Source organism: Caretta caretta, chromosome 1 (genome assembly GCF_965140235.1).
Source record: "Caretta caretta isolate rCarCar2 chromosome 1, rCarCar1.hap1, whole genome shotgun sequence".
In the NCBI taxonomy this organism is placed as follows: domain Eukaryota; kingdom Metazoa; phylum Chordata; order Testudines; family Cheloniidae; genus Caretta; species Caretta caretta.
This window is the reverse complement of record NC_134206.1, coordinates 57641830-57763725: the sequence shown is the minus strand read 5'-3', so window position 1 is coordinate 57763725 and position 121896 is coordinate 57641830. Positions and strand designations below refer to the sequence as shown.

The following is a 121896-nucleotide window of genomic DNA, read 5'->3' as shown; positions in this document are numbered from 1 at the left end:
ATGTAAATGGGGGGTTAGGTTCCAGGGAAATGCTTTTTTTTTGCCAGATGAAAATATATATATATAATTAAATACTGTACACAGTGGTGAAGTCAGAGGGTGAGATATTTCCCAGGGAGTGCCTTACTGCTAAATGATGAACTCGCAATTGGCTGAGCCCTCAAGGGTTTACTCGTTGTTAATGTAGCCTCACACGCTACAAGGCATGAATGGAGGGAGGGAAGACAGCATGGCAGACAGAGACAGAAACAGACTGTGTGTGTGTGTGAGTTTCCACTTTAGGTATGCTGACCCCACTCTTAAGTACACTGCCTTGTTAAGTTAATCAAGCTGAGACCGCTGCTGCTGCTGGGAATCTCCCTCCGTCCTGAGCCTTGTCGCGTCTCCCCTGCTGTATGAAGATGGGGTAAGTGGGGTGCAGGAGCAGGAGGGAGGGGGACACCCTGACATTAGCCCCCCTTTTCCTCCTCCCCCCCCCCAGCAAGCAGGAGGCTCAGGGAGTAGCTCCAAGGCAGAGGGTAGGAGCAGCACATGGCAGTGGGGGAAGGGACAGCTGAACTGCCGGCAGTTGATAGCCTGCTGGGTGGCTGCTGCAAAGGGAACTTAGGGGAGCGCGGAGCTGATAGCGGGGCTGCCGGTCCACCCTGGTTCCAAGCCCCCACCAGCTAGCTGCAACGGGCTGCTCTTCCTGCAAGCAGTGGACAAAGCAGGCGGCTGCCAAATGACGTTGTAAGGGAGCATTGAGCAACTTTAAACGAGCATGTTCCCTAATTGATCACAACGTAGCAATATTAACCAGAACAACTTTAAGTGAGGAGTTACTGAATGTTGTGATATCTAGGTGTATGACAATGCCAAATAAAGCTTAAAGGGACACAGAGTAACAGGGTAACATTAATTGACACCCGTGATGGACAAGTGCAGCCTGAGGAATGAAGGGCATCCAAAGTTTGGAGAAAGATGCCTTGAAAAACCTTTGCAATATTTTATCCTTAGTGAGACCAAATTTAGAAGAATCTCTGTCTTGATGGGGTCACCACAGGATCTAAAGCTGAATCTGAACTAAAGGCCCATTGCAGTCAATGGAATTCTTTCCACTGATTTCAGTGGGCTTTGGATCCAGCCTGGTAGGTACTGAGAAAACTGTGTCAGGCTGTGACAATTTCAGTGAGGAGCATTTAAAAGCAGTGATATGTAAAGCCTTGGTCTTGCATTTGGGTGGACTTTAGTGTCCACATGAAGCCCCATTAAATGGGTTCTGCCTAGATCTGATGGCAGCACTGGGACTATGAGTTAAAAAGTCTCATTGAAACACACACAGAAACATTTTTTAGTCTTTAAAATGAATCTGAAATGAGGGAGTTTTCCTCATGCAAACATGAGTGAGACCTTCCAGGTCTAGAAAAACTTTATCTGACAGTTTTTCAATGATCATAGGACCCCATCTTGTGTCATTCATATATCCCTTAATAGGAAATAGTTCTAATTTCAGACTTGTTGCCCCCCCCAACTTATCTGTGGCATACTTTTCCAGTAATGTAAAAACTGGCATCAGATATGTCAACTCATGAAGTTGAGGAATAAATAATTGATTTTAAATAAATTAATCCAATATCATCTACAACTCTGTGTGTGTGAGAGAGAGAAAGAGAGATAGGTTTATTAATAGTGCTTTGCATTCTATAGCACCTTCCGGTGGAGGATCTGAAAGCACTTTGCAAACACTATCATAGAAAAGTAGGGCTGGAAGGGACCTCAAGAAGTCATCAAGTCCAGTCTCCTGTGCTGAGGCAGGACTAAGTAAACCTTGACTATCCCTGACAGGTGTTTGTCCAACTTGTTTTTAAAATGATGAGGACTCCAGGGAGCGGCGCTGGAACTGGGGCGGGGTGGGCAAGAGGCCATGACACTCCCACTTTTGAAAGTGTCGAGCCTGGCCCCCTGCCCCTCCTCTTCCCCCTGAGGCCCCACCCCATGGCCAGGCCAGAAGCTGGAACTTGGCCTGGGTAAGAGCGACCTGGGGAACCCAGGGAGCTGTGGACCCTCCACCTGCCCGGGGCTGAGGGACTTGAGAGCAGCCCGCTGTCCCCGGGTTCCCCACCTAGGGCAGGTGGAGGGTCCGTGGCTCCCTGGGCCCAGCTGCGGCTCTTCGACCCCTGAGACCCCACCCCCAGGCCAGGCACAAGCAGCTGTGGGAAGCCACGGACCCTCCACCTACCCTGGGTGGGGGACCCGGGGACACAGACTGGGGACTGCTCTCAAGCCCCTCCACCCCAGGCAGGTAGAGAGGCCCCGGCTCCCCAGCCTGGCTCCAGCTTCCAGCTTGGCCGGGGGTGTGGCCTCAGGGGGAAGAGGAGGGGCAGGGACAGGGCCTCACGCTCCCCCTCACATTTTTAGGAAGGCTCCATCGCCTCTGACTCCATGACCTCACTTGGAAGCCTATTCCAGAATTTAACTATCCTTCTAGTTAGAAAGCTTTTCCTAATATCTAATTTAAATCTCCCCTGCTGCAGATAAAGTCCATTACTTCTTATGTTACAGGGAGAACAATTGATCACCTTCCTCTTATAACAGCCCCTAACATATCGGAAGACTTATCAGTTCCCCTCTCAGACTTTTTTTCTTAAGACCAGTTTTTTTAACTTTCCTCACAGGTCAGGTTTTCTAACCCTATTATCATTTGTGTTGGTCTCCTCTGGATTCTTTCCAGTTTGTCCACATCTTTCCTAAAGTGTGACACCCAGAACTGGACACAGTACTCCAGCTGGGGCCTCACCAGTGCTGAGTAGAGCAGGACAATAACCTCCTGTGTGTTTCATACACTACTCCTGTTAATAAACTCCAGAATCATATTAAACCTTTTCTGCAACTGCATCACACTGATGACTCATATTCAGTTTGTGGTCCATTATAATCCCAAGACCCTTTTCAGCAGTACTACTACCACCTACACAGTTATTCCCCATTTTGTAGTTGTACACTTTATTTTTCCTTCCTACGAGAAGTACTTTGCACATGTCTTTATTGAATTTCATCTTGTTGAATTCAGACCAATTCTGTAATTTGTCAAGGTAATTTTGAATTTTAAATCCTGTCCTACAAAGTGCTTGCAATCCCTACCAGTGTGGTGTCATCTGCAAATTTTATATGCATTATCCAAGTTATTAATGAAAATATTGAATAGTACCAGACACACCCCCTGTGGGACCCAAATAGATACTCCCTCCCAATTTGGCAGCAAACCATTGATAACTATTCTTTGAGTACAATCTTTCAACCAGTTGTACAGCCACCTTATAGTAAATCTAGACCACATTTCCCTAGTTTGCTTATAAGAATGTCAGACAGAAATGTGTCAAAAGCCTTACTAAAATCAAGTTATATCACATCTACTTCCGCCCCCCATTCACTAGGCCAGTAGTCCTATCAAAGAAGGAAATGAAGATGATTTGGTATGCTTTGTTCTTGGCAAATCCATGCTGATTATTTCTTATAATTCTATTATCCTCCAGGTGCTTATAAATTGATTCTTTAATAATTCGTTCCAGTATCTTTCCAGGTATTGAAGTTAGGCTGACTGGTCTAGCATATGCCGAGTCCTCCTTGTTCCCCCTTTTAAGATAGGTACTACGTTTGCCCTTCTCCAGTCTTCTGGGACCTCTCCTGACGTCCTCCATGAGTTCTCAAAGAAAATTGCTAACAGTTCTGAGATTGCTTTAGCTAGTTCCTTAAGTAACCTAAGATGAATTTTATTAGGCCCTGCTGACTTGAATACATCTTACTTATCTAAATATTCTTTAGCCCGTTCTTTCCCTATTTTGAGTATTGGTCATTACTAACCCTGTTAGTGCAACCTGAAGCAAAATCTGCATTATGCACCTCAGCTTTCTGGATGTCAGCAGTTATTGGCTCTCCTTCCCTGTCAAGTAAAGGACTTACATTCACCTTTGTCTTTCTCTTGCTCCAAATGTATTTAAAAAACCTCGTCTTACTTGCTCATTAATACATTTTGCTATACAACAATACTCCAGTTTAAAAGATGAGGAAACTGCCAGGTTAAATGCCTACACTGAGGAAAGTTTCTAAAAAAATCCTACTGGCTCATCTGAACAGTGGTTAGGAGCAATGGGAGTGTTTCGGGAAAGTACAATCCATCGGTGATCTTCCTGAAAACACCATCCTAGCCACTATGGATGTAGAAGCCCTCTACACCAACATTCCACACAAAGATGGACTACAAGCCATCAGGAACAGTATCCCCGATAATGTCACGGCAAACCTGGTGGCGGAACTTTGTGACTTAGTCCTCACTCATAACTATTTCACATATGGGGACAATGTATACCTTCAAATCAGCGGCACTGCTATGGGTACCTGCATGGCCCCACAGTATGCCAACATTTTTATGGCTGACTTAGAACAACGCTTCCTCAGCTCTCATCCCCTAATACCCCTACTCTACTTGCACTACATTGATGACATTTTCATCATCTGAACCCATGGAAAAGAAGCCCTTGAGGAATTCCACCATGATTTCAACAATTTCCATCCCACCATCAACCTCAGCCTGGACCAGTCCACACAAGAAATCCACTTCCTGGACACTACGGTGCTAATAAGTGATGGTCACATAACCACCCTATAGCGGAAACCTACTGACAGCTATGCTTACCTACATGCCTCCAGCTTTCATCCAGACCACAGCACACGATCTGTTGTCTACAGCCAAGCTCTACAATACAACCGCATTTTCTCCAACCCCTCAGACAGAGACAAACACAAGAGCTCTATCAAACGTTCTTACAACTACAATACCCATCTGCTGAAGTGAAGAAACAGATTGACAGAGCCCGAAGAGTGCCCAGAAGTCACCTACTACAGGACAGGCCCAACAAAGACAATAACAGAACGCCACTAGCTAACACCTTCAGCCCCCAGCTAAAACCTCTCCAGCGCATCATCAAGGATCGACAACCTATCCTGAAGGACGACCCATCACTCTCACAGATCTTGGGAGACAGGCCAGTCCTTGCTTACAGACAGCCCACCAACCTGAAGCAAATACTCACCAGCAACCACAAACCAGAACCACTAACCCAGGAACCTATCCTTGCAACAAAGCCCGTTGCCAACTGTGCCCACATATCTATTTAGGGGACACCATCATAGGGCCTAATCACATCAGCCACACTATCAGAGGCTCGTTCACCTGCACATCTACCAATGTGATATATGCGATCATGTGCCAGCAATGCCCCCTACCATGTACATTGGTCAAACCGGACAGCCTCTACATAAAAGAATAAATGGACACAAATCCGACATCAAGAATTATAACATTCAAAAACCAGTCAGAGAACACTTCAATCTCTTTGGTCACTCGATTACAGACCTAAAAGTGGCAATTCTTCAACAAAAAAACTTCAAAAACAAACTCCAACGAGAGACTGCTGAATTGGAATTAATTTGCAAACTGGTTACAATTAACTTAGGCTTGAATAAAGACTGGGAGTGGCTGTGTCATTACACAAGGTAAAACTATTTCCTCATGTTTCAGAGTAACAGCCGTGTTAGTCTGTATTCGCAAAAAGAAAAGAGTGAGTTTGTGTGTGGGGGGGTGGGGGGTGAGAAAACCTGGATTTGTGCTGGAAATGGCCCAACTTGATGATCACTTTAGATAAGCTATTACCAGCAGGACAGTGGGGTGGGAGGAGGTATTGTTTCATATTCTGTGTGTGTATATAAAGTCTGCTGCAGTTTCCACGGTATGCATCCGATGAAGTGAGCTGTAGCTCACGAAAGCTTATGCTCAAATACATTTGTTAGTCTCTAACGTGCCACAAGTTCTTTTTGGGAGCGTTGAGAAAGCTTTGCTAACCTCTCATCGCACTTGACACTGTGGTACACACAGACCCACATACTAGGGCCTGCTCCACAGTAGGGCTGATTCCCCCCTCCCCCAGGGCAGATGGTTTACACCTTTCCCCAGTGCGCTCAAGGCCAAATGACTCGCCCCAGGCCCCTCGACTGGCGGGGGTGGGGGGGTGTTGTGTTCCTGTGAAGAGGACGCAGAGCCGCGGCCTATGTCAATCCAGCCTTCCCAAACCCAAGTCAGTCACGGGGACCACCCTGAACCTGGCGCAACGTGCTCAGGCCACATGTAGCCCGGCAGCGGCCACAGGCACAGACCCCTCTCCGCCACCCGCGCCCGGGCCCACGCGGGCTCTGCTCTGCTCTGCTCGGCGGACCAGCGAAGCGAGCCCGGCTCCTTCCCCAGCAGCGGCGGGACAAGGCCACGGGCGGGGAGGTACAAAGCCGGGCCCTGGCCCCGCCTTCCCGCTGCTTGTGGAGGGGGGAGGCGCCTGCTGCCTGCGCCGGGCCCAGCCTCAGCCGCACGAGTGTCCGGCTAAGCCAAGCGGCGGGCTCCAGCCGCGCCTTGCGCCCGGCCCGGCGGCAGGCGGCGGACCCGTAGGTGAGGCCTCCCCGGGCTTGCAGGGGGCTCGGAGGGCGGCGGTCCCCGCCTGCCCCGGAGGGGGTGGGTCCTCGAGGCCGGGCGGGCGGCGGGGCTCCCAGCGCGGGGCACAGGCTGCGCCCCCCGAGCGGAGCTGGGGGACCCCGGGAACCTCCCAGGCGAAGAGCGGAGACGCGCTCGCCCTGCCCGAGAACCGCGGCCGCTGGCAGGGGGCCGCTTCTCCCCGGGCGGTGCGCGGCCCCCTGGGAGGGACGGGCCCCGGGGAGGCTGCTGCAGACACCCGGTAGCAGCACAGGCCGCGTAGCGCTGCCGTGAGCGGGGCTACGCTGCAGCAATTGCTTAACGTCTTGGTCTCCCCCGTTCCTCCACCGTGCCGTGGAAGGGCCTGGATCCCGCCCCCAGACTGTGCGGTGGCGGAGAGCTGGCTTTATCTAATGGCTTCAGACGCAAGATCTGAGCACTTGCAAATTTTGTAGTGGAGTGGGGGTTGGAATCCAGATCCCAGGGTTCAGATTCATCCCTATCTCTAGAACTGGTTCAATGCGCTCAGATTGGTTCCTCTCCTTTTTCTGTGGTGCACTAAAAAGAATTGATTTCTCTCATCTTCTTGGTTAATATTCACTTGAGGAACAACATTAATTTGTTGTTAACTTCCCTCTTTGTGGATTGAAAGAATTTCATCTGGAATCCCTATGCCTCATTCTGCTATTACCATACTGGCTTTTCTTCACCATGGTAGAAGCTTTGACTCCTAAACTTAAAAGATTATTGGGTAACATGCTTCTATAGTTCACCTGTAGAAATACAGTACACCCTTGCAATAACACGCTTCATTATAATGAACCTTTGTCAATACTGAACCTGAATCCCAACTACAGTACAGTACTGTGTGTGGTTTAAAAAACGTGGGGGGGGGGGCGTTGCACACATGTGCACAATTACAGCTCGGAGCTGCGGCACTGTATTGTTTGATTGTCTTTTCGTTATAACAAACCCCTGGCTATAATGAAGAAAAGGCTTGGATCCTGACAGGCTCATTATAATGAGGGTGTACTGTAGATAGCTTCATTCTGAAATGTGGCATCAATTCAATTTCCTTAGTTAGAACAATCAAATAAGAGTTGAAGGAACTAAATAGTTAACAGATTCCAAGTTATGGTGATTATGGGACAAACTCCTCAAAGGTCAGGATTTGCTGGCTTCATTGGCCTTCCTTTCTCAGATCTGTGTCCCTCTTTGGAAAGAGGAATGGGAAATCCTTACTTTAAGTTAAAAACCGGTGTACTGGATGCTGTGGAATCTTTAGTTTGTCTCAAGCCTCTCAGCAAGTCAAGGAGAAGACTGGTTACTTTGGAAAGCAATGTATGGGGGAAACAACAATTTTTAAGAAGTTGCAGCCTTCCTCCTCCTGTTAACCTCATCAGTTTCTTTGAGTAGCATCGAGTAACACTGTATACTGTTATCCTAGAAGCAGGTAAAGATTGAAATACTGTTCGAGTAATAGGGAAATATGCTGTCCCCATGTCATGTCTGTTCTGTGGATTATGATGCTGTGGTAGCAAAGCTGTATACTTATTTTTTTAAAGGCACTTCATAATAAACCCTTAGTTTTAGGCACTTACAGCTTTCTAAAAGCTTAATCTTTTGGACTGATCCTATGTATTAGGAATTTCGGCTGTAAACTAATCTTTTTATTTAAAGTTTGGCCACCTTATGTTCAGTTACCTTTCAACTGCCTGAGCTTTGTGCCTGGAACTCAGGTGTTTAAAAATGTCTATTCTGAGGCTCAAGAAACTCAGGCATCTTTTTCTTTAAAATTCAGACTTGCCATGACATGAATTTAGTTATCAACGAAAATTTTCTTGTTTGGAGAAATCTAATTTTGAAATAAGTAGTGGAAACTTGGATGTTGTACTGAGTTGGGTTAAGCCTAGCCTTCATTGCCTCATCTTTCACCTTACCTTGTTTCCTGCTACTATCTGATAAGCCACCATCTGCATCCTAGAAATGGACTAGATTAACTTGTTCCTGTTTTCATCTGAGAGCATATTTGGGATGAGGAATTAGACCATTTGTTTTGCGTTTATACTTTTGCCTTGTTTTGCACATCTTCACTGTGACTGGAAAGCCAAAAGTCTGCTTTGTTCTGTAGCTGACATCTTTTAGATTTGGAAGCTAGAGAGATCGAATAGCTCCCATGAGGAACAGCTTCTAGCTTACTTAAGGAAAAACAGCTGATTCTCAGATCAGTCTGTTCCAAATAAGTAGGGGACTCAAATTTTGAACAAGTTCCAACTGGTCTAGTCCCCCTCTCTAGTTGAGTGTTAATCTGTTGTAAGTGGACCCAACCACTGGATCTCACGTGCTTCTAAGCCTCTGGGTCGAAGCAGAGGTGGGTCACTGTTCCTAGATCTGGATTTCTAAGGCAAACCCAAGGTGTAGATCCTATCACTGACACCCTTTCTTGGGGCGTGGGGCTCTGCAGCCTGGCTGCCTTAAGCTATTTCTACACTACACAGCTTTTAGTGACATAGATGTGTTGCTACAGCCGTACTGCTAAAAGTCACGCAGTGTAGTTGCTGTTTGTCGGCTCTCCTGCCAACAAAAAACTTCCATCCCCAAAGAGCGGGGCTTGTGTTGTTGGCAGGAGAGCACTCCTGCCGACAACACGCTGTTCGTGCTGGCAGTTGTCGCAGCAAAACTTCTGTCTTTCAGGGGATTAACGCCTCTGAAAGACATGAGTTTTGTTGTTCAGTTGCCAGTGTAGACATAGTCTTAGACCCCAGTGCCTCAGCCCTTCTGAGTTGCTGGTTGCTTTTACTCCCACGCTCACAGTTCCACTTTACTGCTGGTGCTCTGAGCTTCTTTATTAACCTCAAAAAGAAAAGGAGTACTAGTGGCACCTTAGAGACTAACCACTAGTACTCCTTTTCTTTTTGCAAATACAGACTAACACAGCTGCTACTCTGAAACCTTTATTTATTAACCTGTTCAGGGATGGCATGGCAGGTAAGCATGGAATACAGGCTTTGCAAAGGAATTTCTTAACCAGGGTTGCTGTTCTTCTCCAGAAAGTACTAGAGCTGCATAATTTTGAAAAATAAGAACCCTGAGATGCACTCCTCACCCCCTTAGTCTGATCTCATTTCTTCTGTGAGTCTGAGGAATGGTCAGCCTTGCAGGCAAGGCAGAGTCCCTCCCACTTTCTTTCTCTTCAGCCCAGTGTTCTGCCATGTGGCAGTGGATGGCCTTCCTTCTTACCCATATGCTCTAGCTTGGAAATTCCAGCCCCTTCTTCCCATCCGGCTTCTGTGACAGTCCATTGTTGCATGGTGATGGGCAATAAGTTGAGACAGTCAAATCTGATGGCCCTTAGTTGCTCTGTGATGGCTTCTCAGACACAGTTTTTAACTAGGTGCCAAGCCATTAATATAAAATGGATGTTTAATCCAAAATGAAGATTGTAATACAAACTGGAGTTCACAATTTGGTATAGACATATCCCTCTCTGTCATGTGAGCACTTTTAGATTTCTAATGTTAATATTACTGGCATCTACTTGAGGAAGAGAGGAGACATAAGCTCATAGCTTCCCATTTTACTTTTTTTAAAGATTGCATGCTTTCACAGAAGTCATAAATGGCTTCCCGAAAGATCAAAAATAAGGTAGGTTACAGTTCAGTACCTTTATAAACAGCCAGTATTAGCATTATTATTTAAGAGAGGTACTTCAAATTAACCTGATAACTGAAGACTCCTGTAGAAAAACGGAGTCCCTGAATCAGATCCGGAGACAATGCTCTATTAGGAACTCCAGCAGCTGAGAATGGTGCGGACAGGACTTCTCACCATGGTTTTGCCCCTAGGCTTTGGGATAAGGTTGCCAACTTTCTAATCTCACAAAACTGAACACCTCTGCCCTGCCCTGCCCTGCCCCTTCCCCGAGGGCCTGCCGCTGCCCCACCCCTTCTCCAAGGTCTCACCCTCTGCTTGCTCTGTTCCCCCTTCCCTCTGTCGTTCACTCTCCCCCACTTTCACTCACTTTCACCGGGCTGGGGCAGGGGGTTGGTGTGCGGGGGGGTGAGGTCTCCAGCTTGGGGTGTGGGCTCTGGGGTGGGGCCAGGGATGAGGAATTTGGGGTGCAGGAGGGGGCTCAGGGCTGGGGCAGGGGGTTGGGGTGTGGGTTCCGGGAGGGAGTTGGGGAGTAGGAGGAGACTCCGGACTGGGGCAGGGGATTGGGGTGCAGGGTCCCGGCAGTGCTTACTGTGGCTCCCAGGAAGTGGCTGCCAAGTTCCTGTGGCCCCATGGTGCATGGGTGGCCAGGGAGTCTCTGCGCTCTGCCCTCACCCGCAGGTGCAACCCCCACAGCTCCCTTTGGTCACGGTTCCTGGCCAGTGGGAGCTGTGGAGCTGGCCCTCGGGGCGGGGGCAGTGCATGAAGCCGCCCTGGTCGCCTCGGGGCCGAAGGGTCCTGGTGGCTGCTTCTGGGAGCCACATGAAACCAGAACAGTTAGGGAGCCTGCCCTAGCTCCTGGCCCCCGCTGTGCCGCTAACCGGACTTTTAATGGCTCATTTGGCTGTGCTGACTGGAGCTGCCAGGGTCCCTTTTCATCCGGGTGTTCCAGTCGAAAACTGGACACCTGGCAACCCTACTTTGAGGTGACTGACTTTTCGTTAGTAGGCTTAGTCTTCTGGCTGAGTAGAAGTCTAGTAAATTTTTCAAGCCCTGCTTATCCATGCAAACTTCTCTAGTAATTGGAGAAATGAATTTGGGGGTTGATTGTATCCTCTGAAGAATTCTTCTTTCTTTTGTTGCAGCCAATATCTATTTGTGGTGAAAGCTTTCTTTTGATCATACCAAACTGCATCCCAAACCTTCCTCTTCTCCCAGTGCAGTCTCTCTTGATTTTTCTGCCTTCCATGTATCCACTGGTATCCTCGACCTCCCTCTGAACGGTTCTTCCCGATTTTTTTTTTTTTTTTAACCAGTTTCCTTCCTTTCTTAATGTTCTGCTACCTTGTGTGATAGCACCATGAGAATTGAGGAGAACTTACTGTTCAGCCACTTTGGTAATATACTGCTAAGCATGGGAAAATTGTTGTGTCCTTTAGTTCTCACAAAGTATTTTTACCTTCCATCACCAAACTAATCGGGTCTGCAGGTCTGGTAAATATCAATTCTAACTTTTTCCCCCTGTAAGTATCCACCTGCTTTCTCATTTCGTATGCTAAGACTGTAAGATCTCTGCACCAGAGAATTGGTTTCTGTTACGTAAATTAGGTGCTTAGCATAATGGGCCTGATCCCTGATTGGGGCATTTAGGGGCTACTGCAATACAAGATAAGTCTCACATTTTTCTTTTGATAAATCCTAATTTCTTAGCCCCCCCCCCCCCCAAAGCCATAATTTAAACAGATATTGAGACATTGGATCTGGAAATACAGATTATGTAATCAAAAGTAGATCATAAATGACTTTTATGGCAGTGGTTTTTAAGAGTTACCTCCATGTTCTTACAATATTTTAACTTTGTGCTGAATACCCCAATAGCAACGTAAAGGGCATTCACACATTTTTCTTCCCTGCACCCGAACTTCTTAAACTAAGTTTAAACAAATGCTGACTGGCCTTTGGCTTTAGGCTGAGGAGAGGGGGCATTTAACAAACGCTTCTAAAACTGAGGACATTCTGACGCTTTACTCTGTAAGTCACCTTCAATATTGCTTTCCCACACGCGCGCACACAAAAATGACAGTTTTTTTTAAAAGCAAGTTCTGTAGGAGTTGGGGAAGTGAAATGTAACTTTCTGGTTCAATTTTAACATTGTCTGCCATATTGAAATTTCACAAAACAGATCAAATCAATCTCTGAATATTGCATTACTGCAATAAGACTTAAGTTTTGAATTAGTACTCAAATCATTTTCAGCAGATATTAAAGATCATTGTCAGGTTTAGCTAACATTCCTTTTCAGTGTTTATACCAAGACTGTGAAACTGATTTTGTCTTGACATTGAGCAACTTTTGTCTGATGATCCGATACTAGAACAGACTTAAGCAATTAGTGGCTGATCTGATAGTGTGTGCAACATGCATAACAGCCCAGCTGAGACCCACTTTGAAACTCCTTGGGCAAAAAAAGCCTTCTGTCACTGAGCCAGGGCAAGCTATACTAAGCTTATCTCGAATGGAAGTTACTCTTGGCATGGTTTACTGTAACCTCTTCCCCATTTGACTAATGATGGTGGGATGGAAATAGTTCTTAAAAAGTCCCTCAAATATTTTTTCCCTCTCCTTTCCATAGGATGTGATGGAGCTCTTAGAGGAAGACCTCACTTGTCCCATTTGTTGTGGCTTGTTTGAAGAACCTCGGGTTTTACCTTGTTCTCACAACTTTTGCAAGAAGTGTTTGGAAGGGATCCTAGAGGGAAATGTCCGCAGTGTGGTTTGGAGACCACCCCCCATTTTCAAGTGTCCTACCTGCCGTAAAGAAACTCCTGTTTCAGGAATCAACAATTTACAAGTCAACTACTCCCTGAAAGGTATTGTGGAGAAGTATAACAAAATAAAAGTAACTCCCAAAATGCCTATATGTAAGGTGCACAGTGGGCAGCCCCTCAACATTTTCTGCCGGACAGATATGCAGCTGATATGTGGTGTCTGTGCCACTCGAGGTGACCACACAAAGCATGTATTTTGCTCCATTGAAGATGCCTATTCACAGGAGAAGTGTGCTTTTGAAACCCTGTTTCAGGGCTTTGAAACATGGCGTTGTGGGGATGCACTCTCCCGGCTAGACACCTTGGAAACAAGCAAGAGGAAAGCGCTGCAGATGCTGACAAAGGATTCAGACAAAGTGAAAGAGTTCTTTGAGAAGCTGCAGCACACACTGGAGCAGAAAAGAAATGAGATTCTGTCTGACTTTGAGACCATGAAGCTTGCAGTGATGCAGGCCTATGACCCAGAAATCAATAAACTGAACACAATTCTACAAGAGCAACGAATGGCTTTTAACATTGCAGAAGCCTTTAAGGATGTGTCTGAGCCCATTATATTTCTGCAACAGATGCAGGAGTTCAGGGAAAAAATCAAAGTGATCAAGGAAACCCCTCTGCCTTGTTCCAGTGTAGACATTAATCCCGCAATAAAGAACTTTGATACCAGCCAGTGGAATGGTATAAAACTAGTAGACGTGGACAAGCTTTCTTTGCCTCAGGAAAACAGCATGCTTAATTTCAAGATTCTCTCAGTCTTTTCACACAAATTTGTAGTGACTTCTCTGATTTGCTTATTTATTCTTGCAGCCGTCAGAATGACCTTTGTGGAATCTGTCTTTGACAATCTTCAGTGCTGGAAAACTCAATTTTTTACAATTGGCTCATCCTATCTGGCAGACACTGCGGAGATAGCTGACCATGCCGTGTTTTACTGGGAGCAAATGACAGATGGAGCTTCACTTCTAAGTGAAAAGTGCAAAAATTATACGCTAGTGGTATTGGATAATGTTGCACAATTTGTGTGCAAATATAAACTCCTATAATGTCCACTACCAAAGCACAAATTCAGAAGCCCAAGAAGTGAATAGAATTCTGGTGCAGAAAACGTAACAGTACATGCACAGTTTTTTAAATAAAAATCTCTAGTTTCTGATGGAAGCATTTAAGACTCAGAATGGTTACTGAGTTATTTATATTGTTCATGTAGTTCAAGCACGGATATGCTGGAAGGTGAAACCGAACTTTGGAGAAACGTACTTTTGCTTCTGAGATCTTGTTCCCAAAAACATTTTGAAATAATGCACTTCCTTGCTCTAACCAAAATATAAGGGAAAACTAACAATGTGTATTGTCAAATATTAATATAACTGTATGAGTGATTTTACATGTCCTAGAGTAAAAAGTGCTGATCCCTAAATGCATCAACATTTTGTTGTTGTGGGAGGTTCTTTGAAATTAGGAAGGACACTTCTGATTGCTAAGAGAGGTGGGCTGCAAAGTTTGCCTAAGACTGGCCATCCATTGCAAAATACAGAGTGGTACTTTAACTCTTCGGAATCTCTTCATAACTGAAGATGTTAAATTTCACTGATTCCTCATCCTGGGTATAAGCAGTACTATGTATACATTGGCTATTGATTATAGTTTAGTTTAAAAAAGTCTTCAGGGCAGTGGTCTCGAACAAATTGCAATAGGAAAGAGAAATAAGTGGAAGTGAGTGGGGCAGAACAAGCTGCAAGGTGCTCTTATATGCTGTGCAATGTTGCTTTTCCAGCTCCAGTCCTGTCAAGGGATTGAGCTATCTTCATGTTGGATTCATGGTTTGTTTTTAAAAGCCACCTGCAACTCTGTCTCTTTCTACAAAATGCCTCTAATGTAAAGAATTTAAGCTTCCTATTGGGAAATGCACCCACCTGCTCACAATTGGGGATACAGTGCATCTCATTGTGGCAGTGAGGGTAAAGTACTTATATGGTGAATGCATGGACTAAGGAGTTTTGTCCATTCCCTTCCCCTTGGTGGTGGTGGTTGGAAGTAAGAACAGAGCCTGCTTTAAGGTGAAAGAATGACAGTTAACACCCTGCTCAACAGCCAGGAAGCAAACCTCCCTAAAAACACAATCTTCCGAGCAATGTGAGGCCGGTGGAGGGGGGAGCGTCTCTTCATTGCCTCCCCACATCAGTCAATCATAACTTCAACAGTTGGAGAGATGGGGTGCTGCCTGTAAACCTGCTGTGTAATCACATCCATGAACATTGGCCTTGTCTTGTTGTGTTAGGAAACTCCTTAGCCCTGAGATAGGTCCTGCTCCTTTTCTCTGCTCTGCCGTTAGAGCATGGGTTGGCATACATGTGCTACCTTTAATCTAGCTAGCACATTTAAAAATAGCAGTGATGACATGGCAGCATGGGCAATACAAGTATGTATCCAGGGGCCCAGGCAGACTTGTACAGCTTCAACTGAAACCTGTGGTGCTGTGAATTCTTTGCTATTCTCAGCACTACTAGCTAAATTAAAGCTAGTGTGGGTATGTCGGCGCGTGTGGCAGTTGCACCTCCAATTCCAGTATAGACTTACTCCGTATCGTTCCATTGGCTGCAGTGCACCTGGGAAGAATTAGTTTAGTGAGTTTCATGACTTAACTCTAGGATAATTGAATATAGAAAGAAATAATAAATCATTACCATATCTCTGTATGGATATTTCATACAAACATATTAATAATCAAATCCTTTCAGATCAGAAACATTTTGTGAAATACACTTCCAACTACTCTGAAATGTTCATTCCAGAGCATGATTGTGGAGTTGCCTTAAAGTACATTGAACATTTCTTTTAGCAGTGGGTCACCCACAGTGGTATAGAAATGAAATCATCTTGTGGTGCTGTAAAACTCAAATATTTATACTGAATGTCTTGCTTTTGGGGATAGTTCTTGGTTTTTATCAGGATTTTTCAAAACTTGGAGTCAGTCAACCATTTTTCAACAGTCTTTGGAAGCTGTTCATTTTTTATTTTTTTATTTTTGTTTCAAGAGTCCAAGTTCCCAAGCAACCAGGACCTGTAAACAGCTATCTTTAATTGTATTTATGCTTCTTGTTGCCTGGGAACCCTAACGGTGCTACACACCTCACCCCAAACATACAGTAAGATTACTGAATGGTACTTGCAGTCCCAGTTGATTTGCAGTTTAGGAATAGTCTGGTTAGAAAGACAAAGGTCAGTGTTAACCTTGATCGGTGGAGAGACAATATGAGCAATCAAGAAGTGGCCATTTTGAATGTGGGAGGCTCAAAATTTACAACATGGGCTTCCACCCTGCGGAGGTTCCCAGAGTCCAGGTTAGCACGGATGTTGAATAGCAATGACCACGAATTCAGGCTGGTGAATGGACAATTCTTTGTGGACAGAGATGGAACTTTGTTTAATTACATCCTAGATTTTTTGAGGACACTCCAGCTTTCTCTGCCCACTGACTTTTCAGACTATCAGAGGCTGCAAAGAGAAGCGGACTTCTATGAGCTCCACTCCCTGGCTGATCTCCTGAGCCAGGAAAACTTGCTGAAGCCGAGACCAGAGATCTTGGAAGTGCGATTCTTGCTCCAGGAAACTCAGGCCTTTTTTCGAGTCTTTGGCTCTTGCAGCAACACTATTGAGGTACTGGCTGGATGGGTCACTATGTTTACAGAGCAGTCCTTGAGACAGAACTGGAATAATAATCCTTTCCCTTCTCAGAAGCTCCTCACTCCACTTCCTTTGGAGAGACCTTCTCATCATGACCTGGTTTTTCAATGTGGCACTGACTATTCTGCTGGTGACCAGTTAGTGGCAAGGTATTCACCTTGTGTGGCTTTTCTTTCTTGAAATAATTCCAAGACTTCTACTTCATAAAATACATGCAATTTGCTACACTGTGATGAGATCATGGGATAATCAATTGCTGGTTCAATGCCAAGAGGTGACTGATTTAACTCCTGTTATACTGATCTAACTTGTAAGTTTCCTTAACTTTTTTAATGGCTTTTTGAAAACATCTTATTCTCCTAATTCATTTGACCTTCCTCTCACCTTTTTGCTCTTTCTATATTTCTGATGTGTCTGTCCAGTGGGATGGCTGAGTCACACCGAGAAGCCATTGGAAAATGCAAAATTAAAATACAGGAGAAGAACCACTTGCCAGCAGTAATATTTTTGTGCTCTTGATTCTCTGCCTAGATAGATCCTGCTGTTTGTCCCATATGTAACTGCCTCGGTGTTCTGTCAGCCAAATGACATATCCGAAAGGGTTCACTTCTTCTGTAGTAGGCAGAATGTTTGATAACTGAAAACAAAGTCTGTGAGTTGTCTGAAGTAATAATGGGCAATCACTGAATATGTTCCTAATTGGCTGAACTGATTAGTAATGGTAGAAAATACTTTATCTTAACCACCTCTCCTTTGAGATGTTTAACTCAGAGCATGCAGGGTACCTTTCTTTTTTCTGAGGAAAGAAGGAAGCTGATCTCTCTCATTAGTGAGGTTGCTAAGTCTGAATGTGGGCTAATACAAGTTTAGAAAATTATAAAATGAGTTTTGTCACACATGCCATTCCCTTGTGCGCATAAGCATCCATAATGCTTGTAACCTACAAACTGGGAAAACTAGGAATAAATTGGATAAAGTTCTTGTGGGAAAGTTTTCCCAGATAAATGTGGAATAAGCTGGGGAAGGGAGGAGGGGAAGATAATTAAAATGGCTACAAATGCACCCCGTAGATTTCATTTTGGAGAAGGGGAGAACAGAATGATGGAAGTGGGGATGGAAAACAAAGGTGGAGTTAAGATAATGGACTTTCCTTGTTCCTTAACTATAGATGTGGGTTTTTGTTTTGAAGAATATAAATTGTATACACTACACGAGTTTGGCGGGAGAGTGGGGGCTTAAGAGCTTGGTCCTCTTGCCATTGATTTTTTCAGTGGGAAATCAGTGACCTCTATGCTAGCCATAACAGGCTCTAGTTACATAGTTTATAATGCTTTTAGAAGCTCTAAAGAGTGGCTTTATTATACAGTTGGAATTTGTCTCCATACAGGAAAAGATAACCTAGTTTATCGTCTGGGGCTCTTGGAATGCCTGGATTTTTTATGGACACTTCACTGGAATAGTTCCAGTAGGGTTATTCTCTCTTGAAATATATAAATTAAACAATTAAGAGAATGCTGGATTTAAAAAATTCAGTAGGGTTTATCTTTATCATTTTGACTTTCTTTAGCTGAATAATTGTAAGAAGCTCATTCTGGGCTTTCTCACGTAGAACATATAAGATGGCACTTAAATGGTATATAACTTATAGCTTATTGGACTAACTGTGCATCAATGTAGGTTATGGCAACTTAAAAACAGTGAGATGTAGTCTGTCATAACCTCTTTTCTGACTTTGATTAATCAAGCTACACTTTTCTGTTGAACTGCAGAGGAAAAATCTTACAAACTTATCTCTCATCAATCCTTTGTGGTTGTATGGAATCTTTACCTTTTAGTGCTTCTTGTGGACCTTTGTACTTTTTTCATGAACTATGGAGCAATTCTGCCTATTAGTTTATGCTACTTTCTAACCATATTTTTACATGGCTTTTGTTCCTTGAGGTGTCTGGATGAATTTTTAAACCTTCTGTACTTTATTCCAAGTAAAATCAGTTTACTTTAGTTGCAAATAAAGTTCATAATTGTAACTAAAAAAAGCTGCTGTGGAAGGCAAACGACCAGTAAACTTCCCTGTTAGTACGGAGAGGTGCTTTGTAATGAGGAGTGCTGCTATGTAAATGAACGCAGTTCTGCTGACTTTGCACCAGTTTGACTCTTCTTATCTGAGAAACTGCTGTACATTAATTTAATGGAGGGGAAATGACTGACAGAACGCTTATACAAAATTTAAGAGTTGTTACAATCACTTGTAAGGAAAAAGTGAACTTCATAGTGGAAAAACAAAGTGTCTATTCTGTAAAAATATCATTGGTTAAACTGAAAGAAATAGCTGTGCTTGTAATGAGGTAAAGAATCAATATATTTAGAAAACAAAGTAGAGCTGTTGATTAATCACAGTGAACTCACATGATTAACTCAAAAATTAGTTGTGATTAATTACAGTTTTAATCGCACTGTTAATAGAATACCAATTGAAATTTATTAAATATTTTTGGATGTTTTTCTACATTTTCATATATATTGTATTCTGTGTTTGTAATTGAAATCAAAGTGCATGTTATTTTTGATGATAAATATTTGCACTGTAAAAATGATACACAAAAGAAATTGTATTTTTCAGTTCACCTCCTAAAAGTACTGTAGTGCAATCTAAGTCCACTCTGTCCTACTTCTTGTTCAGCCAATTGCTAAGACAAACAAGTTTCTTTACATTTTCAGGAGATAATGCTGCCCTCTCTTTATTTACAATGTCACCAGAAAGTGAGAACAGGCATTTGCATTGCACTTTTTTAGCTGGCATTGCAAGGTATTTATGGGCCAGATAGGCTAAACATTTGTATGCCCCTTCATGCTTCAGCCACCATTCCAGAGGACAAGCTTCCATGCTGATGACACTTGTTTTAAAAAAAAAAAAATGTGTTCATTAAATTTGTGACTGAACTCCTTGGGGGAGAATTGTATGTCTCCTGCTCTGTTTTACCTGCATTCTGCCATATATTTCATGTTATAGCAGCCTCGGATGATGACCCAGCACATGTTCGTTTTAAGAACACTTTGACAGCAGATTTGACAAAACACAAAGAAGGTACCAATGAGAGAATTCTAAAGATAGCTACAGCACTCGACCTAAGGTTTAAGAATCTGAAGTGCCTTTCAAAATCTGAGAGGGACGAGGTGTGGAGCATGCTTTCAGAAGTCTTAAAAGAGCAAAACTCTGATACAGAAACTACAGAACCCGAACCACCAAAAAAGAAAATCAACTTTCTGCTGGTGGCATCTGATTCATAATGAAAATGAACATGTGTCGGTCTACACTGCTTTGGATTGTTATTGAGCAGAACCCGTCATCAGCATGGACGCATGTCCTCTGGAATGGTGCTCGAAGCATTAAGGGACATACGAATCTTTAGCGCATCTGGCACGTAAATACCTTGCAACGCCAGCTACAACAGTACCATGTGAATGCCTGTTCTCACTTTCAGGTGACACTGTGAACAATAAGCAGGCAGCATTATCTTCCGCAAATGTAAACAAACTTGTTTGTCTAAGCAATTGGCTGAACAAGTAGTAGGACTGGGAGTGGACTTGCAGGCTCTAAAATTTTACATTGTTTTATTTTTGAATGCAGTTTTTTTTGGTGCATAATTCTACAGTTGTAAGTTCAACTTTCATGATAAAGAGATTGCATTACTGTACTTGTATTAGCTGAATTGAAAAATACTATCTCTTGGTTTTTTTACAGTGCAAATACTTGTAATAAAAAATAAATATAAAGTGAGCACTGTGCATTTTGTATTCTGTGTTGTAATTGAAATCAATATATTTGAAAATGTAGAAAACATCAAAAAAAACCTGAAATGTTATTCTATTATTGTTTAACAGTGCAATTAATTGCAATTAAATCACGCGACAGCCCTAAAACTAATCTAGATTCTTGGCTAGTGTAAATCAGTGCAGCTCTGTTGCAGTCAATGGGAGTCATGCTGATTTACATCAGTTGAGAATTTGGCCCTGTTACATAAATGGTGTCATCCTCCAAGAAGGATGTTAACTCGCAATCACACTTTTCTTTTTCTCTAGGTACGTCTCTATAAAACCTGATCATAGAAAGCTGATTAATGGAACTAACGTACTAGGCCTACTGGTTGACACGTTACTTAGAGAAGGATTTCACCTTGTAAGCACCAGAACAGTCTCCGCTGAAGAAAAAGTTGAATGCTACAGTTTTGAAAGGATGAAGAGGCCAGAAACCCTTTTTCTCACTGCCAACCAAAGCCCAGAAAGCCCTGGTGGTGCACAGATGAAGTTAACTCCGATGCACACGCAGAAATGAAACCTGTTTCTTTACTACCTATCCTTTTGAATCTGGGAAGAGACACGTGTAGACACTACTAACCCCACTATTTCTTTTTTATTTGAAATTGCAACTATGGAGGGTGGTAACAACTGTCAATTTTTATAAATTTCTCAAAAAATCAGTTTCCCTCCTTTTCCTGCAGTCATTTAACAGAGAAGCCAAGTTCTTGTTTTTTCTCTATTAACCCTTTTCTGGAGCAAGGGAGAATACTGATGCAATATTGAATATGTAGTCCAGAATCAAGCAGTTAAACATGTGCAAGACAATTTCCAAAACTGAGATCGGCATAATGGAAAAAATGAACCATTTGGGGAATAAAGGGAGTCCCTAAATAAACGTTCTTGCACTCATTGCAGAATACCACCAAGGCGACTTTAAATATGACAACAGCAAGTGAAGTAGTAATAAACAGGGCCCATAGAGCCTTCTCTTCACCTTCCTTTAGAAGGTTTTATAGATGGCTGGAGAAATCTGAATTTGAATGATGACATACTGTTTCTGCAAGCAAAAACTACAGACACAATCTTTCAATTAGGTGAAAGCAGCATTGTGAAAATATCACAGATATGCCCTGTCCCACTCTTTTTATCTATGAAACCACCATTAGTTTAGTGTATTCTCTCCTCTTGCAGGATCCCTCAAGAAAAGAACCTATTAAACTGTCCCTCAATGCTCCGAACTTGATAAATGTAATATTAAAAAAGATCTGCTATGCAGTGCATGGCAGGCTCTCATGAAAGGTCAGTTAATTAGTAGTGTCCCAATTACAAAAATAAAGAAAAGACTGAATTGTTCTTCAGAAGAAACAAATAGGCTGGAATTCAACTAAAATAGTTCAAAGAACTTTTCAGCACTTGCCAAATGTGAAAAACAGCTAGGATGAAGGCTGGCAAAGGTGACTTTAAGACATGGTCACACTGCAGTGCCAGACTGGCCTGAACCAGAAATTAGAGTAGCCTCTTGACTACTCTTAAATTACTCTGGTTTGTAGCAGTTCTAGGAATGTGGGAGTGTAGCAGGTTCTGGATCCATCTCTTTGTCCTTGAGGTGTGTGACTATGCCAGGAAAGGGTGGTATAGTGGTGGACTCTGCCAATTAAGGATTTCCCCTACTCTGGTTAGGCCTATTAATGGCAACTTTTGGATGGTACAAAGGAGGTTGGGACAGGATCTGGCCCAATAGATCACTACTATTAAGGACAGGTTTCAGAGTAGCAGCCGCGTTAGTCTGTATTCACAAAAAGAAAAAGAGTACTTGTGGCACCTTAGAGACTAACAAATTTATTTGAGCATAAGTTGCATCCGATGAAGTGAGCTACAGCTCATGAAAGCTTATGCTCAAATAAATTTGTTAGTCTCTAAGGTGCCACAAGTACTCCTTTTCTTTTTACTATTAAGGAGACATTACTGAGTTGCCAAGAAATCAAAGACCATTTTGGATGTTTGCATCTATGTGGCTTCCTAGTATTGAATTTTTATAAAAGTTACCATGAACGTCTCCAGTCAAGAAGACAATCAATGACAGTAAGAAATGCAGATGTACATGACAACCCCCTTAATGGGCAAAGAAAGAAAATGGACTTAAGACTGTACCTAAGATCTATAACTAAAACAATACCTGATAAACAACAATGAAGTGTAGACTGACTAACTTTTAATAAGCTTTTGTAATGGAAAATATTGTGTTGATTCACATACTGCAGAAATCCTGATAATGTTTTATTTTCATTCTTAATCATATTGAAATTAAAAAAAAAAAATCCAAGAGATGAAACTTTTTAAAAGTACTTTCTCCCTTCTAATGGATTATCTGTTGTCTTGATCCACTTTCCATAGTCCAAGCTGATCATTTTAAAGTATTTTAACAAATATTTTACTAGTGCAATTCCTGCTGGGCTAATAATTCTCAATGTTTCTGGGTCCTGTGGCTATTTAAGTGAAGTGAGCTGTAGCTCACAAAAGCTTATGCTCAAATAAATTGGTTAGTCTCTAAGGTGCCACAAGTACTCCTTTTTACACCAAATTTTGTTATTCAGGGTTCTTACTGATGGTTGCTTAAAAACCTGTGTGTGTGTGTGTGTGTGTGTGATATAAAAGGAAAATGCATATTTGAAACACAGGTGTTTTAGCCAAAAAGTGTCTAACCCAGTTTTCTATCCTGTATGTACTTAGAGGTAGACGACCTTAGCTTTTGAAGACTATTTTGCACTAAGATGGCTACTTCAATGGAAAGCATATGTACAAAAAGTGATAGTGCACGTGGTCAGGCTAAAAATATTTTAACACAGGGCTAGCTTGAGGCTGTGACTAAATGTCTGTAGTAACTTGAGGCAGAGGTGAAAGTGCACTTCACTGACAAGTTACTATAAAATGGCACCTTCTTGCTGCAACAGCTCCCTGTTGGTGTGAATCACCATTGCCCTGCACCCTTTGTGGTCTATTACACCAATGCAAAGTGGGTGTTACCAATTCAGAATGATAGTTTTCTACACTCAATCTGCAAGTGTGAATGGCTACACAGGGTGCAGGGTAATGCTGAATCACAGAGTGTTTTCAGTTGTCTTACATTAGTGAAATTTTTACTGCTCTACTCCTTTCAGTGCCAAACCGATGCTGCTGCAGAGAGTGTAGCTGAGTTATGTATGGTTTGTTTTTTTTTTCAGGTGCACTGTTGACAGAATTGTTTACACGGTTCCAGTTGGTTACATTGGGGCAGTCCTATAGATTGTGATTGCACAGGTATAAGTGAAGGTCTCATTCGGCCTGCAAAACCTTCATGAAGGGTGCTGGTGTGTAGGAAGGGAAGAAGCCTGGTTGACTGAGACTGGGTGCCTTGGTAAACCTGCTAGCCAGAAAAAACATGCTTACTTGTAAACTGAGTTCTTCCTTAAAGAAATCTTGGTGAGAATAAACAATGGCACAGCACAATAGAATTCCTACTGTCACTTTTCCGAGTAGAACCACAGTGTGAAAGTTGGCCAACCTGTCATATGCATCAGAGCTAGGAATAGAACCTTGGTCTCCTGAGTTTCAGCAGTCCCATCTTCTCTCTCTCTTTAAGTAAATGTGAATAGATTTTTGTCATATTTGAGCTACTCCATTTTGTTGTTTTAAAATTGGAGTTTGTAGCCACTGGCTTCATCTACTCTTCTCCCCTCTCCAGTCCTAGGAGATGGTCCATATTTAAACGGATCTTTTGGTCACAGCAAATAAGGTTTTTTCCCCCCTCATAGTAATGTCAATAAGTCGTCTTGAGGTGAGCATCATAATGCATAGAAGGGGTTTGGTTTAAGTTACTAACACTTTCTCTCTCCCCCGCCACCCCCCGGCAGTTCTCCTCTAAATATAGCAAATGAGTTGTAGACTGCCCTAAATTTTGGTATTCAGTAACATGTATGGTGTATCTGCAGACCTGAGGTGTCCCTGCAGTCATGTCTGAGGGCTTGTCTACACTACCGCGTGCTGTCCATCTAAGATACGCAACTTCAGCTACGTGAATAGTGTAGCTGAAGTCGACGTATTTAGATCTACTTACTGCGGTGTCTTCACTGTGGCAAGTCGACAGCTGACGCTCTCCCGTCGACTCCACTTGTGCTTCTTGTTCTGGTGGAGTACCGGAATCGACGGGAGAGCGCTCGGCACTAGATGTGATAAATGGACCCCTGCTGGATCGATTGCTGCCTGCCAATCTGGCAGGTAATGTAGACAAGCCCTGAGTGTTGATGAAGTAGTTTTTTTTGCCTCTGCCTTTTTTTAAACAAGGGATTACTGGATATAAAGGAAACCAGACCTGAAATACGAGACTGCCTTCTGTTTTTAGTGTAATCTGCCCTCCGTATTCTTCTGTGGTTTCATTAGAGAAATAGTAAATCCCTCTGAAAAGCATTAATGACTGGCTATTAGATCTGCAAAAAGCAAATGCATAAGGAACACATTGGCTAGACTATCTTCTTTCCTTTTTTCAATCACTGCTTCTATCTTTTCTTTATAACTGGAACTTGTCTAGCACTTTTTATGCAAGGCTCTCAAAGGGCTTTATCAATATTTTAAGCTTTTGATGCCCTTGTCAAGTAGGGTAGTATTATCCCACTTTACAAGGGTGGATCTTTAGTGGTATATTCTCGTTCTTTTAAAAAAAACTGTTAAACTCCTTTACAGCTCTGGGGGGGGGGGGGGTCTTTTAAAGATTTATTTTTCATCTTTTGTGAGATGCGGTGGTCTATTTCCAACTTTAATATACAATAAGCTGCTGACGCTAACTTGGGAGAGTCTGTACTATAAGGTATTTTGTATCTCTAGTGATAGCTTTGTAGATACTGGATAAAGAATGAAAGCCCTTCAGGAATTAAGAAAACTGCAGTCTTGAATATCTTGTGCTCTGTGCGTGTGCTACTTATTAATTAGTTAAAATGGATTTTTAAATAAAGATTTTGCTTGAGTTGGGAGAAAGAAAAGACAAATCAGCTGGTTTATTTGCCATGCTAATGAAAAACTACCACTCTTTGTACAGTTCTTGCTAGCATACTTGAACTGCATAAGAAAACAATGAAGAATACCAGGCCATGTTCTGGTATGTGACTATTTAACACATGCTGGGTGAAAGAATGATACCATGATGATTGCTTCCTATCTCCTCTCCTGCACACATGCAAAGAGCGGTTGGAACATCATGTTTCTAGGTACTAGAGTTGGAGGAAGCTTTCTTCTGCAATAGACTTTCCCTTTATACTGTATTTTGCTTAGTTTCAATCTAAAGTGCTGAAAAGGAATTTAATCACAGTGGGGGGTGAGCAGGGCTTGATCTGTCCTTGAAATGGACGCAGCTGTGGTATATGCCGTACAGGCTAGCTGAGAAGTACTCTTCTGGTCCAGTATGGATTTTGCTTTTAGATGTAAGTGCGAGCTGCGAATTAGAAGTCTATTCTTAGATCATAGTAATGCCTGGTTAGCTTTGTAAAATTGTCAAGGAGATTTACACCCCAGTTGCTGGAAAGTGGTATCGAATGTTAAGTGGGTAGCAGCCGCTCGACCACCCACAAGCCACCTTCTCCCTGCCTCTTCGGCTTTGTTCCTGGTTTGTGCTGACCTAGTGCAGCTGCACAGCTTTATTTTTATTAATTTCCCCCCCCTTCAGCCCCCCCCCCCCCAACAATGAACACCTACAATCAAATTTCAGTCCATCCTAAGGAAATCCAACTCTCCACCAAATGTTGTATTGATCTGTTCCCACTAGATGCTGCTGAAGCCAAGCATATAAAACAGCAGCTCTCAAACTTCATTGCACTGTGACCCCCTTCTGACAACACAAATTACTACATGACCCCAGGAGGGGGGAACCGAAGCCCGAGCTCCACCACTGGGCGGGGGGGCCAAAGCTGGGGGCCAAAGGCTAGTGCCCTGGCTGGGGGGCATGTAATCGTTATCCTGTGTGGTGAGGCTTCGGCTTCAGCCCCGGGCGGTGGGGCTTAGGCCCTGGACCCCAGCAAGTCTAACACCAGCCTTTGCGACCGCATTAAAATGGGGTTGTGATGCAACCCACAGTTTGAGAACTCCTAAAATAAAAGACCAAATCAAAGTGATGATAGAGAATGCTCCTCTGTGAGGGCTGTGTATAAATTTTATGTCCTCAGAAACCACTACAGGGGCAAGGGAATATGTACTGGGGCTTTGATCCCTGTGAATCTTCAGCAGCCCACTAAACTTTGTATCAACAATATAATAAGTCACATAAAATAAAGAAGTAGGACCTAGCAGACCAGCTGTTTGTTTTTGAAGGTCTGTTGGTTATGGTAGCCCTGAAAGTTGTCCCATCCTTTGACACTGCTTCTTCTGCCCAGCCTCCTGCAGTAGGTAGGCCTCAATTAGAGAATACCACGTAGTGACTAGTAAATGGATCTACCAACATTAACTAGAGTAGTTTGGCGCTGATTGCAGAAAGGCCTAGAGCCGTGTATGTTTTCAAATGATTGTGTGGGATATGAATGATCAGTCCTCACATGAAATATAGACTAAATCGACTTCTGTCTAAAAAAAACAAATGTCACTTTTCTAGAGCATGACAACATTTCAGCTGCAGTATAACCCCCAAATTATTTGCTATAAGACTACCGTCTTGTGTATACAATTCTTCCCCTGGCTCTTCCATTGCTACCGCTGTAATGTGACGGTTCACTCAGTAGGTAACTTCCTTCTAGTGGAACAAGATAGATCTCATTCCCAAAGTAAATCCTCAGAAATGCTGGAAACAGCAATGTGTGAGCCTACTACAGGGAACTCATCTGCATTTTCACCTCTCCAAATAACTGGTTATCAAAATGAAGTAAGTCAAGTGCTGGCTGTCTGCCTAAACTGCTGAAGGATTAAGCACTGCAACACTACCTATTGCATCACAATTATGACAAAATACAAGAGATTAAAAACACTATGGTTGGGATTTTCAAAAGGGAGATAGGCACCTAATTCCCACTGAAATTCAACAGGAGTCTGAAGCCTACTTCCCTGAAGCTCCTTTGAAAACCACAGCCTCCAACAATTTTATATTTTATAGCCAGTAGTAGCAAAAATAAAAATGTAATAAAAATAGACTATCAACCCTGGGACAGTAATTTCATGATATTACATTTAGTGGCAAAGCTTTACTGATTCTTGTTCCTTCTCTCATTTCTGCACCTTTCTTTGGGCTATCTCCTGACACCCGCAACCCGCTCCGAGGGGTAACACCACCGCTATTGATGGAATGGTAGGAAAGGTGCTAGCGGAAGGATCCCAGGGATCTGCCTGGGAAGGTGATCTCACTCTTCTATTGGAGACACGGTGGGTGGCAGCTGCCTCTCTGGTGCCTCTGTTCTCAGATGCGGGAAGAGTCCATAAGTCAGCCTGTGGGAAGGGAGTGCTGTGTAAACAGGGATGTGCACATTGTTCTTCTCCATTCTCCCGGAGAAGCTGCCTAAAAATTACTATAAGGAGGTAAACAGGCAAAGGCTAAAAATAGAAAAGAGGGCAGAGTCTATGTAAAGAGTGTAAATAGAGAACGATATTATAGTGGACCTAGCTACATTGTGCTAGCTGCTCCTGCATCCATCCTCCCATCCAGCCCCCTCTCTCTAAATGCCTTACTCCCCTTCTGTGCTTATAATGCTCCCAGCTCCTCCTCTTCCATTCACTCCCCACCAACTCCTGTTCCCTTCCCCTATTCCCTACCCCTTGGCTCCTATAACTTCCCTGTATTTTAGTCAGATTGCTTCCTCCTCTGCTGCCTGGGAGCCACCTGGGGGAGAATTGAGAGCACACGAGAGTCCGTCTCTTTGATCTTCATTACAGTATGTGAACATTGAAGGATTGCAAGTCTCAAACCCAAGGAACTCAAACAGTGCTCAGACCACAGCCACCACCTAGGAGCTTGCTGGTACTGGGCACGGAGTATGAGATGATGGACTCAAGCTCTCCCTGGCACTGGCCACAAAAGCTCCAACAGGAAGAGACATTCAGCCTCTCCAATTGGCTCAAACTCACTATTTAAGCCAGAAGGAGGAACAGGCAGTCATCTAACCAACCAAGTAAATCTCTGGCTGGCTGCTACATTGGACCCTTTCTTCTCACCTGACTCCTAAGCCCTGCCTCATTCCTGATTCCTGCCTTCCTGTCCTGTTCCTGGTGCCTGTCCTCCTGCCTTGTTCCAGATCCCGAGTTCTATGATCCACCTCTGGCTACTGACTCCAACTCTACCCTTGGTTTGGATTCCAGACCCTGATTCCAGCTCTGACCCTTGGCTTGACTCAGGATTCTTGTCTTTGACCTCTGGTTTCTGACCACAACAACTCTGACCATGAGGTCTGATCACTTAAATCCCAGATTATGACACACGGTCTGACACCACAGTGGCCCTTGGCAGCCAGGAGGAGGAATTGCAAGGAAAATCTACTTGAGCCCCCCTAGGCCCAGGATGCAACATGCTCAGTCACTCTGTGGGAAAGGTGCATGCACAGCCTGTTCAGTATTTAGGTCAAGGAACCCTCAGGGGAAGGAGCCTGCTCAGTGAGGATGGAATCCAGATAATTTAGCCACGAAACTCTAAATGGTCTCTACTGAGTATGTGCACATTGAGATTTTTCGGAGGTTTACAGCTTGGCCAGATTTTGACAGGAACATAACAAGGCACATCCCTGAGATGTAATAATTTTATGAACAGTGTATGTGAGATGATTAGTGAGATAAAGTTACTGTGTAACTATGGTAGGATATTAAAACTTTGTGTATGACTGTATTGTTCTAACTTATTTTGGGGGTAGTTGAATGTTTATTATATGCCCATAATACTTTAATTCCATGGGGTCTGTGCATGAAGGAACACAATGGCTTACCAGATGGAAGCATCCACGCATACACTTGAAAGACAATGGGATAACCTGTTAGCTTCAAGGATCCTGGATCTTGTCTCTAACAAGTTGCAAGCCTTGTTTTACCAAAGCTGTGTTCCTAGAGATCAAAAGAACACTGAACAGTTAAAAAGCCCTTCTCAGGAGAAGAACAGTGGTCAGTTGTCCAAGACTGACCAGGGAGACAGTCTGATGCAGGGAGAGTCTCTATGGAGGGAGCCTGAAGAAGCTGGGCTTTCCCAGATCCAGGGAACAGTAAGCCAAAGGGAAAATCAGGCATGGGTATAGACTGGTTTATTGTTTCTAAAATGTGTTTTATTTGAAATGCTTTTTTTCTAATAAATAATACTCTGCTTTACGAAGGCTTCCTAGCTACTGATTACTACTGTCATGCTCTTGGAGTGAACAGAACTGAAGGGTCTGAGTCTGTTAGACCTCCGGAGGTAATCACAGGGGATTGTAGCCAGGACTCAATCTGAGAGTGGGAGAATTGTATGATTCTGTCCCAAGAAAGGTGGTGATGTGAGGCCTGAGACCTGAGAGTGGGTGCACTCGAAGAGACCAGGAGGCATCAGAGGTGCAGTTAGACCAGTAACTGTGGCACTCAAAACAAAATATTTTCCTCTAATCTTATTATTGGAAATGGCTGAACTGTTTTGCAGAAACTTTAAAATAAAAATTCAGTCAGAGACAGACACCCAACATGGGAAACTTCAGCCTGACTGGTTAAAGTTTAACAATGTTACAAACCACTGAAATAAGGGTCGTCTTATAATGGAAAGTGTTGTGCAACCTTACCTTTATTCAGAGCTACCCATTCAACGTTTAATAACAGGCACTATATGAATAATTTTCATCCACATCATGCTTCATTCTCGTGTGGAAGTGAAGAAATGTTTCTTTTTGCCCTAGTCAAACCTAGAAATTGGACCCAGGAATTAAAAGGGAAAATATACAATATGAAGAACAAATAACCAAAGATATTAAAGAAAATAATAGATTTTTTTAAAGACGTTTCATTCAAGAAAGCTTTTTGTCTATCCTTAGGTCCTATATAGTACCAAAGGGGGAAATGAAAGAGAATGGAAAAGTTATACAGAAGTTTAATGCAAATAATTCATTTGTTTTTAATATAGAAGGCAATAGAGAAATTAATATCCCAAGGGCATGTTTTACGGGAAATTAGAGTATAGCTTTAACAGACCTGGAGGTCTCTAAGGAAGAGGTTATGGGCAGCTTGAGAAACTCAAGTGCAGTAAATCTCCAGGAGTACATGCTATTTATCCAAGAGCTCTGAAAGAAATAAAATGTGAAAACGTGGAGACCATGATAAAGATTTTTCAATTATCCCTAAGAACACCAAATATTCCTCAAGATTGGACAATTGTTCATAGTTAACCATCCTCAGAAGAGAACGTAAAGGTCACCTTCACTGTAGACCAGAGTCACACCACAGTTTCTGAGGAAATTGATTGAGAATATTTTTAACAATAGGGTAATGTGCAGGATAAGTATAAGTGGATGGGGTAATAGCATCACAGATTCCAGGGTAAACTGTGCTTTCTAACTTTTTAAAAATATTTGAAAGGAACACAGATTACTTGGATTTTCCATGATAACATTAAGGAAAACAAATAACCACAAGTTATGGAGCAGTCTAATTGTGGATTAGGAAATAAAGAATCAGAGTAACTAGGCACTCTACAGAGTAGAAAGAAATTGTAATCCTTGCCCACACAAGGTTGTTTGCCATTTCCTTTGCCCAGAATAGCCCCCATCAATCCTACTGCAGCACTATTTGGGGAGGAAGATTGCAAGTCCCCACTGGCACAGAGAGCATGCAGAAGGTGGGAGGGAATATGGTCAGAGTATGTTGTACCCAGTGACCTCTGGCTGCAGAACAGTCTATTGGGAGTCACTGTTGTTGGGCAAAATTTAGAGCAGCCAGAAGGCTACTCTAAATTTTGCTGGAGACTGGTCTTCCCCGCAGCGGGTCCAGGGATAGTGAGAGATTTAAAACCACCTTTGCCTCCACTCTTTTCTGCTATGTCAAGTAGAACTTGAGACACTGAGGATCTGGGCCCTGATTTATAAATAAGTTTTAGCTATCTCAATCTTCAATTATAAGCAATGGGAAGGTATAACTATAGCTTGTTTTAATGATTGCTTGTCAATTATATGTATCTCAAAAGCTATTTTTACTTTGTCTTTGGTTTCTGATTTAGTAAATGTATAGGTAATACTTACTCTTGCCTTGAGTGTGGGGACTGGGCTAGAAAACCTCTCGAGGGCCCTTCCAGTCCTATGATTCTGTGATCTTAGGGGAAAACATGGATCTTGGACTGTAGAACGGTATCAACAAGACAAACAAAATATTAAAATAATATTATCACTACTCTTTGAAATCTCAACTGAGGCTCTGAAACCAGCAAGCTCCTTTACAGGGCTATCATTCAACTTCCCTCGCCCTCTCTCCCCACAAGATTCTACACTATCTGTCAGCTGGCAAAGAGACCCTAACTCCTTGGTTGGCACTGTTATAAGACTACTGTGAAAACAATGCAACAGATTAGAAATATATCCCCTTGCAACAAATATTTTAAAACTTTGCTGTTGTTTCACGACTCTGCTGTGATTCTGGAAAATTAGCAAAGGCAGTTTGGGTGAAAATTTTAAAGAGGCCCCAAATTAAGCCTCTAATTTTGAACCACAATAGAGAATTGTAGGTAGAAATATGGTACATAGATGCTTAACTAAGTGATCTGCAGTTGCAATCAGGTAGATGAATATCCAAATATTAGTCCTTGTTCCCATAAGGAATTGTGAGTGAAAGTTTCCGCTGGAAGCAACTACAAAAATAAATCAGGTTTTTGGACCAAAATGTAAGGACACGTTGCCAATTTTGGATAACTGAAATTCAAGATTAAGACTGAGTCAATTATTACTTCTTAACAGGGTTTTCTATGGTACTCGTCACTGTAGTATCTCAGTATCTAAAAACATTACTGAATTTATCTTCACAACACCTTTGTGATGTAGGGAAGGACTGTCCCACTTTATAGATGGAAAACTAAGGCACAGAGAGGTTAAGCATCAGATTTTTCAAAGGTATTTAGGCAACTGACTCCTGGAGCTAGGCACCTATATACCTGTAAAATCTGGCCATAAGTAACTTACCCAAGGTTCTACAGGAGATCTGTGGCACAACTAGGAATTGAAACCATGTCTCCTGATCTATGGGTCTATGTGTCAATCACGCCAGTGTCTCTCTCTTTAGGGGGTCTGTTCCCTATGTGCCTACTTTATTTTATTAGGTGAGGGGACAGACTTTGCTTCTTTGCTTATGGGTGGGATTTTCAAAAGTGCTCAGCATTGGCCTAACTGCATCCATTGAAGCCAAGGAGCGTTTTGAAAACCTATAACATATCTGAAGCAAAAAGATGATGTCCCCAAGTCATGGATCATGAGGCTTTGTCCCCCTGGAAGTAGGAGGCCTCTTGGAACTTCCATTGGGGTGATGGACTTCCACACTGTCCCAACTTATACTGTGCCTGTTAGGCACAAGAGAGCTTTGTGACTAAACCTTCTGGGCAGGACTGTTGTGCATGTGTGTGTATAGTGCTTGCTACACCTTGGGTACCAAATGGATATACTAGTTACAAGGCAGCCCTTTAAAGAAGAATTGAAGTCTAAATATTTGTAAGTGACTAGTGATTGTGTGTGCCTCAATATTGAGGTACTCAGCTTAAGAAACCCATTAAGCGGTCTGCTTTTCAGGAAGTGGTGAACATTTGCTTCCCCCCAAAATGAAGTCTCTTTAAAGGTGTCTCAACTTGGGCACCCCAAAATTGAGGCACCCCCATTCACTAGCCCCTTTTGAAAGTTCAGGCCTGGGGCTGTTTGGTAACTTGCATCTAAATGGACAACAGCCAGCTCAGAAGGACAACTGTGTTAAAAGCTTAACTAGCCTGCACAAAATAGAAGGAAGAAGTTAGAAAAGGTAAGAAGCAACACAGAAAAAAAAGGGTCTCCTTGGTAGTATTGTACCTTATTAAATTGAGAGTTGATGATATATGTAGTCTGAACTTAGAATCATAGAATATTAGGGTTGGAAGAGACCTCAGGAGGTCTCTGAAGGTGTCAGACTTTTAACTGGCGAAAAAGCAGAAGCTGCTGTAGAGATCCCTGTGGCCTAGTCAGAATAGTCTGAAAATAAGGCTGAAGCCTACATTTGACAAATTTGAACTCTCAAACATTCTCCCCCTGCTCTTTATGTTTTTTGTTTTCCTTGGATTTTGGGGGTGGTAATACTTCCCCAAAATTATGTCAGACTAATGTACACTGTCCTAGAATATGTGTCTAATATTTTAATGAGGCGGTCTTAATTTGTACCAGAAGGACCAAACATTCAAGTCTTCACTGTGGACCTTTGGAACTGAGCTTCAGTTAAGCCTTCTAGGCACTGACAGACTCTCAACTTTCTACATGGATTATCTTAGAGACAAAAGGAGCAACGTTTGTGACTAAATTGGTAGATGGTACAACAAGAAAAAATGTTTGTTTTTTTATTTGTAACCATCTAAGACAGGTGAATCTAAAAGCAGCTTAGGGAAGGCAAGCGAATGCTGAATTAAACTAGAATTATTTTCTGGAGCCTCCATGACACTGCAGCCAACAGGGGGCTGTCTGGGTACATGATTTCATGCATCTTTTAGCTAAATAAGTGATCCAAATGTACAACATATCGTCAGGCACATTATGGGTTTCAGACAATCCCTAAGTAATTGGTAGTTCCAGAAGTCAATTAACAGATAGCAGTCCCATAAATGCAATTCTTTACCATCTTTGCCTGATAACACCTTGTATATCTTTCTTGTCTCTGAACACCATATGTCAGAAGACACAACAAAAATAGCTTATTCGAGAAGTGAGAAAACTTTGTGTTATTTTATATCATTCCTCTACATCTATACTGAAGCTGGCAGCATGCTTCCTAGCTTGGGTAGACATATATGCGCTGGCTCTGCTTGAGATACTGCACAAAAAGTACCAAAGTAGCCAGGGGTAGCATGGGCAGCTGCTTGGGCTAGCCACCTGAGTACAACCTGCCCAGACCCCCTGGGTTTGTACTCAGGCAGCTAGCCTGAGCAGCTGCCTCTGGTACCTGACTACAGGGTATTTTTAGTGCTCTAGCTCAAGCAGAGCTAGCATATCTCTGTCTACCTGAGCTGCGAAGCCTACTCCCAGCTGCAGGATAGACGTACTCTTATTAATGACGTGAGAGGCATGGCACAACTACTTGGAGTATGCCGAAGTTATGTCTATACCAGTTCTATTGTGTTAAGATTGTATGTATAAATGAGGCCTGGTCTACAGTAAAAAGTTAGGTCAATCCAGTGACATCGCTTAGGGGTATGACAAATCTACACCCCTGAGCGACATAGTTAAGTCAGTATAACCCCCAGTGCACTAGCCTCTCAGGGAGGTGAATTACCTACGCTGACAGGAGAACTCCTCTTATTTACGTAGGTAGTGTCTATACCAGAGGTGGGCAAACTACAGCCTGCGGGCCACATCTGTCCCGCGGGACCCTCCTACCCGGCCCCTGAACTCCTGGCCCGGGAGACTCGCCCCGGCCCCTTTGCAGCCTCAGCTCACTGCACCACCAGCGCAATGCTCTGGGTGGCGGAGCTGCGAGCCGGGCCTGACCCGGTGCTCTGTGCTGCGCAGTGCGTGGCTGGCTTGAGATGGGCGGCATGGCTGTAGCGCCACCAGCCACGGGTGCTCCAGGCCGTGCAGTGAGGGGGCAGGGAGTGGGGGGGGGGGTTGGATAGAGGGCAGCGGAGTTCAGGGGTGGTGGTCAGGGGGTGGGGGAGTGGTCAGAGGGCACGGAGCAGGGGTTGAATGGGGGCAGGGGTTCCGGGGGGGCAGTCAGGAAGGGGGGGGTTGGATGGGGTGGCAGGGGGCAGTAAGGGGAAGGGGGTCTGGGGGCAGTCAGGAGACAGGGAGAAGGGGTGTTTGGATGGGGTAGGGGTCCCAGGGGGGCAGTCAGGAAGGAGGGGGGGGTTGGATGGGGCAGCAGGGGGCAGTCAGGGGCAGGAGTTCCAGGAGTGGTCAGGGGACAGGGAGCAGGTGGGGTGGATGGGGCAGTGGTCCCAGAGGGGCCATCAGGGAACGGGGAGGAGGGGGGGTTGGATGGGGCAGGAGTCTCAGGGGGCGGCATTACGGGGCAAGAAGCGGGGCGGAAGGCAGATAGGGGGCAGGGGCTGGGCCACGTCTGGCTGTTTGGAGAGGCACAGCCTCCCATAACCGGCCCTCCATACAATTTCCGAAACCTGATGCAGCCCTCAGGCCAAAAAGTTTGCCTGCCTCTGGTCTACACTGATATGCTACAGTGGCCCGGCTGCAGTGGTGAAGCTGTGCTACTGTAGCATTTCAAGTGTAGACAAGCCCTTCTTCTTCTCTTGAAGGAGATAATACACAACAACTATTCTTATCCCCTGAGCACCACCCCTCCTCTACACACACACAGTTGTTGGTTTTTTACATACCTCTAGAGATTTTCCCCAGTGTTATATATTACTTTCAAATTATTTGGAAAAAAATGCTAATGAAATTCACATTACATTAGAGTAAGTAAAATCTAGTGGTTTCTCTCAAGGGCATATCTACCATTTTGTAAGACACCTGTACCAAAAATCATCACTATTTCCAACAGGCCCTTGTGCGCTCAAAGGAAGAGTCCCCCTCATGATGCCAAATATTGGGAGTCTAGGACTTGAGGCTGAGCAGCAGAAGACTGGTTCACATTATTTATTTTCATTCATTTTAAATTTTTACATGGGGGGGTGGGGGGACCTAAAAGAGAAGAATTTTGAGCTACAGAAACCTTACGTTCCAATCTTGCCAGCTGCTCCATTCAGAGCCACGGTGCTGGCACAGGCCACCATTAACTTTAATGGGCTCTGTGTAGGAGCAGAGGTCTACCCGTACAAAACATGCAAAATTGGGGCCTTAACTATTCGTATTTCCCTTGGACACAGTAAGCTACTCTCTGGTAGTGATGGATTAACATGGGATCAGGAAGAAAAAACAGCTCCCTACCTTTCGTAACTGTGGTTCTTCGAGATGTGTTGCTCATGTCCGTTCCATTCTCAGTGTGCGTCTGCCCACGTGCATGGCTGTTGGAGATTTTTGCCTTAGTGGTATCCGTAGTGTCAGCTGTGGCACCTCCTGGAGAGCCACACTCATGCATCGGTATATTAGGCCCCACCGGCCCTATGACCTCTCAGTTCCTTCTTGCCAGCAACTCCGACAGAGGGGCAGGAGGGTGGGTAATGGGATGGACATGAGCAACACATCTCAAAGAACAACAGTTATAAAGGTAGGTAACTGTTTTTTCTTCGAGTGCTTGCTCATGTCGATTCCGTTCTAGGTGACTCACAAGCAGCATCCCTGGCGGCAAGCTTGGTTATGTGAAGGGGTTGGGGCTCAGACTGTATCTAAAGAATGACGGCAAAACTTCCCTCCCAAAGTTTTCGTCTGATCTCAACACAGTCATAATAGCATGATTAGGGCCCTACCAAATTCATGGCGCTAAAAATGCGTCACGGACTGTGAAATCTGGTCTCCCTCATTAAATCTGGTCTTTTGTCTACTTTTACCCTATTCTATACAGGTTTCATGTGGGCGACCAGCATTTATCAAACTGGGGGTCTCGATCCAAAAGAGGGTTTGGGGGGGTCAGAGGTGTTGTAGGGGGGTCGCAGCATTGCCACTCTTATTCCTTCGCTGCCTTCAGAGCTGGGTGGCTGGCGAGTGGCAGCTGCCCAGCTCTGAAGGCAGCGCCGCCGCCAGTAGCAGCAGAGAAGTCAGAGGTGGGTCAGGACCCCTACAGTTATAACACCAAGACATTTCAGATTGAAATATCTGGAATCATGAAATTTATGATTTTTAAAATCCCATGACCATGAAATTGACTAAAATGGTCCCTAAGCATGATGCTTGGTAAAAGTATGCACTAAAGACCAAGGAGCTACTCTGCAAATGTCTAATGTGAGGAACATGACCAGTCGCTTGGGCCCTCATTGCATGAGTACTAGTCTTTGAGGAGATGTAGACTGAGCTACTCCATATGTAATGCAGGAAGTAATCCACCTGGAGACTGTCTGTATGGAAACTGCCTGACCCTTCATCCACATATGAGACAAAGAGCTGAGGCAAATTAGTAGAGAATTTAGTCCTCTCCAAATAGAACACCAAACACGGTCTCACTTCCAATGTATTAAGGGGCTGTTCCTCTGTATTTGAGTGCAGTAAATATACAGTTTTGTTAAGGTGAAATTGCGAACCCACTTTAAACAAAAATATTGGATGTAGCATTAGGGCCACCTTATCCTTGAAAAATTGCACATATGGAGGTCTGCCATGAAAGCCTGCAACTCACTCACCCTCTTTGCGGACGTTATGGCCTTGAGAAAATTTATTTTTTGGCAAAGAAGGGACAGAGCAAGTTGCCAAGGGCTCATATCGAGGAATCATGAGGGCTAGCACTGGATTAAGGTCCCATAATGGTGCTGTTTCTTTAACAGGAGGGATGAGATGGACAATCCCTTTTAACAATCTACCCACCAGGGAGTTAGAAAAAATTGACTTATCTTGAATCGGTGGACGGAAAGCTGATGTCACCACTAAGTGGACCCTCAAGGAGCTGAGAGACAGACCTTAGGACTTAAAATGCAACAGATAATCCAAAATGTCCTGAATACATGCTAGCTTTGGCTGGATTCTCCAAGCTAGAGACCAAACAGAAAAATGCTTCCACTTGGTGAAATATGTAGTCCTACTAGAAAGCCTTCTACTGTTCAGCAAGACTCCCTGCACCACTTCCAAGTGATGTCCTTCCTCCTCATCTAGCCAAGCAGCCTTCATGCTCAGAGGTTCAGTCTGCTCAGTGCTGGATGCTGAATCTGGCTGTGGTGTTGTGTCAGAGGGTCTGGGAGGAGGGGAAGAGGTTTGGGAGGTCAAACAGACAGGCTGAGAAGATCCAAGAACCAATACTGTCTTTGCCAAGCTGGTGCGATGAGTATCAGGTTGACATGATTCAGCTTCAGTTGCATAACCTGAGGAATGAACAGGAACTGGGGGAAAGCATACATCAGCTCCAGACCCCGATTCAAATGGAAGGTATTGGGTTGAAGAGCTTGGACTGAACTCCACTTGAGAGGAAAACTGACTGCATTTTCTGTTGTCTTTTGTTGCAAACAAATGGATTGCCAGAATACCCCAATCTCTAAAGATGGATCTCAGCACGCTGTTCTTCAGGGTCCACTCATGATTCTGGAAAAATCTCTGCTGAGGTGGTCAGCTAACTGATTCTGAACATTGGGTGAGTGTGCTGCTGTGGCGGTAAGGCCCTCTTTGATGCAAATATGCCAAAGTTTTATTGCTTCCTGGAAAAATTGGTTAGAACGAGCCCCTCCCTGCTTGTGCACATAATACTCCCCTTTCTGAGATAGGCCGCCACTATAGACATGCATTTGGCAAACGTGTGGGTCTGAGGATAGGCCAAAAGAGAGCACTGTATATTGATATGCTGACTTGCCAATACAAATCTCAGACATTTCCTGTGACCTGGGAAAATTGCCACCTGGAAGTAGGCATCCTGAAGACCAAGAGCAGCAAACCCGTCATTGTGATCCAATGCAGGAAGATAGTAGCCAGGGTAACCATGTAGAATCTCAGGCATTTGATGTATCTGTTGAGATTGCGGAGACTGAGGATGAGTCTCACCCCTCCCTTGGACTGGAATTGCTGGGAGTAGAATTCCTTTCCCTGATGATGATGAAAGGTCTCCTCTAAAGCCCCCAGAGCACATGGAGTTTGGACCTGCTTAGAAGCAGTGACTCATGAGAGGGGTCCTGAAAAGGGATGGGGCAGGGGTTTGAGAGGGGGGAATGGACAGAGACTGGATGGCATAACATGATCCTACAGGGCTTAGAACCAATTTTTCCATAGTTATTGTTTCTCAACTATTGCGGAAGTGAGCTAGCCTGTCCCAAACTGGGGAGGAGTGGTTGATAAGTTCACAACTGGTATGGTGCTCTCGATATGAAAGTCAAGTAGACTGCCTGACCAAAGGTGGAGGAGGATGGGCTGGTTGATTACAACTGGACCCAGAAGGTCGTCTTGTCTGCAAGTTATGCTCTTTTCTGGGGAAGTCTTGCTGCCTAGCAGGGTAGGATGACTATCAGAAGCATCGCTCCAGACAATATCGCTGGTGTTGTTGCTGACCTCAATAATGATATCTTTTTGTGGCCTGGGCATAGACCCCCAATGACAGCAAAGTAGCATTGACTAAAATAATGCACTGTCTCTTCATTTTTCTCAGAAAACAAAAAGCATCCATCAAAAAGTAAGTCATCTATGTTTGTTGGACCTCAGGAGCTATGCTGGAGTTCTTTAACCATGAGGCTCTTCTCATTATTGCAGCTGAGGCATAAGTCTGGATGAAGCATCTGCCACGTCCACCACTGACTGCAAAGATGTCTTGGCCACCACACTGCCTTCTGCAATGAATTCCTGAAGGATTCTGGCAACTTATCTGTAAACTTGGACATAGCATCCCAGTTCACAAAGTCATACTTAGATAAAAACACCTGTTGGTTTGCAATGGGTATTTGTAATGAAGAGGTTGAATAAACTATTCTCCCCATCAAGTCTAACCTCTTAGACTCCTTGTCTTTAGGTGTGGATTTATATCTCCCCTGAGGTAATCTCTTATTTGCTGTCATCACACAAGAGAATTAGGAGCTGGATGTAAAACACTCAAAACCTTGCATGGGGATATAATACCTCTTATCGGTATGCTTTGCTGTGAGTGTTAAAGGCACTGACTTTGATGTGCTTTGTGCATACACACGTGAGTGAAATATACGTCTGCAACCACTTGAAGAAGAATCAGCTTTTACAAAGTATTTAGACCTAGCAAACTGGTTCTAGCTGTGATGGAATTAGGCCGACAGAAAGCACAAGTGCTCAGGCCTTGTGTTAGTCTCTATCCTTCCAAATTACCTGGCTAAGTTCCTTTTGGACGTTAATCAATGCTATAAAGAAAAGGAGTACTAGTGGCACCTTAGAGACTAACCAATTATTGCCACTAGTACTCCTTTTCTTTTTGCGAATACAGATTAACACGGCTGCTACTCTGGAACCAATCAATGCTATGTATTCACAAAGACACTTTTTGATTGATAAGACCTTCCCTCACCAGCCAAGGAGGAACACATTTGCCTCTGCACTACTCCTAGCCCAGCTAATGTAACTGAGAATTGACGCATATATGGTAATGCAGAGCACTCTTTCTCGTCCAGCTCTTTTCAGAAAACATTTACAGTAGAACCCTAATTTTATCCATATCAATTATAAAAGCCTAGTTATAGGAACCATCTTTCTGCTACCGAAGTCATCTTTTTGCCGGTGAATGTGACTTAAATCCTTCAGCCAACATTCGAGTTGCTGTACTGGTTTGAAGAGACTGACATTTGGCAGCAAAAAGATGTAGTTCTCGCAAAGAAAAAAAAACCAGGCACATTGTATATATTTGTTAGTATTCATTATGTACACGGATCATTGAATGATTAGTAAATTGACTTATGTACTGTTCCTCCTGTGATTCTGAGACGTCAGAGAGGTAAGAACCACATGCTCATCTCTTAGGCTGGATGTGAAGTATTTCATTTAAAGTGTAACAATGGAGGGTAAACAAAAATAGGAAAGAATACCAAGACTGAAGGGGCAAGGATAAGAGTCTAACCTCCTTGACATGTAGGCAACATGAAGAAGCTAGGCTGAGTCTACAGTTGTAAAAATGGCAGCTAAGAGGGAGTAAGAAGCTAAGTATAAGGAGAGTAGCTATAGTCGTGTTGGTCCCAGGACATTAGAGACAAGGTGGGTGAGGTAATATCTCTTACTGCGCCAAATTCTACTGGTGAAAGAGACAAGTTTTCAAGTTTACACAGAACAGTTCTCCAGGTCTGGGAAAGGTACTCAGTGTCAGAGCTAAACATAAGGTAGAACAGATTGTTAAGCATAAGGAGTTAAAGACCATTTAAGGTGAAGTGGGCAGTTAACACCTCTGCAGTCAGAGGACAAAAGGATTGTTAGTAGGTTACAGATTGTTGTAATGAGCCATAAATCTAGTGTCTTTATTGACAGGTTTCAGAGTAGCAACTGTGTTAGTCTGTATCCGCAAAAAGAAAAGGCACCTAAGAAGTGCCACAAGTCCTCCTTTTCTTTTTGACTTTATTGAGTCTATGATTTTTAATGTCTAGCACATTCATACATTTAAGTTCCCAGGCTTATCTTTTGAAGTTGTTGTGCAGGTTTCCTTTGAGGACAAGGACCAAAAGGTCAAATACAGAGTGATTGTTAATTTAAAAGTGTTTGCCCATGGACGATCTCATGTTTTTGTCTTTTATCATTTTTCTGAGAGTTCATTTGGGAGAGTAGTGATTGTCTCATTTCACCCACACAGTTGTCATTGTGGTGTTTAGTGCGCTGGATGAGGTACATCACATGTTGTGATAGGCATGTGTAGGCATGGATATTGAAAATTGTGTTGTAAGGGGTATTGTTCATTGTAGCAATAGAGATATGCCTGGAGGTTTTGTATCTGTTATGGCAATATTTATGGTAATATCTGGTGCCTTTTTGAGTTAGTGAATCCTGGGCTGTGGGCACCTTGCTTCGTATGAACTTGGCAAAGTTTGGGGGTTATTTGAAGGTCAGCAGAGGGAGTTTCGGAAAGATTTATTTCAGGATGTGGTCCCTCATGTATGGGTTATAATTGTTTAATGATACCCCATATGGGTTCCAGGGTCGGGTGGTAGGTGACAACTAGGGATGCTATATCAGAGCTTTTTTTTTTCTCTCTCTCCATATCGAAGCAGGTTCTCTCAGGGTATTCGGGTGGACCGTTCGATGATGAGATCTATTTCTCTGGTGGAGTAGCCCTGTTTGGTGAAGGCGGTTTTAAGTGGGTTAAAGTTTGTATCCCAGACTTTCTCCTCAGAGCATATTCTGTGGTATCTGAGTACTTGACTGTTCAGGTTTCTTGGTGTGTTTGGGGTGGTTACTGCATCTGTGAAGGAAAGCATGGTCCATGGGTTTCTTGTATATAGCTGTCTGTAGAAGTGGGCATTCACCCATGAAAGCTTAGGCTCCAGTACGTCTGTTAGTCTATAAGGTGCCACAGGACTCTTTGCCGCTTTTACAGATCCAGACGAACACGGCTCCCCCTCTGATGGTTGAAAGTGATGTTGGTGTCCAGGAAATTGATGCTGGTGTAGGAGGATTCTAGAAGGAGTTTGATGGATGGGTGTGACCAAAAGCATCCATGTATTCACACCCTACACACTACTGTAATAATCTTTGTATAAAATATGCCTTGTGAGGTATTATTTAAAAACTAATAACTCACTGGTCAATAATATCGTGGTGAAATGTATGTAGCAACATTATATGTAAAGTAATTAATTCCCCCATATGAGGTTGTTAGCACAGTTTCAAAACCCTGCCTGATAAAAGTGTTAGGCAGGTCTATCCTAAACAAAGGAATGTGGGTTTACCTCAATTTATGTACAAGTAGTAAATAGGATCTTCAAGACTGCAGAAGGAGGAGATGGTAGGAAACAGAATAATTTGCCTTTCAGCAAACACAAGTGGGGGAAGAAAGAGCATACAGCTCCCTTCATCACCAGACTCCATGTTGCCATCTTCACTGCTTCAATAAACTTTACTTTAAGGGTAACCTTCAGAAGAATCCACTTCAAAGGTTCATTGGTCTATAAAAGAAAACGACATAAACCCCAAATTATCACTTTGACCTAAGAAGACAAAGGCACCAGCATGGGCGGCAGGTGAACTGCCGGCTGGGGGAGGTTAGCCCCCTGCCAGCCCTGCCCGAGGACCCACCCCTCCTTCCACTGCTGGAGCACTCCAATCCCATGGCTGCCAGCCCCTCCCACCTCAGCCCTAGAGCACTGGGTAAGTGGGCAACGTGCAGCCCACCCAGTCCCTGAGCACTGGGCAGGTGGGCCAGCGGCACGTGGGCCCTCCAGCCTCTGAGCAGGCAGCCAGCATGCAGCCCCCTGGCCCCCAAGTGCAGAGCGTGTGGGTGGCACATGACAGACCTGAGCACAGGGTGTGCAGGCAGCTTGCGGCCCCCCTGGCCCCCAAGTGCAGAGCGGGTGGGCGGTGCGCAACCCCCCTGACCCATGACAGGACAGGCACCTCCCCCCAGTGCCCCCAAGCACAGAGTGAGCAGCCCCCTCCAGTGCCCTCAACCCCCTTCTCCCCCAGCAATGGGCAGGCAGCCCCAGCACAAACCCACCCCCCAGTGCTGGGTGTCGTGGCCCCAGCACCCGGGGGCCCTCCAGTGCTGGACAGTCCCAGCTGCCCCAAGTCCTGCCCGCCCTAGCCCCAGCCCGCTTCCCTGAAGAGGAGTAGCCTACCTGGGCTGAGGCAAAGGGGGAAGGGCAGGCAGGAGGGGGCTTCGGGAAGGAGTGTGAGCAGGGCCACGCCGGGCTGTTTGGGGAAGTACAGCCTTCCCCAGCCTATGCGACATATTGTCCATGGGCACCAGCACCGTTGGGCCTCTGGGAGAGATCATGACTAAGGCTATGTTTTAATTACGGGTATTTTTAGTAAAAGTCATGGACAGGTCATGGGTAGTAAACAAAAATTCATGGCCCGTGACCTATCCATGACTTGTATTATATACCCCTAACTAAAACTTGGGCCGGGGGGTTGTGGATGCTCTGGGGGGACGGTTGGGGGGCACTGCGGGTGCTGTGTGGGGGGCAGCCCGGGACTCCCGCTGGTGCTGGGGCGGAAGTGGGTGGTGGTACATGTGCCAGAACCCTCACTGGTGCTGGGGGGTGGTTTGTCTGGGCAGTGGTGCGCGGCCCGGGACCTCCGCTGCTGCTGGGGGTGGCGGGGAGGGTTGGCGGTGCTGGCAGGCTCCCGAGTGGGCTCTGCGCAGCTCCCCAGAAGTAGCCAGCATGTCCCTGCAGCTCTTAGGGAGAGGGAAGGCCAGGGAGGCACCACATGCTGCCCCCGCCATGAGCTCTGGATGCACCTCTCCCATTGGCCAGGAACCGCAGCCAAAGGGAGCTGCGGGGGCAGTACCTCCATGCAGGGGCAGTACGCATATCTCCCTGGACCCTCTGCCTATGAGCTGCAGGGACATGCCAGTCGCTTCTGGGGAGCCCCCCTCCCAGGTAAGCACCACACTGCACCGCACCCCAACCCCCAGCCCTGAGCTGTTTCTCACACCCAAACTTCCTCAGCAGCGGCTGACACAACTGCCCCAGGGGCTGCCTGATCTGCTTGGGCAGCCCCAGAGCCAGCCACACCAGCCGCTGCAGAAGTCACAGAGGTCAGGGAAAGTCATGGAATCTGTAACTTCCATGACAGTCATGGAGCCTTAATTATGACTGAGGAGAGGGTCAGTCACCATCTTGCTGGAAGACTGTGGGTGAGAAAGGTTATCTTAAACAAAGCCTTGAACCAAAACTTGCTAGATTAAGTTTTAGATGTTTTCACTTGTATTTGCTGGTAGCCATTTCTAACTTTATCTCCTATACTTGAATTCACTTAAAATCCTATCTTCTTTTGTTAATAAACTTGTTCTATTTTTAATCTAAACCAAACCAGTACTGTGTGTAAACTGAGCTGTTTGTTAACTCCAGTTAAAGAAGCAAACTGTTGAATATCGACTCCTTAAAAGGGCAACAAAGATTAATATCCCTCTGATTGTTCCAGGAAAGGACATTTCAGAACACACATTTTTGGAAAAATTTGGGGTTAGGAGAGTGTGGTGTCACCATACCAGTTGTTAACCAAGGCTGGTAGAAGACAGTGGAAAGCTGTGATACTGCAGGCAGGCTCCAGGATCCAAAGATTTGGACCAGGGCTACCCAGTATATAGACGAATTCCATACCTGTTGCTGTAAGTGTCCCAGGGAGAGAACCACAGTGGCAAGGCATTGTGAGGCACTCAGTGTTAAAAGGTAAAAGGTGACAACTCTTCACTGGTCTGGATTGCATAGATGCCGAGTTTCTAATCTGCTGGGGGGGAGTGCTCCCCCCAGGCCCTGCCCCCACTCCACCCCTTCTCCCAAGGCCCCGCCCCACCCTGCTTCTTCTCAGCTCTGCCATGCCTCTTCCCACCCCAACCCCGCCCAGTTCCGCCCCTTCCCCAAGAATGCTGTGCCTTCGCTCCCCCGCCAGCACCTCCTGATGTAGTGAAACAACTGATCCACGCCCGGTGGTAGTTGCTGGGGGGGTGGGAGAGGCACTGATTCACAGGGCCCGCCGGCAGGCAGGAGGTGCTGGGGGGAGGAGCAGGTTCAGGTAGGGGGGCTGCTGGTGGGTGCTCAGCACCCACCATTTTTTCCCTATAGGTGCTTCAGCCCCAGAGCACCCACGGAGTTGGCATCTATGCTGGATTGCACCCCAGAATGTGCACCCAGACAATAGGTGGTGGCTCACATTGTGGTGGAAGTCTATGAGGGAGTTCAGACCATCTGTCCAAAGAATGAAAATATCATTGATGTATTTCAGGTAAATCACTGGTTTTGTGGTGCATTTTTCCAGAAATACTTCCTTGAGGTGGCCTGTGAAGAGGTTGACATGTTGGGGAGCTGTCCTAGTACCCATAGCTGTTCCCATGGTTTCTACAAAGTATTTGCTGTTGAATGTAAATTTTTTATGGGTGAGGATGAAATGGCTGAGTTTGGCAATGTATTTGGGGTGGATTTCTGAGTGTTGCCCATTGTCTTATAGATATTAGAAGCAGCTAGTGATGCAGTCATAGTGAGAGATGTTGATGTAGAGGGAGGTGACATCCATGGTAGCAAGGATGGTGTTTTGAGGGAGGTTGTTAATGTTGCAGAGTTGCTGGAGGAAGTCAGTTTGTCTTGGAGGAAACTGGCTCTTTATGCGATGAGTGGTTTGAAGATGGCTTCTATGAGTCCTGATATTCCTTCAATAAGAATGCCATGACCAGATATGATGAGTCTGCCTGGTTTCCCTTGTCTGTATATCTTGGGCAGCATGCAGGTCACTGGCATGGGTCTGTAGAAGGGGATGAAGTTGTAGAGTTTCTCTTAGAGTTGTTTTGTGAAAGGTTTGATGATATCCTTAAATTCTTGGGTGAATTGTAGTGTGGGGTCTTATTTGAATACTTTATTATGAGTGGCATTGGAGAGTTGTTGGTTGTCATCATGGAGAGATTTGAGAGTAGCAGCTGTGTTAGTCTGTATCCGCAAAAAAAAAAAAAAGGAGTACTTGTGGCACCTTAGAGACTAACCAATTTATTTGAGCATAAGCTTTCATGAGCTACAGCTCACTTCATTGGATGCATTCAGTGGAGAATACAGTGGGGAGATTTTATATACACAGAGAACATGAAATAATGGGTGTTACCATACACACTGTAATGAGAGTGATCAGGTAAGATGAGCTATTACCAGCAGGAGAGAAAAAAAAACTTTTGTAGTGATAATCAAGGTGGGCCATTTCCAGCAGTTGACAAGAATGTCTGAGGAACAGTGGGGGGTTGGGGGTGGGGAACAAACATGGGGAAATAGTTTTACTTTGTGTAATGATCCATCCACTCCCAGTCTTTATTCAAGCCTAATGTAATGGTATCCAGTTTGCAAATTAATTCCAATTCAGCAGTCTCTCATTGGAGTCTCTTTTTGAAGTTTTTTTGTTGAAGAATTGCCACTTTTAAGTCTGTAATCGAGTGACCAGAGAGACTGAAGTGTTCTCCAACTGGTTTTTGAATGTTATGATTCCTGACGTCTGATTTGTGTCCATTTATTCCTTTACATAGAGACTGCCGGTTTGGCCAATGTACATGGCAGAGGGGCATTGCTGGCACATGATGGCATATATCACATTGGTAGATGTGCAGGTGAAAGAGCCTCTGATAGTGTGGCTGATGGGATTAGGCCCTATGATGGTGTCCCCTGAATAGATATGTGGACACAGTTGGCAACCGGCTTTGTTGCAAGGATACGTTCCTGAGTTAGTGTTTTTGGTGTGTGGTTGCTGGTGAGTATTTGCTTCAGGTTGGGGGGCTGTAAGCAAGGACTGGCCTGTCTCCCAAGATCTGTGAGAGTGATGGGTCATCCTTCAGGATAGGTTGTTGATCCTTGATGATGCACTGGAGAGGTTTTAGTTGGGAGCTGATGGTGATGAAGAGAGTGTGGTGTTTGTGAGGTGATGTTTGTTAAGGATTTCACAGTTGATTGTGTAATGTTCAAATGTGTAGTTTCATCTGCTGTGCGGGGGTCCAGATTATTTTTTCTGTGACAGTTGGGGGAATATGGATGATGTGGTGATGTCATCTTTGTTGTGAAAGAATTCTTTGAGGTGACATCAAAGAAAGAATTCTAGTTTTCCACAAGAAAAGGAGGACTTGTGGCACCTTAGAGACTAACCAATTTATTTGAGCATAAGCTTTCGTGAGCTACAGCTCACTTCATCGGATGCATACTGTGGAAACTGCAGAAGACATTATATACACAGAGACCATGAAACAATACCTCCTCCCACCCCACTCTTTTTCATGGTCTCTGTGTATATAATGTCTTCTGCAGTTTCCACAGTATGCATCCGATGAAGTGAGCTGTAGCTCACGAAAGCTTATGCTCAAATAAATTGGTTAGTCTCTAAGGTGCCACAAGTACTCCTTTTCTTTTTGCGAATACAGACTAACACGGCTGTTACTCTGAAACCTGTTAGTTTGCCACAGTTATCATACTAATAGGTTCTGTGGTGGGGTTGAAATTCAGTCCCTTGGAGAGTACACATAATTCAACTTGGGGTAGGAGTAGTCTTGATAAACTGATGTAGTGTAACCCACTTACCGTCCTTTGACTGCAGGTGTTAACTGCTTACTTCCCCTTGAATGGTTTCTTGTAACATGTGTTAATTCCTCATGCTCAACAATCTGTCCAACCTTGAATTTAGCTGTGACACTCTTGAGGTACCCTTTCCCAAACCTGGAGCAGAGCTTTGTGTAAGCTCAAAATGTTGTCTCTTTCACTAACAGACCTTGATCCAATAATATAAATTACCTCACCCACCTTGTATGTCTAAATAAAAGGATTCTGAGTGTTACTTAAGCTGATATTGTTCAATTTAAGCAGGCCCAATAATGCTTGAAGTTTATCCCAGTATGACTAACCTAATCATATGTTTGATTTCACATACCTTTAATGGTGTTATTCTTCTGGAGACAGTTGTACAGTAGCTGGAAGATGTAATCACAATCCTCACTTTGTTATTGTACTGTATGAAAATTCATCTTGTTTTTTATGTTACTGAAAGTTTCTGAAACTTTTTTTTAGAAGTCCAGAAACTTCCTGTTTATTACAATAGGAAGTTAGAAATATGGAAAAAAGAAATGATGAAAGATTCCCATCCCTGCTGAAATGCCACCACCAAAACAAGCTCAGCCCCTCCCCTCAAAACCAAGAACTTGGTATGATAGGATAACACGATTTTGGCAATTGATCTTTAAATATTCATGGTAAATAGGCCCAATGGCCTATGATGGGAAGTTAGACGGGGTGGAATCTTGAGTTATTACAGAGAATTCTTTCCTGGATATCAGGCTGGTGAATCTTGTCCATATGCTCAGGGTTTAGCTGATCACCATATTTGGGGTCGGGAAGGAATTTTCCTCCAGGGCAGATTGGAAGAGGCCCTGGAGGTTTTTTGTCTTCCTCTGTAGCATGGGCCACCGGTCACTTGCTGGAGGATTCTCTGCTCCTTGAAGTCTTTAAACCACGATTTGAGTACTTCAATAGCTCAGACATAGGTGAGAGGTTTTTCGCAGGAGTGGGTGGGTGAGATTCTGTGGCCTGCATTGTGCAGGAGGTCAGACTAGATGATCATAATGATCCCTTCTGATCTTAATATCTATGAATCTATGAACTTTTAAGAGGCTCTGAAGTGTTCTTTATATGTGACCAATGGCTAGAAACCCTTTAGAAGAATAAAAGATTAAGGATAGAATATTGTTCCTTATCTTCCAGAAGAATTTAAGTGAGGAAGAAATTTCACATTTAATGAAACTATATACACATTCCATTTAAGCTGTCAGCAGGGCTGCCAATACAGTAGAACCTCAGAGTTATGAACACCAGGGTTACGAACTGACCAGTCAACCGCACACCTCATTTGGAACCAGAAGTACACAATCAGGCAGCAAAGACCAAAAAAAATTACTGTGTTAAATGTAAACTACTAAAAAAATAAAGGGAAAGTTTTAATTTTTTTTGACAAGGTAAGAAAACTGTTTCTGTGCTTGTTTCATTTAAATTAAGATGGTTAAAAGCAAAATTTTTCTTCTGCATAGTAGTTTCAAAGCTGTATTAAGTCAATGGTCAGCTGTAAACTTTTGAAAGAACAATAATATTTTGTTCAGAGTTACGAACTTTCAGAGTTACGAACAACCTCTATTCTCGAAGTGTTTGTAACTCTGAGGTTCTATAGTACTACCAATTTCACCCTTTTCAGAGTTTACAGAATAATTCTCCAATGTGTACATTAAGAGATGGAATCAATATTGTAAACATTTCTCATGATCTTTACTAATATAAAGCTATCAGAAGAATTCAAAAATTACCTAATAACTGTTGATATTTTGTATAATTACTCAATAAACATCCCACTGAAATAAACTGGTAGACAGAGAAATCTTTCCCCCTCCCTCCAAAATAGTGGTAACAATGGCACTTATGCCCTAATGTTTTTTTCCCACAGTTCATTCTTGTTTCTACTTGTAGGCCAAATGTTTCCTTTAGATACACATAAAGAACCCCACTGCAACTTGGAGAGGAGGGATTTGGCCTTAAGTATGCTGATAGATTTCAAACCTTTCTGCAAAGGACCATTGTTTTACCTCCAGTTAAACTGTGGGAAAGTAGCAGCTGGCAACTGCTCACCATTTCAGATATTGCCATCAATGATCTGTTGTGATTCCTATGCAGCTAGAAGAGAAAGGTGGTGACATCAAAGAACATGAGAGGAAGGAATCAAGACACTTCAAGTCTCCATCTGGTTACTGCTGTTAGAGAAGAGACTTCATCATTTCCTTGTTTTGAAGGATACTCAGCATGTAGAGCAGATCAAGGGAGAAGTTTAAACATTTTCGGGGTTATGTACTATAAATATCAGGTATGCAGTATGAAAATATTCTTGCCTAGTAAAAATCTGAAATACAGAGTACTAAGATTTTTTTTTATTTAAAGAACAGAAACAATAACACATTTATCAGAGGTTTTGTGATTTTATTTTTGAACCCCAAACCATTTGACAGTGAGGAAAGTATTGTAAAAACTCAAATATATAGTGCAGCCATTATAAGGGAGTATAAAAAGAGGAAACACTTGGTTCCCATGAAATTATATACAACAGAGTGTGCTAAGCCCTGAACACATGTATGGAAGTCATTTTGCACTCTTAAAAACATTGTTACAATCATATTATACATAACAAATAAATAGTATTTCAGTTTAACTTGCCCATTCTATTTGTCATGCAGTTCTATTTGTAGAACATTACTGTATGAAGAACACCTGCCACACAGTGTACAACTTTTTACAACATAAAGGCAATGCTCATGTTTGAGCTTCTCTTTGGCATATTGTTTTACAATACATTTAACTCATTTATGCAAAACAAAGATCTTACAATTTTTTATTTGATAACTACATAATAAAGAATGAATAAATGGCAACATAGGATGTAAGCTGGAGTGTGGGACAGGACCAAAAGACCAGCAAATCATTCAATTGTTGTGTGTGGGTTTTGATCAGCATTTTCACTGGGGACTCCTCAAATTAGCAAACAGCTAATCAAGTTAATGCAGTCTTCCCTATACCTCTAAGTCTGGTAACTGCTATGCTGTGTTCCACACCCAAGACATGAATCATGCAGGGAGCGAGGGCATGTCTACACTGACAGTGCACAGTAAGCTGGGGTGTAAATCTACAGCACACTAGCCTGCCACACAATAACCAGTAACCATGCACTAAAAGTTCCATAGTGTGCTGCAGAACTCCTACTACACAGAGCTCTCATCTCTGTGTTAAAGTGGTGGTGTCACCCTTTGTGTTCCAGAGGATAGTCCTGGCTGGTGCCACCAGAATTGATCTGAGACACTGGGTGGACCTTGTTGTGCTCAGCCAATACATGGGGCTGCCCACCCTGCATCTCCACTGTTGTGTGCTCTGGGAGGTGAGGGCAGCCTTGGCTCCTGATTATGATTTTCCTTGAGTGGGTCCCACATGAGTGTGCTTTGCGTCCACCCCTCGTCTCTGGCCCTCCAGAACTCATCACAAGGCTCCTGCTGTACGAGCCTCCCCAGCTGCCCCCAACATGCCACCTGTCAGCTGAATGACATCCAGCTGGTCTGCCTCCAAGCTGTGCTCAGAAAATATCTGTAAGCGCTCATGCTTCATACCATTCAGTTCCTCACCCTTGCATCCCATCCAACACCAAGTTGGAGGAGCCTGTTGCCACCTGCAGAGGGTGAGGAACCCTGGTGGGCCTGTCTGTACTCCAATGTAATTCCATGGCCCACCGGAGATGTTAATTGGCAGCTCCTACATAGAGCTGTGAGCACAGGCATGTCCTAGCATGGTTCACAAACTCTTCTGATACATGTTCCTTTTGCAGCAACAGGGAGACCCTTGAGATCTATGTAGAGTGCATCAGGTTGCAGTCCCTCTTGTGGCTCATCCAGAACCCCTTCCTGAGGTTCTGGCTGCCCCTTTCCCCCACACCTCTTGATTTTTGTATACTTTATCCATGGCTTCACAAAGTCATGGGACCTCCTTGTCAACATCCTCCTGACACTGGCCAAGATGGCCATCTATCACTCCAAGAGGAGGAAGCTGGATGTGGGGGAGGAGGGTGTGCTCTGCAATTGTGGGGCCTTTTTATTGTCCCTTCTCTGCTCACATCTCCAGATGGAGTTCCTCTGGGCAGTGTCCACCAGTTCCTTGGATACCTCTGAGAAGCAGGGGGTGCTCTCTGGGATTCTCTGCCCTGTTTGCCCTGATTTTCAAATCTTTAATCTCACCCGTTTCTCTTTTTTCCTTTGTTGTCCCCAGCAGTCAATTGTAACCTGGACTTAATGGTTCCTCCCCTATAATTTGGGGGTGGGGGAAGCGCTTTAGTTATGGGCAAGCCTAGCCCTGTCTGTTCTAGTACTACAAATATTACACACCTCTCAACTTCTGCAACAAATAGGTGTAGGCACAATTAAACTCTGGCATTTCCCAATTTTTGAATCATAGAATATCAGGGTTGGAAGGGACCTCAGGAGGTCATCTAGTCCAACCCCCTGATTAAAGCAGGACCAATCCCCAACTAAATCAGTGCCTGACTAACTTTAATTATGTTCTTTTAACATAGGAAATCACACATGGAACACTAGGTTTTTTAAAAAATAGAAATTCTATAAGGTGACATCATATGGATACCCAGTCAGGCCATCAGCAGAGTTGGAAACTTTAGCTTCAATGCAAAGACCCTCCACCACTTGAGCTAATGGAGTAACTGACAGCAATAGTAGTTTGTCATCCTCTATGTGGACCCGCACAGGGAGTGGATGGGATACTTTGCAAGTGGGTTACACAGATATTTGCTTACAGCAGAGAAATGATGAGATTCCAAGATTCTTGGGTTCTATTCCATGCTCTGGCGGGAGTGTTCTCTAGTAGGCACAGACTCTTCTGTCCATCCCCTCCAACCTGTCCCTGTCCTGGATCTTCTTTACTCCTGTGGCTGGGGCAAGGAGCCACTCTCCATGCTGTCCCAGTTCCAACTCCACAGCCTCGTTGTTCCAGTATCTTTGCTCAGCAAATTCTAGTGTCACCTTTTCAAAATCCCTCCTCCCCTTCCTATTCCTCCCCCTAGCCCACCAAATCCCACAGTCTCAGTCCCTCCACTATTTCTCTCCCTTGTCCTACTCTGTTACCAACACGCCATGTTCCCATCTACTCCCCATGTAGTCGGCTCTTATCCCCTCTGCATCTGAATCAGGCAGCTTCTTCCTCCAACTTGCCTCGGCCCAGCAAAGGGGTTATCTTTGAAAGCACAGGAGTGACAGGCTCCCTACTCTGAGTTCAGCTGCCTGAGAGCTGAACTTTCAGGAAAAGCCCAGCTCAACTATGGGCTGGAGCATGCCCAGTGCAGACAAAACCTTTGGGGAAGTTCGCTGCTAAAATCTAAGAAGTTTACTTGAGCATGTGCAAAGTGCAATTTTTCACTTATAACTTGGCCAGATGTGGGTGGATTTTTCACAAAGACTCCAAAAGATACATCCCTGACACAAAGACCATCACACACCCAAATTTGGAGTCCTTGCTCCAAAGCACAGGGCAAGAGATTTTTTTGAGGAAAAGGTTGCCAGCATTTTTTTAAAATATAGTCCAAACAATGTATTTTCCCTTACTGTTCTCTGAAACAGCTGGGAGGGAAAAATAAAATCCACATGTAGCAGAGACCCTGAGTGGAAAATTACAACCCAAACGATTAAAGTTTGGCAAAGTTATAAGCAACTGATTATAAAGGGAAGCGTCAGTGACATTTCTATTACAGAGCCTATGATTAGGAAGATGAGGGTAAAAAACACTGCATACTGGCAGGTGTTTTTCATAGTTTCTTGGTTCAGCAGAAAGAGAATGGTATGTGCACAGTTTGTACTAGTGAGCTGAAGCTGGATGGGAATCTAGGGAGACCAATATCCAATTGGGAGGAAACAATCTCTTTAAATTCTCCAGTTTGGATGTCAAAGCAAATGCAATGTACTTAGAGAAGCTGCCACATGCAATGCCTGTGACCAACTTTGTAGGTTCACATCAGCTCTCATAACGGTCCTACCATATTAAGGCACTGGGCTTACAAGATCAACCATCTTGACAGCCTTCTATGTGCAGTACGGGCTGCAGTATATTGGCTATTATCAGTGACTTTTGCAGAAAGGGGAATTTCAAGACAACAAGCCTCCTGCTAGAGAGTGACCTTCTTAGGCAGGGATTCATAGAAAAGTTGATTCTCTGACTATTGGAATGCATGTGTAAAGTCTCCTATGGTAAATGTCACAGCGCAGTGCTGATAGAAGAAGCCCCAATAGGAAAACTGTCTAGTTCTAAATCAGGTACCTAACATACACCAGATAATGAGCCTCACTTTTGCAAAATGTCCTCAGATGGGACACATGACAGACACCTTGACACTCAAAGGTTTGGCTAGAGTGAATTTTTTTGAGTTAGTTTCAAATGGGGTTGACCACCTCAGTGTAACACCAATTAGCTAACCGTTTCTTTTATTCCTGTAAACTTGATATACTAACAACTTACACTGAAGCGTTTAATAGGCAACCCATACTGAGCATTTCCTGATAGGGAAAGATAATTCCCTAAGACAGTCCAGTGTGATCTAAACTGAAAATTTCAGCCACTAGTGAACAGTAAGGTCCACCAGTGCAAGCCAATACTATAGACAAGCAAAATTGAGATTTGCAGCCGTACAGCAGACTCTACTTTGAAATTGTATGTGGTGAAAAAAATTATAGCTTAACAGCTGCCCATCTACATTAGAGTTTTGCATCTATTCAGCTGGCCACTGAGGCATGAATCAGGGGAAATCTTCAGTGGAGATAAGTTAAAATATAAGCCAGTATGGTTTGAGGACAAGAATGATTTATAATGGTAAAATGTAACAGGGCTAGTACAATTAGATCTAGCAAGTGATACTGAGTCATGATAGTGAAGAAAAGATCATAGAGGAAACACTTTCAGATCTTGACTGTATCTAAAATTAGTGAGACATTTACATAACCAATAAAGTCTACATTTGACTCACCACACAGTTAAAAGCTGCATGTAAGAAAAGGAAAGAAACTCATGTAATTTCCATCCTTACTGTGGCAGATTCAGTTGTCTCAATGCAATACTCCTCTGAAGAAGAAATGTTTTAGTAGAAGATGAGAAAATTAGTTATCTTGCAATCAATTGTAGAGAGTATACTTTTTAAACTAATTTTTTTTACATATTTATAGCTACTATAATGCAAGAAATAATTTTAGAATAATTAACTTTTCACTGCCTCTTTTGTTCAAAAGAATTTCTGAAGTCATTCTAGCTAAAGCTGATGAACTTGTAGAACAATTGACAAAATATATTTTAAATTTGTATCGGTATAGGAAGTGCTGTGAAAGTAAAACAAAACAATTTTAATCTCATTAGCTTTACTAAAGTCATGCAGATATTTAAACTAATTTAAGTTTGTACAATAATCACGTGAACAAATTGTTAATAAATGTTTATGAAGAAGGCTGTAGTCTGAGACAGTTCCTACAATAAATTCAGTGTTCAAAGAAATGTTCTAGATTTACTGCCAGATTCTATGTGGTTCTAAAAATCTGTACTGAACTAATCAAACTATAGAACAAAAACAGTAAGATTTATTAAAGTTAATTTTTTTACATAAATTAACACACTCAGGAGATAAGTCGGACAACATCAACATACTTCCTTAGGATCATTTGCAGAGAATGGCCAACTTTACTTCAGCAGCACAGTTAATACTGGAGATATTTACAGAGTTAACGCCAATATTTACGTGCTGCTAATGTACTGCTGACATCAGGATCGTGTTAATTCATAAGTGACATTTCTCTTCAGGAGGATGAAATCCTTGTATTTTTGAGGCAGCACAATATGGCCTGCACCTTTTCAAAACCCACAAACCATTATGTGCTGCTACGTTAGCCCAAGGTGTCTACAAAACGTCAAAGGAATGAAAGCATAAGCTGTAAGTCAAACCTCATATTTTCTTGTTTAACATTAATTTTACAGAATTGACATTAGCTATTTTAATACATTACAAATCCTTCATTAACATCTACTTTTAGTAGTGGACCAATATTCTACTTACAATTAAGGTCAGCTTTAGACTTTGTTCCTGTCAAGTTAGCACACAATAACTTTATGGTCCAAATTTCAGATCCTTGTCAGGCTAATTAAATGGTGCGGATAGTTCTCTGATTAGAAGTTAAGTCTGATCTCTCTAATGTGAAAACTTCAGTTCATCTTCACATTAAAAGAACATTTAAAAAAAAATCCCAAAACTTATGTTTCTTCTTTCCCTTGAATGGAAATCTTTTTGATATTGCTATAATTTCAGGGTCACCTTTTACAATACCAGAAGTTAAAATCAAGGTTAAGTACAACTGTCAGTTTGAAGAGGTGAACAAGAAACTGTAGTTCATATCTCAAAAGGGATACCACCTTAGCATTTACAAGAGATAGTCTTGGGCATGGCGATGGGGGTAGTTTAAGCAGCCCAACCCCTTTAGGAAAAACCCACAAGAGTAAATAAGAGTGCTGGCTCTCACTCAGGTCTAGTCTACACTAGACAAGGTGTAGAAAAAAAACTCTCTTACTCTAGAGTCTCTAGACACTGCTTATACTGGCAAAGTATTTTCACTGATATATTAATACCAGTTCCCCAAATAAAATAAGCTATACTGGCAATAGCACTTGTTGCTTCTATACTAGGGCTTTTGCTGGTATAGAAGTGTCAAAACATACACACCCCTAATTAACGTTACTCTACTAGTGAAAGTTTCTGATGTAGACCTGGCCTTCGGTAGTTTGAGATGGAATGGTCCATGACTGCAAACTGAGGGCTGGGAAGAAAAAACATGCCTCACATGGAACAGAACCACTGGCAAAGGAGACATAGTGCAGACAAATTCTTCCATTTTATTTACAGAAAATATTTGTGCACGTGTCATTTTCCCTTACCCACTTGCCTCCTAGGAGCATCAGGGCAGGTCTACACTAGAAAGCTTTGCTGGCATAGCTATGTTAGTTAGGAGTGTGATTTTTTTTTTTTTTTTTTTTGCCAATACAGCTATACTGGTAAAAGCTCTAGTATAGGCACATATATCTGTATATAAGTGCTTATACTAATCAGGAAACTGGCACAAGTATAAAGATATAACTGCATCTTTACTAGGAAGGTTTTGCCAGTTTACCTATACTGGTATAAACCAGCAAAGCCCTCCTAATAGTAGATTGATTCTAAGGCCTGTCACTGTTTCCATTATTTTCTGGTGTTTAACAATGGTGTCTTAAAACTTGTTACCCTGATGAAGACCAATGGTGCATCTACTCAGTTATCCCATTACAGTGACTAATGCTGGATTATACAGGAGGTCTGACTACACAGTCTCTCTGTGAAAATGAAACCAAAATGCACCTAACTGCAATAGTGTGCCAGGGTAGAAAATTTCTACCTGAAGATATTGAGCTAATCATACACTGAGGAAGGAAAGGGAGGGGAAATAGAAAGCCTTCACTCCAAGAGTTACAGTGTTGGTGCAGATCAGGGAATGAACCACTCATAAAATAAATTTACTTAAACCTACCTGGTCAAAGGTGGCAAAGGGGTTCTCCACTAAACCAAATAAACTCATGCCCATTGGCTACCAATTTATTTAAAAGATCAAAAGAAATATTCAAAATAGCTAAATACTGCCAACATTTAATTCCTTTGGAAACACATTTCTTACTAATGATCAGGTACTGGCCAAATTCAATGTAATTGCCTTGTTTTTAGGCTTTGGAAGGTTTTTGCTATGTTAGGTATTTACTCAACTCTAAAGTCACACTACACTCTTCGCAGAACCTTTCTATACGACATTTTCTAAAAGCAATTTTTAGGCTGAGAACTGGTAAGTGTAAAATCTTTCCAACATAGGGTGACATCATCAACTGTGAAAGAACAGGAAGCTTCCATTTTTCTACTTATGATTTTTCCTTGGAATTTTTTTTGAGTGGGGAGAGTTGAGGTAGAAGAGTGCATCACACCCTGCAAGAGGTGTAGGCCCAGAGGTGTAGGCCCCAGAATCTTCAAGTCTCTGAGATCTGCTGGAAGTCAGAGGTGTCCACACAAAGGCCCATACCTCTGATGACCCCATCCTTTGGAAGTATGACTAATAAAATCATGTTGCCAGAGATGCCCTTGAAGCCACTCATTTAAAGAGGTGGTCTGTTTTTCAATTTAGAGGGGCAAGCCAGTGGAAGTTAAAGTGTTGGGGTATGTCCGCTCTAGAAATGCTACAGCACTGCAGCTGTGCCACTGTAGTAAATCCAACTCTCCAAGAGGCAACAGCTAGGTCAATGGAAGAACTCTTCTCTGTGTAAAGATTAAATCCAGTAAATTACTTTAACATCCCTCTGAACTGTTCTACAATGTTCACATTGTGCCTTTTAATACTTGGGGAGGGGAGGGATAGCTCAGTGGTTTGAGCATTGGCCTGCTAAACCCAGGGTTGTGAGTTCAATCCTTGAGGGGGCCATATAGGGATCTGGGGCAAAAAAATTTGGGGATTGGTCCTGCTTTGAGCAGGGGGTTGGACTAGATGACCTCCTGAGGTCCCTTCCAACTCTGATAGTCTATGAATCTAAATGCAAAACCCTGAGTGAAGGCTTTTTGACCCAATGAAAAACTCATAGCTTTTTGAACCAATGAAAAACTCATAACACCCTGCTTTGTGTGCATTTAGCATCATAGGGCCTACAACACCACAGCACTGCCTGGAAGCTGGGAAGTAAGATAACCAAGATTAATCTGACTGTCCTTCTAATTTGCTTCGTTCTTGGCCATTTCCACTGATTTGCAAGCACTCCACCTAGTCAGATTGGTATGTTGTCTGCATCAAGTCAAAATCTTGCAGCAAGTAATCTTTCAGGGTATGCTACTTTTTCAACCATTATATTACCATTATGCTAAAGCCATTATGTTTTTACTGTATGGAAGCATAAGCCTCTTCAAATTGTCATTTTGTAGTCTAATGCTGCATAGGTCTGATATACAATTGGGTGAAAAGCCAAAAATTGGACTTTAGCACAGAACAATGAATCCTAGAAAACTTGGTCCTCACAGCTGAGTGTGTCTTCAAGGATTCTAGAATCAGAGAAAATACCATGAAGTGAGAACCAGAAAGCACAAAAGAACTGGTTGGTCTCTTGTTAACTCCCAGCCCCTAGAACAATGTTTTTACCCTATGTATTTCTCTTTGTGTGTCCTGAAAGAAGATAGCATATTATCTCTGTTCTAGGTGGCTATCTTTTCTTCTATGACCTGATGCCACTACTGTCACAATTTTCATAAGTGTTCAGGAGGACAAAAGGCTTTAAGGGAAAGGTCATCCATTATTTGTATCTAAAGGATCACTGATCCAGTGCACAGACAAGGAAGCCCTCTAGTCAAGAGTAGAGGAACCCCTTATATTTGCTGTCACCCTGACATAATATTACTGCATTATTATAGTGCCCTTAATTTGACACTTGGACAGAAGTTTCAGATGTTCCATGGGAGGCAGACTCTTAATCCATTTTGGATTTCTGTAATCCATTCAATGTTGGCTGTGGAGATACAGAAATAATCCTATCTGAACTACTTCTGATTCCAGACCCTTTTATTTTGCAGTTGAATGTGTGTGGGAAAGATTACATTCTAAAATGTGTATATATGAACATTTTGTTCATGAAATAGCCATGAGCTCAGTTCTAGGAGCAGTTAGTTACCCATTACTCCTGTGTATTCTGAGGCAGACAGTATTGATTGCTATTATTATTAGTGAAGGTCACTTTTGAAGCTAGTCATCCAGGCAAAGTCTACAATTTTCTTAGTAGATTTATCAAATTAAAGGAACTTCATCACTCCTTCTACTCTGCAAAGAGCACAAGAATGCTAAGTGCCTCCTGATGCTCTGCATTAGGCTCAATATTCAGTACTATAAGTAAAACCTTCAACGATTAATCAGAATACCAAAAAAATTAAGGAAAGGAAGTATGATCTAATAGCTAAAGCACAGGACTAGACGTCAGGAGGATCTAAATTCTACTCTCAGTTCTGCCAAACATTGTCTAGTAAATATTCACAATCCTGAATATCAGAATGGTCATGAATCTTCTTCTTGACAATTAACAGCTGATTTTTTTTTTAAATAAAAGTATTTAACAGTACATGACACTCATTCATTTAAGTAAATGGCAGTCTTCTCCTTTGGAAGCATTTTCCCCTGAGGATATGGAGTCATTTTTGGAGTCATCACTAAATTCTGGATTATCTTTCTTACTCCAGAAGGGTAAAGGAGGTGGAGAAGGAGAGACAATCACTTTTTCACATATGAAAGATGGGGCTAGCACTTATCTACCTCAAGGGAATTGTAGAGCTAAACCAAATATTTGCAATTTACTTTAACAGTTCAAAAAGTCATTATTTAGTAAACAATATTCAAAAACAAAATTCCAGAAATAAATGTATTCTGCCTTAGCAGGAAGTCCACTTTCAGTCCGTGTATGACTGAAATGATGAAGTCAACTTAAAGGCCCCGGAACTAGGATTCAGATGTTAGATAAAATTATAGAACTTATCTTACAACAGTAAAAAGAAAAGGAGTACTTGTGGCACCTTAGAGACTAACAAATTTATTTGAGCATAAGCTTTTGTGTAACTCTTAAAAGCACTGTACATCTCCAAAGCTTTCAAAACAGATTTCTAGTGCTTTCAAATGGAAATAGATTCTTTTGAGCCTATTCTGTGTCAAACTGTTTAGAAAGCTGCTCCCTGTTTTAAAGTTTAGATGCAGTATTTAAGACAATTCAAATTGTCCTTACTTCCTAGATTTAGATTAAGTGGTAAGAATTTTACATTATATGGGTTTTTCTTGTAATATGAATAATAAATTGTAAGGCACCCCAAATTCTTTCAGAAGGAGATGACTGTTCTTCACTATCTTCCAGGAATTACTGGCATGGATATACCAGATCCTTTGTGGTGAAGAGAAACCCACACGTTAAGGAACATCCATAAATTAAGGAGCGTATGCTAACTGGCAGATTTCCCCTTCTAATTCTGAATCATAGGTGTCATCTTTTTTGTCAGAGCCTGGGAAGACACTGCCAAGAGAATCTCTCCCCCTGTGTGCCACATGAAGCCACCTGTTCACAGACAGAACAATCCTTTACCTTGCATCTGTAGAGTATTATTGCACACTTCTTCTCCTCGTTTTGTTCTGTGTTCTTAGATTTCCTAAGAAAATATACAACAAATAAAACCCTAAAAATAAGCTTAAGAACTTTTGATTGAACTTTCTACATCTGACTGCTTGATTCAGAAGTAGGAATCAAACTGGTAGCAAAAGGAAGGGGAGGAGTCAGTCTGAACCAGGTGGCATGAAAATGCTTGTTCTTTCCATTCTAGGTTTCTTGCAGGCCTATCTGTAAAATAAATAAATAAATAAAGAAAGAATCTGATACTGCAAACACTTACCCACATGTTTAACTTTAAGCATATGAATAGTCTAACTGGCTTCAGTGGGAATATTCACATGCTTAAAGTTAAGCTTGCATGTGTTTGCAAGATTGGGGCCTAACCTATCAGTCAATACTGATGGAAAATAAATCAGACCAATATGGACATTATATGATCTGAGAGATGACACCTGGAAACAGAAAATCTAACTACTTTAGAAGGGGCTAAATGACAAAGAAAAAAAAAATGTAACCGGGACAATTTGCACATTAACAAGTCAAAATTTTTGTTTTCTTCTTTTGCAGGTTCATGAAGATTAGTTGTTGTGGATTTTATTCTAAGTGACAATCCAATCTCTATTCTGAAGGCTCCAGCACTGTTGCAGACGATAGACATACATTTTACCATAACAACATATCAAATATATTCCACTCTATTTGAGTCATTGACTTGATTTTTAGAAGATTATTACATTTGCAGATGACCTTTAAATAAAATGGTACTTAAAAGGGAGTATTTTAGAGAGATTTATTAAACTACATACAGAATGCATAAATGAAAGTATTTAAAAGAATTGTAAAGTATGTAAGGATATTCTATAATGAACATTATAACTACCACAGAAAATACACCATCCTCTAAGCAAATTATGGAACAACTGATTATGTAGTAAAATAGTAGAACATACATAGAAAAAGTAAACTAGTGGTCTCTCTCCACTTCTTAAAGATTTAATATCAAACAGTAGTAGTGAAGGCTCATGTTGCTATACCTTCATTTTTACATAAATTGATGTAGTTACATTTTCAAGCACATTAGTACTACCTTATTTTTGTGGTAAGTTATCGTTATGAATATATACAAAATGCATCTTATGTGTGTTATCCTTGATTTTTATAGCTATTTGACCGTACTTACTAATTGACATAATTTGATATTTTGCAAGGAGTCTCCTACTAAGTTTAACTACTTGAAATAAGTTAGAATGAGGCAAACAGTTGATTCTAGGCTACTGATGGATTTCTGTTCATTCAAAATATGCTTATTCTCCTCATGCTCGGTTTTCCTCAAAATTTAAGCCGCAAAATAAAATAAAATAAAATAAATAAAAGCATTAAATTTAAGTCTCTCTGTGCTGGCACCTTGCCATCTCAAAATCTAGGTCTTTCTGAAGCTATTTGAAGGGCATTGTGCAGGGACAAAAACCAGACCAAAAAAGCACATTGAAAACACATTATGTTTATCATGGTGGGTGAACACCAATTTAACAAAGTATAAGAACTTTCTTAACTCCATCTCTATTCAGCAAAGCAGTCAAACATGTGCTGAAGTGTTTTGCTGAATAGGGAGGGTGTGCTGAATCAAGGCCTTAGTGACTAGTTTGGTACAGTTTCCTACAGAACAGAAAATGGGTCACCCACATAGGTTAAAGCAAAGTTATTTTGTAGTCTAAAAATTTAGACATGAAAAATATTCATAATGTTTTGTTGTCACATTTTCATCACAGAAACCTCAATGGGATCGACAAACTGAATTCTGCACATGAAAAATACAAAGGATGATTCCATTTTCCAAACAGGAATTTTTTCAAGGAAAATATTTATTATGAAGGTTCTTGTACTTGTTAAATCAAGTATTTAGCATTGGCATACATTTCTTATGGTGAGTTAGCAAAGGTATCAATTTTAGATATAAATATAAAATACTGATAGCCAAGTCACTATGATTGCAAGGTTATAGCTGACATCAAGACCTTAATTACAAATCTAGGGAAAGTTACTGCTTTAAAGACATACAGAACTCTTTTGAAACCTAATGCTCTAGAAGAAATTATTCTCTGACTGATAGTTCAAAATTCTCCAACTTATAAACTAGATGCAAAACAAGCACTCTCGCAAACTAAGACCCAGATTTTAAACCTTACTATGATACTGAGAAAGAATAGGCATTTCCCTGTGGTCATATTTCAGATTATATTTGTATGCACTATTGAAGTGAGCAAAGATTTAAATTCCATTTTTTAATCAAATCTACAGTTTTACTAACTGAAGTAGGGAGAACATATATTTAATAATCCTTGCATACAATCCACATTAAATTGAGATATATGCATATATAATGAAGATCAGAAAGTGGCCCTTTGTTTAAAAAGCAGCTGTGTGACCAAAGATGATGTCTCCTAATTAATATTCTTCCCACCTTTGGGCCAAAACATCTGTTAGGATGGGCTCATGGAGAGGATCTGCACAAATACTGGTGAAAAATAGGAGATGGTGGAGAATCTTTCTGTTCATCAGGGTTTCGCCCGTACAAGATAATACTAACAGAGTAAACATTAAGTTGCAAAGAACCCTCTTTTACGATGTGAATTCTCTACATGTGTATTTTGAGCCAATTACAGGTGAGGGTTCCTATCAGGAAGAAATGGTGCCATGAGGGACAGCAGGCCTTCTTCTAATCCCCCACTCCTGGCAGATGTTTGGGGTAGCTTACATTTATGGGTGCTTGGGAGTGCTGTGCTACTCTCTTTGTGCTAACAGCCTGGAGATCACACCCCCTGCCCAATCTACCAATGGCCAATTTTGCCCCAGAAGGTGACCAGCACAAGTTCCAAATCATAACCTAGGATTTCCCATCCTACTGCAAATTTCCCCCACATAGGGGATAATTTAACCCATTTTAGATATATTATGAAGTATTAAATGCAAGCTCTATGCATTTTTTAAAATAGAAAATAAAAACAATTAAATAAAGATGTAAAGACCACAAAATGCTGAGTATAACACTATTTTCACAGAAAATCTCTTTAAATTAATGTTAATTATCATTATTTAGACCCAGTCATTTCCCCCTAAGCAAAACAATATTTAATAAAAAAGTGGGATTGGTGTGAGTGGCAGGGTGAAGCAAGAAGACTTTGTTTTGAAGATTTGAAAACAAAGCATTTACTACCATAAAGAAATAAAGGCAAACTCAAAGGTTAAGGTATTAAGGCAATGGTGTAAATATTTTACATATGACTAAATGTTAAATTGCATTTCACAGAAAAGTTGAGTCTCTTATTTTTTAAAAATAGCATACCCGAGAGAATGAGACATTCCCCTCTTACAATACTTTAGTTGTGAAATAATTTTCTCATAAAATATTGCCATAAAAATATTAAAGAAATACACCAGAGAAATACACCCAGAGAATATGTAAGTTATTCAGATTTTTCACTTCAGAAAATGCTTGCAGTGAATACTCAACTATTAATTCAAATAAACTCAGAAGTTAGTATGTTTGCTAATAGAGGATTACTAAGACATTAAATAGATCAGTCAATCAGCAACCACACCTCCAAATATACTGCTTCCCCTCCAAATTATTATATGAACACTTGACAAGATAGTCAACTCAAAACAAGGTAGATTAAATAAAAAATTAGTGCAGTAGGGTGAACAGTTGAGTAAGTGAACTATGATTATAGACAGGTTTCAGAGTAGCAGCCGTGTTAGTCTGTATTCGCAAAAAGAAAAGGAGTACTTGTGGCACCTTAGAGACTAACAAATTTATTTGAGCATAAGCTTTTGTGAGCTACAGCTCACTTCATCGCTCACGAAAGCTTATGCTCAAATAAATTTGTTAGTCTCTAAGGTGCCACAAGTACTCCTTTTCTTTTTATGATTATAGAAAACCTAAAATGCAGTTTTAATTTATTGATTTGGAGGCACTTCTAACAAACTTTTTGTTCAAATGGTAAATAAATAAATAAAAAATCCCCCCATCCACATCTAGGCACATGTTTTTGGGTAAAAGAAAATATATTTAAATATCATTTAGTTTTAATCATTATTGCTAAAGATTATCTGTACGTAGTTTGTTGCTTCTTAAAAATTAGGTCTCATGAAAACAATTATCCATAGGTAAGGAAAAATTAAGTGGACCAGTCTCAAATCCTTGTTACACAGATGTCTTACTAAATGACTGGTAGAATAAAAGTGAAATGCTTATTTAACTCTGATAACATTTTAATGCAGGCTTTTTTATGTTAAGGCTGGATTTAGTTTAAATCAACAAAAGTCAGGAAATGCAGTTATGAAGGATTCCAAAATTTTAAATGGCCTTGCCTAAGATATCATAGAGTTTTCAGACAATGGGTGATTTTACATGTGTTGTAATAACTAGACACAAGTTAAATAATTTGCATGAAGTAGATATGCAGCTATCCATTTCGATTGACTTAGAAAAGCAAGAGAAGATGATAAAGAAAGCATAGGAGAATTGACATAGTAATCTTTTAAGGAGTTATGATCTATTATATGAGCATGTGTTGTCAGCTCTCAAAACTATTATTTAGTCAACATGTCTGTATAGTTTTGTGTACACACCTACAGGAGGAATAATAAAAATGATCACAAAATGTTACACATATGTAGGTTTGTAAAAAAGTAAATCTTGTGCATTTTTATTCCTTTCACCTTCAATTACTGTTAGATAATTAAGACTAATTAAAAAAGTTAAATATAAATTGTAATGTTTAAATGCTCACACCAATTGTTTTTAAAGGCCCCAACACTGCAGTCCTTATTCAGGCAAAACTCCCAATGCAGTCAACAGGAGTGTTGCCTAAGTAAGGATTGCAGCAGTCAAACTTAAGTGTGAGAAAAAACACACCTTACATCCCTCTAGACAGTCACTATACTCTCTTTTGGGCTGTAAATTATATAGACCAAGTTTCAGTATGGAAAATTTCTAGAACAAATCAAGAGCTGAAAAGTGGATTTTATAATGAAAATTGACAACTTTCTTTACAGTAGCACTCCTGTGTGATATTTGAGCTTGTAAGTTAATAAGCTTTCTGAGTAAGTGTGTTGGTACACATTTTAATTCCTCATTTTGAGGCAAGTCCCCCAAAATATTACTAAATCCCAAAACTATCAGTTTAAGGCAATCAAATATTTTGAACAAATATTAAAAAACAAAAGGATTGCAACAACTAAGGCCATGATCCTGCAAATTTTTACTCATTGCAGTCTTTAGCACTATTTGTGTGTCTGAGAGTTTGCAGCATTAGGCCCTAAATTTACAATAATCCTTTAGACTTGTAGTTAAAATCTAGACAGTATACTTTCCTTAAAAATATTACATTAGAAATACCCTTAACATTACTCAGACTGAAGAATACCTCAACAAATTTTCACCTTTTAAATTTGTAACAAGGGAATTTTAGATACATTTGCCTACCAATATAATTCTGATTTTCATTAACAATATTGTAATAGCTTTTGCACAGAAAAATATGAGCACAAACAAAATTATTAAAATGAATGCAAAGTCCTTATATTCTTAGAGAACTGGAAACTCAAATTATTCATAACTGAATAGTACCCACTGAATCAAAATCAGAGGTTCTGAACAGCTTCTGAAGTTTAAAAACTTTGCATGTTATGCAAATTATCCCAAACAGGAGTATTAACAACAATCCCAATAAAATAGTAAATTTGGGGGGGTTTATTTTATTCTAATAGAGATTAAAAAAATTCACTACCTATTTACAATAAAATAAAGGCAAGATGTAAGGTTTATCAAAATATAAAGTCATGCTCTAGTCCAAATTTATTTACATTTTATATTTTGTGTGTACTCAAAGTTTTGGTTTTCAGATGTTAATTTTATCTAGAAGGCTTTCAGTACCTACGAAATTGTCATACTATGTAGAATATTTCCCATACATTCTTTAAGAAAAAAATATTTCCTAAAATACTGTTACAATAAAAGGTGTATTATTGCTGACCACTTGCAATCCTTCAACCAGATTTGAAATTAGCTACTGAAGTAAGGATAAATACATTTTACACATCTATGGATGTGCTAGAGCTTTTTCAGGTACAGTCAGCAATTGTTTGGGCTTATTGCAGCTTTTAAAAGAAAAGTTTATATCTTACATTTTGATACAATTATTTTCTGCAAAGATATATACACATTTAAAAAGGCAGTAAGATTTGATTAAGGCTAAAAGCTCTATACCAGCTGAATACTAAAATTGCTAACGTCACACACAATATGTTCATAAAATTAGTTTTTGCCACAATGCATTTTATGACAGAGATAAAGTCTTAAAATTTCTAGTACTCTGTTTAATGTTTAAATATAAATTTGTTTGATCTTAGTGCAATTACTTTTTAAATTTCTGTTGTTTATTTTAATGGTTAGCTGAGATTATTCATATACAAGTAGAGAGGTCTTGATTACTTTGAGTGGATTTCTCAGTTTCAACCAAATTACCACTTAGTGCAAAGCAGGACTTGCAAGATGAGTATTGTATATTCTATGTATATTATTTTTATATTATTCATTGTTTTACTGTATAATACTTAAATATTTATTGATAGGCTGCAAGATAAATTAAATTTCTGATAACTCTTTATATAGGTGGGGTTTGAAAACCAGTTTTGCAAATTCTATACTGCTTTAATTGAGAAGTGGCTAGTTATTAATAACTTTAAAAAATAACTTTGTACAGTACATTTAAATGCACTCAGATAGGTCTCCATTCTTCTCTTTCACACACACTATTGACAACAGAATAAAATTACTTAAAAATAACTATTGTATTATCCATTACTATTATTATTTTGCATTAGCAGTAATAATTCCCAATACAAGAATATGAGGACAACACTATATGGAGAATTTATGTAACTCCAATAAGCAAGGCTGTTGCAAGCTCAGCTTTTTGTACATATTTTGGCCACTTAACACACAGACTGTCTTCAGAGGGAAATGGAGACTGTTTTTTTATTTAGTCTTAAAACTTAACAGAGCGAATGTGAAGAAGAATAACTTCAGCAAACAGAAAATCTTTAACCCAGTATAACAGTCTCACTATGTATAAACCAAAGAAGTCCTATTACTACACGCATTTTTAAAAATAAAGAGCATCTGAAATATGTGAAATGTTAATATGATATATACCATTCTCATGCTCCATCAGCTTTCCAGAGAGAATTTTTCAATCACAGAAGTAAGTTGTTCTCCAGAATCAGTTCTCCATTGAAAGGTCAAAACCTGCAATAAAAATGTCATGTATTATAACATATTTCCGACACCCACAGTTTCATGGTTGATCCCCAAACATAGATGTAGGTCATCAAGTTGACCCTCACTTTGTCCATGTTAAGGAAAACCCTAATTTTAAAAACACCTAAAAAAAAAAAACCAGCCAAACTGACTTGATTAGGAACACCTGTGATATGCTTCTTTATTATCAGTAGCCTCCTGAAACAAATCAGATTAGTATGTTTCTGCTTTCATTCTCCCTATAATGTATTCTTGTGGGAAGTAAGGGGGAGAATGAGTGGGAGGGGAGAAAAAGAATTAAACAGTTAACTATAAACATTTAACAATTAACGTGTGCGCTGTGATACTTCCTGAAATCCGCTACTGACTTTTATCAAGTAGTGTTTAGCATGTACTGCTTTCTTTAAAACAGTTTTTAGCCAACTTTTTTCAAGACACCAGCAGTACAATCAACATTTTTAACAAGGAGGAATTGTATAAACACAATAAGTTACTCTATAACATCTAATGGAATTGTATAGTATTGCAGTCACACACATTTTGGGGGAGATGAAGGGGGGATGGAAATCTGACCATGGAATTTGTTGGATTAAAAACAAGGCAAAAACCTGATAAAGATGGTCACTTCAAATATTTACAGGAAGAAACAGTGAAATAATATAGCCAAATTCTCAGATTTCTTTAGCTTTTGTACTATAGGTGCTACAACAAGGTACATCCTGACTATGTCTATTAAACAAGCAGCAGATGATTACATCTGGTCACCTGTTTACAAATATTTTCAATATATTTGCTCTTTACTCCTTAACTTTATTTTCAAGTTTTATTAAAGAAAATGGTAGTATCTTAAATAAGGTTAACTTCCTCTTATTGTAAAAATGTATTTTTTTTTACCTTTATTCCCTCTTCCCCAGTACATCTTCTCTACTCCTACCCTTCAAGCACAAATAATTTGGAAAAAATATCCAGCCAATAAAATATTTCTTTTGTTGATTTTTTTCTAAAAAAAATTATAGTAATATAATCTTTTAATATGTTAAATGTTAAGTTTGAAGCTAAACATATTCCTATTATCACAAAAGAAATTTAAAATCATGATCAAGATATTTTTCTAAGTCCAAATCTTAACCCAACTGGACATTTCTTACTAGATAAACACATTAGTGTTTTTGACTCAATTTTTGACTCAATTCTCAAAGTTATTAATAATCTATATTTACAGTGGGTACACTGACGAGCCTTTAGAAACTAAATAGCTGAATATATATATTTTTGCCACTTTCAGTAGTGGGTTCCTTTAGACATTAATAAAGACCACTGAAAAGCATTGCTATTTTTTTCAGTTTCACGTAAAATGGAGATTATATCTTGATTTTGAATAAGTCTTCTTTGGAAATGCTTTAGTGTTTAGTAAAAGCTATATACTTATATTTATACAACATTTGTGTGTATACACAATAATAAATGGGGACATACTTGTACTCTAGATATTCTGAACTGCTAAAATTTTTAAAAGACTTTTCAGAATTAAAGAAAGATTTTGAAGTCTATTACTTTCCACAAATAGAAACTAGCTTTTAAAGGTACAACTACAGTGAACTCCAATTAGACACAAATACTAGTCAATTAAAAAACAGTCAAACTTACAACATAACTGAATTAGAAGTGAAGTTACATTATCCACCTTCAATCTTCATGCAAGACTGATGGAAGTTGTCATACAAAAATAAATGAAGCTGAGAACTAAATTAATTTCTCAGAATTATGGACTCATTAAATCTCTAAGGTATAGACCTACCCAAATGTTTCTTTTAGCAGAATTAGATTTCTTTTTTAAAAAAAAATTACAATAAAGGGTTAAACAAATCAATACAGGCATTGATTTAAGTTATATTAAAACAAAGACAGAACGTTTAAACTAAGCCAATTCTTACCATCTCAGAAATATAGTGTACCACACAAAATTATGAAAATATTTTAATGATAACATAGTGTTAAAGAAAAGAAGTTCAAGTTTGATTGGTACTAAAACAGTGACTATTCAGCAATTCTATAGAGCAAGTGCCAATAATTCACAAAATAAATAAAATTGCAAACCGACTTTTTCATTTAGGTTTAAATTTAGACAACTTTCATATCCCTGTTATTTGTCTCACCTTTCCCTCAATATTTGTAGATACTTTACTATTATATCTATCTTAAAAACGTATTACTAGCTGAGTCAAAACTTAAACAACTTACTTCTAAACTGAAGTAGTGTGTAAAGAATCACAGAAATGTAATATACTGTGTATAAAATATAAAGTGATTTTGTACAGCTTGGTCCAAACAAAAAATTAATATTGTTAATAGGAAAGGTAGTATTTTTCCTGACCACTGGTTCTAGCGCAAGATTATTGGCTATAAAGAACTTGCAAATATATGCATAGAGAATATATCCAAAATATATTTATATACTTTAAAAATAAGCGATTTTCTGTTTTTAAAAATTTTACTATCAAATATTCATTTCAATTTGGACATAAAACCCTGAATTTTATTCCCTATAGCTTCCACAGATAGCCAGAATAAGTCTAAGATGCTCTACCTTTGACAATTTGTGATAAAATGAGTAATGAATGTAATTACTGAAATGATTAGTAATTGGCTTTGGAAAAAACCCCTGTATCTAAGAAAGCAAAAACCTCCAGCATATACAGAGACTATAACTTTAAATTTCTCAGTTCCTTTTAAATATAGTTGAATATTTCCTATCTCAAATATTAAAAAATAGTAAGTTGTTACAAAAACGGACAGTTACATTACTATTCTGTACATAAAAATAGGAAGTGTGTGTATATATACACACTAAACACTCCAGAATTTTTTTTGATACACCTGTTAGAACAGCCATATGACATCCAATATGGGTAACATAAATTTTCCCTGAGGAGTGTACCTATAGGTAGGTACCGTGTATAAGTTCAAGCAATATGTAACTACAAATTCTGATACAGAAAGTAACAGTTAACTTAAGGAAATTAAAACTATTAAGTTTAGAAATAAGTTTTCCTCTATAGCTTTGTATTTCACATGGAACAGTAAGAAGTCTTGATTCCATTAAGCTAAAAAAAAAAAGAAAAAGAAAAAAAAAGGACAGATGGTATATTCTAACTTTAATATCTAACTAACTAAAACATTCTATCTCAAAATGTTGCTACAATACATTTCCAATGCAATACAACACAATATCAGTAAAAGCTACCCACGTAATTGAAAATTACTAGGAAATAAATTTTTATTTATTAAAAAAAAGTTTCTTCAATCTTCAGTAGATTTACACTTGCAAAAAACAATCAAATGAAAAACAAAACCAAAAACACCCGGTACCTCTTGGGAAGTTTCAGTGCAACTCTAGCTTTTAACAGGACAACTGTAACCTATTTGAAAAGTTTTTCTGAGAGCCAAAATAACTGAACAGGCTTAATAGAAACAAATTTATGAAGAGGATACTAATTATGTTTCATGACAAAATTATAAGCAATAATCGGATCACAAGTACATAACTATAACTTTCATTTATGGGTCTAGTGTAAATACATGTTTATTACAGCTACACATATATTTAGAGGAAATATCAAATTAATCTTTTCTAAGGCCAAGTAAACCTCAGTTAATGTTTGACATTTTAACTAAGGTGAAAAATGCAAGCAGTCCTATGAGATTCAATTTAAACTAAGTGAATTTCTCAAATACATCAAATGAGTAAATCAAGTATCAGGAAACCTATATAAATTACATATATGTGCACTGTATAATGATATCAGATTGCCTACTGCTTTCTTTTTAGCCACACCCACTTTTATATCATTATAAAAATGGAAATGGTAAAGTTCTGAAATAAAAATTAAGCTAAAAAGAAATAACTGTTTGATGTAGTTAAATATCTAATAAGTACAAACATTTTAATTATAGAAGACTATTACAAAGCATAATATGTATGCTTTGTACTTGAATGTCAGAGAAATAAAACATACGCACCTGTACAATACTTACCTGTTCTGTTTTCTAAATTAACTATGAGTCAGGACAGTTATTTCCTTGAAAGTGAAAGTCAGTGTTTATAAATTTTACTTCCATTGCTGAATAGTGTAAATCTGTTCAAATACTGATATTTTAAAAAGTATACACTCAGCTACAAAGAAACAGCTTTGTGCACATTCCCACACAAAGTATTAAAAATGTTTCTTAAAACAGTTAAGTAGTAATCATACACCTCCAAAGAAATAAATGCTAAAATGTAATAAGGTATTATTAGCATCACAATTGAACAGATTAAATTTAAATTTCTAGCTATGAGGATTTAATGATAAACTAGGGACAAACTGAGAGTAACTGTAGCTGAATAAATAGACTGAATAGTCTGATTTGAAAACTGGATTTAAAAACCGAGAAAACCCCAGGGTTCACAATAAGAATGTGTTCTTAAACTATTGTATTTCTGCCTTACACAGAAAATACCTTGAATCCAGCTAACATGCTAAGTTTTGTATTTCACTTTAAGGCTACAAGCCTTCAGCCATGTACATAGAAATCCTTTGTACAGCACTTCTGCACCCCAACTCTTCTGTACGTCCCTCCTCCTACGTTACTCTGTTAACTCATTATTTTCGGAGCAGAGGGTGCTAAGTAAAACGCACACACTCCTGTCGTTAACCAGAGTGGATAGATGCGCGCAGGGGGCAGAGCGAGAGAAGCGGAGAAATCCTATGACCCAGTCCAACCTTCAAGCCCCAGTAATGCGTTCATGCAGCCAATCAGGGGGACCGTATACTCGGTCCAGTATTTTCTGAAGTGGCACATAAATGAGGGCCCGATCCTGAATTCATTGCGCACCCAACACTCCCAGGGATTCAATGGGAGTTCTGGGTGCACAAGGAAAGCAGAGTGGTGCCCTAAGATCTAGCAGGATTCGGGGAAATATTCATACGTTTTCCTGCATCTGAGAAAGGTTCTGTCAGCCGAAAGCGAATAGGGAAGTAGGCAGAAGAATAAAAGTAGCGCTAGAAATTATATCTGGGAAGGAGCCAGATGGTCTGCCTGTTTCTGAGCTTGCAGTGCTGTATGTTAGCTTATCTGCCCCCTGTATATTATTATCCCCCACTCACTCCCACCAAGTAACTGCTGCAACAAAAAGATGTCTTTCTTGTGTGTGCGCAACTATGAAGAGTGAGCGCCCACGCCAAAACCAGTCCCGAGAGGGTTAAATAGCGTCGTGGAGGAAAAGGCACAGAGTGTCACATATTATGTGTATGCAACGGGGTAATCGCTCATCACATACACTGCGAGAGTGAGCCCATTACATATCACCATAAGCACAAATACACACAACCTAGGGGAGACCGAGAACTGCTGCCCACCGAGAACTGACATAGAAACAGCCACCAAAAAAACAGCTAAGCCAATGACAAATAGCGACCCGGGTGACAGAGACGGAGAATTTAGTAGGCGGAGAAGAGATGGTGAATGGCCACTTCTAATCACAGTATTAGGCTACGCTGTCTATGGGGACGATATTTACTCATTTTGGGGGGATGGAGGAGGAGAAGGCGAAAAGCATCTACAAATAACTGGTACGATTCAAACGGCCCCAAATTACGTTTTCCCTTTGAGCTCGGGAAACTAGGGTGTAAATGTTAAAAACAATTAGCCATGGCAATATACGATTAAAAGCGCGTTGGTCCTTCGTTATTAGCCAAAGGGCCGGAGATGATAAATGCGATAGCGTGCGGCAGCACAACCGTCACCCAGGTCTCTGCTAAAGACGGCTTCGAGATCGTGACACGGGAAATTATGATCTGAAAAAGTGCGAGGCTGAGAGAGCTCCGAGACAGAGGAGTCAACCTGCCTTCATCGAAAGGAGCCGGGGGAGGAGGGGGGGGGGCGAAGGGGCTATTCGGGGGGCCCTAATCCAGGTTACAAACCCGGGGAGGGGGGGCCGGGAGGCAAGAGGGAGGCTGGGAGCGGGGAGCCCTGCTGGCTGCTGCAGAACAGGGGAACCGGCAATCGCTGTACCCCGAGTCCGCTCCCGTGTGCCCCGCAACGCCCACGGCCACGGGGAACACAGCCTGTCATGTCACGCCGCGGCCGAGGGGCGCCCAACGGGAGCTGGGAAGGCGCCCTCCGCTCGGGGTGCTCCGGGTCCCCAGCCTGCCTCTAACTTCCCTGCCCATCTCTGCTTGGGGCTGAGTCGCTCCGGAAAGCGAGCGAGCGGGCGGGCGGGGGAGGGGGAGCACGAGCGCTATCGCAGACAGGGTCTCTGCCCGGGAGATGCTCCCTTCAGTCGCCCTGGGGCGGGGGCTACCTGAGAGAGGCGGCCGCTTCGGGCCCCGATCCTCCCAGGCTGGAGACTGACAGTGACAGAGACGCTGAGGGGGCGCCGCGACCGCCGCCCTGCTCACCCCACGGCTGCCTCCGGGGCCGGGATCCCCACTGCTCGCTCCCCGACAGGGCTTCGGGTGGATTTTTCCCGGAGGCGGGACACGGGTCGACCCCGTTAACCGGACAACACCCTCCCCCCGCGGCCGCTCCCTCCGGCTCTTACCGCCTGTGCGGGCGCCTCCTCGGGCCGCGGGTATTTTTGGCGGCGGTCTGCGCCCAGCCCAGCGGCCCCGCCAGCTCCGGCTCCCCCACGGCAGCGATGCAATCGGGCATCACTCGAAAATGGCGCCGAAAGCGCAGGGCTCTTCATTCAAATTCGTTAGAGCCAGCCCCGCTGCCCTAGGGCATGCCGGGAATGGGAGGGGGGAGCGAGGGGGAGAGCCGCTCGCGCTGAGGCAGCGCTACGGACACGGCGCTGCTGTCAATAGCACCCCTCCCCCTCCCCGCTAGCGCGCGCGCCCGCACTAGCAACCCAACCGCCACTCATGGGGGGGGGGAGGGGGGAATGTCACCCAGAGCCCCAGACCCTGGGGAGAGAGACAGTCATTCACCATCAGCCCCATGGACTTGTCAAGGTAAAGGGGGGGAGGCGGTCGAGACAGGGGGGAGGGGGAGGGAGACTCAGAGAGAGGAAAAGGGGGGAGGGGAGGAGAGCAACATCGAGAAACTTAAGCGCACCCGATAATAACCCAGTCCATCCCCAAGCCCATTGCCAGTGCAGCGCTCGCGTTACAGCCCGACCCCCCCCCTCACCCCCACCCCGCACCCCCCACCTCCGAGTCAGGCCACGCAGAAGTTTGAGGCGCTCAGACTAACTCTCCCCCATGGCACAGCTGTAGCCTGCGGGGCCCGATTCTGCCTCGGCCACAGCAGCTCCCACAAGTCAGTTTACATCAGCGCCCGATTCTGCCCCAGACGCAGCTAGGCAGCTCTCCCTGAAGTGGACTGCAGCTGTGTGGGCCCATCTGAGGGCACCGTTGGGCCCAGAGTATATAACTAGCCACTGGACAGACTGCCTACCTTCAGTGTTGGCAAATGAAGATTTCCTTTGAAAGTGTTAGCTTTGGCATTTAACAAGGCTTAGCAATGTATATAGACTCTTTCATCATCAAGCCACTTCATAAACATTGACTAATCATGGTAACCCACCTGCTAGTTTGGTGTATCACTATCCCCATTTTACAGATGTGGAAACTGAGATGGAGGTTGTGACTTAGGGCTGTGGAGGCAGAAGGATAAGAAGTCAGGCTTGACTTTTAGTCTCCTGTTCAAACCACTATACAACACTTGGCTTTTAACTGCTTAAGGACCATCTCCTCTGAGGGACCCCTGTGCTTGAACAGAACCCATCCATTGCACCAGTGCAGAGTAGCTTGCAGTGTCAGGGGCCGGGCCTAAAATTATAACCTTAATGTAAAATTATTGTAAGATATTTCATGTAACTTCTTTTCTTTTCTTAAGAAAAAAGATTAAGTAAACAAGGCCCTGATCCTGCAAACGCTTGTTTACATACCTAACTTTGGGGCAGATTTTCAAAAAGGCACAAATGGGAGTTAGGTGCCATACTCCCATTGACTTTTATAATCTTTGAAAATCTTTCCCTTCATGTATGTGAGTGAGTCCATTAAGCTCAGCAAAACTATTCACAGGTATAAAGGTTTGTAAGCTGAGGGCCTAATATTTCTATTGATTTCACTGCACACTTCTAGAGCTGTATGGTCAAAACGATGCAGTTCTGGAACTTCACAGTGAAATGGCAGTGCAAAAATAACACATAAATAATCACATAACTCACATTACCATTATGTAGAGAGACATGAAGAAGAGCTCTGTGTAAGCTCGAAAGCTTGTCTCTTTCACCAACAGAAGTTGGCCCAATTAAAGATATTACCTCACCTAGTTGTCTCTCTGATATCCTGGGACCAACATGACTACAACAACATTGCATACATTGATATTCTGTGTTTAATTTATTACATTGTCCTTCAAATTAGTGGAAATGTTATATTAATATATTACAAAAGTGATTTTTAAATTTTTATATCCTTTCCCTCAAATTATCTTTGAAACAAGTTCGCAATAAGCACTAGCTGCCTGAAAAACTTCATCTTGTAAAGTTTAGCTATTTTAAATTGTGTTCAAAAATAATTAATTAATCACTTCATAGCAGTAAAGATACATATATATTTTACCCTTAATTTACTAAAAGATTAGTGAAAATCAAACTTTCAAAAAAATGACCTTTGAACTGATAAAGTATCAAAAATTTCATTTTCAATGAAAGCAGTGAAAGAAAAACTATAGTACTGTCTATACTGTATGTGTTTAGTTTATACACACTGATTCATAGTCAAAACATTCTAGATATCATTTTTCTATGAATAATCATTTTTTAACTATAATGCAAAAACAGTATATAAGGAAAAGGTGTACCATGGAGATCGGACAGCCTACACAACAGGTTGTAATTGTTCTGGTCTGTAGTGTGAATTATGATGTTGTCAATCAAAACTTCATAGTTAAGGTTTCACCAAGATTGTAGCTAAAGTGAGATTTTGTATACCCTAATATCTAATCATTGCCCTCAGATTTAGACTCCATACTTAACACACTTAGGCCCCTATCCTGTAAAGATTTTAGGCACATAGCTAATGTTATGCACTGTTAGTAGTCCCATTGACTTTAGTAATCATATACTTTCTGTATAAGTTTTTGCAAAATCAGGGCCATAGACTAACATCCTACTTGAATTTTCTAGATTATTTCATATAAAGGCAGAAACTTCCATTTGAAACTTTAAAAAAATAAACACTTCCTGAAATTTTGTTCTCTTTGGACTTTTTTGGCTCTCTCTAACAAGCATTTAGATCTCCAAGACACTTATAAATACAATCATTCACGAGTATCTCACTATATCTCAAATCTAAGGTAACCAGTGAAACTTACATTAAAAAAAGTTATTCTCATTATTACTTATAACTGAACAGATCTGCACAAATAGAAACCAATGGAAGATGTCTTGATTTCTTAACTACTTCGATTGATCTCAATGGGGTATTGAGTCAAATATTGTACAATTACAATGATTTAAATATCAAAATTGTTAACTACTTAACTGCTGATCACAGCATAAAAAAGGAAAGGGATGATCATATTATGAAGATCTGTGCAATTTACAGTGAGTGATGTCCATTCTGGTGTCACAAGTGGGAGGCATTTGGGAGAGTATCACCGCTTTCCACCCCTCAATTTGACCAGTGAAGCTAAAGGTCAGAGGGAAGAACAGAGCCGGGGGTGGGGTGGGGTGGGGTGGGGTGTCTCTGAGCTGCCAAGGGACAGCCAATCCCCAAATTCTCACCTTGACCAGGCCAGGTCCCCCTAGATCAGCAGGTGTTTGGTCTGCTATGGATGGTGAATGTCAGGTCAAGCAGCTTCCTCTCTGGCTATAATGGCTGCCTTTGCTGGATGCTGTCTGCAGACTCAGATGCACATTATTGCATCAATTAACCTTGGCTCGTGTTTTTAAGATTTTTTTCACAACCATGAAGGTTAGAGACTTTTGCTTGTAATGAACATCGAGATTCTGTCATTATCACATAACACTTGGAGCCAGGGCCTTAGATGCTTGTCTATTGTTCCTGTACCTTAATAATCCAGTGGGTGTATCCAAATCCCACTGAAGGGTGCCAAGCCTGAGGAGCCCAGAAGAACATGTATGATCAGATTTGAACACCTGTGCAATCTATTGTGAGTGGCATCTCATTTTGGTATCCCAAATGGGCAGAATTTGGGTTGTGGGTGGAGCTTGGGGGATTTCCCTCCTGCACAATTTGAGCTGTGCCTTGCCCAGCTTGTATTTCTATCTGATCTACTCCTGAGGGCAATTTGTGCCAAAAATTTAAAAATTCTGTGCCAAAAAATTAAAAATTCTGTACACAATATTTAAAAATTCTGCAAAATTATGCAAGTTTTATTTGTCAATAAATAAATGCAGAGGCTCCAGCAGGACAGTGGGGAGCACAGGCCATTGGCTGCACGAAGGTGAGAGATCACCTTGCAGCGCCCCCATCCCTGGAACATGGACTCAGTGGTCAGGCTGCACCCGAACCTGACACAGCACAAGGCCTGGTCCTGCCCCAGAAACACCCTGGGCCCTGCCCCACTGCACCAGGCATACCAGGTGTGGGGCAGGCATGCTCAACCAGGCAGGATCCAAGTGTGGAAGGGCTCAGTGTGGAGGAATCCAGATGTGGGGCGAGAGGATTCTGTATGGGACAATCTGGGTGCAGGCAGCTCAGTGGGGGTTCTAGGTGTGTGTGGGGGTCTAGATGCACAGAGGCTCGTTGGGGGGGTGGGTTCCAGGTGCAGAGGCAATGGGACTCTGCAGGGGCTTCCAGGTGAAGGTGGTTGGGGCTCAGCAGAGGGGTCTGGGTGTGGGGTCTCAGGAGGGGGGTCTGGGTTCTGGGGGAGTGGCACTGGCGGGGTGGGGGTCTGGGTGCAGCTAGTTGGGGGTCAGTGGCATGGGGGTCTGGATGTGGGGACTCAGGGTGGTGCAGGGGGTGGAGCATCAGGGTGGGGGTTTGAGTGCAGGGAGCTCAGTGGGGGGTGGTCTGGGTGCAGGGATGGGGGTCCGGAGGCAGGGGGTATCGGTGCAGGGGGGCTCCAGATGCAGGGGTTGAGGTTCAGTGGGGTGGGATTCAGGTATGGAGGGCTAGGGGGTTCTGGATTACCAGGTGAGGCTTGGTAGGGGTGTCAGGGTATGGGAGGTCTGGATGCATGGGGGTTGGGTGGATGTGGGCGGGAAGCAGGGGAGGATGCTGAGCTTCCTGGAGCTGGGGGAGTTTTCTGGGGGTGGGTCTGACACAGTCCCAGCCACTCCTTGCAGCAGAAGAGGAAGTCCCATCCTCTCCTGCCTCCAGCCCAGCCGGGACTAGCAGCTGATCCTGGCTCAGGGTAGGAACCACTGGTTGGGGTGTCCCCAGTCCTGCAGTGATTTACCTCTCCGCCGGCTACTTTGGGTGCCTGAAATGCTGTACCTGCACTGCTAGGGAGGGATATGTGACTGCTCTTGCAGCTTCACTTTGCTTCCCTGTCAGAAAGTCATTTTTCTGCAGGGAAGCAAAGAAATCTGTGGGGGACATGCGGGACATGCATTCTGCACATGCACAGTGGCACAGAATTCCCCCAGGAGTGCTAAAACTCTCTTCCATACCAGACCTCCAGCCTCCATGCAGATTCCTTTATGCCTCTCTCCAGATTTACTTTCCTACCAGCCGTCCTTCAGGTTTGATAATATCTGTAGAAATTTCAGGCTGACCAGTCTAGTAGCCTTAACTTGCTGCGTGTTCTCCTAGTCCTCTTACCACCCCTCCTCTACTTCCTACAATAAGGATCCAGTCTTCAGGTTATCTTGGCAAATTTAGGACCTGTAACTCTTCACAGTTGCAGCTTCACTTGTGATAGCAGTGATAGAGGCTGTAGTATAGACAAGACGTTGGTATACCACATCTACTATTGTTTACTGGTAGTGTTGCAGTGTTGGTGAATTAAAGGTCCTAAATTCGCCAGTGTAGACATACTCATTGGAACTTCTCCTGATAATACACAGTACACCAAGTAAAAAGTATTTGCAGAACTGAGAAGTACATCTGTTTTGTAGACCTTCTTACAAATATTTTGTCAAAAAAAATTGTAGCACATTTTTACCCTTCCCCGCCTCTGAACTCTGAATAGCCAACCCTCAATTTAACTTTTAAGTCTTCCTACTGTCATGATTCTCTTAGGATAAGTATGAGCCTTATGGGCAAGAAAGGCTGGATATACTATATTTCATTCTAAACCCCTGACATTGATCCTGAAATAGCTACCAGGCCCCCAAAGAGTAATGAAGCACATCCTCCTTTGCTGGGACTAAGTAAAGAAGTGAGATGTTATTGAGCTTTGATTGCACAGTAGCACATCGATAAACCTGTCCAAATGTTGCTGGTTTTTAAATATCAATACACTTGCTGTTTTAATGTTTTTGTTGTTAATTTAGCACTCTTGAAAGGTGCCAGTTTGGCAACTGCTGAAACTGAAGCCCTATATTTGTCCATAGATAAGTTTCAGGGGGCAGTGGCACAGCAAACTTCTTCACAGTGCCCTGCCAATGAGCTTCAACCCTGAACTGAAGGGAAAACATTTAATGGTGAGAAAGTAGTTTATTCTCCATGACTATTCAGTTCTTTCACTGGATGTTTTATTTTAGCAGTCATAGAACTTAGATGTATAGCAGTGGTCTAGCCCCTGTGCTGACGCTTTCCCCAGAGGCCCCACTCTTGCATCGCCTCTTCCCCTCAAAACCCTGCCCCCGGCTCATTCCTCTCCGCCCCGTCTCCCCATTGCTCACCCTTACAGCCGGTAAATAGTGGGAGGGCATAGCCTTCCCACTTTTAAAAGTGATGGGACCATGGCCTCCTAGCCCTCCCCTGTTCTGGCACCCCTGCAGTGGTCTCCAAACTATGGGGCATGCCCCCAAACATTTGGGGTGTGTGTGGCAGGGCCCAGGCCAGCCCCACAGTGCCACCCTGTTCCGCTCCGCCCCCTGCGCAGCTCTGGCCCAGCCACTGCTGCGCTCCACCCCCAGCCCAGTTCTGACCCCAGCCTAGCTCTGCCCACATTCCTTCTCCATCCCCACACCAGCTCTGCCTCTAGCCCCAGCTCCTCCCCCATCCCCAGTTCTGCCCCCAGCTCCACCTTCAGCCCAGTCTCCTCTGCTGAGCCAACTGTGCAGTAATGGAGGGGGAGCACAAACTCATTCCATTACTGGTAAGGGGGGGACGACAGGAAAAGTTTGGGCACCACAGATGTACAGAATGGTAATCACCAGGACCATACTTCTTTCATTTTTTGAAAATAGATATCGTAATTGTTCTTCTCAGTCTTTTGTTACCTCTTCAGTTGTCCATGGCTTTGCAAAAATAATTGTCATTGATACAATAACTTCTGTAGATAAGTCCCTTAATACCAACTTTAGACCCTGATCCTGCAGACGTTTATGCATGTGCTTAACTTTCCCCATGAATAGTCTCATCAATAGAATGACTCACATGAATAAAGTTGAACATAAGTGCAAGTGTTCGAAGCACTGGAGCCTTGAATTCTGTATGGGTGAATTCCTGCATCTGAATGGAATGCCACTGATATTAATGCAGGATTGGGCACCTATAACATAAACTCTTTGTCTAGCATTTACTTATTTGCTTTTTTGCTACCTAATCTGTTTCCTCCAATCCTGGCTTAATTTAGGTTGTTCAATTGCTTCTCCAATTTCTCATTTCTGGTATGCGGCCTGTAGGACCTCACAGCATGCATCAACTTTTATTAAGCCTCACAATATCTCTGTGAAGTGCAAAGTATTATTTTATTATACCTATTTTACTGATGGGTAAAACAAAACATAGAAAGATTAAGTGAATTGCCCAAGATCATAAGAAAGAGGCAGAGTAGGAATAGAATTTGAGAGTTAATCCTTCACTCTCCCCATTAATATTCTTTGTAAAACATTGAGATTTAAATGTAGGTCTTTTGTATTTTTGCATTTATTTTAAGAATATTATTTTTATTTATTTACGGGTTTTATTTATTTATTTTTAAAATTAATATAAAGCCTATTTTTTCAGTTTTATGGATATGTTTCAGAATATTTCATCCATTTGTTTGCATTGCTCCAGAACAGCATGCCTCCAGCAGTAAACCTGGTACTATTCCACAGTTTTAAATTGATTAGGAAAGGTGTGAAAATGATGACCAGAGGCTGAAAAATAAGGAGCAGTGTGATAAATTTCAGGATTTTTTTGGTATATAATTTAATGATTACATAAAGATGTTCTTTTTTCCTTGTCTTGTTGGTAGAGAACAGTTTTAAACAGTGGTACGCAAAATGTGGTCCATAGGTTCCAAGTGATGGACAGAGATAACAAGTAACCTGTGGCATGCTGACAGTGTTCCAGATGATTTTTGGTATACTTATGAGATGGTGTCTCTGTGTCTTCTCTTTCACTATGGTAGCAGTATCATAGAGTGAGAAGTAATGGAGAGCACCGCCTTCTTGGCTGCTTTCATGATTTCCACAGCTCCTTCTATCTCTGTGGTCCTGTTACCATAGAGATAGTAATATTGGAAAGATTAACCCTCTCCCAGCTAATTACACAATCTGTTTTGGAAGTGCAAGTGCAAGTAGGCATAGAGGACTGTGAGTCCCCTTAATAGTTAAGGCTGCAACCCTGTGTCAATAATTACTTTAGTATTAATGGTATCACTCACTGAATTAATTATCTTTCGCCAGAGGTAATTGCTGTGTTACAATATATTCATTATATTAAAAACAAGTTTTTATTTTTATATTTAAACCAAAGAGATACCAGGCAGTAATCCAACCTTTATGCTCAGAGCATAAAGAAATAACCAGGAACTCATTTATTTTTTAATGTGGATTTCACAGTTTGTTTCTTTTTTCTTTCTCAGTCACTTTTTCTCTGGTTTTCATGAGACCAGATTCAGCAAAACTCTTAAATATGTGTATAATTTTAAGCACACAAGTAATCATATCCTGCTTCAGCAAAGCACTTAAGCCTGTGGTCAAGTCCCATTGGCTTCAGTGGGACTTAAGCATAGGGGTGGAATTACTTATGTGCTTAAAGTTAAGCACATGCTTAAGGGTGGGCTTTTCAAAAGCTCTCAGAATTAACCTCTATCTTTCACTTCAATGGGAGCAGAGTTAGATCAGTGTTTTTGAAAATTCTGCTCCAAATGCTTTGCTGAATTAGGGCCTTTGTTTCTTTTTTTGTTCCATCCCCTTTTCTCCCTTTAAAACACTTTCACTTCTCTTACACTTCTCACACACCCTGTTTCCTACTAACCTTTCCTCTTTCGCTCAGCTTCCTATTAACTTTTCCTCACTGACTATCCCCTGCCTTTCTTCCCTTTATGGGAGTTTTGTGGCTGTCACTACACTTTTTTCAGTTGGTGCCTTTTTCACTGGTTGCCTAAATCTAACTGCCATAGAACCTTTTGATTTCAACTCTGTCTCTTCTGCTAAAGAAACACATGCCAAAAATGTTCAGCTACAGCAGAATAGTGAGGAAAAGAATATCAATGCATGTGTAACCTGTAAGAGGGTGAAGCAGGATATAAAAAGAAGATATAAAAAGTTATTTCACATAACAGAGAATTAAATGCTAGTTCTAGGCAATGACAGGAATTTCTGGTGGTTGTTTAATATCCATTGTCCTCTTAAAAAGTTAGTGCACATTGAAAATATTTCATTGAATGAATGTGTATCGCTGAACCTTTTTTAGGTCTGGGGAGAGGCTAAGTGGGAGTGGAAGAGAAGCAGGAAGTTGCAGAGAAAGGGGTGAAGTGCAGTGCATTCTATAGGCCTGTTGCCTGTTAACTGCAGTCTTGGTGAATATTAAAAAAAGGTAATCTGAACTGCACTTCTATTATTTTGCACCTTCATGAAGGGACATATAAAATTGGCACCAACTGAAAAAAGTGTAGTGACTCTGCGGCACAGAAGGACCAAATTCTGTGGAAACAACCCGAAGGCTCTAGATTAATGTATTCTATCAGTATGTAATACTTTCACTCTAATCCCCCTGTCATACCACAAACACACACATGGGTGGCTCATCATTGAAAACACTAATTGACGTAAAATTGATTGATAATCATTTTTTTACAATTATTTTTGAGGATGGATTTTTTTGCTAGGATTTTCAGATGGCCCAGCTCCAATTCTAGGCATTGACTCCCATGATATTTTCTTAGCAGCCTGGTTTAGAACCACCTTCTTTTCATCCCTGTCAGAGAAGGAGGGTTTGTGGCCAGCTTCAAGTGTCTCATCTATCTGGCTCCCTAGGCCTTGACTGCTATGCTGTTCTCTAGCTGTCAAGCTCACCAAGCTATACTTTTGGCTCTCTCCACTCACTGGACTGCAAGCTGGACTTCAGCTCTTAGACACACTCCGCTGCCTAGCTCCATGGAACAGTGTAGGAAGCATGCACTATAATCCACTTAATCTCTTCTTTTAGGGAAAGATGGAGAGCAAGAGGTAACTGCAGGCAGAAGAGCAGTGAGACAGACAACAAAATTTTGGGTGGCTGTCTGCAGCAATATACCAAATTCCATGCCATCTTGGGAAAATGTCAAATTCTGTGTTTGCAGAATCATAGATTCCAAGGGGCCCTGACTGCAAGGAATAGGGCACATCACGCCTCTCAGAGCTATTGTTTCAGGTTCTTCACAGATTCAGGCAGGAAACATTGCATCAGTTTACGTTCATTTGATGCTGTGGAAGCTGTCTCTACAACCATAAGGATTAGAAATAAGGCCAAGATTTCACCCACAGTTTTTTTAAATGAAAATTTAGATTCTGCAGTACAATTCTGCGGAAAGGGGTGAATTCTTCAGCCATGGAATCACAGAATACCCAGGGCTCTGCATATAACATGTTACTGAATTAAAAAATACTCCTCACTATTAAGGCGATTAGTCTCAAATTTGGCACATGCTCCCTGAAATGCAGATTTTAATTTTATTTATTTGCCTTCCTGCACCAACTGAAAAACCTATCTACCTGCCAAAACTAGAGTTTCAAGTCTTCAAGTCCCATATAGGAGCCAAACTGCCCTGAACCCAGGACACTGGATTTGTTGGGATTGTGAAAGTGGGCACACACATTTTATCTGCTTCACTGCTCACTCACAGGAGAGATGTCAGGGGATAGAAAATGTTGATAACTTTGGACTCTGATCTCTGTAGAACACAGGATTCTTGTGAGTTCAATTTTTTTGTCTGCTCACAAGAATAGAGCCAGCAGAGAAACAGATAGATAGTATGGTATCTCTGATTCCAACAGAATTGTGTTTATATTATGAATGTATTTATATTTACTTCTAGTTTATGAGCTGGCTTCTTAAGTCATGTAGCCTTTGTTTTTGAGAACTAGTTCTCTAGTTACTTCTGTACCTGTGTGCATGTTTAAAAATGGGAGACACCTTTCCCTCTGCAAGTTTCTAGGAGTGTGTCAAATTTGAAGGCTAGACTCATCATGGCTATTGACAGTGTCCCTTGTCTAGCGTCACCAGTTAAATGTTATTTCATGGTGTCCATTACAAACCTGTTTTTAAAGAGTTTGTAGTTTCTGTATAAAAACATGATCACTGTTGACATTTCCCTGAATGGACTCAACCTAGAAGTGTTCTTTTAAAAAAAAAACCTGAATGTAAGTTCTGTGTGAACAGGGAATGAGAGATGTTTATTTGTTTAAAATGACTTTTTGCACTTCCTGTATCTTAAACATCTTTGATTTAAAAGCTTAATTTTAGCAAATAATCAACAATACTCTGTTTTCATAAGAATTGTTGTTTAAAAAGGCCAACAAATTTAACTTTAAAAAGTGGCTAGTGCTAAACTGATTTTCATGACAATTTTTATTGCATATTTTCTAAGGCCCTGATCTTGGAAGCTGCTTGATACAGTCAGATCCCTGCGCCAGCCCATTGACTTCTTTGGGACTCTGGACTGGCTCAGGGATCTGCCTGCATAGTTCAGCTTCCATGCTCAGAACCTAAATAGGTATTTGCACAATAAACCAAAGAAACTGGAGTCATTAATGATTTAAAAATGTGTGAAAATATGTCTAAATATATATTTGTACCATATAACAGTAAAAGCTCCCTGGATGTTAATGAATATTATATCAGTTAGTGTACATGTCCTAAAGATTTTTTTCAAACCAATGTTTAAAAAAAGGATTTAAATAAAAAACAAATAATAAAACTACATGCAAATGAAAAAAAATCATAAATACTACACTTAAACAGGCTGTGAGAAGACACAAGAGCACATTAATAATTAATTTTTTTATCTCCGTACCTATTTTTGCAGGTGTGTGAAGGAGCTTTCATTATTGTCCTTTCCACAATAGCCCAGATCCTGCAGTTGACTCTGTGTGAGTTGGACTCTATTGAAGTCAATGAGGCGCCACACTGGGGCTGGGTTCTACCTGTGAGAAGTCAGTTGCATGATCGGGGCCCTAGTGTGACTCCTCAGGGTGAATTCCGGAGCCTTCTTACCGAGATAATGTAAGTCCTGTTTTTTCCCCCAGATCTGTTTTCTTTTATGAAATAAGAATACTAAAACATTAAAATATTTTGCTTAGAGTAGTTTTAACATTGTGCTAAAAAAAGTTGTGACTTTGGGGTTAATTTCATTTATACATACCTTTCTAATTATGTTTTCTTGGCAGTACGTTAGGCAAATTATATATTACTTTTGTCAAAACATGTCCTTCTTAATGGCACTAAGATTTTGTGGATATTGAGTCACAAGATCAGAAAATTTTACTCTACGTACACTGAAATTGTTGAATTTTCCAATAGTTATTGATATGTCAATATTAAAAAAGGACTATGGGTAAAAATGTGAATTGGGAAATTTGAGTTATGTATCCAAGAAATCCTCATTTAGCTTATTGTTAAAAAACATATACAGCATATCTACCAGGGATCTCATTATTCACTAAATGTGGGATACAGTAGTATTGCTTCTAGATACGGAAATATGAATTTGTTTCTCTTTTCACTTTTCATAAATATTAAATCTATTTCTCCTTCTAGACACATACTCTCTATCTCTCTCAATCTTTCTGAAATTGAGAGAAAATTCTGTAAAAACTGATTACACTAGTATTTGTGTAGCTACGGTATCAAAATTTACTAATGTAATTATTTTCTGTTGGTTTGCATACAGGAATGTTAATAAATGTGCACTTGCACTATGTATCTTTGTCAAAGTTGGTTTAAGTAAACTAAACTAATCTGGAATTCTGAGTGAATTCCATCAGATATGCTCAATAAACTCTAAACTCCCTGGAGCAGGAATTGTATCTTTTATTGTGTCCATCACACTCTTAGTGCTTAAATAATAATAATACTTACAATGTCATGTGCCACTGTGTTCACATAGAGTGATTACAAATACCTTTACCTGGATTGCGGAAGAAGTGCTCTCCCTGCAATTGTGGGTACAATCACTATCAAGACTCCTGCTTTTATGTTTAAATGATCAGAAACTCTGTATGGGAGTTCTCCCTGTGTAACTGTGGTGATATTGTAACACTGCACATCTATGCTGATATTCTTTATTTCCCTTCTGCTATTCAGACAGCCAACAGAATGTTTTGAAAGAGGTCCCATTCAATCAGTGAAGGGATAGAAAGTGACAGAGTATTGGAATCAGAAGTGTAATGGAGTATACTGGCCCTTTAAGCTTAGAGGAAGGCCAGAAAACCCTATTCTAGGAACACTGGAATAAACAAAGTCTCAGGAAATGGCAGAAGCTGGACGAGAGGAAGTGGTTCTGGGGAATTAGTAGTTGGATGGGGGCGAGAAACCCACAACACTGTCCCTTTAAGGGCCCAGGAGCAGGAGCTCTGTAGTGTAGGATGGGGCAGAGTCCCCTCTTTCCCAGCCAATTGCAAGGAGCTCTCTGAAGGAGAGCAGTATATATGCTCCCTTCTCTGTAGGAACTGGGGAAATGCTGACAGGAGAAGAAAGCCAAATCCAGAAGGCTGAGCTTTCACTAGGGTGGGCCAGGAGTGGCAGCTTTGTGAAGAGCAGACTGGGGAAGGAGAAGAGCTCCTTGTGTGGTAGAAGAGCCTGAGCTAAGTGAACTTTTGGGTTGTGGTAATGGATTTTATTTTGAGGACCTTGAGGACTGTTTTGAACTGTCTCTATTATTTAACAAGCCCCAGATAGGAGGGGGGTGTGAGAAAGACTGTGTGGAAGTCTTAAGGGGCCATGAAGAGGGAAACCAGAAGCAGGCCATGGCAGAGCCTCTGCTGGCCACAAGGGGCCGATCAGGAGTTTGCTGCCCTAGTAGAAGAAGGTTCTGTATTATTTGTGAATGATGGTAGAGAAGGGGGGGAAAGGTCTAAAGAAAGTGTGTGTGAACGCAACACAAGTTCTCCCCCTGCAAAGAACAGAGAAGCAGGGAAAGTAGGTATGTGACAGTAGCAGTAATTGGGAAGTGAAAGTAAGTTGAAGAAAGCCAGAGAAAAAGGAAGAAATCAAGAGAACCAGAAGAAAGTAAAAGTAGAAATACTGGTAAAAGAAAGAAAAACAGATGGTACAATCTACCAGAAAGGATAAATTAGCTCCTAGTTACTAGTAGCTGGCACTACATTACAGTGCCACCATAGTCACATGTTGCAGTTGGGCACTGATGTGCTGTATCATTGGGTGCTCCTTAATGTGGCAGCACAGTTATTACTAGCAGGATGCACAAAGTCACACACTCCACACCACTTTGGGCAGTGCTGTGTTAGATGCACAAAGGATAGTCATATACAGAGTTTGGAAAATCAACTTGCCCTGGGCAAATGGCAGGCTTACCTGAGCAAGTGTGCGCATCTAAACCACTAATGTCTGCAGAATCAAAATTTTCATTTAAAAATAAATTACGTTTATGGCCCTTATTGTTACAAAGATAACCTTTCCGACCAAATGTGAACTGTAGTGTCACCTTCCTGAGTCTGCAGATAGTTTTAGTGCCTCTGCTTCTGCTTGTAGATTTGTCAAAAGCAGCAGTATTAGTGAAAGTCTAATCAGTTTCACATTCCTATTCAGAGACCTGTAGGTAGGGTGACCATATAGTGAGTGTAAAAAATCGGGACAGGGGTTGGGGGGTAATAGGTGCCTATATAAGAAAAAGCCCCCAAAATTGGGACTGTCCCTATAAAATCGGGACATCTGGTCACCCTACTTGTAGGCAGTGGTGAAACTGCCAGAAATTTCAGTTTTCTGCTGCTGTCTTGGAACATTGTGAGCTGAAGCAGACACTGAAATTATTTACAGGGGAAGAGGACCTGAAAGTGGAGGCTGGGAACCTTTCACAGCAACCAGATGACTTGGGGAGGCATAGAGTAGTAGAGGAGACCTAAATACCCTGGTAGTAGCCAGAATGTTCTAGTGGGTGAGAGAGGAGATAGAATGTTTTTTATCCTTTTCAGCAGTTATGTGCGGGTGGAACTTCACATTATAAGATGCCTACTAACTAGTTACTAGTATAAAAGATAAAGAGTCTCCAAACATAGTCCAGGAACAGCATTCTAGTAGACATCTCAGTACCCTCATTTTTCCTAGCAGTTGATGGCAGAGGAGCTGGCATTCTTACCAGGACATTGCCCCTAAACCTCAGGGGTGGGGTCCCAACATTCTTATCTTTCATATCTACCTCTTGACTAGTAGGTTTAGTTTTCTGACCGTCAGGTGTCTGGTAAGTTTTTCTAACCCTGACCACCCAGGAATCAAGAGATAAAACATCTCAGCTCCACTTGCTGAAAACATTTATCAGGCTTGTGAATGTATATTAGGGTTCATGTTGCCATACAATAGATTTTAAATAAATGATTTATTTTTTAAAACTTTTAATTTTGTCATTATTAACATACATGAATTGTCTATGCAAGTACTAACAGATCTTAATAATAACCTGCACCTGTTCCCTTTAAAAGACCAATTTCTATTTGGTCAACCTCTTATCATTATCTGTATATTTATTTTGTTCAAATTCCACAAATGGTAAGCATGCATTAAAAACTATTTGATGCTGATGTAGCTATCTAATTTTTTCTGTGGGAAGGATTTCCGATACTTTATTTCTACATGCCATTAATGTTGGGAAATCTTCCTTTTCCAAAACAAGGTATCACACATCTATGTGTTGGTAGTAATTTGAGTTATTTGTGTTATCAAATATATTAAGGAATGATTAATATATTATGGATGTTATTATAATCGGTATTAATTGTTGTTTATCTTTACAAAAATCTGTTTTCTTGGAATCTTAGATTAGAGTCTAGCACATTATATTGAGTTTAAACAAATTCCTGAAAACAAAGTTTGATAAAATGTAAACAATGGCAATTGTAAAGAAGGTTAAAAAAATTTGGGAAGTTAGTGCATTCCCTTTCTCGCTAAACATTCTTGTTTTATATTTCTTATTTGTGTATTTTTATGCACATAAGGGGAAAATGAACATTTGTACATGTTTTCATATTGAAAAATATTGTTTTTGTGTTGAAAAATCTGTTATCTGCTCTTTTGCAGTTTTCCAAGCTGTGCACTTCATATTTTTCTTCAGCTTTTTCAATATAAATTTTTTTCATTTTCTCTCTTACAGTGATAGGTTTCCTACCTCTATTCTTTAGCAACAGAAAGCCTTGTGGGTTTTTTTTGTCATTTCCATATTTCTCCTACATGCTAACCTTTCATATTTAGGATCTAATTCAGCAAAACATTTAAGAATGTGCTTAATTTTAAGCACACGCTTAAGTCCCACTGATGTCAAAGTTGAGCATGTATGTTCAGCATGTTATGTCCTTTCCTGAAATTGAGCCTTAGTAGGGATAATCCTTTATTTATTTATTTTTAATAAATATTTATCATTTTTCCATTCTTCCATCAAAAAATCTTCTAGTCCAGCATATTTCTTGGAGCTAAAAGGTGTATCCTCATTTTTCTCCTCATATAGCTATATTTATATATGTCAGATGTTGGCAGATAGGCATTTAGCTACTCAAAACTTTTGGGTTATTTTTTTCAAACATACTTTTCTTGAAAATAAGATATTATTTTGTTTCTTAAATTACAGCTGAGCTCTTCTTGCCTAGGATGACATATTATTTTTTCTCATTTCGTCTCTTTACATATTACACAGCATACCTTAAAGTATGTGATAATTTGTTTTCTTTGTGATAAAGTATGTTGTATTTTGTGATCTGGTTACCTTATTAAATAGCTGAAGAATATATTTTTTAGGCTCCCAACCTTTAGAGAATCCATACAAGTAGAATAGTCGTTTCACATGGATCCCTTTGTAGGATTGGGGGCTTGTGTTATATATTAGTTTATCTTTTTTGTTTTTACTTTCTGTTTATAAACTTATATGGATGACTAAAGTCAGATACCCACTTACATGACTTCTTTATAATTTCAATTAAGTGGTTAATTTATATGTGTCCTTTAAGACCTGATATTACAATAAATAAAATTGAAAGAACACAAGTAATAATAAAACACAGAAATACATTTTCCATTTTCTGCTCGCAGTCTGTAAACTTTTGTGGGCAACTGTATTTTGCCATTCCTTTGCTGGGTAGATTTTCCCTGGAATAACTTAAAGCTGTAAGTTGTATATCCAGTATTAGTCTCTAAAAATTGAATCTACTGTTATTGCTTGTCAGATGTCATGTTAACCTTAAATACTCTAGAGCAGGGGTGGGCAAACTTTTTGGCCCGAGGGCCACATCGAAGTTGCAAAACTATATAGAGGGCCGGGTAGGGAAGGCTGTGCCTCCCCAAACAGCCTGGCCCCTACCCCCTATCTTCCCCTCCCACTGCCCCCCTCTCAGAATCCCTGACCCATCCAACCTCCAAGTCCTTGTCCCCTGACCGCCCCCTCCTGGGACCCCCGCCCCTAGCTGCCCCCTGGGACCCCACCCCCATATAACCCCCCCCTGCTCCCTGTACCCTGACTGCCCCAACCCCTATCCACACCCCCGACTCCTGACAGGCCCCCTGGGACTCCAACGCCCTATCCAGCCCCCCCGTTCCCTGACCCCCCCCAAAACCTCCGCCCCATCCAACCACCCCCTGCTGCCTGTCCCCTGACTGCCCCCTCCAGAACCCCCAACCCGTCCAACCCCCCCGCTCCCTGACTGCCCCCCCCAGAACCTCTGACCCATGCAACCGCTCCCTGCTCCCTGTCCCCTGACTGCCGCCCCGGGACCCCCTGCTCCCTGCCCCCTTACCTTGCCGGAGCCAACCACGCTGCCGCGCTGCCCAGCAAGAGCGGTGGGCCAGAGTGCATGCTCAGGCTGCGGGGGAGGAGGGAATAGCGGGGGAGGGGCCAGAGGCTAGCCTTCCTGGCTGGGAGCTCAGGGGCCGGGCAGGACGGTCCCGCGGGCCGGATGTGGCCCACAAGCCATAGTTTGCCCACCTCTGCCCTAGAGGCTCATGCTTACTGAACAATATCAAGTTAGAATGCTTGATCAAATGTACTGTATATACTTAATGAGCCTAAATAGTACAGTAGAGTCATAAATTCAATAAATTATATAATCAAGTTGGTATTGCACCAAACGTTAGTATTATTTATAAAATGACAGTTACTGTGTCACTTTTTAAAAGATCTTTTAAAGGTAGATTTTGTGATCATAAAGGCCAGTAACTGAGAATTCCCATCACTAGAAACAGGTTGTTTTTATTGTCTGTGATTTGTTAGAGAAAAGGGTATACCATATAATTATATTCAAGTTTTTGTCTTAACTCTTTTCTATTTTTATTTAATATAAAAGAGTTGTTATTATGTAATGAGCTGCTTATAAAGTATTTAAAGACATAAATCATTTTGGATTGACTACTGTGGCTTCAAAAAGTGGCTGATGAAGGATAGAAGTGGACTTGTATTTCTTGTACAAATATTCTGTTATAAAAGTAAAGTATGAGAGATGTTAATATAGGGTCAGTCCTGCAAAGATCATTGTATATTTTGTTCTGTGAGCAGATCCTTTTATAGGAGTGGGATTCCATCCTACTTTCTAAGGTTATTATAGCATAAAGCGTTGTTCCATTACTGAGCCTTATTTTCAAAGCTTTAAAATTTTGTAATATGAATTTGTCCAGTAATAAAGAGAATATTAACATTAAAAATAATAATTCAGTGGTCTTGGAGTAACGTGTTAAAAAAATAGGACTCTGTAAAGATGCTTCCTTTTCACAACAAAATACAGTTTGAAAAATCCCATGTCTGATCACAAGTCCTATCTGGACTATACATAACCAAATATAACTGTAGAGAATATAATTAGAGTTAACTTACCTTTCAGTACTGGAAAAACAACTGTGTGAAAACTGTCAAAAAAAGGGGGGGGAGGGGAGAAAAAGAATTAAAAAGGATAAAATATTAAGATAGTAAAAATAACTTAATCTGTTACCCTTCTAGTTTACATGCTTGGTTCAATTACAAACGGTATATTAAATTAAATGGATTTGATGATAAGTAACAGATTAAATATTCAGGGTAAACTACATACTCTTTTTAACTGATGCAACAAACATCTTTCTGTGGAAACTGCAAATAGAACTATGTTCTTTTTCCTTATAAGCCAAAGTGCTTAAACTTGCTTATTTTTAAACCTAGAAATACAGGCCCAGATTCTTTTCTTCTATTTCATCCACTGCACTGTTCAGGAATCTGGTTCTAACTGGCCAGCTCAGAATTTTTCTGGTGTAGCTCAGGAGTCCCCAGGTGATGTAAAATGGAGTATTTAATTCCTATGCTAACTGCCCCCCACACACACTGACATAGGGGTGCAAATGGGTGGGATAGAGCACACAATCATTATGCCAGTTCACAATTGACTTGTTCTATAAAGACCATAGGCAGTTGGCGTAATGTAGAGCAACCCCTAAGCTGTGTTAATATATGCTGAAGGGCCAGAGCTGGTGCAGATTCACCATAAGAACCAAGAAGGTAAATTGTTCATGTTGTTTTACTCTTCTTGTTGCATTAGAAAGTTGTACACTTGCTCTTTTTTCTCCTGTTTTTATAAGGCAGTAATTCTTAAGGTTATGTAAAGTCTCCAGTGTAAAACCATTGTCTAGGTAGTCCAATATTTAGGTTTTGAATATATCTTTTAGAATACATTGGATATGACAGGATGGTCCTGTTTTAATTTGATATGTAAACCAGGCTGATTGCACATACTTTTGTCTCACTCACTAAGGACCATTGTGTATGTATGACTCAATGTGTAAATACTGGTCTGCCTTCAGGGGTGGGGCAGAGTTCTTCTGTCGACCTGGAGGTGTGTACACTGTGGCTTAGGTTGTCTTAATTAACTTTTCAGATCCTTGAGTAATGTAGCTAGATTGACCTAAATTTTAGGTGTAGACCAGGCCTCTCAGGGATTGTGCCTCAGGAGTCATAGTGCCTCGCAGATTTCCTTGGCTGACATATGGTAGCTCTGCCAGCGCCATAGAGTGCCAGCCAGTGCTAGATGGTAGGACTGTTGCCTTGCTTCCTTCCCATCCCCCTTTGGGTGATTTGCACTGCCAGGGGTGCTAGTATCTTCAGTCCCTTTTACCCCAAGTGCAGTGTCTGGTTTTCTGTCTGGCCCTTGTGGAGGAGTTGCAAGGATGGAGAGAGGACTATTGTGATCATCTAATCTGATTTCTATATAACACAGGCCATAGAACTTCCCCAAAATAATTCATAGAACATGTCTTTTATAAAAACATCCAATCTTGATGAAAAAATTGCTAGTGATGGAGAATCTGCCACAACCCTTGGTAAATTGTTTCAATGGTTAATTACCCTCACTGTTAAAAAAATTATGCTTTATTTCCAGTCTGAGTTTGTCTAGCTTCAACTTCCAGCCATTGGATCATATTATACCTTTCTCTAGAGAATATAATTAGACTTGAAGAGCCCATTATCAAATATTTGTTCCCCTTGTAGGGTCTTACAGATTGTAATGAGGTCACCCCTTAATCGTCTTTGATTACGCTAAATAGATTGAGCTCCTTGAGTCTATTGCGATAAGGCATGTTTTCAAATCTTTTAATCATTCTCGAGCTTCTTCTCTGAACCCTCTCCAGTTTATCAACATCCTTCTTGAATTGTGGACACCAAAACTAGACACACTATTCCAGCAGTGTTCTCACCAGTGCCAAATACAGAGGTAAAATAAACTCTCTTTTCATGTTACAGAATACAGAAACCCAACAAGGACAAGCTTAGGTTTGTCTTGCTATAAATATATTTAATATTATGCAGCAAATAATTCATCATTTCAGACTTACTGGTTTCTTACTATTTAGTGCCTTTCCATTGACTAGGATAAACTTGTTTTGGTTCACTGAACACTCCTGTGCACTTCAGCATAATAAACACAAGTAATGTACAATAATACAAACTGCTCTGTAGTACAAACTGCATAGAATTAGATGCAAATAAGTGCAGTACATTTTCTCTGCTCAGAATAAGATAGCTGCAAATATGCTATTTCTCAAATTATTTTGTTTTAAGTCAAACATTGTGATGTTGATCAGCAAATAACTACTGAACTGCAAGTAATTCATTACATTTAGATTAAAAATTATTCAGTTAGTGATATGACCTTGTGAGGCTTACTTTTCCATAGTACGCTATGGAAGCATCATGGCAGAAAATTACCCCTTCACTTTCATTTTGTGGAATACCCAAGATATTCATTCACTGCTTTATTGTTAAGAATAAATATAGATAATTAAAAACTTGCAATTTAGAAGATAAATTATTATTACACACTCAAGGGATAATAACTAGTTTAACTTACTTTTTCTTAAGCTCTACGTTTATTCCTCCCTCAGACATCCAGGTCAGGCTCTTCCTCCTTTTTTTCCCTCAGGAGAAAACATCTATCCAATCACCAAAATATATATACCAAGATCAACATTTAGTTGAAGGACTAAAATGCAATTTAGAATACTCAAATACTAGTGGCACACATGCACGCTGAGTTTGTGCTTAAAACTCAAAGTCTTCATATACTCAAAAATATCCATTTGTGCAATATCTCATGTATTTAAATTAAACATTTTAATTTCACTTTTAAAAATAATATACGTCAGCAGCCTGCTAGTCCTAATTTGAGATGATCAGGCCCAAAAATCTTTTAGAAAATGTGACTGTGAGTTTTGTGAAACATAAGTGTTTAGAAACAAATTTTAGGGGTTTTTTTACTACAGTTTTAGCACTCCAAAACAGCCACATAGATTTTCTTAATTTTTTTTTCACAGAAAATTAAATTCTAGGCTAATGTTTTGTACAAATTTCAGCCTAAGGGAAATATTCACAACAAAGTTAAAAGAATATTTTAAAAGTAATGGGAAAAGAAGTACTGTATTGAGGTGTGAGAGGTTCTATTGTAAAAAGAATAAAACAATCTTAATTATAATGGCACAGATTCGGCAACAGCATTTAGTGTGATATTAGGTTTTGGCATCATGTTTTGGAATCATGTTAGGGGGCTTATTCCTTCACTCACTTACTTCCCTGGTCCTTCTTGCATGAACAGAGAGCAACAATACCCGAAGTCCAAAGATGCAAACAATTCGATGTTTATTGGGGTGAACTTCCAGCAAGCATGATTCCAGTTTCCTTCCTTAGTATCCTCCTTCCCAGCTCTGACACCACAGAGCCTTACACCTGTGTCTTTGTTCCCATTCCTGCCCTTAGCCAAACATGATTCCAATTTCCCCAGCCCCATTCCCTGTTCCCATTTCCCCTTTTAGCAAAACATGATTCCAATTTCCTTACCCCCATTCCCTGTTCCCATTTCCCCCTTTAGCAAAACATGATTCCAACATGTTTTGGCATATAGCTTTCATTCCTGTACTCAAGAATTACTGTCTGTAGTTTATTTGTTAGCATTTTCCTTGCAGTGATTGTTAGGCGCCCTGGCACATTTGCCACTGTCTCTATTTTCTCTTTATTTTCTCTGTTTCACCTCTGTTCTTTTCTGATTTTTTTTTCACCATCTTGTTTTTCTGCTTTCCCCTTTTCTCTGAGCTTTAGCTACCCTCTTCCTTGAAGCCTCTCTTTCGCATACTTGACAACTTGGAGGGTTACATGTCTGTCTCTCCTCCCAGGTTGAGAGGCATAATTTCTGATTTGGAAGGTGGAAGGAAGATCTTTTTCTTTGCTGTTGATATGAGTATTTTCTGTGAGAACTACTCTTTTGAAGAGATAGAGCAGAATGTGGTACTCTAATGAATTTTATGTCCATTGAATCACTAAGAGACTGGGGGACATGGATCAGCATTCACATTACACTCCTGGTCAGTACCCTGTGCAAGCAGGGGAAGCTAATGATCCAACCAGCCGACCAAATTTGATGTGATGAATCCTGGTCATATGCCACCAGAGGCGCATTGCGCAGATGCTAAGAAGATTGAGACTTCATTGTTCTGCACAGAAGTATAATGCATTGCTTGCCTAACCAGCTTGTAATTCAGAGGCTTTTATAGAATTATAAAACCTAATATGAAGAGAATACAAAATCCATGAAAAATGTCATAGTGCTTTAGATGTAACAAAACATGTGATATAGCATTAGTCTTCATTCTAGAAATGATAGTAAAAGAACTTTTTGATCAGATTTTCTGAAGTGGATATTTTATATCTTGTTATCCAACCCCAACGTTCTTTAGACAATTTTAATTATTTGGTGGTGAGCTATTACTGGGACAGGCATCTTAAAAATCTAAGAGAGAATTTGCACAAGTAAAGTACAGAACTTTTCTGTTATACATACACATTTTGGATATGAAAAATGTTGTCAAAAAGGATGGCCGTCTCATGTCTAAAGTAACAGAATGTAATATTGACTTCTTAGAAAATTGGAGGTATGGCTGAGAATTTCATTTATGCTGGCTGCAAATGATTAACACTATAATAATAGCAGGCCAGCATATGGTACTGGTACCCATTAAAAAAGCAGTTGCTTTGACACTCTGACTGACTAAGAAAATAGCATTACTCTTGAGAAATGGAAAGCAGCAGAGCCTTAGAATCTCTCTTTAAATCAGTGACTAGTGTGGCAATTTCTTGTATTAGTGGTAATTTTTGGTTAAAATTAGTAACAGTAGATCCATTCCACCATGGTTAACAACACATATAGAAATTATCTAAAGAGAGAGCAATATATGGTTGAAAGACTGCATTAAAAATCTTTTGTTAAGACTATATGGACAATATCCTCAGCAAGTGTAAATTGACACAGTTCCAGTGAAGTCACCAGCTAAAGATTTGGCTCTGTTTTTTTTCTATCACCCGTACTGATGCTGAGTAGTGCCTTACTTGATGAGTAGTCCCATTGACATTTCAGTAGAATTACTCACTAAGATACTAGTCAGTATGAATAGGGTAGCAGAATCTCTCCTCTAATTTTTACAGAATAGTAAGCAAGTAGAGAAAAATAATTAAATGAATGAATGTATGTAAAGAAGCCTTGGTGTAAAGGCAGTATAATACCACTGAGTAATGAACATATTTAAAATATAATTTATGGTTTTGACCAATAATAAAAACTATTTAATCTCAAAAATTAAAAAAGCATTTGCAGATTACAAATAATGTTCATTTTACATTTACTTAAGTACAGCTGTCTTATCTGACTTTCATTTGACCACTTTATTGTGAATGGTTATATTTGCAATAAAAATAATTAAATAGGGAGTCTGAATGTCTGTCTCCTTCATAAATGAAGAGGAAGAGAAGAGGGGGCGGGGAGTATAGCTGGAAAATATTTAATAAACCAGGAATGATTCATCATCAACTGATGGATGAATGTAAACATGGGGGGAAATTTTCAAAAGAAAAAATTAAGTTAAATGAATATTACATAGGTACATTGAGATGACTGTGAGAATACACTGTCCCTAAAAGCTGGAACAACCTATGGGAAATAATCAAGAAACAACAGAGGTTTCTGTTCATAACCAGTTTTGTTTTAGGGCCTGATCCTGAGAAATGCTGAGCAGCCACAATTCCCATTGGATGATCTTTGATTACATTACAGACATGGTTGGACAAGACATTACTACAATAAAACTATAAAAGAATACATTTCTATATAAGGAAGATCAGTTGAAGGCAAAGTCACTTTCACAGGTTAAAATGAAGGATGTATAAACCATGAGGGATTTAGGATGTAGGCATGTAATATGGTATTTAATCTGAGATTAGGAAAAAAGTATTACTTATGGATCTGATGCTAAGTGTGTGAAAATTTAAAAATAATTAAAAGAGATATTTTAATTATATACACGAAACTTAAGTTTTTTCAAGTAGGATACAAGAGGATAGTTTCTTACGGTATTTCAAAAACTGAAAAAAGCAATGAGGCCCAATGAAATCCTGGATCTGATATTGACTAACCAAGAGAAAATGGTAACAGCTCTGAAAAAAAGGAGGGAATTTTGGAGGTTATGATCAAAAGCTTACAATATTTCTGGTGCGAGTGATGAGACAGAAAAATGGGTAACCATATTAGGAAATGAGGTAGAAGGAAGATGGGAGAGTTTTTTTAAAAAGTGGAAACCATGGTTTTACAATGACACTACAACAAAATATGAAGATTTTTTTAAAGACTTGGCTGAAAGGATGGTTGGCAAAAGTAGTGAAATTAGTTAAATAAAAAAATTATGAGAAATGGAAAAGAACAGAGATTGAAATGATTAAATTTAATCTTACCATCATATAACTGCAGATATAAAATAAAGGGGAAAAAACCCTAAGAAGCCAAACCAAGAACAAAATGATGCTGGCCCAGTGATATAAGAAAAGTTTTTTAAAAAATATATTCAAAATAGACATATTTTAAAAAAGGAACTGCTAGAAAGCAGAAAGAAGTGAGTAAGAGTTCCTCAAATAACCCAGAACTTCAGTTTTTCCTTTGTTTTCAGTAGGGTATACCGACTAAAAGAAAATATGAGCTTTTTGTCCAGGAAACAGGGAATTTATTAGAGAATATAGCTGGAGAGGCCATAAACAAAAGGGTAATCAGAGAAAAATATAGAAAAGCATCTGAAAAATTAAGGTCCAGATTCCCTGATCCTGTTCTAACCATTTTGCGCCATGCATGCACCACAAAGTGGCCAGAATCTGACTCTAACTAGCCAGTTGAGAATTCTCCTGCTACAGAGCAGTTGCCCCCACAGCCCTGACATAAGGGGTATGTTGAGGACATGACATAGTGTTCCTGCACTCCAGCAATTTTAAGCTGCATATGGTCCCTTAGCGACCATAGCCAACTGGCATAAATTAAAGCAGGCCATAGGCCGCACATGGCATATTTGACCATGGTCTGATATTAAAGTGCTAGTGGCAAAACATCAATATAAAAATGACCTCATCCTGCATACTACTACTATAGTTTTTCCATAAATTTTAAAACAGGGACAAGCAATAATATGTTCCCGTGTTACTAATAAAACCTGTGTAACCATTTTACAGTGTTCCAATGAGTGGTGAGATTGCTACCACGTTCCAGGTAATAGATTGGCCTAGCAAGGTCGCTAGTTGTCTTCATCAACCCTTTTCTTTCCCCAAGTTATAGAAAATGCTGTTTAGGATATGTGGTAAGGGGGGAATCTATTATAATTACATTAACAGCCTAGTATAAGTTCTAAGATTAACTGATTAAACTTGAAGTCAGCAAAATCAGATGGGTGACAAACATGCAGGAGGACAGGAAATGTAAAATGATCTCAGGTTTTGGAGTGTATGCAGAGGAATGAGGATCACTTTAAAAAATGTAGTGACGCATTTAGGGAGAGGAACTGAACAACATAAATACAAATCTGTGGCCTGATCCTACAAAGTGATTAGCTCCTCTTGACGACTGCTGAAGACCTCAAGTCCTATTAACATCAGCATCTGGCAAAATCAATCCCCTAGATAGCTATCTAGAGAGAATTGAGGTCAAGAAAGATATTGGAGTAATAACACACAGCAAACTAAATATATCATAGTGTGTGTGAGGGGAGAAGCCATTCCTATACTATGTATAGGAAAACATAAAACTAGGGAGTCAATGAGTTAACGGTGTTACTGTACATCATTTTGGTATAACTTGATCTAGAATAGTGCATATACCTTTGATTCCAACAGTGAGTGATATACAGATATTCAAAAAGAAGAGAGAAAATGCAACATCAAAAAAATGTTGAAATAGCACCCCTGAAAAGTTGCTAAATCTATCTCATCTACAAAAGAGATGATTTAGGATGAACATGATTATTCTTTAAATTCAGGATAAATATATATAAATGAAGGAAAGAAATTATTCGCAACTATAGAATATTATAGGAGAAGTGGCCTGAAGTCAAGGAAGGAAAAGTCAAGGCCAGATATTAGGAGACAGTTCTCAATAGTAAAAACAACTGCATAGTTGGAAGTGGTAAAGCCACCATCATGGCAGATATTCAAGAATAAGGTAGATAAGACATTAAGGAGAATATGATGTAGATGTGAATAGTTTGCAAAAATTTCAGGACTCTGACTGGATGAGCTAAGTAGTCTTTTCTGGGCTGTATCTTGCTATCTACCATATGTGCAACTCAACGGGGAACAAAACAGTACTACAGTATGGTGCTATGATGATCTGACTTTGATTAGTTCTGGTATCAGAAGATGTATGTCACTGCAAACAATAGCTATTATAAAATGCATCAGAAAAAGTAGGATTATATCAGTGGTACAAGAAATTAGAACTTTATACATATAATTAAATTAAGAGAAAAAAGAAGTAAGCTTGTCAATGACTGTAATATTACTTATTTAGCCTAAGAATATTAAAATAAATACATTTTATTTGGTGGGTATTTAAGTGGGTATTCATGATAAAATTCTGACGTTATGACCTCTCATAAAGATAGATTCAGAAAATAAGACAGCCAACTAAAGAGTATGTAAGTTTTTTGCTTCTCTCTCAGAATACTGGTCTGATTAATCTAAACCTGCTTGAAAATGTTTGTACTCTTTAGTTCCTGTTTTCAGGAAAACCAGTCAGATTTAGAACTACAGGGGAAGAGATCCTGAAAAAAAATGGGAGGAGCTATGGAATATCATGTAAATACTTAAAACTAGTTGCTAGTATAAGAAGCAGAACTTTGCATTAGAAAATCCTTAATCCTAGAAAAATCTAAAACTACATCCCCAGCAAATCAGATTGCTGAAGATTTCAATCTGGAAATTCTATTTCTGCATCTTCTAACCATCTACTAAGGAATATATCTTCTCTTGTATATAGGAATAAAGGAAAGTTAAACTGCTGGAGGCAGTATGCAGCCATTAGTGGAAAAGTTTCATTTCAGAGAAAAAGAGAACTATGTGCCTGATCCAGTGCTCACTGAAATCTGTAGAAAGATTCCTGTTGACTTCATAGGCATTGGATCAGGCCCTGTATGAGTTAATAAGAAAGACAGGTCTCTCTTGTTAACCAGTCTTCTGACAGTACAGTTTGTATTTTAAGAAACACAACACAGTATGAAGGAGAAGATTGCACTGAGGTACCATAGTGTTGGATGCTTTATAGATAAATAGATTAGATTAGCTAGAAGAACTACTAACTTTTAGGAATACATTATTAAACTAACCTCTGCATAACCTGTATTTATGAATATTAAAAAGCAAAACCTAACTGCAGAAACTACATCTTAGAAAACATTTTCATATGTGATTGTGGGTATGGCTTGCTGGTCTATGCAAATGAAGTATGGCAAAGAAGCAAAAAATCTAAGCTAGATGTGGTTATAAGCCCATGCCCAGCAAGGGGGTAAAATGCAGAGCCTGGAGACTTAGGCAAGGTTCATGTTTGCCATCCTGATTTATGTTTTAGTGGATTGAGCAATGGAGGCCTCAAATGACTTGACCAGTTACTTACGATAAATGAATGTCAAAGCCACATTTGCTTATGTTTATTTGCGGTTTTTAAGATTTTTGCAGTAAATAATTTGGAGATTCTTGAGAGAAACTATCTTTGGGGAAGAGAAAATGTAAGAATAAAGGAGACTTGTGTGAAGACAGGAATCTGGAAGTAAAATGTCAAGAAACACTACCACTGCAACATTTGGTGCAATATTTTGGCCTCCTTTGTTCATAGTTTTTGTATATAGTGTGGAATAATGCAGCCCTTACTCCGACAAAACTATTGAAAAGTATGCTCAATTTGGTGCATAATTATTAGTTTGTGGTTAAATAAAATATAATTATCTGACAAAACTCTGGAGTGTGGTCTGATGTTTTCTTACATTTTGTCGTATAGCTTTACTCATTCTAATATATAAACTTTTATTGATAGACGGTTCCAAACCCGTGTTGAATCAGCAAAAAGCAAGTTAGAAGCATGTTGCACAGTAAAGATCAATGCACACTCCAGATCAGTGGTGGGCAACCTGCAGGCTGCGGGCCACATGCAGCCTGTCAGAATAATCCGCTGGCAGGCCACCAGACCGTTTATTTACATTTGCACTACCACCCGCAGCTCCCAGTGGCTGCGGTTCACCGTACTTGGCCAGTGGGAGCTGCGGGAAGCGGTGGACAGCACATCCCTGTGGCCCGTGCTGCTTCCTGCAGCTCCCATTGGCCGGAAACGGCTAACTGTGGCCACTGGAAGCTGCGGGTGGCCGTGCAAATGTAAACAAACTGTCTGGCCGCCCACCAACAGATTACCCTGACAGGCTGCAGGTTGCCAACCACTGCTCCAGATTGATAGACGGAAAAAGTCTGTGATCCCTAAACAAAACTACAACTGGTCTATGCTTATTTTTACCATTTGTGGTTAAAGATTAACAGCCTATGTGTTGTTTTGTTTGTTTTTTTCATGGTAAATAAAGGCAATTAGTAATACAAACAAAACCTAAATACAGTAAAAGTATCCATGCATTTGGTCCTATGATAAATTAATCATCAAATAAAATTAGTTAGTGTACTAAAAAAAAGTGTAGTTCATATTTCTGTTCTAAACTTCAAGATTTTTCATTTTGCGGCACACAAACAATATTCAAAAATATGTGTAGTGCATGTTATCAGCATTCATGCCCTTGATGTGTTTTAACCAGAATCACTCTTATACTTGAGCTGGAGCCAGAAGTATGGGTCAGAAGAATATAAAAGCAGGGATACTTAAGAAATGAGAATAATTTGCATAAATTTTCTATTCAAAGTATTAATACATGTCTTTTTTTATTCATTGTATGTAATAAAATTAATTTTGAAGTTAGAGAACGTGAGAGAGTTGTCCAATGATTTACTACTGTGCAGAGCAGTGTGGCCCAATAGATAGGGCACTAAAGTGGCACCTGTGGGATCTGAATTTATTCCTAGCTCTGTCAGTAGCCTGCTGTTTTACTTCACCTCTCTGTTCCTCAATTTCCCCATCTGTAAAGTGGGGGTAATGATATGTTCCTCATTTGTAAAGCACCTTGAGATTCACTGATGAAAAGTGCTGTATGAGAGTCAGTTATTATTATTCCTGTGAGAAACAGTAACAGCATAAACCTGTTAGCTGCTTCAAGTCTTATACATTAAGGACAAAGTTAATAATTAAAGTGGGTGTTTTAATTAAAAAAAAAATCTTTTAAGGTGTTTGTTCTTGTGCTTTTCCTATTAAAGATAGTTAAGTCCCAAACAGACTGCGAAAAGCTACAAAAGGATCTCACAAAACTGGGTGACTGGGCAACAAAATGGCAGATGAAATTCAATGTTGATAAATGCAAAGTAATACACATTGGAAAACATAATCCCAACTATACATATAAAATGATGGTGTCTAAATTAGCTGTTATCACTCAAGAAATAAATCTTGGAGTCATTGTGGATAGTTCTCTGAAAACATCCACTCAATGTACAGCGGGAGTCAAAAAATCAAACAGAATGTTGGGAATCATTAAGACAGTGATAGATAATAAAACAGAAAATATCATATTGCCTCTATATAAATCCCTGGTACGCCCACATCTTGAATACTGTGTGCAGATGCAGTCGTCCCATCTCTAAAAAAAGATATATTGGAATTGGAAAAGGTTCAGAAAAGGGCAACAAAAATTATTAGGGGTATAGAACAGCTTCTGTATGAGGAGAGATTAATAAGACTGGGACTTTTCAACTTGGAAAAGAGGCGACTAAGGGGGGATATGATAAAGGTCTATAAAATCATGAGTGGCATAGAGAAAGTAAATAAGGAAGTGTTATTTACGCCTTCTCGTAATACAAGAACAAGGGGCCACCAAATGAAATTAATAGGTAGCAGGTTTAAAACAAACACAAGAAAGTATTTTTTCACGCAACGCACTGTCAACCTCTGGAACTCCTTGCCAGAGGGTGTTGTGAAGGCCAATATTATAATGGGGTTCAAAAGGGAGCTAGATAGATTCATGGAAGATAGGTCCATCAGTGGCTATTAGCCAGGATGGGAAGGAATGGTGTCCCTAGCCTCTGTTTGCCAGAAGCTGCGATTGGGTGACAGGGCATGAGTCACCTGATGATAATCTGTCTGTTCATTCCCTTTGGGGCACCTGCCATTGGCCACTGTCAGAGGACAGGATACCAGGCTTGATTGACCTTTGGTCTGACCCAGTATGGCTGTTAAAAATATATATATTTAGTCATTATTTGGATAATGGAGTGGAAAGTATGCTTACAAAAGTTGTAGGTGACACCAAGACGGAAGGAGTTGCAAGCTCTTTGGAGGACAAGATTAGAATTCAAAAGGACCTTGATACATTGGAGAATCTGTCTGAAATTAATAAGATTAAATTCAATAAAGACAAGTGGAAAGTACTACACTTAGGAAGGAAACTCAAACGCAAAACTATAAAATGGGGAATAACTGGCTAGGCAGTAGTACTGTAGAAAAGGATCTGGGGGTTATAGTGGTTCACACTGAATGTGAGTCAACAATGTGATACAGGTGCGAAAAAGGCTAATATTCTGGGGTGTATTAACAGCCGTGTTATATGTAAGGTTTAAGAGGTAATTGTTCTGTACTTAACAGTGGTGAATCATAGAATCATAGAATCATAGAATATAAGGGTTGGAAGGGACCCCAGAAGGTCATCTAGTCCAACCCCCTGCTCAAAGCAGGACCAATTCCCAGTTAAATCATCCCAGCCAGGGCTTTGTCAAGCCTGACCTTAAAAACCTCTAAGGAAGGAGATTCTACCATCTCCCTAGGTAACGCATTCCAGTGTTTCACCACCCTCATAGTGAAAAAGTTTTTCCTAATATCCAATCTAAACCTCCCCCACTGTAACTTGAGACCATTACTCCTCGTTCTGTCATCTGATACCATTGAGAACAGTCTAGAGCCATCCTCTTTGGAACCCCCTTTCAGGTAGTTGAAAACAGCTATCAAATCCCCCCTCATTCTTCTCTTCTGCAGGCTAAACAATCCCAGCTCCCTCAGCCTCTCCTCATAACTCATATGTTCCAGACCCCTAATCATTTTTGTTGCCCTTCGCTGGACTCTCTCCAATTTATCCACATCCTTCTTGAAGTGTGGGGCCCAAAACTGGACACAGTACTCCAGATGAGGCCTCACCAATGTCGAATAGAGGGGAACGATCACGTCCCTCGATCTGCTCGCTATGCCCCTACTTATACATCCCAAAATGCCATTGGCCTTCTTGGCAACAAGGGCACACTGCTGACTCATATCCAGCTTCTCGTCCACTGTCACCCCTAGGTCCTTTTCCGCAGAACTGCTGCCTAGCCATTCGGTCCCTAGTCTGTAGCTGTGCATTGGGTTCTTCCGTCCTAAGTGCAGGACCCTGCACTTATCCTTATTGAACCTCATCAGATTTCTTTTGGCCCAATCCTCCAATTTGTCTAGGTCCCTCTGTATCCTATCCCTCCCCTCCAGCGTATCTACCACTCCTCCCAGTTTAGTATCATCCGCAAATTTGCTGAGAGTGCAATCCACACCATCCTCCAGATCATTTATGAAGATATTGAACAAAACCGGCCCCAGGACCGACCCTTGGGGCACACCACTTGATACCGGCTGCCAACTAGACATGGAGCCATTGATCACTACCCGTTGAGCCCGACAATCTAGCCAGCTTTCTACCCACCTTGTAGTGCATTCATCCAGCCCATACTTCCTTAACTTGCTGACAAGAATACTGTGGGAGACCGTGTCAAAAGCTTTGCTAAAGTCAAGAAACAATACATCCACTGCTTTCCCTTCATCCACAGAACCAGTAATCTCATCATAGAAGGCGATTAGATTAGTCAGGCATGACCTTCCCTTGGTGAATCCATGCTGGCTGTTCCTGATCACTTTCCTCTCATGCAAGTGCTTAAGGATTGATTCTTTGAGGACCTGCTCCATGATTTTTCCAGGGACTGAAGTGAGGCTCACTGGCCTGTAGTTCCCAGGATCCTCCTTCTTCCCTTTTTTAAAGATTGGCACTACATTAGCCTTTTTCCAGTCATCCGGGACTTCCCCGGTTCGCCACGAGTTTTCAAAGATAATGGCCAATGGCTCTGCAATCACAGCCGCCAGTTCCTTCAGCACTCTCGGATGCAACTCGTCCGGCCCCATGGACTTGTGCACGTCCAGCTTTTCTAAAAAGTCCCTAACCACCTCTATCTCCACAGAGGCCTCAGCTGGAGTACTATGTCCAGTTCTGGGTGTCACACTTTAAGAAAGATGTGGACAAACTAGAGAGAGAGTCCAGAGGAGAGCACCAAAAATTATAAAAGATTTAGAAAACCAGATCTATGAGGAACAGTTGAAAAACTGGGCGTGTTTAGTCTTGCGAAAAGAAGACTGAAGGAGGACCTGGTAACAGTCTTCCAACAGGGCTTTTATAAAGAGGACTGTGATCAACAGTTCTCCGTGCTCGCTGAAAGTAGGACAAGATGCAATTGGCTTAATCTTCAGCAACGGAGATTTAGATTCGTTATTAGGAAAAACTTTCTAACTATAAGGATAGTTTAGCATTGGAATAGGCTTCCAGGCTGGCTGCGGAATCCCCATCATTGGAGGTTTTAAAGAGCAACTTAGAAAATTGGGCTAAATCAGATTATCTTGAATGAGATCGTCATGAACTGGGGGATACTTACCATCAACCAGATTGCCTTGAGCAACAACAGGAAATTAAAGCTCTTCTGCTCTAAGCATAGAAAATACAGGTATTCTCATATGACTAGTCCATCACATCATAGAGATGTTTCTTCATTTGTCATGTATGCTTCCAACTCCAGGGGACCTACTGATCTGTCTCAACCCAGAGAAATTAAAATTAGCAATATTGAACTTTAAGACCTGAACCTCCTTCAGTTCAGCAATTCTTTTTGACTCATGGATGTCTTTCTTTAATCAAGGAATTAATTTATGTCCAGAATCTACAATCAACTATTTCTGTGTGCAGATTTCAGCATCTGAGGTGCTCAAACTTGCTAGATGCAGACAGTGTAGCAATTCACCCTCACATCTCAAGATGTATCAAGGCCTTTCCAAAGTTTCAGCCATCAATTAAATATCTTATGGCTTGTTGGAACTTAAATTTGCTTATTTCTACGTTGATGGAGCTTCCATTTGAACCGCTTTCTAAAGTTCCTGGGTTTTTTCCCTTTCAGTGAGTCACATTTTCAGAGAGAATTTGAACTCCAGAAACAGTTTCAATTCAGGAACAGTTTCTTTATTTTCTTAATAAGATAGTCTTCTTCATAGCCCCAGAGTTTCTCCCTAAAATAATCTTATCTTTTCATATTATTCACTATTCACTGATTATCCCATTATTCACCTAAGCCTTTCTCATCCTAAGGGCATTGAAGTTTCACTTTCTGGATGTGAGAGGGGCCAAAAAATGTAATCTAGAAATGATGGAAGCCTTTTGAAAATAAGATACTTTATTTCTGGTGTATACTGGTTAAAAAAAAAGGCAACAGAGTATATAAAGCAACCATATCCAAGTTGGTTAGAGCAGCGTATTATTAAAGAAAAGGAGATAATGAAAAGAACATAAGAATGGCCATACTAGGTCCATCTAGTCCAATATCCTGTCTTCCAACAGTGGCCAATACCAGATGCTTTGAAGAGAATGAACATAACATAGCAGTTTATTGAGTGATCCATACCTGGTTGTCCACTTGCAGCTTCTGGCTGTCAGAGACTTAAGACATGGGGTTGCATCTCTGACCATCTTGGCTAATAGCCATTGATGGACCTATTTCCATGAACTTATCTAATTCTTTTCTGAACCCAGTTATAATTTTGGCCTTCACAACATCCCCTGACAATGAGTTCCACTGGATGACTGCATTGTGTGAAGTAGTATTTCTTTTTGTTTCTTTTAAGCCTGCTGCCTATTAATTTCATTGGGTGACCCCTGGTTTTGTGTTATGTGCAGCGGTAAATAACATTTCCTTATTAACTTTCTCCACGCCATTTAGGATTTTATAGATCTCGATCATATCCCTCTTTAGTTGTCTCTTTTCCAAGATGAACAGTCCCAGTTTTTTTAATCTCTCCTCATCTGGAAGCTGTTCCATCCACTAATCATTTTTGTTGCACTTCTCGATACCTTTTCCAATTTTAATATATACATTTTGAGATGGGGCGACCAGAACTGCATGCAGTATTCAAGGTGTGGGCATACCATGGATTTATATAGTGGCATTATGGTATTTTCTATCTTATTTGTCCCTTTCCTAATGGTTCCTAACATTCTGTTAGTTTTTTTTGACTGCTGCTGTACATTAAACAGATGTTTTCAGAGAACTATCCACAATGATTGCAAGATCTCTTTCTTCAATAGTAACAGCTAATTTAAACCACATAATTTTATATGTGTAGTTGGGGTTATGTTTTCCAATGTTGCATTTATCAACATTGAATTTCATATGCCATTTTGTTGACAAGTCACCTGGTTTTGTGAGATCCCTTTGTAACTCTTCGCAGTCTGCTTTGAACTTAACTACCTTGAATAATTTTCTCTCCTTTGCAAATTTTGCCATTTCACTGTTTGCTCCTTTTTCCAGATCATCTATGAATATTTTGAACAGAACTGGTCCCAGTTCAGCACTCTGGGGGACACTGCTATTTACCCCTCTCCATTGGGAAAACTGATAATGTATTCCTACCTTTTGTTTTCTATCTTTTAACCAGCTACTGATCCATGAGAGGACCTTCCCTCTTATCCCATGACTGATTACTTTGCTTAAGAGCCTTTGGTGAGGGACCTTGTAAAAGACTTCCTGAAAGTCTAAGTACACAATATCCACTGGATCACCCTTGTCCACATGGTTGTTGACCTCCTCAAAAGATCAGTGGGAAGAGAGAAGTAGAGTGTCTGTGACAAAATTTGAAGAGCAATGACCTGGGCATTGATCCATTCATTTACAAAGAATTATAAGGTGGATATTGTTTCCTTGTTTGATTGAGCCTTTAGTCACCAAGGTCAGTAGTCTGCTATGAAATCTTATTTCCTTCCTTATCTTTCCCACTCTTCATCCCATTTTGCTTGCTAATTCCCAACAGCCTTTCCCTTCAGACTGATAGATTTTTATGTATGAATAAAAGGACAATTTTGCTATTACCTGCTAATTTGTCTTCTCATAACACAGACTCTATCAGTACAGATGATCCTTCCTTTCAGTTAAAATGTTTGCCACTTTGCAATTGGTTTGTTATAATTATCTGTTAATAGTAATGATACCTAGCACTTATAGAGCACTTTTCATCCACAGCTGTCTCAAAGCTCTTTTAGACATTTTGGGTGAGATTCTGCGCTGCTTTTCTAAGAGACACAGCACAATACTCACAACCCAGGTGGGTCTGAGGTGGCTTTAAACCACTTTTGCATCCTCTCAATCCTGGGCTGCTCCACGGCCCCAGGCATAATGCAGACAGCCTCAGAGGCCTAAATTATGACAGTCTCCCTGAGCAGCCCTCTGAGCCAAAGTGCTGCTCAGAATCTCTGCAATGTTGAATCTCAACCCCTGACAAATCCTCCCACCTCCAGGAATGCCCTCCTGCCCCAGGGCTTTGGAAAGATTCCTCAGAAGGCAGCCTTATGACTGTTTTCTTCAGTTCCTATGCCGGGGTATCCTACCCTGGCCAAATAAGAGGCTTTTAGAACCTCTATACACTTTTCTGACCCTTTTACCCAGCATAAAAGGCCAGAGCCTGGATGTCACCCATTGTAACTTTGAAAATTTCTTTCTGGAGAGGTGACACATTATGAGCACCCTTCTCAGGGGGAGCTTTAACTCCAGATCTTTCCAGATGACCTAGCTCTGTGATCTTTAATGGCCATGGTTAACTCAACAATCTGGTTCCCGACCAATGAGTTTTATGTCAAATATACAGTTAAACAAAATGTTCCTAATTATTTTAAATTTGGTGGTGTTTTATACTTTCTATGGCCCTTGTCACTGTAGTATCTGAATGTCTTTCAATATTTATGAATTTAGCCTCACAATACCCTTGTAAGGTACAAAAGTGTTAATCAACCTCATTTTATAATTTGGGAAACTGAGGTGCAGAGTGGCTAAGTGTCTTACCAAAAGCCACACATGAAAGTCTGGGAAAGAGCGAGGAATATGATCCCAATCTCAGCTCCCAACCCTGTGTCTTGGCCACAAGACCACCCTTCCTCCATCTTGATGTTGATGTAACATCACCAGTATAGTTCAGTTTGAAGTGTCAGAGAGAGCTGTAGCCAGCAATCTGCAACTTCTGAGGATCTAAGGGAATGGGGGTGAAGGGAACAAGGTTTACATTCCTAATGCGTCAATTAACCCTGCTTATTTGAGGATATTCAGCAAATCATATTAAAGCTGCTTGATTCTTGATTTTATATTTGCAGGTCACCTTTGTCTACAGTGCTGATACATATAAAAATGTATTGTTTTATGGCTCTCATAAGCATGAAGCGTACAAACTCTATGTCTAAGGTAAGTTAATTAACATTCTATTTGGTATCCCTCCCTAAAAAATATTGCACACGTACAGAGAAATACTCAGTATCTAACTGAAGGCTCAATTCTGTCTTTAAGGCACAGTCTTGGGTAAGGGGTGCTGCAGAGCATAGTAACTTCTCAGGGGGAGCTCTGGGAGAAAATCTCTCCAAGAGCTCCCCAGTGGACAGGCAGAGTGTTTATGCTCCACTAGCTCTTAACATAGTAGAGTATGCTCCCCTCTCTGCAGCTGGCTGGGGACGGGGGGGGGGGGGGAGGGAGAGGGGTGGATGGGCGGGAGGAGAGGGGACGACACGGACGGACACGACATATAGCCCCACCTCCTCCTTCTGGGCCTGGTTCACTCCCCCGAATTCAGAGACTACAGTTCTGTCTGCACCTTCTGAGGAAGGACTCTTGTGCACCACCGTTCACAGCCCCTTTAGCCCTCCTGTAGACATGCAAGGCTGGGCTCAGTCTAGCCTGTATTACTATATTAATAGGAACCATATATACACTTACAATACTTTTATGAGCTTCCCCCTCCTTTCCATATTCCCGCATTGGCATTTGAGTCATTGTTCTAATGCTTTAAGTGAGAAAAATCTGTAGGAGTTACAAAACGCAAATAATTGTATTAATTATTTAGCATTTTTCTTTTTGGCTCTTCAGCAGTATTTCTCCTACAGATCAGCATTACAAAACTGAGATGAACTAAAGTCCAAACTGACAGGTAGCCTTTACTCATGCAAATAGTCCCATTGACTTTAATGGGACTTCTTGTGTGAAAAGGGTTTACAGGATGAGACCCTATAACAATTCAGATTTTATATGGAAAGGTTGCCAAAAATTCGTATTTAGTCAATAGTACATGAAGATTGTAACACTCAATCAAACAGTATCATATAATGGATATTTTGGGTGAAATTAGTGATTTTAGTAAGCAAAGGTTGTTCACATGCATGTAACATTCAATCAGTAATAGGCAAATTAAAAGTTAAAACACATGTAAAACAGTAGTTTAAATACTGAATATTGAATATTCTGGATTTTGCCAGTTTGTCTTAAAAGTGTAGAGTTTTTTTAAAGTTTTCTGCATTTATATTTCTTTTTTAAATCTTTCATGTAAGGTGAAAAATGTATATTATTCACTTGATAGACTTTTTGAATTTTCCTAATTTGCATTTATCTTTTATACCTGCCATGTTGGAATGGCTACTTTGTGATCTGTATTATGTGCATATTTGTAGCCTGTGTTAAGTGCATGTTTATACATTTTTTTTAAAAAGTGCATTATTTAATACCCTGCAATTGCTAATATCATGTACAATATTACATGTACAGTGATATTCAGTACTGTACAGTAATATCATGTACAATATTAAGAATGACTATACATATATAATAGAAATCCTTATTAAAAGCAATTATACATATGTAGTAGTTATCTTTAAAAATTAATCTTGCCAGCTTTACTTGCTTTTATTTTCAAAATACTAAGTATATGACTCTGTTATGGAGCATTAATGCAGGACTTGAAAATTATACTAGATATTTACTGGTACTAGTCAGAGGACTACATCCACAAACCAGAAATAGATACAAAAGAGGGGGACAGGGAAGAATGGATGAAAGATGGAGCTCCCTGCCATAACCAGTTACTAGATATGAGAGGGTATACAGAGATTTCTATAAAGATGTTGCATATAATTGCAGTACGAATCATAACTTTCATCCCTTTATAGCTTCTAGAAGAGAAAAGGGAGGATTCTATCCCTTCTCCACTTTTCGAGAGCATTGTGGCTTCTATGGTGGTTGAGTCTGTGCTACTTTACTTCTCCCTCAGCCTCCATTTCTTTTATCTGTTCTTTATCCCCTATTCCCCAACCCCTATGAATAACTGTAGTACCTCATTCTGATGTTAATAGTTTTGCCAGACAGGTACACCAATATGATATTGATATTACTGACAATTTCACAGTTAGTCATAAGACTCTGAACTACAGAAGTTCATCTCTGCAGAGCCTTCTTAATTTCACTTTGCTACTACTTGATAAAGTGATGAGGAGCAGCAGAGGCACTGGAACTGTCTGCCTGCAGACCCAGGAGGACAACACTGCATCAGTTAACCCTCCAAATGTGAACTATGGTAATATTCACAACATAGAGAACAGAAGTGTACTTTATTTTTTAAATGAAAGCTGCAGATGTTAATGGCTTAAGCTCCTATGCTCACCAGAGAATTTTTTTTTACTCTCATTTGGAAAGTGGATGAATAGATTTTCCAAGTGCTGCATTAATAACACATAATAGACTAAATGTATTCTTTCAGTAAACAAAAGTCAGATATAGAAATAACCTGATTTAGCTTTTGTTTTAAAATTTAGAGGTATATTCTGTCCTGTTTCAAATACAAAAATCTCATTGATGAGAAAAATATGACCCTCAATATTTGCTACCTAATAGCTAAAATTAAAGGAGAACTAGAGTTTTTTAAGGGCTAACTGTGTTTTTATGTGTGAGATGCCCCAAATAGTAAGGAGTGGAAGGGCATTTAACAAATAATTAAATGTAACAAATATTTTCTCCCCTATTTCAGGTACTCTGAAATTGCACGGACTCACTGCCAACCACTGTAAAGTCATGGCTACCACTGAACCCTGCTAGAGCCTGGAGCTGATGCATAAGGGCTCAAGTATATGACTTTCATTATATGTCATGGGTTTGTAATTTTTTTTGCAAAACCATACTGTTAAATAATAATAATCCCTGCCACTTACTGGCACAACTCTTGACCAGAATCACAGTAGCTGTGACATTGCAGCAGATCAGCGGTCCACTGAAACAAATTTTAGAAGTCTAAAAAGGGGAATGGAAGGGGAGGTTAATTTGAAGTTAGTCATGTGCTGAATATCCCACTTATGCTTATTTGCTGAGGTAATCACAAGAAAAAAAGTAACTCTTTTAAAAAATAAAGTTTGTATTTTTTAGAAAAACCCCAGAGTATTATCTTGAATGAACTCTCAACATTTTGTATTTTAACATAAAAGTAATTAATAATTACACACTGTACATGTGGAAATACAGATTTGATCCTCATAATGAATTAATACAATTTAGTTTTCTTTAATGTGTACACTACAGGGCGGATTCTAAATTCCAGTGTATTTTTTACATTTAAAACAAATGAGACTATTTATGAGAGTAAGGATATATATGTGTAATACAGAAAGTATGCATATTTTATTTATTGAACACTAGTGCCTTCACACAACCTATTTTTGTTGACATTTGTTTATTTTCTCTGGGAGAATGACAGATCTGCAGTACAACATAATACCAAATCCAAAGGCCAGAGTTTCAGAGCAGACTGGATTTCAGGTAAATAGAAACTGACCCCATAGTGACAGTGATGGCCCCACACTTCCTGCTTCAGCTTTTGAAAGAGCTCCCCACTAGCTAAGTCATTAAACCACTTCTTGTTTCCAGACACTGACAACTCTGGAATTTATTTTACACTGCTATCATTCAGACTACTTACAAGAATAGAATGAACTGTTCTAGGCCCAGATTCTCTGATGCACCAAAGCTCTGGTAAATGTAGCAGAGTTGGGGAGCCATCCAGTAGCTGGTTATAGCTCTCTGATCTCTGCCCAGCCCTGTCTCTGGTACAAGTTAGAGCACCCTAAGGGCAGCTCTAATTTACCAAAGCTGACATTGATCCCTAATTGACTGTCCACCACCTGAAGATAGCTGGAGTGCAATGATCTTTAGGCATAGTTCCTAGGATGATGTTGCAAAAGTAACCTATGATGGCTCTTTGCCTGCTGGGACTTACCCACATCAAGGGAATCTTCAGCAAGTGAGATAAAGGGTAGTTTTCATCTTTTTGTCCTAATTCTCACCTGTTTTTTGTATCAAATCAGAAATTATGAAATGCTTGGAAAAGTGCACATTAGATTTCTTATGAAGGTATATTAACAAGAAGACAACAATAATTTACCTAATTAAGTATATGCTGAAAAATGTACGAAGTTATCTACTTGGTTAATGAAAGTTAGTGTAGTGTCATTGATAGTGTTTTACTGTTATTAAAATACCATAATCTGAAAAGGTGTATGTACTCCAATCTTGTGCAATAAAACATTTGGAAAACAACAAGGCTTATAAAAATGTAACCTTATTAAAAATATCTAAAATTTGAAATCCTAAATGTGAAATGCTTGCTTTCTTGTTTAGAGGAAACAGAGCAAAGATACAATATAACAGAGAAAGCTAGCAGGACAAAGGAGATACTATCGACTCATTCCAGACTGCCAATTTAGCAGCTCAAACTTAGCTTCCTTTTTACTTTTGTAACAGTAGGGAACTCAAAGCTTTTCTGTCTATTTTCTGCACAAACAGAAACACCCAAACTTCAAAAAGTAATACACTACTTTGAAGAAACCAAAACCATCAACAAGTTAAAAACTGTATGTACCACTAACTGAAGTCCATGATTCTTACAGTTTCCACTGGGTAAATGTTTATTATTTAGTTGTATTTTTAGGTTACTGCACTAGAGAAAAAAAGTTTTTTTCACCAAATATCACTGTCTGTAAAACACTTTTTGTTGTTTTTAGTGTGATATGGATTTATTGACTTTCCAGTGGGTAAGTACTACTTCAGTATTTTGACAAATTTAATAAATGAAAAATTGCCTTTGATGTCTCAAGTATACATTGCAATATTTTGGTAATCTTATAATGTTAAAATGATAAAATAGAAAAAAATAAGAGAGGATGTGAGAATTAATTTTTGGACTCTGTATTCAAACATGCTTTTCTATTATTTTTAAATGTTTATTTTGTGCAGAGATTAACTTTTGAACTAAGGTGTACCATGTATTGTCCTTTGTCACAAACCTACTATGACTGGCCAGTAAATGTCATTGTTCCTGTCATTTGTATAGTAAGTAATACAGTATCAAAAGTATATTCCTAGGAATTTCACAACACTAGGATGGTTTCCTGTGTGGTCTATCTTGTTCATATAAAATTTTTGAGACAGCAGTTTAGCTGTTCTGTGTCCAGAAATAAAACTTAAATCTCTTATGATAAATTGCTTCCTGAACATACAGTATTTGTTTAAAATGTCCAGTGTAAATTAATCATCATTATGTAAAGCACCCAAACATGGTATTAACTGTGATACTAAGGTAAACATTTCAAATGTTAGAAATCTAGTTTTACAAAAGAGCTACTTTACAGTAAGCAATACTTTTAAATCTAGAGGCAAAACAATGGATTTTGTACTTGTTTATTACTAAATCCTGAACTGTATTAGTACACCTTCTGGAGCCTTTAGAATGCACCACCTGTGATTCACATTTACTTTAACATATTACCAAAAGACAGACATGTTGGGAGCTGTTAGAATATCTCTCAGTTATTAAGATTTGTGCAAAGCCTGAGTGACCAGGCTTTTTTTCTTCTTCTTGTTATAACAGAGGTAGACTAAACAAACAGAACTAGCATGTAATGAAAAGCTCCACTCATCATAGATGTTGCTATTTTGAAAGGACTGAAATTAGATCATTTTAAAATCATGATCCAGACTCAGAAAAGGCAGAAAAACAGGGCCCAGTTAGAACCCATCCCCCATTTCTCCAAATACAGAAAAGCTTCTGTGTGACTCTCAAAAGTTTGCTTATCGATTTGAGAGTAGAGCCCCACCCTTATTGAAAAACAAACAAACCAACCTCCAGTATTGTACAGGAATGACCCCAAACAGCGGTACGTGTAGTGGTTTGGACTATACTGTAGCACACTAGAATTCTTTCCTTATGCTGACGGCTGCTATTTAATAGACGATGCAGGTTTTATGGGTAACAAGTCCCTTCATGGCTTTATTGTCCGACCTATAAACTATTCCTTCTGCCAAGCTGTTGCCGCTCAGTTTCTGGGTGTTGGGAGCCATGTAATGGAGACAGATGGAAGGTGGAAGTGATATAGGATGAGAGAAATTGGCCCATGAGTTCCAGAGGCTACTGCTAGGCTACAGGCTCTGTCCCTTGTCTTGCTTGTGCAAGACTGGCTCTGGTGCCTGTCCCCTCCCTAGCTAAACAAAACCGCTTGTAACTCCTGAATGTTATTGCACAATGGGAGGAGGCTCCTTCTCAACAGGGCTGGTCAGTGTCACCTCCCTCTTTCGCCCGCCCTCCTGCTGGCTCTCTGGAAGGAAGTGGGGATCATTGGGCACTTTCCTCTTGGGGTGCTATGGAAGCCAGAGCCCTCATCGCCCCTTCATACTGCAGAGCGGTTTCCTCCAGGATCCAGGGGAGGGAGAAAGGTGGGAGGGAGCCAGCGGAAGGCCCCGCCGCCTGCTGTTGTGAGGGTGGCGGTGACTTCATTCTTTTCTTAATATAGAGTCGGTTGTCAGGCTCTGGACAGAGCCGGGCTGGAGGGACTGGCTGTCAATCAAATGACGTCACAATACGCTTGCGTGAGCACTGTAAACACTAGGTTCTGGTCATTATAGCTCTGTGTGTGAGGGCGCGCGCGCCTGGGCTGCGTATCTCCCTCTGTGTGCCTGGGACCCTCTCAAGCACACTGTTCCCTTCCCCTCCGCTTTCTGTGAGAGCAATGTCATTGCCTCCATGATCTCTCACCGTGTAGAGCTCAAAAGGTAACATAATTGGAGGGGGGATGATGTAATTCTCTCCCTGGCCAGTAGCTGCCTACGCTTACACCGATCCTCTGGTTACAGGGGAGGGGGTTTATCTGCTCGGTATTAGCTGCCCCCAACATGTCGTGGAGATTGGGGGAGGCTGACCCCCCAGGCAAGCACAAATGCACTCCCTTTTAATCCTGAGTGATTGTGAAAAGGTGGAAGATCCTCTCTGTCTCCAGCTCCGACAGCAGATTGGGTAAAGGCGAGCCCAGTACGGCGTGTGTTCAGTAAACACGCCGATGAGCTCTGGCGGTAAACAAATCTCCTACTAGCCTTTTTAACACAGCAACTTGCTTCAGGCAGCTCCCCCTAACACACGCACGCACACACATTTCCCTTCTAACAAAAGCCTGTTTAATATTGGTTAGTGCGTCAGCTTTGTTCTGTAAGCGGCAATAACTATCCCTATTTTTATAACCTATTGTAATATGTGACAGTTGATATCCCGACTAACCCAGCTCCTCACCACACACACACCCCTACAGTATGAGACCCACGTACACTCGCATGCCCCTCCAGTTCAGTGACAACAAACCACTATGGCTTAGCTCCCGCTCTGAAATCCCAGTCCCTCTTTATTTCCTCTCTATCCCTCTGCCTTTGCAATGTAGCAGATAGAAGAGCAAGAATCCTCCCTTCCCCCCAAAAAGGAAATATGTGAATTGCACTTACTGATCTGTCAGAGGAGGAAAAACACCTTCTTACTGTAAAGCAAAATAGCCAGTTGCAGGATGCTGCCAGTATTATGAAAAAGCGAAGAAAAATCTTCCAGTAGCGATATTACCCCTAGATTCGGCTGTTTAACCAGAAAAAAAAATTAAAAATAACAACCCCCCTGTTGCCTTTTTTGTGCAGTTTCAGCAAAGCTGCGAGGAAGTTGGTCCTTTTGTTCCACTATTTATAGATTGCGTCAACATTGCGAAAAGGAGAAGGCGGAGCAGTGGCACTTACTCCTCAGAGAGAGAGGGAGAAAAACCCAGCACACACGCGACCTTAAGTACACAACACTGCGACCTCCTCCTCTCCTCCTCCTCCACCACCCCACTGAGCAGCGCCAGAGATCAGATTCAATCACGTGTCTGAGGAGAGCACCAGCCTGCCCAGTGCCTGCTTAGTGCTGCCTTGCCATGCACAGCAGCAGCAGGGAGAAGCTACTCTCCCCGTTCTCAGGGACTCTGGAGCTCGCATCCAGGGTATGCTTTATATGTGCAGAGGAATGGATTTCCCTGAGTGTCACCCACTAAGCTATTACAAGTGCATGTCACAGTGCCCACTGCTGTCACTTCTATGTTCGCCTCCATTGCCTCTCATGTTTATATATTTGAATACACTCGTCTGTTTTACTACAAAAGAGTTCTAAAGCGAATTTGTTACAACCCTACCATGGCAAATTCTCAAGAGATTAGTACGCAGGAAAGGGGAAGCAGCATTGCTAAGACCTGTAGAACACTCGCTCTCCTCTCCGCAGGTGCACCGAGAATATATGACAGTTCCCTTTCCATTCCTACCATGTAGGAGGGGAGGAGAGTATGTCAGGGGAGATTCCTGGACTGTTAATGACAATGCATTTGCTGAGAGAATATGTAAACCTTCCATTTAAAGCTGATGTTGAAGTTATAAGACTCCTTCGCCATCCAAGAAATGAAACTTCACTTTTCTGGCCCGAGGACAGCGCCTCTGAACTGAACATAAACAAGGACTATTGCAAGAGGGCCTTCCAGTGAAACGAAATCAAATTGGCTTGGTCGTAAGTGTTGTTTACATTCTCAGTTTCCAATCGCTGAACCCCCTCTTTCTGCTACACATTTAATTTTTCCACATTTGGGCTAAAATAGTAAAGCACACTAGTGAGCGGAGACCGGAGAGTCCAGGGGACTGGAGCACATGACTTATGAGGAGAGGTTGAGGGAACTGGGATTGTTTTAGTCTGCAGAAGAGAAGAATGAGGGGGGATTTGATAGCTGCTTTCAACTACCTGAAAGGGGGTTCCAAAGGGGATGGATCTAGACTGTTCTCAGTGGTAACAGATGACAGAACAAGGAGTAATGGTCTCAAGTTGCAGTGGGGGAGGTTTAGGTTGGATATTAGGAAAAACTTTTTCAGTAGGAGGGTGGTAAAGCACTGGAATGCGTTACCTAGGGAGGTGGTGGAATCTCCTTCCTTAGAGGTTTTTAAGGTCAGGCTTGAGAAAGCCCTGGCTGGGATGATTTAGTTGGGGTTGGTCCTGCTTTGAGCAGGGGGTTGGACTAGATGACCACCTGAGGTTTCTTCCAACCCTGATATTCCATGATTCAAGATAAATTGGCACGATGAACTCACATGGGACCTA

At 41.0% G+C, this 121896-nt stretch overlaps 2 protein-coding genes and 1 long non-coding RNA gene across 10 annotated transcripts; 2 read left to right on the top strand and 1 right to left on the bottom strand.

The window, feature by feature from the left end:
• The first annotated feature begins 6328 nt into the window (after positions 1-6328).
• TRIM13 (tripartite motif containing 13) lies at positions 6329-14386 on the top strand. The gene is made up of 2 exons (XM_048849456.2): positions 6329-6472; positions 12777-14386. Exon 2 carries the CDS (start codon positions 12783-12785, stop codon positions 14010-14012), a length of 1230 nt encoding a protein of 409 aa, XP_048705413.2. The 5' UTR covers positions 6329-6472; positions 12777-12782; the 3' UTR covers positions 14013-14386.
• A 133-nt stretch (positions 14387-14519) lies between these two features.
• On the top strand, positions 14520-29742 carry KCNRG (potassium channel regulator). Of its 2 annotated transcripts, XM_075128348.1 has the most exons (3): positions 14520-16626; positions 16705-16802; positions 20734-29742. In XM_075128348.1, exons 1-3 carry the CDS (start codon positions 16129-16131, stop codon positions 20984-20986), a joined length of 849 nt encoding a protein of 282 aa, XP_074984449.1. In that variant the 5' UTR covers positions 14520-16128; the 3' UTR covers positions 20987-29742. The 2 variants fall into 2 exon arrangements, with proteins under 2 accessions (XP_074984449.1, XP_048705441.2); XM_048849484.2 differs by having other exon boundaries at positions 14520-16802.
• A 20992-nt stretch (positions 29743-50734) lies between these two features.
• LOC125636437 (uncharacterized) lies at positions 50735-120596 on the bottom strand. Of its 7 annotated transcripts, XR_012668366.1 has the most exons (8): positions 120240-120596; positions 109017-109170; positions 96718-96799; positions 94218-94249; positions 76440-76509; positions 68766-68858; positions 61523-61586; positions 50735-59453 (listed from the first exon to the last, which is right to left on the bottom strand). It is a non-coding gene; the product is annotated as an uncharacterized LOC125636437 (long non-coding RNA). The 7 variants fall into 7 exon arrangements; XR_012668369.1 differs by lacking the exon at positions 109017-109170 and having other exon boundaries at positions 61523-61613; XR_007356595.2 differs by lacking the exon at positions 109017-109170 and having other exon boundaries at positions 120240-120594.
• Between the last annotated feature and the right edge of the window lie 1300 nt (positions 120597-121896).

What these genes read in the sequence shown, in the direction of transcription:
- TRIM13 (XM_048849456.2), top strand. Translation starts at nt 12,783, where the DNA reads ATGGAGCTCTTAGAGGAAGACCTCACTTGTCCCATTTGTTGTGGCTTG.
- KCNRG (XM_048849484.2), top strand. Translation starts at nt 16,129, where the DNA reads ATGGTACTTGCAGTCCCAGTTGATTTGCAGTTTAGGAATAGTCTGGTT. An exon ending in GGTGACCAGTTAGTGGCAAG is followed by an intron (nt 16,803 to 20,733) that starts GTATTCACCTTG and finishes CTTTTTCTCTAG; the next exon opens with GTACGTCTCTATAAAACCTG.